The sequence below is a fragment of the Homarus americanus genome, unplaced genomic scaffold (assembly GCF_018991925.1).
Source record: "Homarus americanus isolate GMGI-L3 unplaced genomic scaffold, GMGI_Hamer_2.0 scaffold44693, whole genome shotgun sequence".
NCBI classification, from domain to species: domain Eukaryota; kingdom Metazoa; phylum Arthropoda; class Malacostraca; order Decapoda; family Nephropidae; genus Homarus; species Homarus americanus.
Window position 1 is genome coordinate 1 of NW_024717541.1, and position 144,179 is coordinate 144,179.

The 144,179-nt window shown below is 44.8% G+C and overlaps 4 protein-coding genes across 14 annotated transcripts; 1 reads left to right on the plus strand and 3 right to left on the minus strand.

The window, feature by feature from the left end:
• Window positions 1–1,089: 1,089 nt before the first annotated feature.
• LOC121858912 lies at window positions 1,090–12,181 on the minus strand. Of its 2 annotated transcripts, XR_006087568.1 has the most exons (4): window positions 11,710–12,181; window positions 11,198–11,334; window positions 2,839–2,921; window positions 1,090–2,447 (listed from the first exon to the last, which is right to left on the minus strand). XR_006087568.1 is itself a non-coding variant. In XM_042355564.1 (3 exons), exons 1-3 carry the CDS (start codon window positions 11,864–11,866, stop codon window positions 2,841–2,843), a joined length of 375 nt encoding a protein of 124 aa, XP_042211498.1. In that variant the 5' UTR covers window positions 11,867–12,181; the 3' UTR covers window positions 2,714–2,840. The 2 variants fall into 2 exon arrangements, 1 of the variants encoding a protein (XP_042211498.1); XM_042355564.1 differs by lacking the exon at window positions 1,090–2,447 and having other exon boundaries at window positions 2,714–2,921.
• On the plus strand, window positions 4,948–9,644 carry LOC121858911. The gene is made up of 6 exons (XM_042355563.1): window positions 4,948–5,934; window positions 6,728–7,061; window positions 7,251–7,373; window positions 7,644–7,728; window positions 8,314–8,393; window positions 8,672–9,644. Exons 1-6 carry the CDS (start codon window positions 5,448–5,450, stop codon window positions 8,937–8,939), a joined length of 1,377 nt encoding a protein of 458 aa, XP_042211497.1. The 5' UTR covers window positions 4,948–5,447; the 3' UTR covers window positions 8,940–9,644.
• Window positions 12,182–15,745: 3,564 nt separating the features above from the next.
• LOC121858913 (polycomb group RING finger protein 3-like) lies at window positions 15,746–26,157 on the minus strand. 2 transcript variants are annotated; one of them, XM_042355566.1, is made up of 6 exons: window positions 25,942–26,157; window positions 23,318–23,455; window positions 21,183–21,335; window positions 19,872–20,011; window positions 18,921–19,064; window positions 15,746–18,727 (listed from the first exon to the last, which is right to left on the minus strand). In XM_042355566.1, exons 1-6 carry the CDS (start codon window positions 26,057–26,059, stop codon window positions 18,602–18,604), a joined length of 819 nt encoding a protein of 272 aa, XP_042211500.1. In that variant the 5' UTR covers window positions 26,060–26,157; the 3' UTR covers window positions 15,746–18,601. The 2 variants fall into 2 exon arrangements, with proteins under 2 accessions (XP_042211500.1, XP_042211501.1); XM_042355567.1 differs by lacking the exon at window positions 25,942–26,157 and adding an exon at window positions 25,856–25,927.
• Window positions 26,158–30,432: 4,275 nt separating this feature from the next.
• Window positions 30,433–79,711, minus strand: LOC121858914 (ephrin type-A receptor 4-A-like). 9 transcript variants are annotated; one of them, XM_042355568.1, is made up of 19 exons: window positions 79,521–79,711; window positions 78,924–79,159; window positions 77,776–78,010; window positions 52,575–52,730; window positions 50,571–50,740; window positions 50,131–50,275; window positions 49,703–49,735; window positions 49,014–49,120; window positions 48,015–48,201; window positions 47,643–47,754; window positions 46,763–46,830; window positions 46,386–46,478; window positions 44,878–44,931; window positions 43,675–43,898; window positions 41,903–42,070; window positions 41,193–41,402; window positions 40,642–40,812; window positions 39,371–39,537; window positions 30,433–34,868 (listed from the first exon to the last, which is right to left on the minus strand). In XM_042355568.1, exons 1-19 carry the CDS (start codon window positions 79,582–79,584, stop codon window positions 34,601–34,603), a joined length of 2,868 nt encoding a protein of 955 aa, XP_042211502.1. In that variant the 5' UTR covers window positions 79,585–79,711; the 3' UTR covers window positions 30,433–34,600. The 9 variants fall into 9 exon arrangements, with proteins under 9 accessions (XP_042211502.1, XP_042211503.1, XP_042211506.1 ...); XM_042355569.1 differs by lacking the exon at window positions 49,703–49,735 and having other exon boundaries at window positions 46,763–46,833; XM_042355572.1 differs by lacking the exon at window positions 46,386–46,478.
• Between the last annotated feature and the right edge of the window lie 64,468 nt (window positions 79,712–144,179).

A 144,179-nucleotide genomic window follows, 5' to 3' on the forward strand; every position in this document is an offset into this window, starting at 1 on the left:
TGGCAGCGACATCGCCCCTGGAAGGTCTTTGTTAGCAGTTGTGTTTGCACTATTTATATATCTGAGAGAGATATAACGATAAATAAATATACCTTTAATCATGTTCTGAAGTGTCATCACAACCTGAACAATGAAAAGTAGATTTTATTTCAACAGGGAAAACATAAGTTGGGGTGTTGTGCTGACTGATTGCTCTGTTCTCCTATTGGCTATGGTGGTGGATTACATTTTAGTCCATAATCACAGTTCGTAAGGATGCTGGACTCATGCAATATATATGACATCAGGATGAAGCCTCCTGGGAGCGCCGTTGCCTTTGAGGAGGGCCTCTACAGGTGCTGTTACCCCTGGGAGGACCGCTGGGGCAGCTACCGCTCTTGACAAAGCCCCTGGAGTGCGCCACCATCGCTGGGAGAGCTCCTGGGGGCACTACCGCCCCTGGGCTCCTGGGGTCGCCAACGCCCCTAGGAGGTTCCATGGGAGTGCACCACACTCCTGGGATGACCTCCTGACCCCTGGCTGCGCCAGGGGCTCTGGGAGCCTGGGGCCTTTGGCCTGTCCTGGTAATACCATGGGGCCTGGGGGTGTGCTTCTGGTAGTCACTGGGGGCCTGGCAGGGCTAGGGGCCATCCAGTAGTCCCATGGAGAAGCATGGTAAGCCCTCTTGTACTCCTCCTATGGCCCCTGGTAATCCCATGGGGCCCCTTGGCTCAAATATTCAGTCGTCATTACAACCAGCAGTACCCACCAATCAGATTGTGGACTATAAATTCATGTCAGCATGTTCAAAACACTGGAGCCTGTATTTGGGGTGCACTTTGGTCTATTTTTCTCTTTTAGGTCCCACATACACATACAGCTTAAAAGGAAATCTTGCCTCAGAATGGAAGTGAAAAGGAAACTCAAAATTGTCTTAACCAACGTATATTGTATATACAATGCTGTAGGTTGGTGGAAGTTGTGTGGTTGAGGAGCTTCAAGAGAGTTGGTGTTGTCCGGAGTGGAGAAGGCGGAGTAGAGACGTGACCCCAGCTACGGCGGGCAGAGTGTTATCAATCCTCCCTACTCAGGATGCAGGCCGTAGTGTGAGCGGCGCTGCTGATTGGCTGATGGTGAGGACAGCTGCCAGTGAGGGAGGGTGGCTCGAGTAGGCCAAGCACCTGTAGGGAAAGTTAACCAATACAATACTCCCCCTCCCCTCCGGGCGCTGCAGGATGCTTGTTGTAAGCATAATGGCATCCCACGTGCGAGGCATGGCAGGAAGGGGTGCGAACCACTCGGCCGCTGAGTGACAACTCCGTCGAATGGCTCATAATCTGTGGGAGAATCAGCAGGAAAAGCATTGGGAGTGGGAGGGTTGTACATATGAGAAGGGTGAGCGGTGGGAGGAATAAGCGAGGAACGTGATGCTTCTCTCGCGGCAGATGCGAAGTCCTCGGGGGCGCTGGGTGGGATGTCTGGGTCTACAGGGCCAGGTGCAGGATCATCAGGAGCAGGACCAAGAGCAGTGGGTACCTGAGGATGAAAAGACGGCACCAAGAAATGTTGTGGACGAGGTGGTGCTGCAAGTAGCAACGGTGGGCAGACTGGTGAAGGAGGCGCAGGCGTGGTTTGCTGGGGGTAATGCTGGGCTGGGGCACCATCGGGTAAGGTGTAATTAAAATCTTCCAAGCATCATTACGACCACTAATTACCCCGCAATCGAATCATGGACCTATGATTCAGAGTCAGTTGTCTTTCACATTACTAGATTTTATAAGTATTCAAATCAACTAGTATCATCAGCAAGATTCTATTTGAGGGATAAGATTCATATACTTGGTACTATATACTGTAAATGTTGTAAAAGTTGACCCAAAGTGATAATATTGAATTTCAAGCTGAATGTGAAGTTCATTCGTACTTCACACCAATAAATAATGGGTGTACTGAATAAGACCATCATTATAAATACAGTACAGAAGTTCATTGCTTCTCTATAAGGTTGAACAGACCAAAATACAGTTACAACAGCCCACTTCAGGTCAGCTTTCATTTCAGAGACAAGCTCATACTTATAAGCCCTAAGTATTGTAAGTTATCAACTTTACTTTTTTTTCACCCATGAGCCAAAGTTGAGTGAGCCTGTTCAAAAATATCCCCTACAATGAGTAAAGCCGTTACATCACAATTAAAATAAATATATTTGTAACCTGTACATGACAGCTACGGTTGCACAGTAATAAAATTAACAAGAAGTCAATAATATTTTTCTATACAAAATATACCACAAGTATCTATCATGAGCAAGGATCCAACTACACTATTATTACTAACATGATCTATTCTTTCTTGGTCCTGATTTCTCTTTTAAATCCTCCCTCTCCAAAAAAAGGCATATTATACATACCAATGGCTTTAAGTGTGACAGGTGGCACCCACATGGGGGCTAACTGATGCTCAGTAACCTGATAAAAAAAAGCCAAGACAAATTTTCAGAAATAAGTGTCAACACTCACAGATAGTATACAGTACAGTACTATGAAATATAAACTAAATTATTTTCTTTTCAACTGATGTCGAGTAGAATGACTTCGTCTTAAATGATCAACAAATCAACAATATAAGCAAAGTTTATGCTGCTTTGTTAGGTTTCGTGTTCTTATAACTCTGACTTGTATAGTTTACTAAACCTCATGAAGAACAATGATGGTAAATCAATAAAAGAATTATGTAAAGATAATCCATTATTTGTCAAACAAATGTATTATTTTTTTTATGTAAAACAAAACTCCATGTCTCATCTACACATTTGTTTCCCACTCAAGCTGCTACACCACTCGTGAAATGAACGTCCACCTTTATGACGTCCTCAAACTGCACAGTACTGTACTACACTTCCGTTGGCCCAAGTCTGCTACACAGTTCCACCATTTCAGACACTGCAACCCAAAAAAATAAATATAAACACAAGAGAAAACTGCTATCATAAAATCTTTCTACAACGAGATAACTTAAACTATAATTAAACAAATTCTAAAGTAAAAATACATCTTGCCACAATAACAGCCAAATTCATGTGAAGCCGGAGATAAATGATGATAAAAGGTTAAACTAAAATCAAAATGACTGAAAACAAAACATTATTAATACATAGTTGAATAATATATATACATAGATAGACGGTTACACGAGTATAGATGGATACTTAACTGGGAAGCAACTCAAGCTGACCATGGATAGTACAGCTATTATTACCACAAAGCAAGAACGAATATTAACGTCAAGAGAGTTGTTGGTCATTTATCCAACAAATACGAGTCTGCCATCGTTTGGCTTACACGATGAATATAATAGATAGATAGATAGATAGATAGATAGATAGATATAGTTACTGTGAAAAACCTCTTGTACGAAAAGAGATTTACATTGAGTCAGTACGGACCAGTAAAAGTGAGTCCGAATAAACTGAAACTCAAGGATACGAAAATTTTGGATTGTGCAATAAGTAAAGTTATTGGAAAATATTACTTTGAAAGATTATCTACATTATTGCTGTCTGTTGGTGAGTTAATATATGCTTCTGTGAAACTGTTCTGCTATTAGTGGATGTTATTTTCTCGTACGGTAATTCCCATACTATAACTACTATTAGCTCGATCTTAGCTTATTTGTATCGCCTGAATATTACCTCCACCAAGCTTATTTCAACTTAACGGCTACGCTACGGGACGCCACGTATAATATTTCATTCAGATACTCCACGTAGAGTAATCAGGTGAAATAGGCTAGGGGGGCTAATCTTCAGGTGATCCGATGATATCTCTAACAGCGACAGGTCGACAACTCGAATGACTCCAGCCGTCTTCACCTGTCATGCTGTACGATAATTACAACAAAAATTCCTTCTTAAATCACATTAAACTTAAACTAGATTTCATTACCAGTATGTAAACTAAATAGTTATTAATTTTAGAGTGTTTTATAACAATCTATTTTAGTAATCTGAAAGGAATACGATGTTTTATATGGAAAGTACAGTAATGTGTGACTCGGCTACTCGAGCAGAGCAAACTGTCGTAATAATTGACTATGGTCGCTACGGTGTCGTTAACCAACTAAATTTTCATTATTCTTATGACTATCACATCTTTGTTGACATGTACGGTTTATCACTAAGATTTAAGTTTTATATAGAAAGATTATTAATATAATAATTTAGGTTGTACCATAATTCGTTACAATACACACCCAGGCCAATTACAGGCTTCTACTGTTAACAAATGCATAATACTACCCGCCTTATTGTTATTATTAGTAGTAGCAGTAGTTGTTGTTGTAGTGGTCGTAGTACTACTAGTAGTAGTAGGATGGAGGCCACTATATAAAAAGTAGTAGTAGTAGTACTCACTGTAATAGTAGTAAGTTAGCAACACGATTTAGGTTCAAGAAGAATATTAAAATTAAAATCATCGATCATTTATTTAATTTTCTTTTTAATCTTGTATTTATTTTATATAATTCTGATATTACTAATTATCCAAAGTGTGTTGCTAATAATGTAAATACATATGTGATAAGGGAAGGAACGAAACAGTTTATGGTAGAAGTTCAAGATGTCACGGCTATAGTGGTAGTAACGTAGTCAATAAAGTTGTTGACTAACTAGTTAATTACTGGTGTTGTCTTAAACTACCGGCCAGTAGTTACCTTGTTAATTTAATAATTTCTTCCTGACAAGATGGAAATAACGGCAAGATAGTTTTATACCACCTACCCACACACACCAGCTAGGCCCGGTCTCAGAGGGAGCTATATCATACATTAGGGTAACAAACTACTCTGTCTTAACACCAAGTAAACAAAAGAATGGTGTATAGAGTCATTTTTGTACACAACTGTATACTTTATCATGGTCGGGAATTTCCCAGATTTTTAACACACAAACTGTTTACAAGAGGTTGGTAGAGTGATGGTGAATGCAGAGTGCCAGACCACATCCGGGGTAAGGACGGGAAGCCACCTCGCACGATAAAAGTCAAGTGTTTCTCACCCTCGCCCCATGACAGTGTCCGTCCACCATCTGCCTCCACGGCTCCACCATCATCAGTCTCCACCCTACCCTCTTCATCAGCCTACTGCGTCACACACCTGATCTATCTTTCCAGTCAGTAATCTCCCGGTATACATATCTTAGGATCTGATGTGATGTGTATGTAACGTTAACTGGGGGAATGAAATGTGTCAAACGCGATTTGCAAGTGATGTATCACAAGTTACGGGACTGGGCTAAATTGAACTAATCTTTATGACGTGTGAATAGATAATGCCCCTCCAAAGAAAGCTGGAACCACAAGACGATACTTACGTTGAAGTATCTGATATATTTACGTCTTGGTGTCCCGTCGGGTGATAATCCCTTTCACGTTTGTTTATCTTTTCCCCAAACCCTGACGCCACAGCCCACGATGGACGACATGGAATACGACGCCATCAATATCGAAAAATTTTCTGTGCCCCTGAACCTGGGATCACCCACGACGCCCAGCTCTGATAGTAATGACAAAGATAAAGTCAGAACGGAGGCCCAGGATGAATTTGTAGTGCTGGGTATAGAAGACCACAGAGGCGAAGGAAAAAAGAAGGAATCTGATGGAGCTGAAGGAGAGATAAGAGAAGAAAGTCGGAACAGAGACGATAACAAGAGTCCTCATGATGGTGAAGAGGACAGTCAGAGTCCCGGTGTAGATACGAGTGAACAAGGACTCCACAAAACACCCCAAGAGGACGATAAAAAACACGGTATCTTAACTGGTGAAGAGGGGCAACAGGTACAGACAGGCAGGAGTGATGATGAAGACCAGGTGGTGGTGAGCAGGGTGGCGAGTGAGGGTGACCCCGCCAGGAGACACACACACACACCCGCCCACCACAAGGTTCTTCCCTGTTGTTTTGGTGAGGTTGTGTAACTTTTAGGGAATCTCGAGGAATTATAAGGACCCTACTGGAAATAAGTCTCTGGTGGCTTTGTTGTATTTAAGGGAGAGGGGGGGGTTGAATTTAAGGGAGAGGAGGGGATGTACTTAAGGGAGAGGAGAGATTGAATTTAAGGGGGGGTTGTATTTAAGAGGGAGGATGGGTTGAATTTAAGGGGTGAGGGGTTGTACTTAAGGGAGAAGAGGGATTGTATTTCAAAGGGGGTTGTATTTAAGGGGAGGAGTTGTAACTAAGGGGTTGAGGGGGTTGTATATAATGGGAGGAGAGGTTTTCAGGGGGTTTGTATTTAAGGGGGAGGAGGAGTTGAAATTAAGGGGGTGAGGGGGTTGTATATACGGGGAGGAGAGGTTTTCAGGGGGTTTGTATTTAAGGGGGAGGAGGAGTTGAAATTAAGGGGGTGAGGGGGTTGTATATACGGGGAGGAGAGGTTTTCAGGGGGTTTGTATTTAAGGGGGAGGAGGAGTTGTAGGTATAAAATGTGGAACACCTTAAGATTAGACACCCCGGCTTATTTCACCAGACGATTATCCACCCTGAAGTTAACTTACTCTAACCTAACCTAACGCAACAGTCAGGGTCAGGATCTTTAGGTGAAATAAAGTGGGGTGTCTAATCCTCAGGTGATCCTAAAAGTAAGTCTTAATTGCTATTTGTTGTATACGAGTGGAAATGAAGACCGTGTGTGTGTGTGTTGTCAACAAAGAGGTCATGTTATTTCAATGATACGATGTTTCATCTTTTCCCCTTCCAGAGTCTTCACGGTACACCATGCAAACGATCCAAACGGCTGAGTACCACGAAGATGACGACGACAGCGATTCAGAGTCATCAGATAGCGCCTCGACTTACGCATCTCACATGTCACAGGACTCTGAAGACGGGTACGAACTGGTGCGGACCCTCCGTCACTATCGCCGTCGACGCCACCGCTCCTCTGACAGCAGCACCACTGACTCCCGGTGCTCCTGCGAGTCATGCGCCTCTAAGAGCAACACGTCCTTCTTTGGCAGTGAGGAGGGGCCACCGGGAGGCGAGGCCACCATCTACCGCCGAGCTGTTTTATGGCTGGAGAGCATTAAATACCTGTAAGACTCTTCCCATTCTGGCTTATATGTCTCCTCTTATTATACCTCTTCTTCTCTATGTCTAATGCCCGGATACTTCCTACTTTCACTCATAGAAATTGTACCTGTTTATGTCACTGTCATTCACTATCACTGCTATTGTACCTTTTTATGTCACTGTCACACACTGTCAATCACTATCACTCACAGGTGGGGTCTGTTTATCTACGGGATGCTGGCCTTCGCTACCCTGTTCACCGTGGCAGCTGTGTGGGCCATGACACGTGACACGGAGTCGGACAAACAGATCGGGAAGAAGATGCTGACATGGGCGTAAGTATGGTAGATCAAGCACATGGGTATGGTGTGTTTGTTAGTATGTTTACATTATTTGTTTACTTTGTGTTGCTTGATTAGACACATGTTTTATTTATTTATATTGTGTGTTTGTTAAGACTTTGATTTCATTAACACATTTCCTTTTTTTTTTAGTTTCCGATTAAAAATTTGTTTTTTTAATTATTATGTTTGTTTAGTATTCTGTTTGTTGGTTTGTGAGTTATTTATTTGTTTGTATTACTGCAGTTTTGTGTTTATTGACAGGTTACCGATGCTAGTGGTGGTGGTGGTAGTGATCATCGTGTGGAGGGCTGGTTGGTGGCTTCTGCTCCGGAAAGGTTACGGCAAGGTGAGTGCGATAGGTGGTGGTGGTGATGGACTGACTAAGGATTAAAGTAATAGTAGTAGTAGCAGTGGTAGTAGTGGATGGGCTAGTGGCTGGTATTAGCAGTGGAGGTGGTCAAGTAGTATGCTCCATGGAGGGGAAAAAAAAAGATATCACACCCTGTATTATTGAATCAGTTTCCCACATCACTGAAACTTGACCAGGTAGATGATGATAATGAATAAGTAATCAACTACTATAGACATGTTGACCATGAGATCATATTCAAAGGTTGTCATTGTACTCAAGGAATTAAGAAACTTGGAAAATAAAAATTATATATGGATTACTTTATACTAAGTGAATTTGACCATTTTCATTATATTATTCAAACAATTGATTTCATTTGTTTAAGAGTAAATTTTGATAGTTTGGACTAGATTCTAAGCACATTACATTAAACTCTAAAACAAATGTCTTGCATAATTGTATTAATCTAATTTAATTTTAATCTTTTGGTGTTACTATTTAAAGTACAATGTACAATATATATGTATGTATGTATAGAGGGTATAGGCACATTATTAATCACACCCTGGTACTGTACAGGGGAACCACACAGTTGACCGCAGGAACATCATTACATTCGCCCAGAAGAGGAGGCTGGTGTACACCGTCAGGGGAGTCATGTACGTATGCCCCATCATGTGTACTGAATCTTATGTATGCATACCTATCACATGTATTCACTTTTATGTATGTACCGCATCATGTATACATTATACTCTTATACTGTATATATACAGTATATCCCGTCATGTGTACACTTATATTCTTGCACGTATAAACACTCAACTTGTTACAAATGAATTATCAACAATGTGTAATTTTCACATTACACAAAAATGTTTGCAACATTAGTGTTGGAAATACTTCAACTTTTGTTAACTCTTCACTCTTTCTTCAGCTATGCACCAATCAGACCCAATCCAGGTGGGAAGAACAAGCCGTTTATGTATGACAAGGTGTCTTACGAGAGTGAGTACGACTCTTCCAACTACTTTGATAGTGACCTAGAGCCTGACGGGCAGTACCGCAGGGACAACACCCCATGGAGGGAGATAGGGGACCCCGTCAACAGGGAGAAAAGGAATATCTACACCCGTAAGGCTTGGTTGAGAGACGTGCCCATCATCTGGTGGGAACTGTGGACAGAACCTCCTAGGGATTTTTAGGTCTTGTGAGGATTCAGGGAATAACAGGGAAATTCTAAACTTAACACAGGGAGAGCTTGGACAAGTGTTGTCATTAGATTTGTTCACCGAGACGTCGTCCTTTATGTCCAAGACTCAGGGTGTTAGAAGCTGGGTATTGTGAACTGTTGGAAGATAGGCGATTTTTATTTTTTTTAATAGTTTAGAAAAGTCTTGACAACTTCAATCATTCAGTAAAAATAAATGAAAGATATATTGTACTGAATGATAGACATTTATGTAAAAACAAGGACGTAAAGTTCCTATACAGCTTCAATAAGGAATTTTTCACAAACAATCTAAGGCAATACTTTATACCGACCAATGGTAATATTATATAAAGACTTAAATAAGCAGTTCCAACAACATCCACAAGGAAATTAATCATGAAGTAAAATGGGAAACATATTGTACCTAACATTGTCTAGAATTAAAGTACCTAAGAAATACTAAAAATAATTGTGACAGCTTAAACGAGTACTGTATATAGAGTATCCACGACCATGTAACAGTGTCATTAGTGGTGCTAAGTGATATGTATTACATTATCTATAGTTCTGGAGTTAAATGTTCTGACTTGTCTACCAGACACACAAACACAAAACGTATATTAGTGATAAACTTTTACAGATACTAGTAGGATGTGTGGTAATAATTCCTTCCTTTATTTTGGTTACAAGAAAAAAAAAAAAATTATATATATATATATATATATATATATATATATATATATATATATATACAGGTATAATATATATATATATATATATATATATATATATATATATATATATATATATATATATATATATATACACAGGTATAATATATATATATATATATATATATATATATATATATATATATATATATATATATATATATATATATATATATACACAGTATAATATATATATATATATATATATATATATATATATAGTATAATATATATATATATATATATATATATATATATATATATATATATATATATATATATATATATATATATATATATATATATATATATATATATATATAATCCTTACATAAGTTGTTGTTATACTAAAAGTAAATATATTACGTATAACTTGACATTTCTTGAGTTTCATACCCAAATTATTGTTCTTGTGTGAATGTCTGTTTATGTGTGTACATATGAGCATTTTTGTGTGTGTTTGTATGCCTCTGCATGTGTGTGTATATGTATGTATCTTTGTATGTGTAATTAATTTGTGTTTGTTTATGTTTATATGTTTTATATGGCAAGGACTGGTGTTTGGGTGAGAAGCGTGGACACTTTCAGCAGACACCAAAAAGAGGTTGGAGGCATTGTGTCAGACGGGCCCTTTGCAGTGTCATGTATGGTGAGGGCCTTGACATGTAGAACACTTGCCCGGTGGGGAAGTGAAAGATCATCTACTAACAGGTGCTGTCTAAGCCAACAGTATTTGTGATCCAGCAAAGGTAAGCTGAGGATGCAAGTCACTCTTAACAACAACAAATCTTAACTTACACTAACTTAAAAATATTAAAACAGAGCTAAATAACCATCATAATAACTTTCACTTGACTGAGAGTGAGTTACACCACCCGAGTACCAGTGTATAGAGTTACAACTGAAAAGTATATACAGGTACAGTATGTCGGGTGACAGCCAAAAATAGCACCAGGCTTTGTGATGGTCGTGACCAGAAATGCAACTCCCAGCTAGTATATCAGGGGTTTGTGAGTGAAGTAATCTCCTACCTAGAGACAAGGTAACATATCTGGCTGACTCAATTAAGGTATATTTAATGTTGAAGTTGTTCTCAAGACTAACTAGAATTAACACAACGATTTCTTAATTACCAGTTTAGAGAAGTCTCACTTATCTTTGAGAATCTGGTCCGAGTAATCTAGCTCATTATTTCTCTACTCCTTTCTATCCCTATTCTTCCTTATCCATTTCTCCATCCCTTCTCATACTGTGTATATGAGGCAGCACAGAAAGGAAGGGAGTTTCTACTGCATTCTTTGGATCTGTTATAGCTTACGTAACAATATACAAGATGCCAACAATGTTCAACACTTATTTTTATGTCACTATCGGCACATAATGTAGAAGCTACTGTACCTTAACTTCGTACCTTAATGTATACTTGTTATCTTAGTAAAATTTCTAATTCCTATATTCACTAAGAAAAATTACAGATAAAAGACTCCCTTTTAAGTTTGTAACATTGCTGAACACTCACCTTGCAAAAGTCCTGCTGGGTGGCACTGACAGGGGCAGCACAGAGGGAGGAAACACTGATGCCCACATTGCGCCCCTCATAACGCTGTGAGCATGCACTCCCATTTATTGTCCTCACCACAGCGATCATCCCCTCCCCTGTAACACCATTCAACACTTTTATAAAGAAGCCTCGTATGATAACACCACCAGATTCTAAAAAATTTGAACATAATATTTGCCTTGACAATGTATGTATCTATAGATAACATTGAGTTCCAGTGCAATTTCAACAGTACCATTTGAGCCGCCACCTCTATGTCATACCTTACATTAACCAGTTACAGTAAGTGCATTTGTAGGATACTGTTAGCTTAACAATAGTGATAATTCAAATTCAACTATTTTAATTAGAAGCCCCATATCACAACACAACACTTAAAGAAGGGAAAGTTCTGGGGTAAATTGCCGAAGCCTAATTCATTCTAGACAAAACATCCCACAATCATGAAATCATCATTGTCACGAACTCACCTGTGCCCCAACCCATAAGGATGGTCCTGTGGCTGGTGAGGTTGGTGTGGGCATCGAGGTCATTGAGACACACCAATAGAAGCCAATCCCTGATGATGTCTCTCCTGCTGTCTGCCGCTAAAGGTGATGGCCACCTTGAGCTGCACCAGAGTGACATTGTTGTCAGTGATGGCCTTACCTAGAAATGTGTTAGGAAGCCAATTCACAAATTTATATCCATCTCTTTTACCTCATGGACTTGTACTGTATACAAAATTTTTTGCACTTTGTAGTTTATTTCTGAACAGGGTATTTGAAACTGAATTTACAGTGATTTCAGGGACTGCAGCCCCCACAACACACCACCAGTGAGGCATGCCTACAACCACATATACTGTAGTACAAAAGCCTGCAGGATATAAACCCCTTGGAAAATATTTGCTTCAATGTAGTTTTGTTTTACCAGTGTGAATGTAGCTTAACCAAATTTTCTTAACTGATGTTTTATAATTAGTAAATAAATGTTCAGATAATAATCATTTATTTTTCATGCTGGCCTCTCTAGGAATAATTATCTTTATTTGGGGTTTACAGGTAGACAAATACCATCAACCTAAACTGATTTGTACTGTGCTGCAAAAGCCCCAAACTATGTAAACTGGAAGGTTCCCCTATTGATTTCACCTTGGGATTACAGGGACCCAAAATACATGCATGTACAGTATTGTATATGTTATTTCCTTGGTCACTTTTCTTTTTTCGAGAAACCAAGCATACAAAATTATCAGATAGATGGATCCACTCATGGCAATATTCCTCATGACCTGGCAGCCAAGGGTTTAAAATTTGTATCAGATGAAATATTTGACTCAAGATATGGATGGAAAAAGGAGGGGGCTCAAATGCAGAGCACATGACATCTCATCCATAAGATTCGAAAATAGGGATAAAGGTTAATAACAATCACAAATTTATCACATGATTTATTTACCTGCTAGCTGCATGATCCATAATACAGTATGAAGACTAAAAGTTATGTATAAATGAAGATGAGCTGAACTGAAGTAATGATAATGCAAACTGTGGTGAAAACTTGCCTCTTTAAAAACACTCAGCCTTAGTACAGGACATCTTTTAAGTTAGTAGCATATGCAATCAACTCAGAGATCAAATCAATACCAAAACAACCATTCATGTGATGTGACACGATGATGTACACATACAATTGAATTCACATTATCCAGACCAACTCGTAGTACAGAAGATGTTAAGCTGTTCTACTTGAACTGACACACCCAGAGCTCTGTTACACCTAAAAGCTTTCAATATTGTACTGTACTTTATTAAATTTTACCACGATGCAAAAAGTGAAGAAGCCCTAAGTTCTTCAATTAACACATCACTTAAGAAGGAAATATTGCATAAGCTCACTAAGAAGCCATGAAGAATATGTACAGTACTGTACTATATTCCATCACATCTGATACCTTGCTCAAGATGAAAGTATTAATGGCAACTCCTCAACAAGGCCAAAGCACTTCAACAACTCTCTTGGATACCAGACTCAAAAAGATAAGGTTGCAAAAACACTTCAAGAAGCTCTAAAGTATCATTCTGACTTCGTCACCTCCCTCGGAAAGAAATTGTTAGAGACTCACTACTTCAACTAATTAAAGTGTCATCCCAAAGGACAATTAGTGCACATACCAATTCCCAAATCCCAGAATACTGTAATTCATTCTCTCTTTGATGCACAGCTTAAAGAAAGAACAGTGCAACAATTTCTAAGTAACCTTTGATAAGTTTGCAAATGAATCTAGTATGAATACTGTACTGTAATTTACGAGCTGAAACATTAAATGAGATGCTTGATCATTATATGTGAAGTATTCAAAATTAAATATGGGAAAAAATCAACTTTGCCCATTTTGAATATAAATAGAAATTGGACTTGATTTGTATGGATAGATGACATGGACAGATAATTTTCTATGGACTCTTAGAAAAATGACATGTTTGATATAAATGAAATGTTCAAGTCATTATACACTGCACAAGCATTCAAATTCTTCAAGATCTCACATTATACAGGTACACAAGAAAATTCAGGACACTGAATGAACATATACTCTTTATTCACAAGCATGCAGAGGAACATGTCATTATGAAAAGGTTTGATTAGTAAGTAATTAAATTAAAAAAATCACTATTTCTCAAGTTGAAATTTTCCTTGAAGTATCTTTCCACTGTATAAAAATATCACTTAATTCTAACAATGAGAAATGGTTACTGGACTGCTTAGATAAGTTTTGTAATACCTGACATCAAATTTAATATCTGAAATTTACACCCAGCTGAAAATAAACGTGTATTGCTTCCCACTGGGTAAAGTTATAGTCATTGATCTTGCACAAGACAATGTTATTTTTATTCTTCATAAAATAATGGGTAAGGTTCCTTAAAAACCAATCACTAGCTGAATTTTCGTATTTCAAATAACAGTACAGTACAGTACAGTATAGTATATGGAAAAAATAGGGTTTGGCTCCTCAATGACAAGAAATCCCCAATACTGTATCATACCTAAAAAAAAGAAATAGGTTCACTAACAAAAAAATCTACCTAACGACAGTAAATTAGTACCAAACTACAGTACTGTAATTTAGTCACTAACTACAGTATTGTACTGTACAAGAGAACCTCAACATTATACCTAAAATATAGGAAAGTGGTTAACAACAAAAAACTTACCAAACTAATATACAGTAAATTAGTACCTAACTACTGTAATTTAACTCTTAAAGCCCAGGTGACGTTCCTCTACATCCTTAATTTTCATGGCATAGTTTGAATGTCCAAGCAGGATGAAGTACAATGATATCTCCGCATTGCCAGAACAATTGGTGCAGAGCACTTCCGGGAAAAAATCCCTCAACCCTGGAATTTTCCGGGTAACGGAAAAATGTTTCCGAAAGTTTCAGAAATTGCCCATTACATCATCTCTCGGACCCCCAAAAATATCCCTCATCCCTGGAATTTTTCAGGTAACGGAAAATTTTCTCGGAATTTCCAGAAAACGCGCCTGATTTTCATCTCTCAAACCCGGAAAAAAAATCCCCCATTCCCGGATTTTTCCTGGTATCGGAAAAATGTTTTCTGGATTTTCCGGAAAATGTGCCCCTCAGAAAATCGTTCCCAAAGCCGGAATTTTCCTGAAAATTCCGGCTTTGGGAACAATTTTCCGAGAAAATTTCAATTCCGGCTATCGGAGAGTCCCGGGTTTGAGGGATTCCAGCTAACTGAGATATTACTGTATTTTCTATAGGATATTCATTTACTTGGCAACTCAACTCACATGTAATCTTTGTCTCAAGTCTAGTGGTCAAGTTACCCATCAGTTATCATGATGGATGCATGTCCTTTGATGTCTCGTGCCCTGCCTTGCTCCTCCACACCCTCAACAGTAATGCTATTCATCAACAGTTGCTTGATTTAATGGCTTTCATATAGTATTGGGTGACAAAGACAGTGATGGGATGGAAACAGATCCAGATGATGTCGAGTTTGTTGAGGCGGCCAGCGGTAAGGACAGTGGTACAGACAATGGCGCTCGCTCCCTCTCCCCAGTTTTAAACTGGGGATTTAATTTTTTTTTTTTGGGGGGGGGGAGGCGAAATATGACATCATAGGGGGTCCGACAGGTCTTACGTTGCCCAAAACACAAGGGATAAGGGGTCAAGCAGTATTCATATAAACGATAATAGCTTTCATGTAATAAGAGGTGTAAGAATAGAAAGTTCATATAAGCAAATTTTCGTAGCTCAAACGTGGCAAGGGTTATAATGATGATGCATTTCTGCTTCCTAATTGTCACTTCAGTAAATTCCATGTCCTCCCGCCACTAGATTTGCAGACTTTACACCAAAACAAATATCTTAATGAAAATTCCAAAATAAACAGTACAGTATGTAAAAAATACTAACAAAAAATCACTCCTTACCTATTCACTGCCATGTAGAATGACTTTCTTTATAGTGTTAAGTAAACATAGTAAAAGTTCGGTAGTGCTGTCTTTACTGTAAAGCAAGCATAATAAAATCATGATCACAATTATGACAGTGCTGTCTTCAATTTACACATTGCAAAAGTATGGGAATGATAATAATGTAAACTTGTTAAGTACCCATAGTAAAGGATGGTGATGATAATGATGGTGGTGGTCTTCAGTGTAAAGTGACCATTTTAAAGGATGATGATAATGTCAAAAATATAGCAGTGAAAATTTCAATGTTTGATGGATCAATGTTTATTTCTAACAAAAATGGAAACCTACCATGGTATGCATTTAAACTCACGTAACGAATGATATGCTACATGCATGACTCTAAGTTTTCACAATCAAACTTTTATGCATGGCAAGGCAGTAAGATGGAACAAATGACCATAAATGAGGGTAGAATCTGTGTTACTCTTGATTTCAACCACCCCACAACATATAAAGTAAAGGCTTCCCCGAGAGAACAGTTTAATTAAAAACTATGGCTTAGCAGACCATTTATTATGTTGGAAGATATGCAGTGCATTAACCCTTAGAGTATAGTGGACCACATGACGTTTAGGTTTTTCGTGCCATTGTTTGGGTGCGCTTGTGGCGGTACTGTTGTCTGGTTATTATGACGGAAAATGCATATCAAGCCTTTCCTGAGACCAGCAGAAATGCCTTTACAGAAATAGGAAGTCTAGCATAATCTCAAGAGCCATAAGGCAGCTTGATGATGGACGACCAGTTGAAAAGACATGAAAAAGTACTGAAGTGTTTTCTGTTGTGACTGAGGATTCAACTTTTGTAATATATAAAGTTATAATGGAGTAGATCCTTGCACACAGCACCAAGCCTTTATGGTTATCATGACTTTAAATATATTTTTATTGTAAGCCTAAGGGGCATAATCCTAGTACAGTATGTACTAAAAAAAAAAAAAAACTGTCAAAAGGGAATTTTTATGACCAAAATTTCCCCAGGAGTTTCATTCTCCAAACATCTAAAAGAACCTGTCTAACAATAATAATAATAATAATAATAATATTAATAGCTGGTCTTTTGTTTCTCAAAAGCGCCAGTTTTTCTAAAGAATTCACTAGAGCTCGAAACACTACAAAACGTGACAGTTCGACTTCTATCATTCATATACCCTTAAGTTTTAATACTCCCTAGACCTTATAACTCTCCATCACTGTACCCTGTTCAGGGTCATAAGCTTTCAAAAATAGTTGTTTCTTTAAAGGCTTCCACAAAAGTCAGCCGCTTCATGTATGCAGACAACCGACTGTACAATCTGGGTGCTGTATAGGAAAAGGATCGGGCAGCAAAAGAACATTCCCGTACTGCTCTAGGCTCCTCAAGGCATGAAGGAACATCAATACAATGCAAAATCATTTCAGAATGTGTAGTTAGAGGAATTAGTAGGTTCGCCAAACACTTACTCGCCAAACTTAAGTGTTTTAAAAATCATTAGACAGAGTTTGAACTCTATCCCAGCTTTAATTGGAAGCCAATGTTATTCGATCAAGAATGGGGTAGTGGGTGTCCTCGGTGTGAAGGCAAAAATAAGCCTGGCAGCCTTGTTCAACACTGTTTGAAATGTTTTCAACAGATAACTAGGAAGGCAGACCCATGAAGAGTTACAATAGTCAACCTGAGACAAAATAAGTGAATGTAATAGTGTCACAAGACAGTCTATCCAAAAACTGTTTCACAGCATATAGATTTCATATATGAAAGTTGCAACACTTAACTAGTGAATTAATATGATCTTTAAAATTCAGTTCTGAGTCAAAGTGCACTCCAAGATTATGAACAGAATCAACAGGACTTAGTTGCACTTCCCCAAAGTTTAACGAGCCAAAATCATCGGTGCCGTCTCCCCTCTTACGTATATTCCTTGGATGATGATAATCTCGGTTTTGCCATCATTCAGCTTAAATTTTCTCCCAGCCACCCACCTCAACATCAGGCATCATGGAAGCCAAGAACTTTATAGACAGTGGACACTGCCACACCAAATCAGACTGTAAATTTGTGGGAATAAATAATAAATCAATTTTGAACAAGAGCATTAGTACATGATAATGCTGAGAAGTCAAATATAATCTTCATAATTATCTCCTGTTGAGAGACATATATTTTAAAATTATGAGATACATAACAATCACAAAGTGGAACTGAAAGTACTGTACAGTATATTATATTGAGAACTGAAAGTACTGTGTATTATATTAAGAACTCTATCAAAGTACTGTAGTACAGTACTGTCTTTGTAAATATATTAAAACAATTAGTTAACACTTCACGAGATAAATAATAATGGAAATGAACTGTACTGTAGTCCTGTTTATTATATTTTAAAAACATAATGACTAACTTAACCAAAAATCATACAACACTGTTTGTCGTCAATAATTCCATAGTAGAAGTTAAACAACACATCAGCCTCCATAGTGCTCTAACTATTTTTTATCCACAAATTGCACCAAATAATGGATCTGATGTCTGTCATACATAAAATTCATAGCAATCATGTTATCATTACTCATGTCATCAAATACTATTATGTATCTTACATAAAAACTGTTAGGTATCAAATATAATATTCTTAATTTGTAACTATTTTTAAAAATCAATGCACCTCATGACAAGTCTACAAAAAAAAAGAAAAACCCAGAAAATATCACTTACCAAAACTAAACCAGAAACTCCATTCCAAATTTCCCCTACGTGAGATCCACCTCTTGAAAACATTCTCCATCCCACAACCCTGAGTTCCCCATTATACGTGTATTGTATTATATTCCTCACATGTCATCAACTACCATCTCTATGACTCTAATCCTAATGACGTCAAGATTAAAAAACTTAAATGTCAATTCTGGGTCTGTAACAGAGCTTCAATGGTGGACTGCGAAACCGCCACCGGGTTACCTGAACAAATTTGAGAGTGTGGTCCTTGCCTAACATTTCATCATTACACATAATGTCAATCTGGAAAAAAAATGAAGGAACATTAAAAATTTATTTCTTTAATTTTGATAGCTTTTTGTCAAACCATGTTAGTACCACACTAAATACCTGTCAAAATTAATTAAATCTGCCAAAATGTGGAATATTGTAAACTATATTCACAGCAATAATTATACATTACACACAACTGGTGGATTAATCTACTCATGCTCACCTCTCTGTATTTCTGTGGTCCCTCAAGCACTTTAAGTGCCAGGAACTTCTTAAGGTGTGTAATGGTAGCTTGTGCTGAGCAGCGAATAAATCTTCTTTTAAGAGGAGCCAATGTTGGATATTTACACTCCAAGCAGATGTTGACCTGCAAGAAATATTTAACCTTATCATGCATGGTAAAGTTGAATGTGTTTTATGGCCAAATTTAGTGAAATTTATTTTGTGTAACAAATGGGAGGAAAATCTAAATTGGTATAGAGATGACTGCAGGCCCTCAGAGATCTTTAATATTCATCAGAAAGTTTCTAAGGAAGACCCCCAGTTAACTTTACCTATTTTCCAGATGTATTAAAATAATAAATTTACCAAGTATACAGTACTGTACTGTAGTTTCTAGTGAAACCTTTCATTAATAGGCTAGCCATTGTTTTCACTCTACAGTACTTATAATGGAGATAGCCAATAACCCAGTATTATATAACATAAGCACTTAATAGTTGCCAATGTTTCTAATTGAATTAACTACTACAGTATATTACATAAATAACAAAATCTTGATAAATGACATTAGAGAATTATTTATCATTACAATTTCAGACTTAAGAGCAACAAACATAATAAACTTTAAATACAGGTTATCAGCTAAAAGGCATACCCAGTACACAGTAATCGGACCAAAATATTTGGCGGATTTCAATGGACCCTTGTAAATGGAAAAAAATAAATGATGAATTTGCAAGAAGTTAACATGACGATTCAATAAAATTGCTTTAATGGAGATGAAAGTGCAAGCATCCTTGAATAACCAAAACTCTGAGCTGCAGAAATGAAAAGCACTAATGATAATAAACAAGTCAAGAAGACTGATTGTGCTGAGAACGAAAATGAGGGAAAGACGTGACGGAGTAAAAATAGTAGGGTCATTACTCATAAAAATGTGTAGATAACTGACCTGTTCATCCAGTCTGTGGTAGTCAGTATCATTAACGGCCTTGTCATCCTGCTGAAGTTCTTCCTCATTTGCCTGGGGTAGATCCTTTGGACAAACCTCACCCCTGGCACGGTAAAAGTCTCGTTCACGCTTCAGTTCATCTGAAATTTTTTGAAGTACGATCATTTCACTGAAGGACTTGCATTCTTTTATTTTCATGCATACAAGCCTGGTAGATACTGAATAGCTAGACAGGTTCTGATCCCCTGGTTCTTGGCATTCAGCAGCTAGTGGGTTACCCCCACTCCTTAGAGGCTGCTCCATCATTGCTAAAAAAAAATTTTATTTATTGCTGAGTGCACAAAGGCTAATGTAATCATACACTTCAGTTGGGAATCAAATTATGAATGTTCACTTGTAAGGCAAACATTCTACCTGCAGAGCCAGACAAGAGTACAGTACAGAAACAAGAAGACAGGATTGGAATATACCATTAAAATATATAATACAATAATTTACTCTATGGATATTTAAGAATAAATTTATTAAATATTTTAGAAATACAATTACTAAGAATACTACATGAAAACACATTCAAAGAAAAATAAAAATTTAGTTAAGACAGGATAAAAAAAAGCAAGATTGGAAGAAGTTGAAACATGAATATGATAAAAAAAAATTACTAAGTACAAAAGTTTGTCTGATGTACACAGTAATGTTATATTCCAATATACCTGTACTGTGCCCTATGTCAAAAACAACAAAGATAAATATAGTAGAGCTAAAAATCAAATAACTTTCAATATTAAAATATAAGAAATACAGGCACACACAACAACCACATGATTGTATGTAAATAAATAAATAAATAAATAAATAAATACAGTAAATAAACACATTTGTACATGTACAGTCGGGGTCAAAAGTTCACTCCCTCCCAAACTGAAGCAGCATCGACCCCAAACTAGATAAAACAGTCAGGGTAAGTAAGTTTGGAGACTCATTCCTGTGACTCAGTTTCACCACGGGAAACGAACGTTCGTCCGCGACTGTACACACATATACAGGCTCACACCTAAAAACATATATAATGTATATTGTATTGTATTGTACACATTGTTACATAATTTATATTGTATACAGTACTATACTGTATACTAAAACAATAGTACAGTGTACAGTACAACAGAAAGTAATAGTTGAAGCCACAGAGATAAAAAGACAGGCACTAAGAAAACCAGAGTTGGACACAAGCACAAGCACACAATAACATAAGGATTTCTGTTGTCTATACAAAACATATATCAATGTCCTATCTCCTTTGGCACTTACCTTCTTGCAGCATAGGTACAAGCTTGCACACAATATCTTGCATGGTGCGGTCAAATGAAATGTAGTTTAAAGGATGTGATTGATGAATGACAATATCGCATGTTGGACAGGTGTTGCGCTCCTCTAGGTGTTTTACGAGACATGACTTGCAAACTGTGGAAAACAAGATAGAAGTTATTAATAAGTCCATCAGATTATACACAATTACTTCAATGTCTGAAGATGATCTGTAAAGAGTTCCTAAAAGTGAGTCACTTTCTAAAACTTGTTTGCACTATCCATCTCAACTATAGGTATTTCATGAACCATAGTTATTTATTAACCAATCTATCTAGTACTGCCCAACACCCTTTCCCTATATTCAGCAGAGTGGTAAGCCATCCAGTACTACCAGTCTATCTGTTAAGTTTTTCTACAAAATCAGTTATTTTGTAAAATGATCAGCCAATAACCCAGTCGTTGGGTTAGGTTTGGTCGGCTCGTGTAGCTCGATAGACAATTTTATGGTCACGTTACTTTTTTTTAACACTTGTTCTAGTTTCTAACTTAATCAAACCTAACTTTACCTTATTCAACCATAAGGTTAGGTTATGTTAGGTGCGCCTGTCTGCAAGTTAAGTATTTTGCAAAATTACCAACATGCTTGCTGGTCATTTTGAAAAATAACTGATTTTGCAAAAAAATACAAAATAAATACATTAACAATATTCATTCCCTTAAATTACAGGATGCCACTTTTAACATTTTATTTGGCTAATGTCAGATGATTTTATTCAGCACAGACACCAACCCACCCCTATGTACAAGGGGTTAATAAACTATCTCCACTAACCTCTTCACTACGGGATGCCACTTATAATATTTTACAGTACAGTACAGGTATCCCCTATTTACGATGGGGTTAGGTTCCTGAAAAACCCATCGCTATGTAAAATATTGCTGATCGGGATCATTATAACATGGGGTTCAATGGGATACGTTCCCATCCAGTCCAACACCCACATGTATCACTGAAAAAAAAAATCCTACACTAATTATATACATAAAACAATTAAACAACACTCACCACATCATTAAGAACACTGCTCACCTCACAATCATGAAAACAGAGTCAAAGAACTTGTCACAAAACATAAAATCAATGAAAGTGGCCGCCATCGCTCGCATGTGGACAACAAGAGACAAAGCACTTTGTCACAAAAAAAAATAGCAAAAAATCACTTGACACTTACCAAAACAGAGTACAATGCAAACGTTAGTGACGTCCTCTCACTTTAAGGTAAAAACAAAAAACAAAAACAAATAAAACTCCGATGATAAGTAACAACACCGCTACTGACCGATAATTGTTGAATTATAAGATATCTACCGCGTGCGATCACCATAGAACATGGCTTGCTACTGTAGTGCACCAGGTGGCCATTTGGTGCAGCTCATGTTGACAACAACAAACACGGTGAGTGAGAAGTAATTTTTGCTATATTTTTTGGGTGACTGCCAAGTGCTTTGGCCAGACGATAACCATCATTAATGCAGATTGTTTACATCATAGACGGGGTGGTCTTAATACAGAGCCATCGTTAAAGTGGAATATTGTACATCGGGGGATACCTGTAGTTAGCTAATGCCAGAAAATTTTATTCAGTAGAGAGACCCTCCAGTATGCAAGGGGTTAATCAAGACATCATATACAGCTCCTCCCCGACTTACGACCTACTTGACTTACGACCTGCCTCAGTCGTACCAAAATTTTGTCAAATTACGTATTTTCGAGTCCCAACGTCAGTACACGGAGAAAATTTTTGTTTGTAATTCACTTTAAAATGGCTAGCAAGCTTAAAAATGAGAGTTTTGTGGTTCCGAGAAGAAAAAGAGACACCCATTTTAGATTTTCTATGTATTATTTAAGCATTTTTGACTGACGACCATTTCGACTTACGACCTGGATTTGGGTCCCAAACCCTGCCGTAAGTCGGGGAGGAGCTGTATAGAACATCACCAATAATGTATTAGTAAGTATTAAAATAATTTTATGCTCTGATATACAAGTACAGTAGTAAATAAGTCAAAACCCTAAAAACTATTCTTGATTTTAAGAACTAAATTCAAAATAAGGTTCAATACTGTAGACTCACAGGTGTGGAGACATTCTGTGACGGTAGTGGCATCAACCAGGTACCCGGAGCAGATTGCACATACAATGTGCTCGTTTAAAGTCCTCAATTTGATTCGTCTCTCCATTCCCTTATTACCCAAACTAGGAATTTGTACTGCTGAAAGGGGATAAAAAACAATCTATAAATATGACAAAGAAATTAAACTGAGCGTACCTGGTACACAGAAATACATCATAATAACCACATTAATGTAAAGGAAATTACCTGTTATCTCCCAAGTACAGTATATTTATAAGTAATTCTGCAACAAGAAACACATTAACCATACCATGAGAAATTTCTGCCAGTAATGATGTTTGAAATTTAAAATCCCCATAAAATAATAATATCAGGTTAGTTTTGGTTGACTATTGTTGTCTGAGATAATAAATTATTTCAAATCACCATTTTGAACAATAAGAAAAGAATAACTACAGTATAATGAAATAAATAAAAAAACATCACTAAAAATGCCCAAAACAACAAAAGTATAACAGAAAAAGGTAATTATATAGGACTAACCAGCAAGCGAAATTGATTAAACAACGATTATAAAAATGCCGGATTTTCACTGTTATATTATACTGGACACTGTTGTAGTATGTGGAAATATGTTAAAAAAATTATATTTTTTAAATAAATGTTACTTAACATTTGTGGGTATGAAGAACAGACCTAACCAACCTAACCAAACAAACCTACCTAACATAACTTCCTTACTATGATATGGTGAAATTTGAGGCATTTTCTCAATGTGAGATGATATGGTCGCATCAGCGCTATGCAGCCCTGGCGGAGGCGTGATTTATTGTGATGGTGGGAAACTCGAGCCACGATGTTGAGAAAGCAATGAAGAAATTTCTTTCCGGTCTGGAAGCACAGGCATTCCCGCAGTGTGGACAGTCTCTATTTAAAGGAACAATGCCGTGGTCTCTGAACAATTGAAGGGTCTCGTTGTCTTTATCCCTAAATTCGCAAATTAGGTACATTTAAGACCGGCGACAGCCTTCACACGACATGCTGAAAAACAAACTGCCCCAGGCGCGGTAAAAGCGCCTCAGCTAAGCGCGGCCTTATTACCGCCCGCAAGACAAATTAGTGCGTTCCTATGCACCTAATTATCTATGAAACGAACACTTTCCACAATAAATGATTATCATATCAGAACTTAGTGATGAAAATAATGTATGAAAATAAGGTGAATTTTCGATCTTGCACCAGTATTTTTCTCTCTCTTATTAATATTTTTTTCGTAATGTTTCGACATATTCTAAGACATTTTTCTTCTATGATATTTCCGCCGGAAATTAAGGATAACCGAGATGTTAATTTTTCAATATTATTAGATTTGGTCAGTCGCAAGTGTCGCCATTTGTTGTTTACGTCTCACAGAGAAGGTCTGACCACCCATCACGCAGTGCTCCTTACCTCCGTGTTGGCTACTTAAGCGTCTAAAGCGCATGTGCGGGGGGTGATGTGGGAGTTTCTTATTGACTATAGTGATAGGAGACTTATAATTGGGCAAGAGTTTTTTGTCTTAGCCAATGAATAATGCGTGGGTGCGTCGGGAGATTTGATTTTTCAGTACCAGAATAACCAGATATGGCAGAACAGGTGGAGAGAGCTGTGCCGACATTGTGATAGAGATTATTTTACGTCAATTGCAGAGTTTCACAAATAGTGTTAGGTTAGGTTAGGTCAGGTTAGGTTTTGTTTTGTTAGTTTGGGTTTTTTATTTATGTGATTTACTCGAAAAAAAAATACAGTTTCGTTAAGATTGTTGGGTGGGTGGGGGAGGGTCTCAAAAACTATTGATTTCCGGCTGAAATAAATATCAAATTCGTTTGAAACACATCAATAACATTCGTAAAACGTATTTTTATTTTCCAAACAAAGACCGGTGCATTAGTGAAAATTTACCGAAAATAAATAGTAATAAAAATAACTCGTCCGTGGGTTAGTTTTATATATTAACTCAGAAAAATATTATTTATCTCGTATTTCAACAGTACTTCGGCATGTTTAGTTCAAAGTTTATGATCATGTTAGAAACTATTGGACCAAATCATTTATTAAAGATGACAAGAACCAACCAAACTTAATCCTATGATCCAACAATAATTTGGGTAAAGTTCTGCTCTTTCTTCTCTTCTACTTTCACTCCTGGCTTAGCATTTTAGCCTCCAAAGAGATACATGACTGCATGCTTCTGGTGGACGTTTGGCATGTTATTTTAGATTCATTTTGTATGGAAAAAATTAACGAAGTCAAACAACTACTTCTGGTTTTAGCCACCTGATACATTATTAGCCTCACTTCACCATGAACCAATATGAACTTGAATGATTTTAATTAATAAACATATATATATATATATATATATATATATATATATATATACACACTGACCTGGTTAGTACTAACCACATACACTGGAAGAAAATTATCGTCCTTAGGACAACTCCTATCTTAATACAATATTAACAGTATTTATTCTTGGGAAATTGTGCAAAATACCTCAACTTCTTCAGTTTATAGATGCAAAATATTAAACTAACAAGTGACGAAAAAGACAAGAAAGTACGTCACCCAGGACACCTTACCTACTGTGTTGTGGTCCTGACCTCCGCCACAGCCAGTTGTCAACAAATATCTTACTGGTAGAGGAGGATTTAACCCTCCCTTTAACACTCTCTCAGCCTTTACCCACATCACTACCATCTTCTGTTGTTTTTCTTTATAATAAATAGCATATTTTCCTTGTCATGAAGTTCTTGTGTGTATACGTATATATATGCAAGTAAATCACTATAGGTCCGCGTGATCTAGGTGTATGCTGATAACCACAAGGAAAGAAGAAAACACCAAGTTCCCAAGCGCTGTACTCACCCCTCAAGATGGGAATTACACGAAAGCACTTGGGAACTTCGTGTTTTCTTCTTTCCTTGTGGTTATCAGCATACACCTAGATCACGCGGACCTACAGTGATTTACTTGCATAATATAATATGTATTATTATATTTTCTTAAGGATTGCATTGGGTAACATTAGATTTACCAGCCCAATTTTGTTGAGTCTCCGGGAATGCGACTTTTCACGTCCACTGATCTCCAAGCATTCACACAGTGTAAAGCTTTGAATCCCATCGTCCTCGGTGACATTACAGCTATTTAAAATACATTGAAATGTAGACAATTGAAAGTGAGAGTATATAGAAGCAAGAGTTAATATAACCAAAGAATAAGTTGAAAAGGTGCCCAAATGACCACAAATTGCTGTATCCATAGGGCGATTACGATTCTTGCAGCCGACAGACGACATATAAACCACACCCACCATGCCTCAGTCACACCACCAATGCCTTAACCACACCCACCATGTCTCAGTCACACCACCAATGCCTTAACCACACCCACCATGCCTCAGTCACACCACCCATGCCCCAGTCACACCTCCAAATGCCTCAATCATACCTCCAATGCCTCACTCACACCTACCATCATCTGCTGAAGTAGTCCCGACTCCCGAGTAGTCCTGACCCCTGACTCCTGTTGGTGACGGATTTCCAGAATCACCAGACGAGAAACTTTTCACCGAACCCCGTGATGATAGTTTAGTGACGCTGTTAATTCATGGATGGCGCTCACCTCCTTATTACTTTCTAACGTTTAAAATATAAACCGCCTTTTGAATAATCATCTATTACCATCTAAGTAAAACTATATTAGCATCTAATAGAGTCAGTGAAAATAAAATGAGGTTTTAGTACCAAATAACTGAAAACATAAGGAATTCACGATTATAACCAGAAAGAAAATATTACTTCGTTCTTCGGGCACCAAGGGAAATTGCAGCTCTTGGGATAACTAAAGCATAACTGCAAACTTTGAGGTATTGTAACTATATTCACTAACAATACTGTACGTTAGTAAAGCCTATATGTAGGTGGTACTTACATACTGCCTGGAGTACTTAAATACTGCCTAGTTTACCTAAAGGGTGTGAAACTTACTTACATTCTGTGTGAGGAATTGGAGTATTTTTTATTGTTTCTCTTCTGTTGCCGATACTTATCATGATGTTGTCAAATAAAGTGTTTCATTATCTGTAGTTTCCTTGAGAGGATAAAGGTCGTCCCACTGCTAAAGAGGCCAATGAATTCTATATTATATTTAGGAATGCATAAAAGGAACCCAGGCAGACACTTGTTGAATACGTTATTTTATTACGAAGCTTACAGATTTTTTAAAATTTAAATGATCTTATGATTGCATAAGTAGGCGAGGCATAAATACTTGGTGAGGATGACATGACAACTGAGTGACGTGTGACTGTGACAACAAAGGCTGTGAGTGAGCGCTCCCTACAATTCCCAATTCTGACGAATCTAGTGAGACGACTACCTCCAGTCTGTGCAGAGAGCTACAGTGGGACACAGTTGTCAGCACAGTGTCGCTTGTGAAATTTATAGTTGCAAAATTTAGACAATATTTTGGATAAAATATCCGGTCTTTCTGCCTGGACCCTCTGGCCGGTAGTATTCGCGTCTGCGAAGAGTGTGACGTAGTGTGACGTGGTAGTGACATCTTTGCCTCCCCATCTCACCTGTGCCCGAACAAGCCAAACTACCCAACCACCGCTCTACCATTCTGTATGACGGGGCAGCGACGCTGCGATGACGTTATCGCCACCTCTGTGCGTTGCCTGTCGTGGAATCCAAGGGAGTCATGGAATACTCCGGACCCGCCACCCTTGCCGACTTGGAGGCCGACCTAGCGATAAGCGATGAGATATACCCTCTGGGAAAGGTTGGGCCCCTCCTGCGTTGCTTGGCCACCAAGCCTCTACCTCCACCAAACGCCCATTGGAGTCCATTTCAGACAGTGACAGAGAATCTCCATCTCCTGCCTCCAAAACCCCAAAGAATACAAAGGAATCGACCCTTGACCGTCTCTATCAGTACCAGCCGTCCATGGATGATATAATTGCCCTCCAACAATGTGTTTGGACTGAATCGTGGCATAACTTCACAGATAGTATTAACCACCAGACGAGCGTGGGAGCCATGTGGCACTTCATCAACAAGGTGGTCAAGAAAAAGTCCTCTAGTGCCCTGCACCACAGCCCAGCAGAGTATGCACTAGATCTTGTGGAAACATGGTCTGCACAATCTCAAGCCCGTAATCTCCCAAAGCACATTCAAGAGGCCCTCTCCTTCCAGTCAAATCTCCGTGCCCTCCGTCTCATGGCTGTGTTGCTGAAGATCGATGAAGAGGATACGATGGTGATAATCGAGGAGGAACTGCAGCGTGCCCTCATTCGTGGTAAGGCAACTGCCCCCAGTGATGACGGTGTCACCTACTCGGTTCTCCATTTGCTCCTGAAAGTCCCCGGCAACCCCCTCCTCCTGCTTTACAATCTCTGTCTCTGCACGGGGTATGTACCCAATGCCCGGACCTCCAGCACAATAGTACCCATTCCAAAATGCAGGACTGCAAATTCAGACCCATCTCCCTCACCTCTTGCTTCAGCAAGGTGATAGAGCGAATTCTCCTTACCCGTCTCATTTTTCGGCTGGAGGACAAACTCTCACCCAGCTTGTATGGTTTTTTACCACAATGGAGTACGCATCACTGTTTCATGGAACTCTATACCCGTCTTTCCCCTACGAGTGTCGTAGCCTTCATCGACCTTAAAAGTGCCTTTGATGTTGCAAATAGATATATTATCCTTGACCAGCTAGTAGACTTCTGTGTCAAAGGTAATCTCTTAAGATAGATTTGGGGATACCTCCGGAACAGAACCTCCCGCGTCCTCTTTGAGGGAGCATGTAGCTCCACCAAGGACTTCAATCTTGGTACTCCACAGGGTGGTGTTCTTAGCCTCTTTCTTTATAACATCCTTATGCATCGCTTACTATCTCTTCTCCCTGACATTCCTGGTACCACAGTTACCTGTTACGCAGATGATATCTGCCCTCACTCTGAGTCGCCGGAAGATCTTCAACACCTCCCCAACTCATTCTCAGCATTGTCTTCTGCTTGTGGTCTCATCCTCTCTCTAGACAAGAGTAGGATCTTTCCCCTGCTTTATGTCAACTCCCCAAAATATCCCTAGATCTCCTTGAAAAGTTTCAAAACAAAGTCATGAGATTTATTCTGGGCTGTCCCACCTCCACCAGGATAGTTAACATGCAAATTGAACTCAATCTTCCTTCCCTTGTTGACAGAATATATGCTAATGTCTCCTACTTCAGTGTCAAATGTTTTCACTCTCCCCACCTTGCCCCCCTCCCCATTATTCTTATGTCATTAGAATCTCCCTTAATCCAAATTCACTCCGGCCTCTACTTCTGCCGGGTGGTCTCACCCTTATTAAATTGGTCTGTTCTATACTTCAGAACCTCGATATTGATTTGCCTATAGCAGAGGTTGAACATGGTCCTCCACCTTGAATGACTCCCGGTCCAGCAGTCACCTTTACTCACACCTCAAAGAAGGATCTACGGTACCTCCCCTTCAGAAACAATTAGCTCTGGAGACCATAGCCAGAGTTTCTTCCTCAGTCCTACTGTACACCATCTATACACCGACGGTTCCCTACAGGCAGACGGGAGCTCGGGGTGTGCTCTCTTCTCACTGGATGTGGACCCGCCAGCAGGAGGTTGGGTTGGCCGTAGACTTCCGAACTGGCCAAGCTCTACTTACAGTGAATTGCAAGGACTCTTAGATGCAGTTAAGTTGGGACAACCTGTATTTACATAAAACTCTTTATTCATGTCCACAAAATTAATGCAATTCTTGTAGCAATTTTTTAAAATACCATTGATAGATAAACACATGCCAGTACTATTAGGAAAAGTTGTATATAAGAACTGCAAATATCTAAAGTTTTATTATTAGATAATTTAAAAGATGGGATGAGTGTTGCCATGGTTGGTCAGTTGTTTGTTATGGCAAGGATCTACTGTACAGTACAGTATAGTATACAGTATCTACAGTATAGAGTAACAGGTTCTACTAAATGTTAATAATATTTAAATTTTGAAAGTAACATGTCAAAGGTCTAAATAAAATGATAAATAAACAGCCCCTTCCCGTATTTCTGTCAAACTTTATTGTTTCTTGAACACAAAGAACTTGCACATACAACTGCTTTGAAGGTTAGGAATGAACAGAATACAAACATGTCAGCAGAATTCGCCGCAGAAGTAAGGAAGAAGCTCCAGGATTGTCGATAACCTCTTAGGATCGCCATCAATCACATGAAATAAAATAATAAATCTCTTGAAGTGTAAAGCCAAATGCGATACAGGAAGCTCCTGGGGCCTATGTTCCCTATGGAGGCCAGCTAGGTGGCTCTCTGCCATAGTTGGATCCAGGATGCTCAGCACTTGTCCTAAAGAAACACATGTTCACCACTTCTGTCACTAAGGTTGATTACTTCTTTAGCTGGTGGTAAATCGACCTTGGTAAACGGGGCAATTAGTAATGTCACTTGTGCTGGCTGGTATTGAGACCGTTTCTGTTACTGGCATCAAACCAACTGAGTAGCTGACCTCCAACTACCTGCGACTGGAGGGAGGGATAATAGATATGACTAGGAAAAAGCTACAATTTACAGCTGTTGCATTGGGGGTCACTACGAGTCATGTCAACCTGTCAGCTTGAGCAGAGTCATAGGACATCATCTAATGCAAATAGAATAACTGTTACATTATGAAGCTTGAAAAAAATTATAGTAATTATTTACCTGCAATTACTCAGGTTGGCAGAATTGACATAGTAATGGACTTAAAATTGGTGTGATCTCAACTAAATCCCAAATCATAGCAGTATGATAGAAACAAAAACACTATAAACTTCATATTTAAAAACATTGAGTATTAGCAAAGAAAGCCCAACAATCTTCCGGTTGTATCTAAATTCATCATACATACAAGTAATGGAAATGAAAGTACGGGACACAGTTACAATATTGAAAAAGATCTGTGTTTAAGAAAATGCCTGCAGAATCATATATACAAAAAAGTTGATACATAGGATCTTAGGGGGCAGAGCCAGGGATGAGTGTTACCAGTAACTTTGGAATTGAATACCTAATTTTCTTAAATCTAAACCCCCAAGTTCCCTTGCTTCACTGACACTACGATGCACACATTGGCACCTCCATTTCATCAGCAAACTAAAAACAAATCACATTCCATGTTCGAACAATTAATGAGTTCAAAATTGGAGATCTCATACCTTACCAACTAAAAATATAAAATATTTCTTGACTATTTTACAAACTTTATACAACATTATAGTACACAACATATGCTCTTCTAGCAATGCGTCGGCTCAATAAATAAAAATGATATAAAACAATTACGCTATGCTGTCCTCCGTGCTCAAGGCATTTGCAGATTTCTTTGTGACTTTCAAGTGGTAAACTAAAGAGAAAGACTGAAAGTCTACTCCAAAAGCCTCTTTTCTCACATCTTTCAGCATAAAAAGGAAAAAAAAAAGATTTTTTGATTCTGCCTTCTCAAAAGTTTACACCAAGGTTGCGAAGAGTATGTATGTGTATTGGATATAACTGTCTAGCTGTGTATAGCATACACAGCATTTCAATTGTAGTTTCCCCACACGATTATGGGAGGTTGCCGGAGAATATGCCGCTGATTATGATAGTAATGGTAATAGAAGACACACAAAGTAATTGTGAGACTACATCAGTAAGAAAATAAGACACGTCTCTTGAGGTCTGTCAGGGGATTTGCCACAAAGCAAAACAACAGCTGTGATAGCATTTGGACTTGCCAAGGGGAAGGCTCGAACTGCCAACAGTGACCTAGCCTCTTTTTTAACCAAACACACCTTGCCATGACATAAAATAATATCTTTGCACCCAAGAGAAATTATCTGTGCTCCATAAGTTATAATGTAGAAATATCAGTCAAACTGTCAATAGCACACTAAAAACATTGTCCTCCTGTTTGGCAACCTTCCTCCAAAAAGCCCTAATGCTTGCACTACGCTGCCCTGGACGATTGCTTGATTCTCGGAACTGTCAATGAGGCAGTGAAAGTGGTCGCCCTGAGGCTTCATCAGAAAAAAATATTCCCTGTAACAAAAGGACTAAAAGCAAATAACTACACATACTGTTGACAAAAGATGCAGCAACTTAAATTTGCAAATCGAAGACCACTTTTTGAAAGCTACTTGAAATGATTGGCTAAAACTTTATGCAAGCTGAATTACATCTTAATAGGAACAATTCTAGTGGCAAACACCCTGACAAGGAACCGTAACTGAGAGGGTGTGGAATGTGAAGACCAGTGGCCCACTCTGGCACAAGGGTTGTGGACCACTTTGCCACATTATCTCCCTCCCCATTCCAAAATACAAGAATCCAAAATTATCACACACGGAACTTCCCTAGGAATACTCGCTCCTTCCTTCCTCCTTCTTTGGGACTTACATTCTAAGTTTTTTTTTTTCTATTATTATGAAGTTGACGTATGAAAATACCTACCTACACAGTCAAGGATGTTTTTTTGATTGTTACTCATCAATTCATAGTAACAACACAGCAAGTTACACATTTCTTATGTCAGTGAGTTGTATTGCTTGGTGCTTTTGTAGAAACTCCTATATGCTAAATAAGATCTACAAAATTTTGATTATCTAGTCATCACACATGTTCCCAAAAACACAGGCTTTTGCTAACAACATTACAGAGGATACACAAACATGCACTTGGTATTCACAAATTATCTGATGAGTCATAAATCAATTGTTTTGGAATTAAAGTTGTAATATATGGTTACATCAAAGGATACAACAGTGTGACTAAATCAAGCTACAATAAGGTTTTGATGATACTGAACACATCATTACACAAAAAGCTAATGAATTTAATTAAATTACATTGTAAACCTGTGCAAAAAGGGGACAGTGCAGGACACCATGGGATGACTGGACAGACACTGAAAGGGTAGTTAGACACTCTGGCTGTGTTGGTGAATGGTTGAGTGTATTGAACTTTTCAACTTGTTACTGATGAGTGCAAATAACTCTTCAGGGTACTGAAATGATATATTTGAATTTCATTTAAAAAACAAAATCTTTTCATTAAATGTACATGTAATAAAAATTATACTTCTCCAAATGTAGTCTTCTATGAATTTACTGACACCCAGCCATTTACCAGCACTGCATTATCTGACTTGGGTAACAACAAGGCAGTGTAACTACAGCAGTTGGGTCCTGCGGGAGGGAGGGAGGAAAGGGAGCAGGGAATGGCCGGATGTTCACATGATGGGATAAGTGATATGTGCGTCAGGAGGGAGGTTCTCTCTTCTCTTGGCAATTTTCTAGTCTGCAATGTCTTTCAAGTCCTCCAAGGATTGAAAGATTCCCCCTAATAAGCCGCTTTTGAAGTTAAGCTTTTTTTTTGCACAGAGCTCTTCTTTTGCTGGCCTGTGTTCACCCAGTAGTTTCTGATTTTTCCAGTTAGTGTGCATGAGCAATTTTAATACACACTACACTGCAATTCACCACAGACAGGCAACTTATAATCTCTCAGTAGAAAGTGAGACGCTGGCAGAAGCTTAAACAGGAAAGTCTCCAAGAGTTCATCAAAGGGTAGAAAGGACAACACCAATACTAGACTTTGGCAGAATAAGGTCTGGCAGCAAATGGAATATCAACAATTACACTAAGGGTCAAACCTCAGGAGTGGTGTACAATGCACGGATGTGACAGGCAAGCTTATCAACCCTCCACACACACAAACGTGGAAGCTGATCACAGCTGTTTGTTCTGTCCCCAGACCACACACATGCGCACCACAGTTCTGTCTCCAACACACCATTGGCCATGAAAATATCACAAGAAGGAGAGGGTGGGGGCACTTCCAAAACTTAAACAGTCATTTGCTGCTCTGAGGCACGCTTTCCCCTTAGTTTACTTGGTACTCTAGGATACAGGGTATTCTTGAGCTATTTGGGAAAAATCTGTCTTTGTGATGGACAATTTTCACATTATTGCAATAAAATAACATAAAAAATGCACTCTATACCCTGCCCTGAACTCAAGTCTTAATTAGTGTCTTTCCCTCTTTCATTATCACATTTTCACATAGACGATGATGGCCTTCAGGTCCAACTTGACGCACCAGTGGACATCACATTCATTCTGGACCTGGACGTTAGCCCACCTGACTACTTTACCCTAACTCGGTACCAAGAGTTGGCATTAGCTAGAGTAGTGGCACTATACTAGGAAGCCCTCAGACATGTTGACGGCAAGCTGTGTGCGCAAGGTGTGTATACTCTGCAGAAGCTTCTTCTGGTGGCCAACTAGTGTGATACCCAGCTGAGTTAAGTCATGCTGGGTCAGGCGAGCCACAGCCTCCAAATCGGTGAGGCCTGTCCGTTGGAAGTTGTCCACGTAACGACTCATCTTCAGGGAAGCAAGCCAGTCCTCCACAGAGGTCAGCTGGGTCATATCAACAGAATCTAGACCCAGGGCTGTTGTACACCTGTTGAGAAAATAAAGTTAGTGAAACTGATTTACTAGGCATAATTATGAATGATATAATGTAAATTACTGAAAATTATCATGAAAAAACATGTGCACATAAATGTTTAAACTTCACCAAAAAATGGGATAAAATTTACACTCAAAATGAGTAACATGGGTATAACATAAAGATACAGTAGAATATTCTGCCTGTAACAATCCAATGTTTCAGTGCAGACGAGAGTAGTTGGCCAGACTACCCTAGTGCTTCACTGCCAACACTAGGAAGTACAGGCAGCAGGAGAAGGTAAGATCTGATCATGCATAGACACTACAGTTGGATGCGAAAGCTTAGGATGATGATGTGCCATGCAGTGAGAACACAGACATGATAGTGTAGCGTCTACATACACCCTGGTCAGCTGTAATTATAAGGTAGAAAAGTAGCTCATAGAATCACTTTCCAAGTGAATGTCACACACTACAATCCTGAATGCAATGCTCTGGTGTCACAGGTTATAGGAATTACACACTAAGCTGCGATGTCTGCCATGACACCTCAATTTATTACCTTAAACCTCCACCAGGTGACAGGCATGTCAGGCATGACGGCGTTATTTAGGCTGCCTGGTTAAAGTTGACCCACTGGGGTCGGATGAGGACGGGTGCATAGTAGGGGTTTTGGGGGGCCGGCCGCCTGGGGAGAGATCATAGGAGACACCACCGTCAGCCACACTACCACACCAGGCCAGGAGGAACGGGGGGTGGAGGAGGACAGGGTGTAGAGGAGGATTGAGGAAATGAATTGGGATCATTATGAGGAAAAATAGTTTGGATGTGGAGAAGTATAAAAATCATGAGGTGATGATGAAATGAGGAATAAACATGAATAAAGAAAGAATGGAGAGAAGTAATAATTATAGAAAAACATAAAATAAATATAAATAGGAAAAAAAGATGATGAATAAGAAGGCTACATATTGATAGACTTCAGCATAAAGATAATGAATGATATTAGGATTGAGCTAAGAATTTGGGATACTGTGAACAGAGATGAAGTAGAAATTTAGTGAGAAAGATTTACCAAGAAAAATAAGTCATGATAAAATGAGATGTAAAATGAAAGAGTTTTCAAGTGGTTTCTTTTCAAAAGTGTGAACAAGAATAATTATGGTGAACTCTGAATGATAAAGATTAAAAAAAAAGGCAAATAAGGTTGAAAATATTTTGGAAGGCATAAATTCTGGGGTGTAAAAATAACCTTAAAAGGATGTCAACCACCCTCAGAGGAAGGCAGTATTTAGTGTGTATGGCATTAGACACAAAAGCTACAGGTGAAGTTTTAAACACGTGAGATTGGTCGTGATACTGTATACTGTAATTCTAATTTTGTAGTATACTGTATTAATTATATCTGCCAAATGTAAGAACAAAGTTGAAGACTGATGAATGAATTAAAGTGTAAAATGTATACAAAGAGAAATTCTGAGAAAAGGTTGGAAAGATTTGATGAAAAATAAAAATTAAACCAAACAGGTACAAAAATAAAGTTTATATAAAATTATCCAAGTTTCTCTAAGGTCTTCCTCTATATCAGGTCCCAGTCAACTAGTCTCACCTTCAAGTCATTCTTGCCATATGCACACATTAACAAAGCATTCCCTCTGTTCCTCTGTCAACCAAAACGCCAGAACGCCGGTGACTGAATTGTCTTAATATTTTCATTGTCTCTGACCCGGTGATCATATATCCACCACAAAAACATAAGCAGGTGGAACAATAGCAAATCCCTCTGACAAAATGTTCAGGAACTATTCTTTACACTATGAAGCATAAGTCCTGAGTGGTATATAGTACAGTACTCTGTCAGTCCCAAACTTAAGAGACAATAGTTTACACTAGAAAATAAATAAAAAATAGAATCAGATATGGAAAATAATTTGTATTTTTACAGATCCACAAGCAAAACATCTCCTCTACAACCCTCACTCTTTGAGTAAGAGAAATAGATTTTAACTTGGAGATTCACAATTTTTCCTCCTGCACAAGTTAAAAATCTTTGAGATAACTTAATCACCATTCCCCCCAAAAAAATCTCCTTCAAAGATAGAGAGGGAAGATGTAAAAGCAGCAGGGAGACATAATGCAATATCCCTCAATAATTACACTTAAACTCTCCCGGCTATAGTTGAAGATATATGATGGAGGTAGAATGTATATAAAAGAGATAGAAAGGACAAATACAATACTGGATGCTACAGAATTTTAAAGGGCTGACACTAAAGGAATGATTGAAGATCATCATCAGCATCACCAGCTTACAGCATTTTTCCAAGCTTATCCATGATTACCTGATCGCAGCTCTTAAGCTGACAGTTTCTTGTTGCCTCACTCATCAGGTAATTTCTCACAATCTTTCCATCATGCTGCTCCTGTCTTATTAAACTAAATTGTCCTTTCTTAGTGCCAAAGCCTTTTGTCGCTGCCTTCCATACTGTAGTCACATGCAGTCCTTCAGTCTCTTAACATAGCCTAACTAAATACCCATACTCTTACTGCTAACCTTTTCCTCTCTTAGTTCATCTCAAATATAAGGACAACAGAAAATTACATACAGTATTTAAGTGGATTGGAAATACTGTACTGTAAAATCAAAGAAATAGAAAAAAAAATATATGTAAAAGAGCAACTACCAAAGGCCTGTTATAAAATATGAAATACTGAAGTACGAAATAAAAGAAAGTAAAGGTATCCCTCGCCATACGAATGGGTTAGGTTTCTTGAAAACAATTCATTAAGTGAATATTCATATATCAAATAATATAAAATATGGAAAAAATATGATTTGGTTCCCAATGAAAAAAAAAAAATTAATATTATACCTAGGAAAAATTAAATAGGCTCACAAGTAACAAAATAACTAACTACTGCAAATTTGTTCTTAATTACAATACAGTACTGTAATTTAATATCTATTAGGTACTGTAATTTAGCCTTTAACACATTAAAAAATGCATGAGATATAAATATGGTACATTACCTTAAGGGAACATAACTTCTGTATAGTGGGAAAGAAGTGTAAGAATTGAATGTTTGTATAAGTGAATATTCGCAGATTGAATGTTCTTGTAGAAAGGGATACCCGTACAGGTAATGAGGATTTTTACGGAGTAGGATTCAGTAGGAGGATAAGGCGTAGTGAAGTACTGTACTGCAAAATAATGAAATAAAAACAGTGAGAGAGCCAGTAGATGATGATAATGTGTATGTGATGTATTAACAAAGACAGCCTACATTCTATAAATTATAGAGAGCTTGATGGTAAAAAGGTATGACGACGATTGGCATGAATTCCAGATGAGACTGATGAAAACAAAGAAGACATGTACAAAAGCAAAATATTATAATGACACAAGTGATGAGAAGTGTTAGTTAATGAAGCAATCAAAACTGCAGTGAGAACCAGACACAATCAAGACTGCATTGAGAGCAAGACAAAAAAGCAGAGCAAATATTTGCACACAAAAATTCAATACAATAGCATTATGTCGGTGTGATGTGTGCCATATTATTTTATTTATATTCTGCTCAAATATACATAAGCATGTTTGCTCTCTCAGTGAATTTGACAGATTCTAATACAGTATGCCACATCAAACTTATAATAATGTTTGGCCCTCACACGTCTATAAGGAAGCATTTTTTAACTTCCAAAGTTGGAAAAAAAAGAGGAAACAAAGAAACAAAGCAAAGAAATGACATACTATAGAACAGGTTAGTTCCTCAACCATCACCAACAGATAAAATAAACACTTAAAATTCTAAGAGATTTACAGTAAAGAGTTTCAACAGTGTGTGCTCAAAGTTGCTACTACACAATACATTTCTGAATTGCCAGCAGTTCTTCATGGCAGCCAATCAGCGCATTGACACATATTGCCATGCTAATACCAGCTGACAGGCAAAGAGGCTCTTGTACACTGACCTGCATATGGGTACCATTTACCAGACATGTGATTGGTTCAATGGGTTTACTGATGACTTTAAACTGCCTCTTCCTAATACATCTTATGTCATGTATATATTAGCAAGAGCGTGAAAAGAGGAAATATTTAAAGAATGGGAAAAGAGAATCATCCCAAACACAGTATGGTATAAGGGATGTATGATGTAACCATACACTCGCAGGCAAGTGAAGAAAGAAATTAATGTCTTTCACATCATAGGTGTGTCTTCATGATCCTTGAACCAATCTCAGTCCCCTAAATTGTCACATGTTGGTCTTCCGCATACCGTACAACCTACATCAGGGGTCTACTGACTGGTGGTCAAGATAATGTATATAAATACCGTACGGTATAGCAATCATCTCTTACAAATACTGTTTGATCGAGTTTCAAAGAAGGCCTTCTAGTTCTAGCCTCTACACGTAACAGTAACCCACTATGTAGTGGAGCCCTGATCCTGCCTTAAGCTAGCATTCAAAGCCACAAGTTGGTGCATTTATTTTGCTTACAGTACCTGTTCTGAGCCACTTTGTTGAGAGCCTCAGGAGTACGGATCAGTCTATCCAGAGTCCGCACAATGGAGGCAAAATTGGGACGATGATTGCGTTCCTTCTGCCAGCAGTCTAACATAAGCTGATATATGGCCTCGGGACATTCCATAGGTGCTGGCAAACGATAACCCTGGAAAAAGATTTTTCTAATGAAGAACTATGGATCTAAAATTACAATAAAACAATTGAAAGACATGCAGGCCTTTCATGTTTCTACACTGATGTTTATAATCATTTATAAAATTATAATATTGAAAATAGATGCTATGTAAATAACTGTATCTAAATCTATTTCTATGTAAAACAGGTACCTTTTCCACATACAGTACTGCACTGGAGTTGAATGTACAATACTGTATTATACATATTATGTATTAATTCTCTCTCAATCAATTCTAAAAAGTAAATCGAAGAAAGACAAACAGATATAATTAACATCCTACACTGGATACTCAACTTTATAACAAGGACACTAACTTTAGTCCTTATCACTAACTGGTTCTATAACAAAGTACTCAGACAGAACAAACTTAACTGTAATAGACCCTGGATATCAGAAAGGATCAACTCATACATCAAATGCAACACACACATCAGTTGTAATAAACACAGGCTGAAAGACAAATAATGAGGGAAATATATGCAAGAGTTTGTCTGGTGAAAAAAAAAGAGAATGGGATAAGCAGAGTGAAGTGAGCATGAAATAAACCCAACCCATAAAATCATGTACAATATACCAGTTAAGAATGTAACAAAGAAAAAAGTCTGAAGGAATGAAATAATAGACTACAGAGACGGCAATTATGTACAGCTTTAATAGCTTATTTCTTCCTTATCGAGGAATGACTGGGAAAGTTTGGCACATAACCACAGCGTAGTCTCTAAATATGAATATTTTTTAGTCAACCAATGACATCAGCCACATGGGCCTGGCATCACATATTAAAGGTGAGTTGAGATACAGCAAGTAAGGTGACACACAACATGAATGTCTCCTATATCTTTGGAAAAGTATCTGAAAATTAGTTTGGTTAATTTGAAAAGGCCATTACACATCAGTAACATACAGTCGTTTCAATGCAGATTCCATAATAAGGCCACCTAGAACACTTAATACAGTTTAAGAAGACATATACTCTGTAAGAAAGTGATATAATTATTCCATCCTATTACTTTATAAAAGAACTCATAATCAGATAGCTTTTGTCTATAATATGGCAAATGTGATCATTACCTTCTCAATACTCTTAATGACATCTTGGTTGCTCCAGTTCCAGTATGGCCTCTCTCCATAACTCATGACTTCCCACATTACGATACCCAGACTCCACACGTCAGATGCACTTGTAAATTTGCGGAATGCTATGGCCTCTGGTGCTGTCCACCTTACTGGGATTTTACCCCCCTGGAAAAAATTCAGTTTCTGTCAGGAGATAATTTTGAAGCAGAATGATTACATTACTTGGTACAAATAGATGTTTTTTGTAGTGTTAGATGACTTTGTATTCATACCTAAAATAAACACCATTTTTATCACCAAATGATTTGCAATTAAAATTTATACTGTTTAATTTATGTGACATATGAGCAGTGGTAAAAGTCATGTATTTCTCCATATATAAATACCCAGTAATTTTGAACTATTTTATATGCAGTATTATGTTCAAAACTTTCTTATGATACATAAATCAGGGGCAGAAATTTTCAACTCTATAAAATTGCTTTCATGTGGGAAGTGCATTGTTGACAGTTAATATATTTTCAACCATGTTCAAGGACGCTCACCCTTGTAGTATATGCTCCTTCTGTGTGACTCTCAATCTCCCTTGATAACCCGAAGTCCGCAATTTTGCACATAAGCTGAGCATTTACGAGTACATTGCGAGCCGCTAGATCCCGGTGCACATAATTCATCTCACTGAGGTACTGCATTCCTGAAGCAATACATCGTAGCATTCCCACAAGCTGAAGAACCTGGAACTTTCCGTCATTCACCTGAAATATATGAAATGTTAACAGATGAATCAATGTCATGTCAAATTAGGTAAAAATCTATTCATGCTTAAAATAATAAACAGGAGTGACAGGAATAACATCTTCAACCAATATAATTCAATAACCAATTTGTAAACACCATATATCTTAACTGCTGGCTGTACTGACTGACTCTTATTAGTGAATTGCATTTTATCTTTTTTCTAGTGGCACAGTTTATTTTTTCATTAGGTTTAAATCAAACAACTGGGAACTGGTGATGTACTGTACAGTATATGAGTAGAAGAACTTGCATTAAACTACAATCTTGTATTTTCTAAGTTGTCAGCCATAAGAAGTACCATAATAGGACATTCCTGATTATTGTGCTGGTACTGCATATGTAGTTGGCAAGACACTATGAACTGATCCCTAGGGTCTACAAAACACTGCATCATGTGTTACTGATATTAACTTCATTGTCAAAATAATGGGATAATAATAAACACATAAAGACTAACCCTGAGGAAGTGGTCGAGTGAGCCATTCTCCATGTACTCAGTGATGATCATGACAGGGTTGCTCTTGGTTACGACTCCTTGTAAGAAGATCACATTGGGATGCTCAAATTGGCCCATAATTGACGCTTCGGTGAGGAAATCCACACGGGCCTTCTCTGATGATCCAGGCTGAAAATTTATGAATAAATATAATATATATATATATATATATATATATATATATATATATATATATATATATATATATATATATATATATATATATATATATATATATATATATATATATATATATATCAGCAATTTAGTAAGCAGGTAAGACAGCAAATATAATATTGTAATAGAGCTTTGTGTCATTTCCAAATGAAAAAGTCATTATGTAAGCCTATTCAGTCTACAAAGTGCAAAAGCATCTGTTAGCAAAGGTTTCACTTTGTAATTCCTATTAAAGTATTGACTACATTTGTAGACAATTAGCACTTCATGTAGCACTTGTCTATACAATACTTTAATTCGAATTAGATCACATAACTCTTTTGGGTGAGTGTTTCTTTCCTGTCAACACTTTTTTTTTTAACTCTTACACCCCTACAATCTTTTCCTGGTATGTACAGGATGACTTGAATCAAGAGCAAAAACTAACTTTCCTTTCACTCACCTTCATAAATTCATTCTAACTGCTGTGACATCCCCATAAACCACCCGACACCAGGCTCTCCTATCTTTGACATACAGTTCTCTATTACTTCTTGAATGTCCATCCTCCTAACTTCTAGCACTTCCTTCACCCAATCTCTCCATCTTCTTCATGGTCTTCCCCTCTTCCTCTTACAATTAACCTCTGCATCAAGAATTCACTGCCATACAGTGATGTCAGCCCAACAATTCCATTATACATTACATAGCCCCACCTTTATTTCCTTTGATACAGATCATTCTCGGTATAGTTTTTGGTGCATCCATTATTTTCTTTTCATCTGCTATTCTTTTTAACTCAATTCAATTTGCTGACACATAACTGGGTGAGCATTGATTAGTACATGCTGTTCTCAGTGACTGAGCATCAAGCTTAGACAAGAGAAGAGAGTGATGCATGTTGCCTGTTCTCGCAGGGGACTTTGGAACCACTTGATGAATTAATTTATTTTTATTTTCTGTGTTAGCAAAAATATATCTGACAGAAGAGAGTATTCTTACAAAGCAGCAATAAACAAAGCTGTGTTTCTTTAGGTCTGCTTGTATACCTTTTTATCAAATTTACTTTCTTCTCCAATACATTTACTTTCAACCCTCACTGCTACAGTACAGGTATATCCATGAAAACACTGACCAATCAGTGTAACATTACTCATGCTTACATATCTTTAAACTTAAACTACTGTAGATAATATAAAAAATTTCTAATGTTAAATATGATGACACTGAATGAACATGGACAAGGCTATGAGCAAGAGAAACCGTAATTTCCCTTAATTTTCATATGACAAAAGTGGCAAGAATTTGCAAGTTACTACAATCCTGATTTTTTACTCATTAACTTTCTAGCCCATTGCTGGATAATATCCAGATTTGCTTCCAATCTCACCCAAGTCAAATGATATACATGTAGACTGGATTTTAACCAAAGAATCTTGGAAACCATGACTAATTTCTTAACCACTAAACCCTAACGGTCATACAATATTAATGACAACAATCCATTTTGCTGAAACTAAAGATTTATATGGATAAGCGAATCATAAATTAATTTTTGAGCTTGAAATATTTCTTACCTTAAGAGTCTTGATTGCAACTGTCATTTCTGGTCGACTGGGTAGTTGAAGTTTACCTTTACACACATCCCCAAACTCTCCACCACCAATAATAGCCTCAATAGTTATATATGAGGCATCAATCTCTCTTGCAAATTCCCTGATAGCTTGGTTAGGGTCTTCATATGTGTGAGGATCTATATAAGTTCGGTGGTGTCCTACTTGCGTAAAGAGAGGTGTTGTCACTGTAAGTGAGAGACGGGTATTAATAACAAAGGGTCAAATACACACATCCACACTATATGACTTGGAAGTGTTCAATAAATGTGATATGATCAAACTACAATAAAAATCAGTAGAATATTGTACGTACAGTACTTTGACTGGAATTATTAATATATGAGTTACAGAAATATGGTATAATAGTGGTCTGTCCTGACTCATAAAAATTACTATACAAATACTTTTAAATACTCTAGAAAATATGAAATAATAAAATCATAAAAACTTAAAATGAAAAATCTCAACAAAAATATTGATACAACTAAGAAAGAGACTTAAACCAAAAATATCGTACTGAAGTAAACTGCCACCACACGATCAACCCGTCTCATATGTCACTGGAGCAGTGAGACACATGGGGCATGCCACTTTAAAACAAGAGGCTGTCACCCTTTACCATGTTCCACAGTAACTATACACATTAAATGTATATGAGTTAGCACTTAGCCTTATTGTGGGATATATATTGTATAATGGCTATGTTTTCTTTTATGCTGAAAGTTTCAAAAGCATTAAGAATGCACTTAATGAGAGGGTTATAAATACCCTTGAGGGAAAGCAAAAATGTTATTAATAGGCATTAGTAGAGCAAAGCGCAAAAATTGTAGTGAATACGAGGTTATCTTGGTCTACTCCTACTAGTAGTAAGGTGTAAGGATGTACAGGGTGATGGGTGTAGGGTATGGGAGGTGCAACACAGGGCATACTCAATAACAGGGAACAGGCTTTGGGAGAGAAGTAAAAAAAATAAATAAAATATTGCAAAATAATTTTCATAAAATACCAATCATAAGGTAAGCATTCAAAAAATAACAAAAGACAATTCTGAATAACACTAAGTTTCTATGCTTTCAATGTTGTTACAAAATTTAGTTATATTTGTTTCAATTAATCTCTCCTTTTGGCCACAGGTTAGTAGGACGTCAGGGAACTAATACTTACTACTTCCGGTGGTGTGGGTTTGGACTATAGGTGGGTTTTCCAAAACACCGTGCACTGTAATAGATGGGTAAAAATACGGGAGTTAAACACAAATTACCAACTAGGGAGGATCATGTCCGCAACGACGACACACAACCGGGTGGACTTACACTAAACGGGTGCCTGAGTGATCTATACACACATGCCTCATGGGGTCGGGGTTCTGGCTCTTCATGAAAGTACTTTAAAGGACTGCATTCTAATATTGCAGTTTGGAGGTATCTATAAGGAATTATTAGAAAGGAGAAAGTGAAAGATATTTTGCTTGCTAAAGCATCTATGGATCACTATGATCATAGTATCACTTGCTTTTATAGCAGCTTGTCAGTAAATGTTAGGTTATATGATACAATTTCACCTAACTTGATTTTCAAGTGCAGGTCATTAGATAATCTGTGTGTTATTTACAAACTAAATTTCTAAAACCAAATGTTAAACGCTACATACAGTATATCCCCTACCATATACATTAAAGCTACTCATACACTAAGCACATACTGCAACATTAAGGCATAAGGAAGTAAGTTCAGGAAAATAATGCACAGAATGAATCTGCAAAGAGATGCAAAATTGAAATAAAACAATAACAAATGCAAATGGATTTTTTGCACAAAGCTTTAGCTTCATTAATACAAAGCCAAGAATGAAAATAGCAGATTTTCAGCCAGGAGTTGATAAAATAATGGGCTTCAAGTACAGCCAGAACTAGAAGACAATTAAAGCAGGACTCCCTACAGGAGGCATGATGCAGGAGGCTACTGGTATGCACAGAAGGGCCAGGCATAAGACTTACACTTACTGAAGGTGACAATCAGTCCTGGGAGGGTGATTGCAGGAGGGAGGGAAAGTGGGGCAGTCAGAATTTAATTCTCCACAGCCAAGGATATTCACAAATAGGATCTTTGCCTTTGAAACCTTGGACTTTTATCATTTTGTTTCAAATATTCAGTTATGAAAACAAAATCTTGCTCTTAAAATTACAATTAGGTTTCAAATGCATTCAAAGCACATCTTTCTCCTCATATACTGGGAGGCAAAAAGAGTCATCAAAACCCAAATCTAGAGCACAAACTCTGGGGAAAATTGCATACTGTCAATGTCTACTCAAAATACAGGGATACAGTTATAAAATAAACTGTTCCTCTGTTCAGCTACAAAGGAAGAGTGGGATTACAAATTGAGCTTTTCATCAACTTTTTATGCAGGGACAAAAGGGTGTCGTGGTATATGAGTGTGCAGGAGTTGTAATTCAGGCTATGAAAGTGTCAGGCAATTTGTATTAGCTTGATAATGATGCAAGGAGAGGTGTAGGCAAGATGTGGGGCTCCTGCAATACACGAGGCAAGTCCTCCAATCATACTGTACAATTAAGAGTAATGGTAGGGTGTAGCTTCTGACATGCGAATAAGCGCATGGGTCTGAATGCTCAGCACAGGGGGGAGCAGGAGCCTGGTGGGTGCTACACGTACTGTACACAGGAGATGTGTTTAGGGTCCACGGGGTGAGATGCCCAGTTCTAAAGCAGGCAGGGTGTAACGCAGGATGACACAAGTTGGTGGTATCTGTTAGGTAAGTTTACTTTTGATTTCTAGAACAGATGTACTTGGAAAGAAAAGAAAAGAAAAAAATACTTTTCTGAAGTTGATATAAGAATGTACAACAAAATCAAACCCTGCAGTTGTGAGTTTATCTAAGTAAATAATAAATATTTAAACCTTCTTTCCTTATCATAGTCTACGGATTGGAATAAAAAAAAAAATGTGCTCGAACTGAAAAAAAAAAGGAAAATAATCATAGATCATTCTCATTACCTAAAAATATTCACAACTGAAAAAAATCTCCTTACCTTCGCCATTGCGATATTCTAATGTGTCGCAGTCTGATGGCTGCTTCTTGTTGCATTCATCTGTGCCTCTGCTGAAACACAGAAACATTTCAAGTTTAGTTTAAAAAGTTAACCCACCACCGTCACATGCTAGGGAACCAAATTAGATGACTCGGAAAAACTTGTTTGGGAAAACAAATATACTATATAAAATTAAAAGATATTGGTTGAGTGCTTACAAATATCTACAGTAAAACATAAAAAGATTAACCCTTTTTTAACCTTTGAACACAGACATGAGGAGTGAGTAGCACTGTAAGTCAGTATATAATGAAAATAATGTTCATGCTTCAAGATATAACACAAATATCAAGAAAAGTTAATTAGCTCAGATGTTCCTGAGAACAATACTGAAATATACTAAAGTAAATGATAAAGACAGAGCATAGGATAAATTAGTTACAAGTTTCAAAATAGTATACTACTGTACTACCAGAAATGACAGATTAAGATTATACTGTACTGTTCTATAAATAACTTGATTACAAGTTCAAAAACTGTCTGAAATGAAACTAATGAGCAGAAAGTTAGAGGTTCCAATTAAGTGTTAACCACATGCCCTGAAGTGAAATTAATATATTCATTACATTTCATATGTGTATTTTAAAGTGCACTAATATGCCACTGGGGTACAATCCATAAATCTTAATTCCTTACACATCTTTCTCTAATGGAAGTTTCCAGTCTTTAATGTTTTGTCTGTGGCTATCAATCTTAAAGTTTAGTTTGGTTGAAATTTTTAATATACTGTATTATGCTGTAGGCTAGTTCATTTCTCATAACTGACAGAAAAATCAATAGTTTTTTCTAATAATTTACTGTACACTAATAGAGTCCCCACCTTCTCAAGAAGAGCAGTGTCATAATAACAATGACTGCAATCACTACAAACGCTCCCACTGTTGCTCCAACAATAATGCGAACTTGTGTATTGTCCTCATCTCCAACATAAGCTGAAAAATATTCAAATATTTATATAATTTACCATAAAAAATATTAATAAGCAGAAGTAACAAACAGCATGATCACGGCTTCACTTAACACACTAGTACATTACTGTATTAAAAAATGGTCTTCATTAGATTGAATACCAGAAGTATCAACAGGTAGAATGAAAACAAGTGATAATTATTTCACTCAGGTTGAGTTATTTTTTATAAAACTAAAAACCAACAAATAATAATTTCAATATCTGAAAACAACAAATTCTTACGAGTCCCCAAGAGCTGTCCAGTCTTCTTATACACAGGGGACGAGTATTCTCCCCATCCATGGGTAGTCTTGGCACGGACCTGGAAACCATAGTCTGTTCTTTGACGTAGAGCCACCAGAGAAGACTCTTCCTTTTTAGTTAAGATACTGGAGGAGTTGTTCTGCAGTCCTCGAACATAATAGCGTACCTGCAGAAATGACATGTTATAGCTTGGTCATGATGATAAACATACAAAATAAACTATCTTTTACAAAGTACTGTACATAAGACATTCACGACATTCAAACTTTTACTCATGTGTTTAATAACGTAAATTTTTATTGCATACACCAAATGTGATACAGCACTTCATGTACTCTTAAGATTATGCAGCACAGAGTACATTGCCTATAATAAACTAGTATATTAAGGTCACTCTATTGTACTACTGTATATTAGATAAAGAATTTAAAAGGTTGCTATTTTCCTCTACTAATTTTGTAAAAAAGTGTACAATGATTCTCTTATGGGTTTTAAATCTAACTACACCAGTGATTTTCAACCTTTTTCATCTCACGGCACAGTGAGCCAGGCACTAAAATGGTCAAGGCACACCATCAGTATTTAAGGATAGATTTGATCGGCGGATCTACACTACGGAATTAAGGAGAGAATTTAAAACTGCCATTTGGGCTTTTAATGAACAACACATTTGTTTATTTATTGCATCATTGAAAAAAAAGGAGTTTAATGCGCTCCATAAAAGTACCAGTAATGTCAAAATGTATCCAAATGCTATTTTTTTTAAATGCTATCCAAATGCTATTTAAACTCCTGCGGCACACCTACGGATGCTTCGCGGCACATCGGTACATTGGTTGAAAATCGCTGAACTACACCATAACCATATGGGTTTACATATGACTTTTCATAACTACACAAAATATTAATTAAATTTTGGTTTGCATTTACATTTTGATTTGTTTATAGCACCCTAGGAAGTCTGTTTATATTCCTTACCTCATACATTTCAATATCTGAGAATGGATCACTTGGAGCTTCCCATGCCAGGGAGATCTCAGTGCTCTTAACACTTGTAACATGGACATTGCTCACCATGGATGGCACTGCAAATTCAAGAAAATTATTAATTTCTTCCTTATGTTATACTGTAATTGTTTCTAAAACAATACACTGTTTACTTTAAAGTACCCTGTATGATAATCTAGTAAGGAACCATTTTCTTATTATATACAATGAAGGTATTCAAAATATATTGAAATTTAGTAAAGGTATAACTAAGTTCCCTTCATCAAAATCTATTAAAAATGTGAAATGTATAAGCAAACATACCACAACAATAATAACATAAAAGTGATAACCCATAGATTCAGACATACTAACTTTAAAACTACACTAAGGTTCATTCAATAAAACATAAAATTTTTACATTATTGTGAGATGCTTCCAATAATTACTTATCTCTTTATAAAACTACAAAGGAGATTACAGTACCAAATTATAATTTAACTACTGTATTCAGAAGTACAGTACAGATAATAAATGAAGTCTCTAGACAGGATAAAATACTTTTTAGGACTCAAGATGAAAAAGAGAGATAATAGTATAGTAAAAAATATTCCAAAGAGATGTAACTAGAGGAAGGAGTGGAAGGACGACAAAAGTCAACTACAAGAAGGTTCACCCACCCTCAGGTTCGGAGCCAACCACCATAAAGCCACCTTGGTAAGGGAGAAGGAGAGGGTTGTGTTACTAGAGGTGATACACATCACACATACTACACTTATAAACAAACACAAACTGTCCAACTACCATCTAAGGAATATTTACAAGGAGAGTGTTCCACAGTAAAGCTGTGATTATAACATATTATTCCACAATGGTACTCTTACTATTACTGTTTACAGGTTATATCATGCAACCTACAGGTCTCTCTTGTGCTGTACTGTACATTGATTGATTACTGTAATGTATTTCACTGTAAAAAATATAGATTAACACAATTACAAAGGCCTAATCCCCTAAAATTACTACTAATCTATTATTTTATGCTTTAAGTTTCTTTTGATAATCACCTAAAATTCAGTAATATAAATACTGTCTTATTAAAACTTACCTGATGCCTCTGTAGTGACTGTGATATCAACATATTGAGGATCACGGGCTTGATCTGACACTCCATTCTCAGCAAACACCTGAAACCTGTATGTTGTAACTGGGTTCAGGCCACTGATCGTTACCTGGGTAGCGTTGAAGCTCTCCTGAAATGAAACACCAGTCACATATATCCAATTCTAGTGTCCAAAAACCATGGTATAAAACTCAAGCTATTTGTATCTACAAGAGAAACCAGTTAGGTCTACAGTATGTGGTACACTGCTATCCCGAGAAGCTTATTTTTCCATGACATTGGATAAGGAGCTTTAACTGATGTCTCTGTAGTGTATACTGTACTGACCTTCAATTTCAGCCAAAGTTTCAAACAATTTCTTGTTTTTAAGGTGATGAATGACACAATCATTTGAGCTTATTAAAATAATTCACACTCTTACTTACATCTGCCACCTGTGGGGGGTTGTACGAGACATGACTACCACAGGCATCACAGATAACTCGGTAGAGGGTGTCGGTGCGGCCCCCATCATGTATGGGAGGCTCCCACACAAGTGTCACAGTAGACTGGTCCGAAAAGTGCACTGTGATGTTCTTAGGCTTGCCTGGAGGACCTGTTGAAATAATATTAGTTAACCTCACTTCAACAGCGACAAACTTAATCTTATAAATATATATTACAGAGTGTACTACAGTTTAAATTTAATGTACCACTCTGTGTGACTCTATCCCTTTATTGCTCATCAAATCTCTGAGAAGGAGAATTGTAATTTACTGAGATCAACTGAAATTTGGTGGCTTGAAGTTCAAAATTGAGATTTTAGTTTTCCAGCAAATTTTCACATTTTGAAAACCCCCCAAAAAAGAATAAAATGTACAGTATTTCCACAACCAAATTTCAATGGGTCTCATAAACTGTAACAACTTTCCTTCGGTCTGATAAAAAATCAAGAAATAATAAGACCATTGACCAAAGTTTACAAATATAATAAAGGCGTATCCATAAATTATGTACGTTGTCTGGTTAATAAATGTGCAGGTGCAGACAACAGTGTTTTTTCTTTGTCTAAAAATGGATATAATGGATTAGAAACACATCACTTGTGAAATAGGAGTGGAACCTAACACAACCTAACCAAATCTTAACTTATCCAAATATATTCTTACCTAACCTAACTTAACCAATTCTAAATTTACTGTGACCACACCTAACTTATCCTAATTTAATCTAACCTAACATAACCGAACCAAACCTAATCTAATATAACCTACCGGTAATCAATCCTAACCTTACCTACCTAAAATATCCTAACCTAACCAGACCAATAAACTAGGCTAGGGTTCAGAATAATCCTAATATCCATTTATTCTTTAAAAAATTACTAATAATCTATAACGTAAAATTCATTTGGTAAAAATTGACTCAAACTCCTTTATGTCAATTTTTGGTTATTAAAATTTCTATGGTTAATTTCTTTAATATAACTCTGTTCTGAATTCACATGATAATTATTCTGTAAATAATAATAATAATAATAATAATAATAATAATAATAATAATAACTATTACTATTACCATTATTATTATTACTATTACTATTATTATCATTATTGCCACCAACCGAATCTCGAGAATTTTATCTTTACAATCAATAGTTCAATTCTAAGACACTTCTTCTATGACGTTTCCTTCACAAATGACCTATATTATTATTATTATTATTGTTATGATCAGCAATTTAATTAAAGTGATACTCGGTTGGTCTCTTTAATACTACAGTAACACCTTTAAACTCATTCAATGTCATTTAATACCTGTGTTTAATCTCATTCATTTAACTGTTTATTTACGTCCGTTTTCTCTGTCACGATAAAAGAAAATGGAACTTTTATATGGGAGGACGTTTTTAGTTTTTTATTATGGTTGTAAGATATAGCAATCATTTTACTTTAGTGTATTACTTTACTTTATCGAAAAGGTATATTTTACCCTGAGAGGAGAATTGTAATTTACTGAGATATACTGAAATTTGGTGGCGTGAAGTTTAAAATTCAGATTTTAGTCTTCCAGCAAATTTTCAAACTTTGAAAACAGAACTTCCAAAACCAAATTTTGTAATATTGCATTAAACAGAAACCACTGAATTCCGGAAACTCACTACACTCAATCGATATAACTATTTTTCTTGTGATAATTTTCTTATATTACATTATGTTATGTTAGGTAACAAATTTTTTATCAGATTTTTTGATTGCTTTAATCTGCAATTTTACCCCAAATTTCAACGGGTCTCGTTAACTGTAACAAACTTCCTTGTTAATACTACCGGCACAAATAGCTGTTCTCTATTATTATCACTAGGTAATTTCCTTAGGTATCTTAACAAGGCAAATATAACAGGAAAAATATACTGCACAAGAGAGATAAGTGCATGACGAGACACTCACGGGTACAGGGCATGCCGCGACGGTCCTTCGGGGCGCGGTAGTACCCAGTGTCACATCTACACTCAGAGGCTCCAGCATGGGGCGCCGCGCTGTGCTCCGGGCAGGCACGGCACTTGTCCGCCCCCACACTGTCCTTGAACTTCCCAGGTTGGCACACTGCAGAGGAAACACAACACCATTATAATAATGTCACCACAAGGAAAATACCAGACACGGAAATAAACATCATTAAATTACTGGAGAAAACAATACCAGTATGATATTATCACAAGGAAAATAGTTGTTATAATGTCATTACTTACGCTTCAACAACGAAGGTCTTTAAGCACGTAACAAGGTCAGTAATACACTAGTACAACAAAGATAAAAAATTATGAGAGATAGAACTCTGTATAAAATACAGCTGTATTAAACATCACCATTATGACGTCAACAACATATAACTGTCGGCAACACCTAATACAGTAATGCTGGGTGTATGATGGTAACATAAGGAAGAATAATATAATACTATTACGGTTTGGTGTAAAATAGCAAACACTACCACATAAGTGATGCCTTATTTCAATGATATATTAAAACTTCATTTCTCGACGTGTTATTTTAGTCACCAAAGGTTATAAAGAGCCACAGACCACACAAATATTACGTTGCGACAAAGAAACACAAGAAAATGTGAAACAAAGGAACTGTGTATATATTACGACAATAACGAGACAACAATTGATAGTTTCTCACGCCTGGCTGCTGGCACTACACGGTAAATGAGGTGCATTACACTGTCCAGCGTGACTCTCACATTTCATGCTTAACACACGTTCACGCACGCAAGTAATCACTTCACATATACATGAATTTCAAATTGACAGTTTTAATTGATATAGCATGGTAATCAGTACAGAGATGAGCCTTCCTTCACAGGCAAGGATTTGTGATTCAGTCGTTAATATGCTAATGGATTTAACCCTTCACGGGCCCGTCAGCAAAAGCTAATTTTTGTACAAACGGATTTGTGGAAGAATTTATAGATGTGATATTTTAAGGAATCATCGGCTTTTAAATGGGTCCATGGAAGAATTAAAATACAATAAATGTCTGACCAGGCACAAGGAAAACATCCAGGAAGGTAACTCTCAATCCAAAATTTCTCCAGCAGCGGATTAGGGTGTGTAGTCCAAAATAAAATTGGTAAGATATTCAATTCTTCTTCCTTAAAGTGCTTCCAATGATGCCAGATAAGTATAGGTGTATAAAAGCTTAAATTCAAATTTGACGAAAGCACAGTTTACACAGATACCATTCCACGTATTAATAACATACATATGGATGGGTTGGTAAGGTAGGAGGTTGACAGAAGGACGACAGTACCACGTGTGAAGGAGCAGAGGAGAACAAAAGGCTACACTTGGACTCCTCCTGGTAACGTGATACCTGGCAACAAGACCACAAGCAGCGAGGCGGTGTGACCCCTCTACCAATTGCCGTGACCTCGATGATGACATGACCAGCTGACTGTCAGACCCAAACTACACTATCAACGCATTTTGGATTTATTAAGAAAAAGATGAACCATTCTATAACCCAACAGTCCTCTGAACAATACACAGCGAACAAGAATATCACACCCAACAATGTGTACGATAACACAGCCTGAGCGATGCCATCTTTAGCCGCTTCAGACACAAACATGATACTTCAACTTTACAAAATACTGAAGAAAGAATAAGTTACAAGTTTCTCACTGAACTTGCTAAGGGAATATTACGCGAACATAAATATAACTTAATCAGAGCAAGAGACAGACAGGTAAGTATTAAGAGATAAGATAAGAATGCGGGGAGTCATAGTCTGGAGGCGGGGAAGGAACGTCTGGCAGTGGTGGGTAGAGGGAAATATTCAAGAGGTTCCTGAACGTGTGTATAAACTAGAGACTTATTCAATAAAATTGTCACGCAAGTTTCCACTAATTCAACACCTACATAATTACAATACAGGTATACAGGCAATAACAAAGTGTAAATCGTTTCAACCAAGGATATTACCCCTGATAAGAGAGATAACAGGAGTCTTAGGATGTTGTGGGGAAGACAAACACGTCCCTAAGAAGATATCGTGTAGGTAACTTGGAGTGAATGGAGTATATCTTGTGGAGAAGACGAGGAGGTGGAGGAGGAGGGCACACACAGAGCTCTCTGGTGGCGTGACAGGGCTCAGGTCACATAAATATAAACATTGGGCAATACAACGCACGAAGGAAGACTCGCTCGCCAGTGACCTCACCCCACACCTGGAGAGAGAGAGAGAGAGAGAGAGAGAGAGAGAGAGAGAGAGAGAGAGAGAGAGAGAGAGAGAGAGAGAGAGAGAGAGAGAGAGAGAGAGCCAATATGACAAAATCGGATAAAAAAACCCACACAGCCACACTGACAAATCGTGGAAGGCAGAAATTAGCAGGCCACGTTCGGGATTGTGGGCGCATGGTTCAGCTTTGATCAGTTCTACACACGGAAGCAGCCACGTTGAATCAAAACCTAATTCACCCCAAATTGAGGTTAGTGAATCAAACTAAATTGTAATTATAGTGTGGAACTGTCGTAAAGCGGGAACTGTGGGGAGATGAGGAAGAAAGCGGAAGAGGAGGGGGAGGAGGTGAGGAGAAGAGGAGGAGGATGAGGTAGAAGAAAAAGAGTAGGGAGAGGAGACGGAGAAGAGCTAGAGACACAGGACGGAGAAGGAAAATTCAAAAGATGGAAAAACCTTCCGTTTCTCCCCTCTCTTACCCATTCCCAACCAAAACAACTCCTCCATCCCCCAGATCCCTCCCTACTCCTTCCCGCCTCCACCACAACCCTCCATCCTCCCTCTCTTCCACCCACCCACCCAACCCCCTCTCTACAACCACACCCCCTCCCTCCTCTCTCTCTCTTACATCATTACTTACACATCTCCACCTAATGCTTATAATACCAATATCTTTAATTTATGTGTGTGTGTGTGTGTGTGTGTGTGTGTGTGTGTGTGTGTGTGTGTGTGTGTGTGTGTGTGTGCTGTTGTGAAGTCAGTGAGGTGAGGGAGCGGTGGCCTGGTGGACGGTCGGGACCCCCAGCTGCTCCACAAACCCCCTGACAAGACGCACCAAGATTCGGCCTCACCTTTGATCTCCTCTCACGTAAATATAAAATAATATGAGGGATTTTTAAGCGGGTATATCCGAGGCTTAGTCTCTTGTTAGGAAGACGCCCGGCTGCTGCTGCTGCTCCTTCTCGTAACCAAGACTCTAAACAAAAGCCCCGGCGGATATTACCAAACGAGTAATAATAAAAGTAAAAAAAAAAAAAGATGGCACCTTTATGATACGCTGTCATGCCCAAACGACCATTAAATATTCAGACAAGCAAAACAACGAATCGCCTCATGAGGAAGAGTTCTATTGGCCATATCAATTATGTATATGTAACGGAGGTCTTGTTGCAGCGATACCGACCCGTGTACACCAGAGGGAAAAGACGAAGGCGAAGAAGAAGAAAATACTTAGCCTGAGTATATTTTAGAGGTTTTGTGATACACCGCCGCCAATTTCACACTCTCCTCCTTCCTTTATCACTCCTCATTCCTTCCTTATCACTCCTCCTTCCTTCTCTATCACTCCTCCCTCTTTCCTTATCACCCCTCCTTCCTTTCTTCCTTATCCCCCTCCCTCGTTTCTTCCCTATCACTCCCCCTTCCTTATCATTCCTACCTCCCTCCTTTCCTCTCACTTTTCCCTCCTTCCTTATCACAGCTTTACCCCACTGTACGACAACTTTACCTCACTGTACGACAACTTTACCTCACTGTACGACACTTTACCTCACCGGACGACAACTTTACCCCACTTTACGACTGTACGACAACACCTCACTTTACCCCACTGTACGACAACTTTACCTCACCGGACAACAACTTTACCCCACTGTACGACAACTTTACCTCACCGGACAACAACTTTACCCCACTATACGACAACTTATCCTCACTATACGACAGACAACTTCTCCTCGCTGAGTCGTGAGAGCAAAATAAGCAGGCGGTGAATTTTCCCATCACGTTAGAAGCAAAAATCCCGAGCACATGAACTGCTAGAGGATAGGAAAAAAAAAAAAACATGATTATACCGGAGAAAACCCCAGACTTGGAGTACGAAAAGAAGGAAAATAAAACCCTTGATAAAACAGAGGAAAATGTAATAATAATTGAGGAGGTACAGGCAGACAGAGGGAAGGCGGAGGGAAGAAGGAGGGAAGAAGGAGGGAAGAAGGAGGGAGGAAGATGGATGGGGCGGAACTCTCGACTCTTATATATGAATTCAGAGTCTCAAAACACCAGGTTATTTTTATTTATTTATTTTTTTCTCTCGTAAACTCCGGGTGAGGGAGACGTTCTTGAGGTGTTCGTTTGGAGGTATGGCTTTAAAGATGGCCGTCAATGTGGCTTGAGACTTTATCAAGGCTTGGGTCAAGGGTTTTGTTATATCCTGTTAGGAGAAAAAAATTAAGAACGAGAGAGAGATATATATATATATATATATATATATATATATATATATATATATATATATATAGAGAGAGAGAGAGAGAGAGAGAGAGAGAGATACACACCTCCCTCTTTCCCACCACTTAATTACGCAAAAATAAGTGAACTAAGAACCTAGATAACAAAACAGAAGTAGGAGTAGAGAGGATAAAAGAGGTGGTAGAGGGAGTAAAGATAAAGATAAACGAGGAAGAAGGAGGGAGGGAGGGAGGGAGGGAGGGAGGGAGGGCTGCTGAAGTCCATCACGAGTTTCTTTACTTAAACACTTGATCGCCGTCATTAGCAACGCTCCGCTGAAGTCCATCACGAGTTTCTTTACTTAAACACTTGATCGCCGTCATTAGCAACGCTCCGCTGATTCTCCCTCTCCCCTCCCTCTCTCCCTCTCCCTCTCTCCTTCCCTCTTCGTGGTACCTTCTTCTCCTCCTTCCTCTTCTTTCTTCTTCTTCTTAGCCTCCTCCTCTTCCCTCTCATGGTACTTTCTTCTCTTCCTCCTCCTTTTTTCTTGTGGTACCCATTTTCCTTGGTATTACAGCCTCCTCCTCCTCCTCCCCCTCTCTTCCTTCCTTCTAGCTCCTCCTCCTCTTTCTTCTTCTTCTTCTCCCTGACCTTACCTCATCATACCTTCCCCCCCTTGTCACTCTCCCCTCCCCTACCTTACCACCCCCTTCACCTGCCCTCCCTTGTCATTCTCCCCCTCACCATCCCTCACCTGTCATTCTCCCTCACCTCCTCCACTCTCCTCTCTCCTCCCTCACCACACCTCTCCTCACCTGTCACTCTCCCTTACCTAACCTCCCTTACCACTCCCCTCACCTGTCACTCTCCCCTCACCTGCCACTCTTCCCAACATGCTTGCTTCTTCCACCCCCCTCCCCCCCCCAACCCACATCCAAGCATAGGGTCATGGGTTTTTTATTAATAACTGAATGGTGGAACTTGGGGGGGGACTACGGTAGTACTGGAAGTATGAGTGTGCTGTGGCCATGGGTTTATTGTGGCCACTGGTATACTGTGGCCATGGGTTTATTGTGGCCACTGGTATACTGTGGTCATGGGTGTACTGTGGTGTTGGCACGGCCGATACCCTCCCTCCCTCCCTGCTGTTCCTTCACGTCAGGCAACCTGTCTCTCGGTCATCTCACAATTACGCTCTTAACTTCATTGCAACTCATTTAACTAATTGCTCAAACTTTTAGAACTGCTAAACCTAATTGCATTCCCGTCCTTTTCCCGGCCGACGTCACGGTGATATTCGGGTTTAGGTGCGTGTGTGTGCGTGTGCGTGTGTGTGTGTGTCCGGTAGTGGCAAGACACCCAGGCCACGGTGAATGACACGGCTGGGATATTCTCAGTGATCCCAAGGTTATATTTTTTTTCCCCGAAGTGAGTTTTTTTAAGACGTGAACATTGTACAGGTGGATTCTCGGAGCGTCTAGGTAGCCTTTTCTCTTACGTTGTGTGTGTGTGTGTGTGTGTGTGTATGTGTGTGTATGTGTGTGTGTGCGTGCAAGCATGTGCGTGTACCCCCTGGTAACAGCCTTCTCCCCTCACTAATCTCCCTCTGGTGTGTCTGTCCCCTCCCTTCCTCCCCCTTCACCCCCGCTGATTCTCCTTGTCGTTCCTCCCTCTCCTTATCCTCCTCCTACGGGCCCTTGACTCCCTCCCCCCTAATGATCACCCTTCTTGTTACTGTGCTTGTTATCCCTCTAACTACCTCTCCCCTCGTTCCCTCCACCCCCTCTCGTTTCGCCCCCTCGTTCACTCGCCATCACAGTTCCCCCATCGTTTGACAAATAGAGAAATGGCGGTAATGATGAAGGTGTCTAGGGGTCACCGCAATACACACAAGGGACTTTCTCTCTCTTTTTCTCTCTCTTCTTCTCTTTCTCTCTCGTCTTCTCTTTTCTTCCCTCTTTATCTAATTCATCAATCTTGAACATACTATCTCCCTTCGTAAACATTACCTATTCTGTCTCCCTTCCTTCAAACACCCTATCCTCCCTGCTTCACTCCCTGAACATTTTCTTCCCTCGTTCCCTTCGTAAACACCCCCTATTCTTCCTCTTTCTCTCTCTCCCTTTTATTCGTCTCCTTTGCGTCCCTGTGTCCCCTCCCTCGCCTTGGTCTCTGGCTGATAACACAAACGGTGCCAATTACACTCCCAAAGTTAAATTACGGTGTGTGTGTGTGTGTGTGTGTGTGTGTGTGTCCCCGGCCACTACCTCCTCCTCTTCCTCTCACAGCCCTCCCTCGCGCCTCATCTCCTCCTTTTCCCCTCCTCTTCCCCTCCCTCACCACCATCTCCTCTTCCCCCCCTCCCTTCTCCTACCATCATCACCTTCTCTCCTCGCCCTCCCTCACCATCACCTCCTTGTCTCTCACCATCGTCTCCTACTCTCCCTCACCATCACATAGTTTAATGGCGTCATGTGGAAGAGATAAAGACACAACATAGGCAGACGACGATGCGCCATAACCCGCGAGAGGCATGACTCCCGATCCATTACCATTAAAGCGCCATACAGACGCCAACGCCACTGAAATTATACGCTCAAATTTATGCAGTTACGCAGTTAATCTACGTTATTACGGCCAGAGCGGTGAACCCCGTGGTCTCCCCCCATCCCCCCCGGCAATCTGGTGTAGAGTGCCAGGGAGTTGATGGCGATAAGTGCCACGGGACAACACAGATACGAGAGAGAGAGAGAGAGAGAGAGAGAGAGAGAGAGAGAGAGAGAGTGTATCACCTCTACCATCAGACAGTGGCGTTGTGTGAGGTCCTCCTTCACCACATATTTGCCTATCACGAGAGGGATCTACCGGACCAGAGACACATATGCCCCCACACTGCCCCGTCGACGACCCCCACACTGCCTCGTCGATGACCCCCACACTGCCCCGTCGATGACCCCCACACTGCCCTTTACTGCCATATTCTATTTCTTCACTTTATTCATGAACAAATCTTCTTCATTTTTAAAACCTTCTTATGTCTCTACAACACCACATTGCAGACTTTCACCAGAGTACACGTCCCCACCACTAGAGTACGTCACCACCACTAGAGTACAGGTCACCACCACTAGAGCCCACGTCACCACCACTAGAGCCAACGTCATCACCACTAGAGCCCACGTCATCACCACTAGAGCCCACGTCACCACCACTAGAGTACAGGTCACCACCACTAGAGTACACGTCACCACCACCACAGGGATCTGAAGGGTTGGCAGCAGGTACTCATAGGAAGGAGGCGGTCTTTCTTACTGGCAGGTCGAGGAAGGTCAAGTTACTTAGTGATGATGACCTGTGATACGGCCCACCACACACAAGCCTGCCCAGGACCTGCACCACCACGACGGTCCTTTGGTTTGATGGGGCAAGAGACGGGGCGGGTGACGGGGTAAGAGACGGAGCGGGAGACGGGACGGGGTACAGTGGAGAAGAGACAAGAAGGGTCAATAGTGATGTAGTAAGAGGAATGATTTCTCTCTTCATCTCATTTCCTTCCTTCTTTCCTTCCTTCCTTCTCTTACTTCATGTTTCATCACCATTACCAATACCATCATCGCCCATTAGTTACTACTCATAACTACCATTACCTCCAGTCCACCATTATCACTACCATCACCTCCCACGAACCATCACCCACCACTACTTCCCAAACCTACCACCATCACCTCCCACCACTACCACCATCACCACCCACGAACCACAACCCACCACTACTACCACCAACGCCACTACTACTACTACAACTACTACCATCACCGCCACTACAACTACTACCACCACCTCCCACCACTACCCTAGCCTTATCCAACGAACATCACAAACGGGTCTAATTTTTGTTTCTCTGCCGGACTAAGTTTGTGAAGCTTCCACTACTATCGCCCGCCACATCGGTAACACAAGGCGGGGCGCAGTGTGTTTAGGTGTAGTGGAAGTTACCCACTAACAGCACGACACACACGCTCTCTCTCTCTCTTCTCTCTCTCTCTCTCTCTCTCTGTGTGTGTGTGTGTGTGTGTGTGTGTGTGTGTGTGTGTGTGTGTGTGTGTGTTCCAACCAGGCAACGTCGACGAATGTACTGAAATTTACCTACGAAACAAATGTGTAGTAAGGAAAGGGAAGCAAAATTATGAGAGGAGAGATATCAGGGACTTTCCAGTTCCTCCGACAGCTTCAGCACGTCGGGTAGCCTTGACTGTACTCTCACTGTACTGGCGGTGGAAGGGGAGACGGGAGAAGGGCCAGGTGGAAAAGGAGACGGGAGGAGGGGCAGGTGGAAGAGGAGACGGGAGGAGGGGCAGGTGGTGATGGTGGTTTGGAGGGGCAGGAGGCCTTCACACAGTAGACTCGTCTCTCATTATCTGTCTCATTAATACTTCACGACGGACCCCACCCGCCCGCCTGACAGGTGCCCTACCCATATCCTAACTCCCTTAAAAGACCACTGCTCTTACACCCTTCGACCCACGCCCCTTTACCCCTCAGCCCACGCCCCTTCACCCCTCAGCCCATGCTCCTTCACTCCTCGACAGGCGTTCTTACACCGCTCGACCCACGCCCCTTCACTACTCTACCCACGCCTCTAACATCCCTCAACCCATGCCCCTAACACCTCTCCTTAGATGCCCCCCCCCCAACACTTTCTTCTTCTTTTACCTATTCCTTCTGTTCTTCTACCTCTTCCTCTTCTTCTTCTACCTATTCCTCCTCTTCTTCTACCTCGTCCTTGTCCTCCTCTTCCACCTCCTCCCGGCAGATACAGGGGTGGGCCAGGTAGGACTCCAGTAGCCTGTCCTTCATTATTCGTCTCATTAACCTGTAGTGATGGCCTGGGTCACCTCCATCCTAAGCAGGCTGCCTCAGCTCTTCTCTCCCTTCCTCTCCTCCCTATCATTCTTCCTTCTCGCTTCTTCCTTGTTCTTCTAATCATCCTTCATCCCCCCCCTTCTCATCCTCTCTTGTAGTGTTCGATCCTGTTGTTGTAAATTTTTCTTGTATTTTGGGAGAAGATTTTTTGTTGTTAAAGGTGTTTAGTTGTTTTTAATGGTGTTCTTGTTGTTTCAATGGTGTTTTGTTGTTTTTAATGTTGTTTTGTTGTTTTAAATTATGTTTTTGTTGATTTTAATGGTGTTTTTGCTATTTTTAATGGTGTTCTTGTTGATTTTAATGGTGTTTTTTATTTTAATGTCATTTTTTCGAATTTCACGGAGGTCGTTGCTTTGTATAGTCCAAATTTCCTCTCCATTGCTTGCTTCTCCCTCCCCCACCACCTTCACCCCTCCAATGTGACGCGGGCACCGCTTTATGGCACCGGCAGTCCACAATATGCGTCATTATTTACACTAAAACTGTCACAGCGTCGCGATAAATCTTAAAACTATTGCTATATCAGTGTACCGACTCTCCCCCTCTCTACCTACCAACTCACTGCCCGCCTTCGACTCATTCATGCTACGACACCACCCGAACCGACAAAACCCGACATGACACAAGATGCACCGACATGACACGAGATAACCCGACACGAGCCGATCCATCCCGATCTTGATATAATCACTGATAACAAACATCAACATTATTGCAAAGCCAGCTGACTGGAGAACAACAACAACACCAACAATAAGTCAGATGATATACTGACTGGTTCGTAAGAATGACTGTAACTTAACACCAGTCGAACATTCTATTTTCTATCAGCCAGTCACGCCATCTGGAGTGTAACTGAAGGTGAGTGTGTAGCTCAGGTGAGGATACTGACAAGTGTGTTCTGTCCTTCACGCCAGCCAGGTAGGACAGAGGTGAAGTAGGACAGGTGAGGTGGGACAGAGGTGTGGTTTCCCTCGCCGTCCAACACCTGTCTCATCCACCACCTCGCCTAGGGGTCGCCATTTTCAGCTCACAAGACAAATTGATATTTTTTTTTACTGATTACTAAGACAAATGGCGTCGAGGTATGTGTGAAGTGCCCACCGCTCATTCATCCATCACTTGTCTCCGTAAGTAAGTAAGTAAGTAAGTATCCTACACAATTTCTCAGTTTATCACTTACTTAAATTACTTTTTAAACTTGTCTTTATAATCCTTGTGTGTATGTAAGTATGTAAGTTCCCAGATCATTCCTTACTTAAATCACTTGTCATAACTCTTCGTCATCATCTTGTAAGTGTGTAAGTATTTGGCATCTTACTTATGAACAAATATAAGTCATCCATTAAAATTTCGAGGTGTGTGGGGAGGTGCCGGGGAGGTGTGTGGTGGTGGGGAGGTGCCGGGGAGGTGTGTGGTGGGGAGGTGCCGGGGAGGTGTGTGGTGGTGGGGAGGTGCCGGGGAGGTGTGTGGTGGGGGTGGGGGAGGTGCCTCAGGTGTGTGTCGGGGGCAACTAACTCTCATTACACACACTAAATTAACCTTCATTAGTGTCCTGGGCATCATTACCTGAGGAGGCAGACATCACCAACATAGGCGGCACCGGTAGCTGTACAGTACACCTTCCATTAACTGTTAGCAGCAACGGAATACGTACTAACAGTAACAAAAATAAAAGTATCAAAGGCAGCACCACACATAACAGAGAGGTTAACAGAAGCAACGGTACCAACAGCAGCACCAGAAGCATCAGCACCAGAAGCATCAGCACTCTTGTAGCCTGAACGTCAAGCTCCCCCACACAAGCAGCAACAGGCAGGCACACCACTACCCCGGGTGCACCGCCTCACACACCATCTATTAGAAGGTGCGACACTACCACCGTGTTATTATGATCCACGGTGTAATGTTATCCATCATCATTACGGACCACACACCCTCCACCCACCTCTCACTCTCCCCCTCCACCCACCTCTCACACTCCCCCTCCACCCACCTCTCACACTTCCCCTCCACCCACCTCTCACACTTCCCCTACACCCACCTCTCACACTCCCCCTCCATCCACCTCTCACACTCCCCCTCTCACATCCCCATCCACCCAACTCTCACACTCTCCCCAACACCACAAAATTAACCTCAACCTCACACCCTGAAACCTGAGGGCAGCCCCCAGAAGCCTCAAGATAGCCTTTCCCTCCAAAAGACCTCAGCCTCCACACCTCAGGAATGCTACTACTTGATGCCGTAGCTGCTTTTTCCCATCGCCCTTTTCTCCTTTTTTTTGTTGATGTTTCTAATCCTCTCTGGGACGTCAGGCGCTGCAGGAGGCGAGGGTGGAGCAGTGAGGCCCTATGATGGGTTGGTCGTCCACTACAGCATTCTTGTCGCGGTCATAAAACAGAAGAAGAGCGGCCAGTGTCATCCGGGTGGTGGTGGTGAAGAAGGCGTCGTAGGTTAATACACATCCAACTGCTGTATGTTTCCGGGTGGCAGACAGCTTACCCTCACGTATCCGATCACAGCTGACACCCACCCACCAAGCACGGTCACCACACGGTCACTCTCCGGTCACCACACGGTCACTCTCCGGTCACCACACGGTCACTCTCCGGTCACCACACGGTCACTCTCCGGTCACCACACGGTCACTCTCCGGTCACCACGGTCACTCTCGGTCACCACACGGTTACTCTCCGGTCATCCACGGTCACTCTTCGGTCACCACACGGTCACTCTCCGGTCACCACACGGTCACTCTCCGGTCACCACATATTTTGAACCATAATTTAATAGACTAATCATAATACCAGATCAGCTCCATCACCACATCCACGCCCGTAACTAGGCCTATGACTATATTCACGCCTACAATACGCCTACGCCCATAACCACGCCCATAAATAGGCCTACATCCATACTGATACCTGTAAATAAGCCCATGCCTTCACCCACGCCCAAGGTCCTATCCAAACCATGGCCAAACCCACACCAGTTCTATCTTAAATAAAAACAAGGATAATAATAATAATAATAATAATAATAATATGATGATGATGATGATGATGATGATGATGATGATGATGATAATTCAGTCTACATCTTTGTTATCTCTTCGGCTTTTTGGAGACACTGTGTGCATATGTATACCTACTCGTGTATACCGTGTGTGTGTGTGTGTGTGTGTGTGTGTGTGTGTGTGTCCTCCTAGCCATCATCATCATAGCAACGACCTCTCTTTGCCACTATCCTCCTAGCCACCACCTCTCCTAGCCACTACCTTCTCTAGCCACCACCCCTCCTAGCCACCACCCTCCCTAGCCACCACCCCTCCTAGCCACCGCCTCTCCTAGCCACCACCTCTCCTAGCCACCACCCTCTCCTAGCCACCACCCTCTCCTAGCCACTACCCTCTCCTAGCCACCACCCCTCCTAGCCATTACCTCTCCTAGCCACCACCTCTCCAAGCCAACACCCTCTAGCCACCACTCTCTAGCCACCACCTCTCTAGCCACCGCCTCTCCTAGCCACCACCTCTCCTAGTCACCTCTCCTAGCCACCACCTCTCCTAGCCACCACCTCTCTAGCACCACCCTCTCTAGCCACCTCTCCAAGCCAACACCTCTAGCCACCACCTCTCTAGCCACCACCTCTCTAGCCACCACCTCTCCCTAGCCACCACCCTCTCTAGCCACCTCTCCAAGCCATCACCCCTCCTCTAACACCTCTCTAAGCCACCACCCTCCTAGCCACCACCCTCCTCTCCTAGCCCCTCTCACCTCTCTCTAGCACACCCTCTCCTAGCCACCACCTCTCTAGCCACCACCCCTCCTAGCCACCACCCCTCCTAGCCACCACCTCCTAGCCACCACCCGTACCAAGCCAGGCTGGGGTAATATCACAGAACGGGTTAAGGACATAAAGTAACTAAAGAAATTAAAATCTCATGGTGGCTCCCCTTTCCCTCCTCCTCCGCCTTTCTCCCCTCTCCTCCCCGCCTCCCCTCTCTACTCTTCCCCTCACCCTGGACGTCAGAGGTGAGGTAATAGTGTTTCGTCATAAAATAAATAAATTCAAAATACAAAAACAAAATGTAATATTGGATGGTGGTTGATGGTGGTTGGTGGTTGATGGTGGTTGGATGGTGGTTGATGGTGGTTGGTGGTTGATGGTTGGTGATTGATGGTGGTTTATGGTGGTTGATGGTGGTTGGTGGTGTTCCTGGTTAATAGTGGTTGTGCTGGTGATGGTGAGTGGTGTTGTTGGTAGTCGATTGTGGTTGGTAGGTGACGATGGTCGATGGTGTAGTCAATGGTGGTTGTTGATGATGATGATGATGATGATGATGATGATGATGATGATGATGACGCTAGTTTTAGTGGCGTGAGTAGAGTAAGGAGAGCAGTGAGGGAGTAGTGAGGGAGTAGTGAGGGAGTAGTGAGGGAGAGAAGAGAGGAAACAGGAGCTCACTATCTGTTCAGCATTGAAGTCTCTCTCTCTCTCAGTTCAAATAAAATACATAGAATTAAACTTTCTCAAAGCTTAATATTCCAGCTTAAAAAAATAACAATCACGAACCCACTCAACCACCTCTCCTAAGCTTAAAAAATTCTAGCTAATACGAGAGAGAGAGAGAGAGACTGGTCATAAGCAGCCTATCACTGCTCTAATATTATCAAGACGTCGCCTCCATGGGCCTAACTTAAACCAACCTCAGACTAGAAAAAAAATACAAATACTCATAAAAACCCAAAACATAAACCAGGTGAGAGCGGACCAAATAAAACATTAAAAGATCCATAAATAAACCCGATAAGTTTTTAATGGTAGTGTTACATCGGGTGAGTAAATGAGCGCTAACTCCAATTGAGGCGATAGGGGCGATAATCACCCAGGTAGATAGAGGGCTCGTCGACCTCTCCTAAAGGGTGTGGGATGGCACTATCATGGCCCGTAATCTCGACTATCACCAAACAGGCCCCACATTCATCATTAACCGCAGCTTGATTAATTTATTGACACCTGCGTCCTTTTTCTTATCCCGGGGAACGATATGGGTGAGGAGGGAGGGAGGGAGTGAGAGGAGGGAGGGAGGGAGGAAGGAGAATTGAGGAGGGAGGGAAGAGGAGGTGAGGAAGAGGAAGGAGAAGGGCGAGAATTCGAGAGGAAGGAGGTGAGGAGGGAGGGAGGGTGAGGGAGGAGGGAGGGAGGGAGGAGGGAAGGAGGAGGGAGGGAGGGAGGGAGGGAGAATTGAGGGAGAGGAGGGAGGGAGGAGGGAGGAGGAGGAGGAGGAGGAGGAGGAGGAGTGAGGGAGGGAGGGAGGGAGGAGGGAGGAGGGTGAGGGAGGAGGAGGAGGGAGGTGAGGGAGGAGGGGTGAGGGAGGAGGGAGGGGGAAGGAGGAGGGTGGGGAGGAGGGAGGGTGAGGAGGGAGGGTAAGGTGAGATATGGAAGCGGTTCTGTAGTGAAGCTGAGATGGAAGGATTAAAGAGATAAAGGGGAAGGAGGGAGTGGGGAGGGAGGGGGAGGGGCTGATTATAAGGGTAAGGGGTAAATGGGGGGGGGGAGTACTCGCAGTCATTATTAACAAGCGTTGTATCGTTTTAAATTCAGTGATGGATGATCGATTTAGGGAGAAGACGAAGAAGAAGAAATGGAAGCAACACCCCTGCTACCAGAACCACCACCATCACTCCTACTACCACCATTACCACCATCCCTACCACCACCACCGCTCTCACTACCACATCTAAATTCCTGTGGTGTGGCGAGGAGTGTACGGTAAGACCTCCTCTTTCTTCCCCTTGCTCTCAGCCACCCAACACCCACCCCAAGCCACTCAAACCTATTCCAAGCCACCCAACACCCGTCCCAAGCCACCCAACACCCGTCCCGCCACCCAACACCCGTCCCAAGCCACCCAACACCCGTCCCGCCACCCACCATCCGATCATGTTTGTATGCAGGTGCCCCCTCCCGCCCACCGCCACACACCATTCCTCACCCTCCGTACTAAGACCCTCCGTACTACATCTTCCCAGCTACTGCCACACACTGCCACCACACACAGTGCCACAATCACCAAACTCTACCACCACTACCACACACAGAGACACACATAGCGCCAACACACACACACACACACATACGACCATTACTTACACAAACTACTACTACTACCACTAAATAATGTCGTATATTCTACATGACAAGAACTAAAATGCTCTTTTTAGACAATGTTCCTGATGCTTGTGTCTGTATAAAGAAATAACTACATATATGAGTACATGAATATGAAGGCACTTGTGTATGTGTTTGTACCTGTTAGCACATATGAATGAAGGAACAACCATGTGTATATGTATCTATCTGTCAGCTGAAGCATTCACAGTGCACACCAACCCAATCACTGGCACGGTGGTGGGGCAGTGGTGGAGAGTGTGGGTATGTGGAGGAGAGACTTGTGGAGCAAAAGTGGATGGTTTAAGAGCGGCTGTGGATTTGTGGAAGGGGTGGGAGAGAGACGATCCTAATCCATCATAGGGCTTAGGGGGGGGGGAGGGGACACGGGTGGGTGGGTGACTGCAACAGTGGAGAGAGAGAGAGAGAGAGAGAGAGAGAGAGGCTTAGCCATCCCGTATTCGCCGAGGTTCGTCACTGCCCCCGATACCATCTTGCCTCGCCATAATATTGTGTCATAAAAATCAAGGGCGAGCTACCAGAGGACCGGGGACCTGCCGCTAGGGTCTCCCTCCATTTGTCTCTGACACAACACCACGTTATTGCAGTCGCTCAGCATTCCTCCACCTGCCCACCCGTTCCTCACCCACCCATCTCCCTCCCTCCCTCCCTCCCTTCCTTCCCTTCCTCCCTTCCTCCCTCCCTCTACCTCGGGTCCTTAACTCCCTCACTCCCCATAGTTAAGTCCATCATCTCCCTGTCTAGCACCCTTCAGCCAGGTCCCCCTCTTTGTCTCGCTCCCTTCAACTAGTTCTTCTTCCTGTTCTAATACACTGAATCCATGTCCTACTCCTCCTCCCCCGCAGTATAACACAAGTACATTCTGGCTTTATCGGTAAACATTAAGCTGCGAATTAACATGGGAAAGGCATCACCTGTGGCACTAAACAATGAGGCACTGTGGCACTCTGACTATAAGGCACTCAGACGAACCCTGTTGGTGCCTGTGTAGCACTCTGGGTATTATCTATTCTCAAGCTGTGGCACTGATCTTATGGCATTCTGAAGGACCTTATTAAGATCTCTGTGTGGCACGGGGAGAATGTGGCACTGTCATGGAGGCACTGGCGAATGTGTTCCCTGTGTGGTCCTGCCAACACACGTCCTGTGAAGCTGCTGTTGGCCCCCCGGTGAAGGACCTACGTGAGATCCTACCATTTATGTATAGTGTGGGCAGCCGTGGGGTCCTGATCTGCCTCCCAATGACGGGACACACACACACACACACACACACGTAGACATTCAAAGATGACGTGCACACATTCTCTCCCCCTCAACGCCCCTCTGCACGAGACAGTGATACAACCTCTACATTCTCAGCTCTTGGGAGAAAAAGCGTCTTGGGATATGGAATGACGGGTCAAGTCAGGACGATAGATGAGACCCGGGCGATAAATTAGACCAGACGATAGATCAGGGTAAGATAAGAGTTTAGGACCAGACGGTAGTTTAGGGCCAGGCGATAGTTTAGGGCCACGCGATAGTTTAGGGCCAGGCGATAGTTTAACGCCAGGCAATAGATGTTAGGAGGAGGACATATGAGAGGTGAGCATAGCGGGGGAGGGAGAGGAGACAAGCTCATAATATTTTAGTTTAACAAATTTATTGACAAAGCTTGGAGCACAGTTCAGTCAGGTCTTGACACTGAGGGTGGTATCACTTCTCACTGCCACGCAAGACAGAGGTTCATACACAAAGAAATACATCATATTCATTAACAATATATATATATATATATATATATATATATATATATATATATATATATATATATATATATATATATATATATATATATATATATATATATATATATGATCCACTGCCGCACGCGCGCGCACACACCAACACACACACAGAGCAGCAGGTAAGGAGGAAGAGCATATAGGTGAGGCAAGAAAGGAGGCAAACAGGAGAGGGAAGAAGAGGCAAGGAAGAGGTAAAAGAAGAAAGGGGTAAAGAAGAGGGAACACACAGGGAAAGGGCAATGAGAAGGAACAAAGGAGAAGTTGATAGTAAGAGAAACAAGGAAGAGAGACATCGAGGAGAGAAAAAGCAGAAGGAGCAAAGAAGAGACAATGAAAGGGCAAGGAAGAGAAGGCAAGCAATGGGAATACGGAGGAAGAGCAGTGAGGAGCGGGCAAGAACGGGGGCAAGAAGGAGAGACAAGAACGGGGCAAGGAGGAAGAGTAGGGGTAAGAAGAGTGGACAAGAGAAGGGCAAGGAGAAGGGGCAATGAGGAAGGGAGGAAGAACAGGGCAAGGAGGAAGAGTAGGGGTAGGGAGAGTGGACAAGAAAGGGGCAAGAAGGAGGGGTAAGCAGGGCAGGCGGCACGCACCTTCTCCTCAGTGCGATTTAACGCCCGGCTCATCTTAATTATTTACGTCCGCTTTATGCAAATGACCACGTGGCGTGCAGGTCCCCACGCCCGCGACCTCACACCGCCCACGCCTTACATCTCTCACGCCTGCAACTCGCATCACCCACGTCCGAGTCGCCTTTACCCTCGCCCTCACACTCGCCCTTACCCATGTCCTCCTTCCTTCCTCCTTTTCTTCCATGCCTCCCTCCTTCTTTTCCTCCCCCCCCCCACGCCCTCTCCTCACCCATCCCGCCCCTTCTACTCGTCGCCCTACACTTCACACCTCGCCCGCACTTAACTCCACCCAACACAAAAGCCAAGAGGTCATTCATCACGCCCAACCGCCCACAATGAGCACCTCCCCGTGTACTTAGCTCACACTTTTGGTGCCGAAATTAATTGGAAACAATTTTCACAGAGTCAGGCTGGTGTAATGGTGTACTTGACGGTGTCGTGTGAGTGAGGCGTGTCATAACCCTTACACCCTACTACACCCCTACACTCACTCACTCACCCTACACTCACTCACTCACCCTACACCCACTCACTCACCCTACACTCACTCACTCACCCTACACTCACTTATACGACCACACACACACACACACACACACACACACACAACTATCTGTATACAAATCACCTTTCGTTGAGGACAGCGAGTGTGTGATACAGTGTGACAGCGAGTGTGTGTGACGGCGATTGTGTGTGTGACGGCGAATATAAGTCAGCGAGTATGTTACGGCAAGTGCTGACACAACTTCAGCCTCTTGAATCAAAACAAACACTCCCTCGTGTTGAGTCGCGTTAACGAGCGAAAGTCCTTAACACTCCACCTGTCAAAAATATAAACAACATGACACGGAAAAAAATAGCAAAAATAGCCACTAACGCTCAAGAACTCAGATACGCAATACGCTTCACTTTTTTTTTGTATCGTTGACTGTAGGAGAATTTGGCTATAACAATTCACTAGGACCATTACGAAGACTACAGTACAGGATAGACAACACACTTGACCTTATGAGTATCAATTTCGTTTTGTTGACATCAGGATTACAAGTACAGCGGTAAGTGCTATCATTGAGCGTAAAAATAATTCAATGTATGTTTTTTTTTCTCGCTAGATTAATCCTTTTAGAGACTTTTTTTAACCCCAGGTATTGTACAGTAGGTTGGGTCTCACACACACACACACACACACACACACGACAATAGCGCCGGATTACAGAGGGTACATAAAGGATTACAAGGAGACATGGATTCACTAGAGGTAAACTTACGGGATTACAGTCCGGAACACAGTGGATTACAGGAGGAAGGGATTAGATTACAGGAACAACGTTAAACAATACAGCAGTCATAGGAGTTAATAGCTTGTAGGATTACGTGGATGTCCTACAGATTCATTGGAGGAAGGGAGGAAGGGGGGAGGAACATAAGGGAGAGACTGAAGGGAGGAGGAGGAGGAAGGGTGGGGGGAATTAAAAGGTGCTTGTATTGAGTTATCACGTAAAATGTTGCTGAGTTCCACTACAATAACGCAACACAATTGACACTCCTCCTCTCCCCCCTCCTCCACAACACACAACGACTTCCTCTTCCCCACCACCCCTCCACAACATAACCCCCACCTCCAACCACCATCACCCCCTCCTCACCATCACCCCTCCTCTCCATCACCCCATCCTCACCATCACCCCCTCCTCACCATCACCCCTCCTCACCCTCATCATCCTCACCCCTCACCATCTCCACCCCCCTCCTCTTAATCACCCCCTCTCCCCATCACCAACACAGCACAACACAAGACTCCCCACCACCACCGCCCTGATAACAGGTTGGCTGCCGACACCTTTAATGAAAGAAAGTGAAGCTGAAGCCATGATAATATCACTACCAACTAGGCAGGCAGAAGGCAGAGAGGGAGGGAGGCAGAGAGAGGGAGGAGGCAGGTGAGAGGGAGGGAGGGAGGCAGGTAGACAGAAGAGCAGGCAGGCAGGTAGAGGCAGGCAGGCAGGCAGGAGGAAGGCAGGTAGAAGAGGAGCGGAGGCAGAGAGGGGGAGGCAGGCAGAGAGGGGAGGGTAAAGGAGGCAGGCAGCGAGGCAGAGGGGGAGGCAGGTAGACAGAAGGCAGGCAGGCAGGTAGAGAGGCAGGCAGGCAGGAAGGCAGGTAGAGAGGCAGGCAGGCAGAGAGGGAGGGTGGCAGAGTGGGAGGCAGGAAGAGAGGGAGGGTGGCAGAGTGGGAGGCAGGAAGAGAGGGGGAGGTATCCGTACTCCACTCTTCCTCTCCACCGACCACCTGTCTACCTGTCTAAATTACTTGGAGTGTAAATGAGAGAGTCCAATGTCTAAATTACTTGCAGTCTAGCGTAGAGAGTCCAAATATACATGTACTCTGAGAACTTGATTACATGTACTCTTAGATCTGTCTCTGAATCACTGAGAAACAACTCGAGTCCTGCTGCAACATTACGTGAGAAATATTTCACAGTCTAATACTTGAGAAACACTTGAATTCCTCTTCAAAAATAACATTGAAAGAACCGCTTTAATGTGGAGAACAATGAACAGTAGAACAGAGAGAGAGAGAGTGTGTGTGTGTGTGTGTGACTCGGGAGGTAAGATAGGTGTTCTCATGGCTTCATAAATACGTCCACTGGTTGATTACAATGATCCCACGTTCCGATTTGTTCCAATAACGCGCCTCTGTGTTCTTTTATCCCGTGTACAGACGTAACTCTTCCACGGAGTCCTCGGTCCTTTTATCTCTGTGTGCGCCAAGTACTTACGAGGAAATATGACTTACTTACAAATTACTTAATGCTTAGATACTTATACGATTTACTTAATACTTAGATACTTACACGACTTTCACATTATACTTACAATATCTTACTGTTTTAAATGAGCAACAAGAAATATTATGACTTACAATACAAATTACTAAAATACGACTTACTTATAACACAAATTACTTAACCATAACTTATCAACATTACAAATTACTTAATACTTTAGGACGTCTTAGTAAATTAAATAGCCAGAGAGGTTGTAACACTGAGGCTGGAATTGAATGAGTTTTTGACTATGCATCTCCTGAACTAATTGAAGCGTGTCTTGTGAGGGTGTGTGGTGTGGAGGGTGGAGGGGGAAGTGTGTGGGGTGAGGGGGGTGGAGTGAGGGGTGTGTGAGGTGAGGGGTGTGGAGTGAGGGGTGTGTGAGGGTGAGGGTGTGGAGGGTGGGGTGTGTAGGATGAGGGGTAGAGGACGTGTGGGGTGAGGGTGTGTGGGGGTGAGGGTGTGTGGGGGTGGGGTGTGAGGGGGGGGGTGTGTGGGGGTGGGGTGTGAGGGGGCAGGGTGTGTGGTGGTGTGTGTAGGGTGAGGGGGGGTGAGGGACGTGGGGGTGAGGGAGTGTGTGTGTGGTGAGGGTGTGTATGGTGGGGATGTGTGGGTGAGGGGTGTGGGGGTGAGGTGTGTGAGGGTGGGTGGGGGTGTGAGGGGTGAGAGGGTAGGGTGTGAGGGGTGGGGGGTGTGAGGGTGAGGGTGTGAGGGTGGGGGGTGTGAGGGGTGAGGTGTGAGGGGGTGAGAGGGTGGGGGTGTGAGGGGGTGAGTGGGGTGGAGGACTAGTACACGGGTGATAAAATTCTGTTTATTGTCTCGAGCTTGGAAATAAAATCCCTCACACGTTAAGAACATCCATAAGTCATGTCAGAAAGGCGGGCAGGTGAATGTGTGTTATGTAGCAGACAGGTGTGTACGTGCTGAGACACAATAAGTGATACGCTTGTACGTGGCGAGCAAATAACACCGTACGTGGCAAGCAAGAAAGAACGCACTGTACATAGCAAGAAAGAAACACCTTACATGGCCGCAAGCAACACTGTACGTAGCGAGTAAACAAAATAAACAACACCGTACGTGGAAAGTAAGAGAGCAACACTGTACGTGGCATGCGAGCAACATTGTACGTGGCAAGCAAGCAACGCAACACCGGACATTAATGACCGGCACATCGGCCCTCTAGCGGACCCGCCGGCAGGACCAGCAACAAGCACACGTCCGTAACCCCACAGATGGCCGCGACTTGGGCTACCGTCACCACCCACCAACCCGTTATCTTACACCAGATGCTCCCTTCACATAATTAAGCTATTTGTCAATATTCTAACTCTTATAACAAACTTCTAAAACAACACCGATACACTAAAAAACAGGATTATACATTAACTCGACAGATGGTTGAGAATATTAACTGATCTCTTCATTATTAACGTCCTAAGATGACTAATCCACTCCAGATAATTCACATAAATTATTCTAATGACTTTAACTAATTAATAACAAATTTCTATGTCCATTTCGATATAATTTTAGAGAAGGTGTTTATTAAGGTGATCGATTAGAGTCAATGAGTTAATTTATCAGGTGAGGTGGAGTACGGACGCGGGGTCGAAGTCATGGCCAGGTGGAGGGTACAGGAGGGCAGGGTGGCTATTGTTATGGTAATGGGCCAAACTGCCACGCTCGCTCCCAACACACGCTCCCACTCCCTCCCTCCCTCCCCCAGAGTATCCACCGCCGGCTGCCATGGTCTCCTACGTCTCCAGTGCCACCCCAGTTAGGATGGAGACCGAGGGAGGAGGTCAAGTGAGGTGCAATGTGGCCGAGGGTTGTTTCCCCAAGCACCAGGGAGGAGACCATCCCATTAGACTCCTCCCCGCCCGTCTCACCTCCCCTTGACCCTGTACCCCTTCCCCCTGGCTTCCTCATGCCGTTCTCCCCCTGCCCTCACCCCCCTCTCCCCGTCACTACCCCAAGTAAAGTCTTCCCCATCATAACTACAGGTAAATCCCCCCTCCTCCTTCCTTAATCACAGGTGTGCCCCTTCGCTCATCCCCCGACAGGTGACCCTCCCCCCCATACACCTGCGCCCATCCATCCACGCACACAAGCACAACCAACAACCTGGGTATGTAAGTAAGTATTAATATTCACTATATATACCCGGACAATCAGCCATGAAGCACCGAGGCGCTCTAACTGCTCTTGATTTGGTTTTTCTTTTGGCTTATTAAACCTTTGAGGGCGATGGTTTAAGCTATCAACCTCCAAGAGTTAATATTCCCGATGCTAATTAAACCAATATCCTTAACTAAACCCACGACCTTAAATAAAAACCATCACCCATAATTAAACCCACGACCTTAAATAAAAACCATCACCCATAATTAAACCCACGACCTTAAATAAAAACCATCACCCTTAATTAAACCATCGACCTTAAATAATGAAACCATCATGCTATAAGTGTTAAACCAAAGCCCTAAGAGTCTTAATCACCTTGTGTCCATAACGAGAAGCTGTACAAACACAACACACACAGACGACACCACAACACACACGTAGATCTCAGCTCATCACGCCTCAACCCACCTTCCTGCACCCACTACCCACCTCCTTGTACCCACCACCCACCTTCATGTACCGTCAACCCACCTACACATCTCTTCCAGTCTTCTCTTATTATCCCACCACTACCACCATCACCACCACCACCACCACCACTACTACCACCGTCACCACCACCACTACTACTACCACCATCACCACCACATAAACGCAAAGAATTTCACTACCACTCGTCTCCTTCCACAAAACCATCTCTCTTTCTCTCTCTCTCTGACCCTCCCTGACATAATTCAGTCGACAGCCACTCACCTCCTCAATGACTCCCTTCCCCCCCTTTCCCCTTCCCCCCTCCTTACATTATTCCTCCTGTATCTCGGTAGTCAATGAACCGATGAAATTCACACAAACAACCAGCTCACTACTCCACTGCTGGCTTGTCAACACGCTGCTGAGACATCATTCATGAGGGCGTGTCCTCCTCTCTCATAGTGTGTAGTATTCCTCACTCACACTCCTCCTCCCTCCTCCTTGTCATGGTAGAGCCCTCCTCCCCCTCCTCTTCCTGGTCCTCCTCCTTGTTATGGTAGAGCTCTTATTCTTCTCCTTCTCCTCCTAGTTCTCTTTCTCCTCCTCTTTCTCAAAGGTAAGATCTGCTCGAGTAAAGGTCAGAGAGTCTGCTGAGGGGAGATGTAACAGCAGGCACAGCACAGGGTGAGTGGTGAGGTGTATAAACTGGGACCATTATGTGTGATGGGTGATCAGTAACTCCCAGGGCCCAGACACTCCCACTGCTACCCCATCACTGCAACACCACTGCTACTACCCCAATCATCACCCCTATCACTATCACCACCACTGCTACTACACCTACTATTACCACTAACCCCACCATCATTATTACCATTCCTACCATTACCATATATACTACTATCATTCTCACCAACCTTTTTATCACCATCCCCACCATCAAAACCACACACGTTACCTTCCCCATCACCACTAACCCCATTCCTCACCATTATCTCCACAACCACAACTAACCCCCATTCCTACTACCATTCCAATCCCTACCACCATTACCAGTGACCCCTTCTGTGTTCATGACCCCACTACCTGTGCTAGGCTTTAAAACAACACGATCTTTTCTGCTCTCCATCCCACTCCCTGTGCTGTGCTGAATTTGCCCTGACCTGATCTCCCCGCCCTGAAAAATGCAACCTCGGCTCCCCTCTCACCCCTCCCCTCCCCTCTCTCCCCTCCCCCTCTCACAACCCGGGTCAGGGGAGCGTTTAGCATGGCGGTCATTACCACACTGGAGAATAAATTTAATTTATGATCACCTGACAAAATAAATGATGAATGATGAGCCGCGAAAATTCTTCACAGATCCCGAGCCGGAGGAGGAAGAGATGGTGGAAAAGGTGGTGGAGGTTAAGGTGGTGATGGTGCAGAAGAGACGTCAAACTTACGGCAAAGGAGGACGTCAAAACACGCCAAAGGACGTCAAACCCAAGAGAGGAGGTGGACGTCAAACTATACTGAGACATGTCAAACCTATGTATACGACAGGGTAGAGGAGGGGCTGTTAAACCCCGTCAAGGGATGTCAAACACACGACAAGAAGACAAGGCAAGGCAAGGCAAGGCAAGGAAACGTCAAAGCCATACCAAGAGACGTCGAATCCACGGTAGGACGACGTCAGATCAAAAAGAAACCCCCAAAAAACAGTGGTGGGAACTTACCGTCACAGCTCTGTTTCTCGATGTTGGCCTGGTACCCTGGGAGACAGTCACACCGGCCACTAAGGAGGGACCATTGGCCATCTCCCGTACACAGGAATGAGGTGGGGCTCTCCTCGCGGGCGTGGGCCACACACACGCCCGTCGCCTGCTCGATACTCGTTACCTCCGACCCCGTGGGCGTGGTGGGGAAGTGCGTGAAGGCCTTGGTGATCTCCGGACATGTTATATAGTACACCTGCGGGAGGAGAAAGTAATTAATTAACGGGGAGACACTTAATACAGAGCAACACTTTATCGTAGTTATGAGTCAATAATTCTGAGTTATTATATGGACCAAATTACCTTGATTGTAACCTGAAACCTGACTGTACCCTCAAACTGTACCTGTAACACAAACTACTGACTGTAATTTACCCTCACCTGTACCCGTCTACCTCAAACACAGGCTACCAGATAACAACTAAACGCCCGCCTTCATTTATTATTCCCAGGCACAACTATCCTCTTCGCACAATTAATTATCCACATTATACACAATTAGTGACAATTAACTTATCATATAATTCATGCTTTAGGATGATAGATCTACGTATAATAGATGCAGAGAAAAAAAAATCATCCGAAGAGGTGATGATGATGAATGGATGATGGATACATTTTCATAATACAAAATAATGGTGGATAATGATGGATAACCCCGTAATAATGATGGGATAATGATGGATAACCCCGTAATAATGACGTAATTAGAAGACAACGACAATAACTAAAATGGCTGCTTTCGGCTACTTAATATTCCCGGTAATTATTATATATTTTTTTTTTCCTTAAGGGGAGGGAAGAGGCATTCAGTAGCAGGGGAGGGGGGGAGGGTCACGGAGGGGAAGGAGGAGAGGGAACCAACTGCGAACCTGTTTGACGATTTTACTGAAAAAAAAAATCTATCTAACGGAAAAGGAGGAAGAGGAATGACCCCCTAACCTAACCTAACCTAACCTAACCTAACCTAACCTAGAACCATAAATCACCCTGATAGAGACCCCAAGACACCTTACCTAACAAAGAACCTTTCATCACCCTTACTAAGATAGTCCCTAACACCCTACCTAACCCCTAATCACCCTGAAGAAGTCACCCACAGCCCTTACCTTGATGGCCAAGAGGGAGATGCAGGCGCCCTGGTCCCTGAAGGCAAAGTAGACGCCCTTCTTGGTCACAGGGATGGACCTGATCTCAGCATTGATGATGATGTCGGCGGAGTTGGTGAAGCGGCCTTCGTCAGCGGCGATGCGGTCTATCAGCTTGTAGCTCTCTGGCTCCCAGAAGGGCGGCTCCTTCGTGGCGGCGTCGAACTCGTAGTACAGGAGTGAGAAGGTCTCCTTGCCTGGTGGTGGAGGAGGTAGTGGTGAGGGGGAGAGGTGATGATGATGAAGGAAAGTAATGGTGGTGAAGGAGAGTAATGGTGGTGAAAGTGGTGAGGGAGGGTATTGGTGGTGAGGGAGAAAATAGTGGTGTTGTTAATGGTGGTGTGGTGACGGAGAATGGAAGTGGTAGTGAGGGAGAGGCAAGATTTCATTCTGGACAAACTTACTCATCGACAGTAACTATTGCATGATGACGATAACAGTGACAATAATGACAATGGCAGCAATACCAATAACAGTGTAAGAATAACAATGATGGCAGTCACAGTAGAGGGGGGGGGGTGACAGTGCCAACATCAACCTTATACAGTAGTAACTTACATGACAGGGCAGTGCCAGGGAAGAGAGAACAGTCCCTCATGGAGAACTTGACCTCTATGTACATGCGGTTGGCAGGTCCTCGCTCGATGAAGGGGGTCCACAGCCAGTTGTTGACGTTGTTATAGGCCACGTCACACACTACATACGACCGCCAGTTGATGCCATTCTCGAACTGGGTGAAGCTTTCCTCTACCCACTGAAACAGAGAAGGAAATTGTGTATTAGTTCAGGTCGAGTTGGGATGGATAATAATAATAATAATAATAATAATAATAATAATAATAATAATAATAATAAAAAACGCTGGTACTTTATGTTTAACGAAGGAAACTAACGAGGAAGCACTCATTTGATCAGCACAACACCCTACACCTTTTTCATAGTGCCAGTGCCATCTCCCCAGCACGGTAACATCACATAGGATACAATGGCACTCAGCTACACCTACTTCATCCAAGCGGTGCCATGCCAGGACCAGACGCAACCCTAGCACGCCTCCTTCTCCTCCTCCAGGGACGCCGCCCCCCCCCCCCACACACACATGCCGGGGAGTGCCAACAAGTGTCTCGTCATTAGTGCCGTAATGGACACTCTTAGTCATAAACACCCTCACCCTACACCCTCACCTTTCTTCACCCTCACCCTTCTTCACCCTACACCCTTCCTCACTCTACACTGTGTCCTTGGCGGTGTTCACTTAAAAACAAAAATGAAAAAAACGAACGAACGCACACACACACACACACACGCGCGTGCAAAGTAATACACATTAAAAAAACATTATGTATCCGCTATACACCGTCACCACCACCACCACCTTCACCATCACCACCAACACCAGAACTAAAAACCATATCCACCCCCACTAACACAACCACCATCACCATCCATTACCATTCCCATCGAAGCAAAGTAGTCGTCCAACACCATCACCATAACCACCACCATCACCACCACCATCACCATTAGCCCTGGTCAACGTCTAGGTGAGGGTCCCCTACAGGTAAAAATGTGGGTAGGTGATCTGGGGTCATAAAAAGATAGCCCTCTACCCTACTCTGGGGGGTCCTACCTGTGTTGGGGGTGGCGGAGGGAAGGGAGGGGTAGGAGGTGATGGGAGAAAGGAAGATAGGTAGAGTTGGAAAATGAGGAAGGGGTGAGGAAGGGGTGGGGAAGGGGTGGGGAAGGGGAAGGGGTACGGAGGCGTGGGGAGGGCGGGAGGGAGGGCGCGCCAAGGGGGAGGGCGGGGAGGGAGGGCGCGTGGGGAGGGAGGGCGCGCGGGGAGGGAGGGTGTGGGGGGGATGCTACTTAACTCCCGATTACCGAGGTGGCGGGGGAGGCGTGGCAGCCACAGATGGAGAGATGTGGCCCGCGCCCTTGTCAGTCAGTCTCTCTCTCTCTCTCTCTCTTTCGGTAATACTCATTCTCTCTCTTTCTCAAATACAAACAGCAAGAGAGAGAGAGAGAGAGAGAGAGAGAGAGAGAAATGCCTCAGTAAGCCCTGCAATAACTAGACCACAGACCAACTCCCCGGGTGGTCTAGCAACTCTGGGTGGAGGAAGAGGGCCACCCACTGTGATAACCCGCCCACTCGCCCACCCACCTACCCGCCCGCACGCACTCATCCAACCACCAGTCCCACAAAATCCCGCCCACTTCTCACAGTACTGATAATACAACCACCACCACTACCACCATCACCACTACCACCACCACTACCACCACTACCACCATCACCATTACCACCACCACTCCACCATAGCCATTATCACCACTACCACTACTACCACCACCACTACCACCATAACCATTATCACCACTACCACTACTACCACCACCATCACCACTACCACCACCACCATCACCACTACCACCACCACCATCACCACTACTGCCACCACCATCACCACTACCATCACCACCACTACCACCAGTCGGGGCAGTTATGATAGTAAGCTTTAAGATAATGAGACTGTCATGTTTAAGAAGACATCACCGATTCTTAAGTTAAATTTCCTACTTAACTGGGGAACACCTTTATCTGACTCACTTAAGATATGACAGAGTACCTTTAACTACCACTAGACAAAATGGCGACTAACATGCACTCAGACTTTACCTCTTAATCCCCAATTAGGAGCAAACATTAATATTGCTTAAACATCTTTCAGAATCCGGTTTGGTGTGGTAGAAGTTCAGTAGTTTAGTCAGTGTAACCAGTTCACTGGGGGTTACCAGTATGCCTGCACCCAGTCACCTAGCCTGTACTGGGGGTTACAGTATGCCTGTACACTGAGGGGGTTACCGGTATGCCTGCACCCAGTCACCTAGCCTGTACTGGGGGTTACTCGGTATGCCTGCACCCAGTCACCTAGCCTGTACTGGGGGAGGGTTGATTGGAATGGAATGGGGAGAGGTTTGAGGGAAGGCAGTGGGGGGGAGAGGTTGTGGGGCAGGGGGTGGGGAGAGGTTGAGGGAGTGGGGGGAGAGGTTGAGGAGTGGGGGAGAGGTTGAGGGAGTGGGGAGTGGGGGGAGAGGTTGGGGAGTGGGGGTGGGGGAGAGGTTGAGGAAGGCAGTGGGGGACAGGTTGAGGGGAGGGAGGGGGAGAGGTTGAGGGGGAAGGAAATGGGGGAGAGGTTGAGGGGAGGAAGTGGGCCTCGACACTACAGACACGAACTTCCTGACTGACCACACTGAGATGACAGGCTGGAGGAGGACCTGGGCTAGAGGAGGCCCCGAAAGCCAACCTCAGGTAAACGCCAGGTAGTGGTAGTGGTTGGTAGTGGTAGTGGTTGGTAGTGGTTGATGGTGATAGTGGTTAATGGTAGTAGTGGTTGGTAGTGGTTGATGGTGATAGTGGTTGATGGTGGTAGTGGTTGGTAGTGGTTGGTGGTTGGTAGTGGTTGGTGGTTGTAGTGGCATAGGTTGGTGGTGGTAGTGGTGGTTCACCTTGTAGGCTCTCTCTCTCTCTCTCTCTCTCTCTCACGCACAGGTGTTCACAGGAAAGACAGGTGTTCAATGTATTACTAAAGCAACTGAGGGTTGATTAGCTGCCCTAGGTGGTGATGAACTGAGAGGTGGAGAAAGCCGTATTACCTGCCCCGGCTCCTCCACACCTGACAAAGGTTAGTGCTATATGAAGACATACACCTAGCGCGCTCGCACACACACACACACACACACACACACACACACACACACACACACACACACACACACACACACACACACACACACTATGACTCTTATATAATCCTGTACTAATTAATAATACATAAAATATTTAGATAAGCATAAAAGAAAATTGTATTATATGAGGTTAAATAATGACGATGTTATTTTATTGTTTTTCTGTAGGATTTTGTTATATAAAAGTGAATTACAGAATGAGTTGAATCTGTTTATTTTTTTTCTATACACGCGATGAAAATATTATTATTAATATTGAATACGACCATTTTGTAATAGGCTTATCGACCACACCACAACAATAACCACCACAACTACAACCACAACCACCACAACTACAACCACAACCACCACAACTACAATCACAATCCTTAGACCAATATCCATCACCACAACAACTAATACCACCATTCCTACAACCACAACAACCACCACAACCAATATCACACCAACCACAAATACCATCACAACTAACACTACCATCATTACAACCACCACTACCACCACCACCACCACAACATAAGCCCCCTTGAAAAAACACAACCATGACAACCACATCCCTTCACAACCACATCCCAACCACCCATATATTAGCAGGAGACTGGTGTGACCTCTGACCTACCCTGGCCACACCTGAGGGCTGAGTTCACGAGTTACACGCAGTAGGTTGAGGGCCAAATGACCTTCCTCCCTCCTACTCCTCCTCTCCTTCTTCTTCTACTCCTCCTCCTCTTCTTTTCCTTACTCCTTCTTCTCTTCTCCTCTTCGTCCTACTCCCCCCCCCATCCCCTCCTCCTACTTCTTCGGCTATTCTCTTCCGCTTCCTTCCATTTCTTTCCCTTATATTCCTCTTCGTCCTACTCCTCCTCCCCTTCCCGTCTACTTCCCCCCTTCCTGTTATATCGTCAGTTGGGAGGGAAGAGGAGAAGGAGAAACGAAGGAGGAGGAGGAGGAGGAGGAGGAGGAGGAGGAGGAGGAGGGTGGCGTGCCCGTCTGCCATTAACTAACTCCCACCACAACCAATCGTGTGTGTGTGTGTGTGTTTGCACGATCATTTCACTGAGTTACATGTCTTTATTCTTTCCATGTTACAAGCAAGGGAAACTTATTGTTTGTTTGTTTGTTTGTTAAGATAAGTATTAGGAAAATGTTATCAGTTAAGGGAGAAAGAAAGAGTAAAACACTAAGTCACAAAAACAAGGACAACTTAGGAAGGGAAAAAACACAACACAACACAACGCAACACTACACAGCATAACTCAACACCAACACAACACAACTCCAACACAACATAAACACAACACAACCCCAACACAACACAAGGTAGAAAGTCCATCTCCATGTGCCTTGCGTCTCCTCCCGTTAACAACCTGCCATCACGTGTCTGTTTCATTCTGTTTCTCTTCCATTATTTACTGTTGCATCGGTGTCTCTTACGTTTATTTCCCCCTTGTTGTCTTGTCCCTTCCCCTTCTCCCCCTTCTGTCTTCCCACCCCTCCTCCTCCGTTTCCCCTCCCTGTCTTCCACTCCCTCCTCCCTCTGTTTCCCCTATCTTCCTTCTTCCTCCTCCTTCTCCTAACATGTTCTCGACCATAAAGGGGTGAAGGAGGCCAAGGACAGAGCAAGGATGGTTGATAAGGAACATGAAGACAGACTAAAAAAAAAACGGGTCATCGACGAAAAGCAATTCTCAGATCATCCTCAGATACAACCAACGAATAAAAAGGTCATTGGAAAGGGGAAATAAAAATGGGTGATAAGATAAAGAAATAGAAGAGAGAAAAGAAAACAGAGCCTGATAAACAGAAGAGAACGTGGGAAAGGCTATAAGAGGGTAGGTGACTGATGACGTGGGTGGACTGGTGTAGGATAAGGGTGGTGTAGGATAAGGGTGGTGTAGGATAAGGGTGGTGTAGGATAAGGGTGGTGTAGGATAAGGGTGGTGTAGGATAAGGGTGGTGTAGGATAAGGGTGGTGTGGTTAGGTTAGGTCGCTTGATCCAGGCCGGTCTGACAGCTGTTGAATTATAGATGGTGGGCCTGGGTAGCCGCCATCTTGACGATATTACTCCCAGAAGATCACTAACTGAGGGACAAGAAGAGGGGGTGGAAGAAGTGCTGACGCTGCTACCACCACTACTAGCAACAACCACCACTACCAGCAACAACCACCATCACCACTACGTGCAACAACCATCATCACCACTGCCACCACCAGCAACAACCATCATCACCACTACTATCACCAGCAACAACCATCACCACCACTACCACTACCACCACTACCACCCTCCACCATCACCACTACTACTACCACCACCACCACACCACTACTACTGCCACCACTACCCTCCCTGCCCTCCACCACCACCACCACTACCACCCTCCACCATCCACCACTAATACTACCACCGCTGCCACCACACCCCACCACTCCCACTACCACCACCACCGTACCCACCACCACCACCACCACTACCCTCCCTGCACCACCACCACTACCCTCCACCACTACCTACACCACCCACCACCACTACCTCCACCACACCAGTACCTACGTTCCCCGAGAAGAATTAAACAGCCAAGAACAATATTTTCAGCGTTTCTCTCCTTGGGGTGAATTCATCTCTTGAGAAAATACCTCACAGTAATATTGTCGGGTCGGAGACGAGAGGGAGGGAGGGAGACGAGGGAGGGAGGCGAGGGAGGGAGGGAGACGAGAGGGAGGCGAGGGAGGCGAGGGAGGGAGGGAGGGACTACAGTATATAAAGCTTGTGTTGACAGCTTGATACTAAGGCTTTTGTAAGGGCAGGTCTGAAGGTAAGGGCTGGTGTGGGGGTGAGGGCTGGTGTAGGAGTGAGGACTGGTGTGGGAGTGAGGGCTGGTGTGAGAGGTGTTGGCTGACAGAAAGAGTGTGGGAAATGTGTGGTATTTGCACAGGCAGGAGGAGGAGGAGGGGAGGATAGAAGGACACCTCACTTGTCAACGTTAGTGTAATATTTTACTTGCCTTTCACCACTCCCACCCTCATTACCCACCAATACACATCCTGTACCACCATCACCTCCTACCCCCCTCACCATCTCCCCCTGGTGGTGATGGTAGGGGCCAGAAGTTTATAACCATGCTATAACACCCAGGCAATATCACACATCATCCTCATAACAACATCAACAGCAGCAGCAACAACAACAGCAGCAGCCATTAATATCATAAGAAATGTCCACCCTGGTTGTTATCTGAAGCAGTGTTCCCAGTGGGGTAACGGGGTGATGGTTGGCAACGCTGGACACCCCACCAATCAGGACACCACAACACCCCCATAGCCCACCAATCAGGACACCACAACACCCCCATAGCCCACCAATCAGGACACCACAACACCCCCATAACCCACCAATCAGGACACCACAACACCCCATAGCCCACCAATCAGGACACCACAACACGCCCACAAAATTTTCATTCTGGTGTGACTGGTTGGGTCGAGGCGCTGTTATGAACCACGTTATGAAGTGTTGTGAAAAATACCACCACCGTCCCCAGCTGCCAACCGTAATTTGCTGATTTTATTGGTGAACCCCGACCACTGCCTACCTCCCTCCCTCCCTCTATCCTCGCCTGCCTGCCTGACCCTATCCACTCTCCCCTTCCTCCAACACTATTCGTTTCTAACCCCCCCATCCCATCCCTTCCTCCCCCACCCCTCATAACCAACACGCACTAACACTATACCTTCACCCCCTCCCTCTCCCTCTCTCCCTCTCCCTCCAACACCATCATCCCCAACACCACCACCATCCCCTCTCCAACATTATACCCATTTACACACTCCTCCTCCCCCTCTCCCTCCTCCAATGTTTTACTCACACAGTTTTAAGGTATATGACCACACCGAGTCACCATCTGTCCTGGTGAACTATTACAAAAAAACAAGACAGGTTATTTATTGTCTTTGTTGTTGTTGGTGGTGTTGTTGTTGTTAGTGATGATTTTGTTGTTGTTGTTGTTTTAGGTGCTTCTACTACCGGGGATAATAAGCACAGATCAACTTGGTTCTAGTTTCCGTAATTTTCTCTCTCTCTCTCTCTCTCTCTCTCTCTCTCTCTCTCTCTCTCCTCCATCACTCAGTATGCACAGCCACGTCGCCTCAGGATAACCGCCCGCTAAAAACAGCCATGTAATCGACAAAATACGGTGGGTATCCATCTTGCAGATTGGCAAACTGTACGGACCACTAACCGCGGTTTTACGAGCGTCGGCCCGCGGTGCGGCGTACGGCGGTGGGAGGAGGGGGAGGGTGAGGAGGAGAGGTGAGGAGGACCCAGGGGAAAGAGGGGGTCAAGTGTCCCAAAACTGGGGAAGTAGGGGGTTGGGATAATGTCCAGGGTAGTTGTCCTCCTGCTGCATGATCCAGAGGCAGTTGAGCACAGTGTGTGGGATGCTCCTAGCAGTACAGTACTTCCCTAGCAGTACAGTACTTCCCTAACCAGTACAGTACTTCCCCTAGCAGTACAGTACATGGGAAGGAAGGGGGTGTTCCCGATTTTAGCCTGGGTCGTAATAATGTACGAGGGAAATCTGTTGCCCAGTTCATCCAGGTCGCCAGGGGTGAGGGGAGGCTACATCTGTGGCCCCTGACCCTGCTGCAGCCCTGCCGCCGAGCAGGGAGGGAGGTATAGGGAGGGAAATGGAAAGAGGGCGGAAAGGAGAAAAGGATAGGGAGGGTTGGTGAGGGGTGGGAAGGGTTGGTGAGGGTGGGGAGGAGGGTTGGTGAGGGGTGAGGAGGGTTGGTGAGGGGTGAAGAGGGTTGGTGTGAGGGGGTAGGGAGGGTTGGTGAGGGTGGGGAGGAGTTAGTGAGGTGGGGAGGAGTGAAAAAGGAAGGGGACATTGAGAAGTGATATGGTGGGGAAGGGTTTCGAAAAAGGGGAAGGGAGGGGAAAAGGCGTGTAGAGTAGAGGGGAAATGGAGAGCCGTGTGGATGAGAGGAGTTAGTTGGGGAGGCGTGAGGAGCAGAGAGGGGAGGAATGAGGTGGAGAGGTGTGTTAAGGGGAAATAAGAGAGGGGAGAGGAAGGAACAGAGAGGGGAGACGGGGAGGACAGAGGAAGGAACGAGGGGGAAAGGAAAATGAAACGAGAACGAATGACACTGCAATAACGCGGAGGAAAAAGACGCGACAATAATTATCAGAGTTTTACCACGAGTAGGCAAGCAGGGTGAGGGAGGGTGAGGGAGAAGTAGGGTGAGGGAGGGTCAGGGAGAAGTAGTGAGAGGGAGGGTCATGGAGATGCAGGGTGAAGGAGTATTGTGAAGGAATTGCAAAGTGAGGGAGCTGCAGGGTGAGGGAGATTGGGTGAGGAAGTATAGCGAAGAAGTTGCAGGGTGAGGGTGGCAAAGTAAAGTGTAGCAGGGTGAAGAATGGGAGGGTGAAGGGTGACAGGCTGAAGGGAGGCAGGGTTCAGGGTGGCAGGGTGGAGGGTGGCAGGGTGGAGGGTGGCAGGGTGGCAGGGTGGAGGGTGGCAGGGTGGGGGGTGGCAGGGTGGAGGGTGGCTGGGTGAAGGGTGACAGGGTGTAGCGGCCAGGGTGTAGCGGTGTAGCAGCAGGCGGGTGGCAGCATTGATCCTCGGGGTGTTAATAAGAGTAGCAGTGCAGCGTCAGCACACCAGCCACCCACCCCCTGGCCGCCCACTGCCACCCAACACCCGCCTATTGCCGTCTGACAACTACCACCCACCCTCCGCCCAGTGCAACACACCATCCGTCCACTGCCGCCCACCACCCGGACACTGCCACCCACTACCCAACCAGTACCACCCACCACCTGAAACGTCCCTCTTTCCAAAATTCACCAGCCGTATAAATAGCTAACTAATAACACTGATCTACCGTAAAAATGGCTAACGAGTAACAACGAATCTACCGTAAAAATAGCAACTAGTAACAACGATCTACCGTAAAAATAGCCAACGAGTAATACTGAACTAACGTAAAAATAGGCAGCTAGTAACACTGATCTGTCGTGCCAATAGCCGGTGGACGGCAGGCGAGGCAGACACAATCCCGCCGGCCGGGTCTGCCACACGCTCGCCTCCACCCGACAAAAGAACACAATTAATAAAGAGGTTTGTGGACGTTGTATTGGGGAGGTCCGGCGTCCATTGTCTCGGCCGACCTATCAGAGACGCATCACGACGTCCTCTAACATCTTCCCCCACCATCAGGACGCCCTCTAACACCTTCTTCCACCTTCAGGACGCATAAGAACGCCCTCTAATACCATCCTCCACCTTCAGGACGCCCTCTAACACCATCCTCCACTTCCAGGACGCCTTCTAACACCACCATCCACCCCTGGGACGCCCTCTAACACCTTCTTCCACCTTCAGGACGCATAAGGACGCCCTCTAACACCATCCACCACCTTCAGGACGCCTTCTAACACCATCCTCCACCTCCAGGACGCCTTCTAACACCATCCTCCACCTCCAGAACGCCTTCTAACACCACCATCCACCTCCGGGACGCCCTCTAACACCTTCTTCCACCTTCAGGACGCACAAGGACGCCCCCTAACACCTTCCTCCATTCCTTAACCTTTCGGCTCCTGCACAAAGGCGTGTCAGTGGTACCCCAACACACCTACCTGGCTGACCGAAGCTAAAGCAAAACAAACGCTGGCGAAATGACATCACAATTACACTGAGACTCTACTTTCCCGATTCCTCCTTCCTTCCTTTCCTTTCCCGACTCCTCCTTCCTTCCTTCCTTCCTTTCCCGACTCCTCCCTCCCTCCCTTCCTTCCTTCCTTTCATTTTCCCGATTCCTCCTTCCTTCCTTTCCTTTCCCGACTCCTCCTTCCTTTCCCGACTCCTCCCTCCTCCTTCCTTCCTTCCTTCCCGACTCTTCCCTCCCACTCCTTCCTTCCTTCCCTTCCCGACTCCTCCCTCCCTCCTCCCCTCCCCCTCCCGACTCCTCCCTCCTTCCTTCAGTCTCCCGACTCTTCCCTCCAGCTCTACCTCCCTCGTCCTCCCCCCAGTGTGGTTTCTTACCGCTCGTGGGATAATCTTCACAGATCAGAATGGAAGTTGCTTGTTTCAGTGTCTGGGAGCTGGGTGCGTGGTGGCCAGCCCTCCCTACTCACTCCCTGCCTGGGCCCCCCACCCCCCTTTCCTCACTTACGTCTCATCTCTCTCCTTCCTTCCCTCCCTGCTGCTTCACCCCTCCCTGCTACACTACACTACACTACACTACATGATGCTGCACTCTGTTACACCCTACGATACATTCATGACACTACACTTCATTACACTTTGTTACGGTACACTATACAACACTTCACTACACTATACTACACCACCAGCGCCTGGCGACCACCAGCCTCAATATTTATCATCAACTTCCAATTTCGTTTTCCATAATCCCTCCTTACGCCTCCTCCCTTCAGGCTACTTCTCTTCTCCCTTCCTCCTCCTCCCTTTAAGATACCTTCCCTCTCCCTTTCCTACCAATTTACTGCTTGTCTCTTTCTCTCTCTCCCTCCCTCCCTCTTTCTCTCCACCCCATCCTCCACTCCCCTCTTCCTTTTTCCCCGGTAAAATAATCTCAACAGGTCTGGTGTGGCCCACTTGGCTTAATCCCGTTCTTAGCTGGAAAAAAAAAGTTTCCCAACCATCGGAAAAAATGTCGATTTCTTTTTTTTCTTCATTATTTCCCCTTAACACACACACACACTCTCTCTCTCTCTCTCTCTCTCTCTCTCTCTCTCTCTCTCTCAGAGGCAGGAGGGACAGTGAGGAAAAGAAGGATTTCTGTTAGTCTCCTTCCCCATCCCTCCCACCGACCAAGCCTTCCCCTCCTTCACATTTCCCCTTCCCGCCCTCCCCGTTTCCCTCTCCTCCCCAGAAACTTGCCTTTTACCTCCTCCCCTCCCCCATTCCCTGAACCACCCTCCTCCCCTTTCTTCCCTACCAATCAGTAATTTTCCCTGACAAATTCCCTTCCTTTTATTTCCACAGTTGACTAATCTCCTTATCGACTTATTTTCTTGTTTTCTTGTGATTTTTTCCTTCTAATTTTGTTTCCTCGGATGTTATTTTCTTCCTTTTCTTTTTATCTTCATTTTCTGTTTCTTCTCTTTTTTTCAATTTCTTTCTTTTTCTCAATTAATCCTCTTCCTTTATTCATTTATTTCTATTTCTTCTGTTCGTTTTTTATTCTCTTTTTTCTATTTTCATATTATTATTCGTAATTGTTTTTCTTCTTTATATTTATTATTCTTTCAATCGTTATTACAATCATGCCTATATGTCCTTCCCTAAACACACACACACACACACACACACACACACACACACACACACACACACACACACACACACTAGTAATTCCCCCACGCGGTTGAATCTTTGATGTTCCTCGTCTACGATTGGCGGCAAGTTTGACTGATTGCGACCCCCCGCCAAATTGTTGAGAAAATTGGCGAAAATTGCAGCAACGACCTGATAACTAAATTGGCGACAGAACGAGTGCATCCCTTCGTCAGGCAGCTACAGGACGGGGCGGGGGTGGGGGGGTGAGGTAGGGGTTGCTGTGAGAGAGAGACGTGGGTTTTGTGAGGGAGGGACGTAGAGTAGACTGAGAGTGAGGTAAAATAAACTGTATTGGACTTATGTGAAATGGACTCAAATACACTGGACTGAGGACTAGACTATATCGATCTGGACTAGCTTGGGTTTGCCTGGACTAGACTGGATTAATTAGTGAGGCGAGAGAGGGCCAGGTAAGACAGGTAGACCAGGTGTACCGTGGGTCAACACTGGGAGGTCACCTGCTCCGTCACATCTGAGGGAGGCGGGTGAGGTGGCACTCACTGGGAGGCCCTGTGAGATAAATCATTACTAAGTAAGTCTCACTATGGGACGTGGCATTAATAGAGATGGGGAGGCACTGTGAGTGATAAAATGGGAGTGGCACTGATATAAGGTGGTGGCACTGTATAAAGGGTGGTATGGTGCCGTGTTAGTGGCGAGAAGTAGCGATGGGCAGCTGGGACACACACGGAGGGGGGGGGGAACTACTGAGGGAACACAACGAGCGAGGCCTTTAGACCATTGACTGACTTCCTCCGTCGGTCTGTAAAGCCACCTGCGGCACACACACACACACACACACACACACACACACATTCTCTGATGACTCCCTCAGTGCCACCTGGGATCCTTGGCAGGAAGATGGGCCAAGGGCAGCCCCAGAGACCGAAGTGGAGGGAACTGGAAGGATTATTCAGTCCACAGAAAATCCAAAGGAGAAAAGATCCTGAATACGAAATACGAGAGAGAGGTGAGGTTGGTACAGAAACTTAGAGAGAAATACATAACTATACGTCAGAAACAGGTATAAAACACAACCTTAAAGAGGGAAAAGAACCATTTATGAGGTCAAGTAAAAAAAAAAATATATATGATGAGATGCCAGTAGTGTGTGTGTGTGTGTGTGTGTGTGTGTGTGTGTGTGTCAATACCCTCCGTCAACACCACCAGCAGTAGACACCTATCGTGAATTACCCTCATTGGTACCTCTTCTTCCTCCTCACCCCCCTCCACCCACACACGACGAGAGCTAAAGACGTCCTCTAGAACACGTAGCTGTCTGGCCGTCACTCACCCACAACCTCACCCACCGACATCCTAAGCTGCACCTCCCTCCACTCCTACAGAAGAGCGCCCAACAGGATTCCAGGGACTTCTTCGTGGTATCCCCTACTTCAGCGACAGTGTCATGTTGAAGGAAGGGGATGGAGATGGGGAAGGGGAAGGGTAAGGGGATGGGGAGGGAGGAGAGGAAAGAGGAAGAGGTGCTTAGTGAGTCAGGAGGACAAAACAGGAGGAAAGAGGAGGAGGTCAAAGATTTGGGAGGAGGAGGAGATCAATTTCAGGACGAGGATAAGGAGGGAGGAAGAGGGGGAGGAGGAGGTCAAGGATTCCAGAGGAGGAGGTAGTCGGTAGAATAAGGAGGAGGAGGAGCAGAATTCAGGAGATGGTGGTTGTGGTCAAGGATTCAGGAGGGCTGTAAGAAGAGGAGGAAGGAGGAGGCAGGAGGCGGCGCGGCAGGAAGAGGAGGAAGGCGGAAGACGTGACCAGCATGGCTTCCGTCGTCTAAACTCTAGGGGAAAATAACTGCGGATTTCACTACCACGATGTGAGGTCTGTGAGGCAGGTGAATTAGTATACCTCACCTAGTATAACCCGACATACTATAGTGCATAGGTGGTCCAGTATACTCAAGACATACACTCGTCCATTCATACCACAATAGTATGTTCTTTCTATTATGAGTGACTGCGGCAATACATTCACCGATCTGCTGTTAGTTTTATACACAAGAGAGTAATAAGGTGATTCATATATCTATTATTGTTTGTATACAGGCATGGAGGTGTGTGTGTGTGTGTGTGTGTGTGTGTGTGTGTGTGTGTGTGTGTGTGTGTGTGTGTGTGTGTGTGTGTGTGGTGTGTGTGTGTGTGTGTGTGTGTGTGTGTGTGTGTGTGTGTGTGTGTGTGTGTGTGTGTGTGTGTGTGTGTGTGTGTCCTCCCCTATCCCTCCCCTCTCACCCACTCCCTCTAATCCTCTTTGGCCCTCTCTCCTCCCCCTTACTCCAGCCTTCCTTCCTCTTCCACGTTTCCCAACTCCCCCTTATACACCCCCACCTGCCCCAAAAACCCTCCCCACCTCGCCCTCCACCGCCTCGCCCTCCGCCGCCTCGCCCTCCGCCGCCTCGCCCTCCTCGCCTCGCCCTCCCCCGCCTCGCCCTCCCCCGCCTCGCCCTCCCCGCCTCGCCCTCCGCCGCCTCGCCCTCCCTCACCTCGCCCTCCCCGCCTCGCCTCCCCGCCTGCTCACCTCGCCCTCCCGCCGCCTCTCGCCCTCCCCTCACCTCACCCTCCCCGCCTCGCCTCGCCCTCCCCCGCCTCGCCCTCCCCCGCCTCGCCTACTCCCTCATGTGTTTCTCAAGTCACTCGTCTCATTCGCTGTCTCATCTTTATTCACAGGACGAGAGCTGAGTCGGCACACGGGGGAGAGGGCGAGAGGCACGTGGCCACACCAAAACCACCGGGGAGAGAGGGAGTGAGAGGGAGAGGGCGTGGGGATTGAGAGGTGAGGAGAGGGCGTGGGGAGTGTTGAGTTAAGATTAGGGCGTGGGTCAGAGGGAGGAGAAGGTGATGAGAGGGCGTAAGGGGAGAAGTGGGTATTGGGTGAGTCAGGGAGAGGGGGGTGAGAGGGGTGTTGGATGACTCAGATAGAAGTGAGAGGGAAAAGGTGAGTGAGTCAGTGGGAGCGGTGGGTGTTGTTGGGTGAATCAGAGAGAGAGAGAGAGAGAGAGAGAGAGAGAGAGAGAGAGAGAGAGAGAGAGAGAGAGAGAGAGAGAGGAGAGAGAGAGAGAGAGAGAGAGAGAGAGAGAGAGAGAGAGAGAGGCAATAATGTTTTCCCGCGAATTTTAAACCTCGGGAATGTCGAAGCTTTGTTTTATATGGGCAGTAAAATATCAGTTGGCACCTTAAAATCAAAGTTACCACCCCACTACATCACCTCCCCTCACTTCTTCCTCCCTCCCCTCACCTTTCTTTCCCTTTACCCCTTTCCCCCTCACCACCCTTCCAGCCTCCACCTCTCTTCCCCTCATCCTACCTCCCACCTCACCTTACCTTACCTCACCTCCCTCCCCACCTCACCTCTCTTCCCCTCACCCCTCACCTTGCAGCAGCAGCCTCAGAAGAACTGCCAGGGGAGAATTGGGAAATAACATGTGGGCTGACTTAATCACTGTCAATATTGACTTCCCTCCAGCCCAGCCGCCCCTAAATGACGGCTCGCCCAGGTAAATTGCCCCCGGATCTGGCTCCTGCAGGTGGCTCCTCTTTCCCTTTCCCTTCCCCTTGATCAGTCACCATTAGTCACCATTGCCCACTTTCCCATTATTTTCCTTCCCCTTCCCCTCCCCCAGCCATTGCCCCTTTCTCTCCCTTCCCTTTCCCAGACTACCTCCTTCTCCTCCTCCACTTCTTCCCACTGCTACAATTCCGCTCCTCCTCCCCACCTGCCACACCCATCTTTCCTCCCACACCTATCCCCAACTACAACATCTTCCCCCTTCCTCTACCCCTCACACCTGGCCCTCCTCCCCCTCACACCTGGCCCTCCTTCCCCTCACACCTGGCTCACCTCTCCCTCACACCTGGCCCTCCTACCCAGGTTAAGGAAGATACAAGACCAGTGAGTCATCAACACACCCACCCAGTGAGTCACCAGTTCAACTACGTCACCAGTTCAATTACGTCATCAGTGTAATTACGTCATCGGTGAAAATTATGATGACGTCATTATATCAACTACGTTCCCTGGGTGCAAACATAAACACCTTTTTTTCATCTGGTTATAACAATTCAAGACCAAAAAAAAAAAACACAAGTCATTTTCACCAGATTTTTCTTATATTTTACTACTGGAGTTATATAAATTTACAAGAGTATTAAGAGTGTAAATAAGTTATGTAAAATGTGTTCGTCTGATGTTCATTTGTTTGTTTGTTTGTTTACTGTTGGGTAGGAGGTAAGTCTTGTGTTGTTGATGTTGACCTAAGCTCTCTCTCTCTCTCTCTCTCTCTCTCTCTCTCTCTCTCTCTCCTCTCTCTCTCTCTCCCTTGCCTCCTTTACCTCCTTTCTCCTCTCTATCCCCCTACCCCAACCCCCCTAAACTTCTTGTCCCTTGCTCCATCCCAACCGGCCCCAATCCACTTCTTATTTGCTCATTGGTGCAGCCCTCTAACTTACCCTCTTCCCTCATTCTCCTCAGCCCATTCCACCCCATATTCTCCCCTCCTTTACTCCTTCCCTTATTCTCCCCTCCAACACCTCCCTTCCCTCATTCCCCCCCTCCAACCTCCTTCCCCCATTCTCCCCCTCCGCCCCCTCCTCATCCATCCAGTGTCACCGGAAGCCTCATTGAGACACACCGTAAAATACCAAAGAGGAAAAGAGGAAAAAAAATATATCCGTTTCCCCTCTTGAAGGTCCTTTCTGCATGGAGTCTCTCTCTCTTCCCCTCACACACCGCCCCCGGCCTGCAGGATTTGTGCGACCCCTCACTTGTTTCCCCTTTCTTGTTCCCTCTTCATTCGTCCGTCTGTCCAGTCATCCGTTAGTCTGTCTGTGTGTTTGTACCCTCCAGTCGTGTCATGCTCTCTCTCTCTCTCTCTCTCTCTCTCCATCTATGTGAAGAGTTTTTTCTGTTACAACTTTCGTGTTTTTCTTTTCTATTCAGTCCAATAAGTCAATAACATCTCCTTTACTACTAACCCCCCACCCCCTTCTCCCCCTTCCTTCCTTAATTACTCCCCCTTCCCCCTTCCTTAAGTAACAGTCTCCTTTTCCCCCTAATAGCACCCCCCTCCCCAGAGTAGCAGTCTCCCCCTCCCCTAGTATCAGCACCCCCTTCCCTCTCCAACTAATAACAGGAGGAGGAGGAGGAGGAGGAGGAGGAGGAGGAGGAGGTTTCTCCCATCCCAGATTATCGTTCGCTTGGTGCTTCCTATGATACCTGTCAATTCTACTTAGCATATTTTGGGGTTATGTGTACACCCCTCCCTCCTCCCCTTCCTTCCCCTCGCTGCTATTTTCTCCTCCCCTTACCCCTATTTTCTCTCCCTTCGTTCTCCTCCCCTCACCCCTATTTTTTCTCCCCTCGTTCTCCTCCCCTCACCCCTAATTCCCATTCCCATTCACCTTTTATACCTTGGATATCCCCGCTTACCTGTCTTATACAGTACACACACACACACACACACACACACACACACACACACACACATGTCCAGTGGGGTGATTATCCAGTAGGGAATTGTGAGGTTTTGTCCAGTGGAATTTTGTCCAGTGGGGTATTGTCCGGAAGGGTTACGACCAATGGGAACTCGTCAGGTGGACTTTTGTCAATGTGTCTTATTAGCCTCGTAAAAGACTCTAATGGCTACGGGGTCCAGAGTCCTAAAGTGTCTTAAGTTAATTTCTTATTCACTAAAGTTCATATCATTTATCTTAAGGCTATTGAAGGTTTCTAAATAAAAATGGCGTCTTAATTAAACTGAGACTATACTGTCAGAGGAGGAGGCGTTGTCGAGAGAGAGAGAGAGAGAGAGAGAGAGAGAGAGGAATCTTTACGACTGACTCAGCGAAATGGCGTCAACTTTTCGCGAATTTTGGGGCGTTAAATCCGTAATTCCCTCCTGGAGTCTCTGGCCCTCAATTACCTCTTAATTAAGGAGGTAATTACCGCAAAAGTCGTAAGGTAATGGTCAGATAATGTCACTCTGGCCTTCTCCCGCTGTATACTAACGACCCCGACACCCGCGCCGCCCTCTTATACCGTGAGACGACCAATCACCGCCCTCATCACTCTCTTCTTAAAGCCTGACGACCAATCGCAGGCCTCAACACTCAGCTCTTGTATCCTGACGACCAATCACAGGCCTCAATACTTATCTCTTGTAACATGACGACAAATCACAGGCTTCATCACTTGGTTTCTGAAGTCAAACGACCAATCACAGGCTTAAAAAAAAGGGTTCTTAAATCCAGACGGCCAATCACAGGCTTCAACACTTGGTTCTTAAAGTCAAACGACCAATCACAGGCCTTCACACTCAACTCTAGTCCCTTGAAGTCCAATCATAGTTCTAAATACCATACCTAACACTCACCTGTCGACCAATCACACACCTGACAACAAAAAGCCGTATTGCCTTTTAAAAATTAATCGGGAAAAAAAGGAAAACGTACATAAATTTTCGAAAAAAAAATCAAATAAAAGAGAAAATTTAATAAAACTAAACACAATTCAAGAAAAAAAATCGGAAACCAGAACAAAACATCGAGGAAAAAAAACCAGACAACATTTCCTTATAAACTAAACAATAAAAACAGACCAAATATAAATAAAAAAGAAAAAGAAAAATACAGAAATAAAAGAGACAAAAGCCCCAGAACCCGAAACAAAAGCCTTCTTAGTATACTGTGTAGTTGACCTCATTCCTGCCTCGGTCACCCCTTATGAAAAGCTCTGACGAGTATCTTGATATTAGGCCTAAGTGATCCATCAGCGCCAACTCTACGGTATAGGCCTACATCATGTGTGTGTGTGTGTGTGTGTGTGTGTGTGTGTGTGTGTTTTCTCTGTGCTACTACTCTTATACTTACAAAATCTCTCTCTCTATATCTCTCTCTCTCTCTCTCTCCTATCTCTCTCAGCACACTCCCGACACTAGGCCCTACTCCTGTCATCACCATCTCCACCCCTCTCCACTCATCATGAAGTCACAAAGACAAGATACCGAGGTGGTGTCTAGTACAGGTCCTCCTCCCCTCCCTCACTCCTGGGGTACAGGTCCTCCCCCACCCTCACTCTCTGGGGGTACAGGTCCTCCCGCACCCTCCACTCTCACAGGGGGTACAGGTCCTCCCCCCACCTTCCTCTCTAGGGTACAGGTCCTCCACACACCCTCACTCTGGGTACAGGTCCTCCCCGCCTTCCTCTCTGGGGTGGGTCACTCCCCCCCACCTCACTCTCTCTGAGGCCCCAGGTCCCACCTCCCCACCCTCACTCTCTGGGGTACAGGTCCTCCTCCCCTCACTATCTCTCCTGAGGTGAGTCCTCACCCCTCACTCTCCTGAAATTTGAGTCCTCCCCCCCCTCACTTTCTGGGGTACAGGTCTCCCCACCCTCCACTCCTCCTGGGGTACAGGTCCACCTCCCCACCCCTCCTCTCCTGGTACAGGTCCCACCTCCCCACCCTCACTCTCTGGGGTACAGGTCCTCCCCCACACGCCATTTTGCCCGCTATTTACGTCGCCTGAGAGAGCCAGTTTCGCGACATTCTTACAACACCAATTCGAGGAAAAAATGAACATATGAACCTTTGATTAGTCAGATTTGTCAAGTGGACTAAGTGTGAGGGTTCAAATGTGTTCTTAAACCTCCAGCTAAGAGGAAAAAATTAATGTAAGAACCTTTGAGTATTCATATCTGTTGATGCAGCTGAAGTGAGATATTTAAGATTCGTTCTCATTTCCATTTACGTGAGAGAAAAAAAATAAACGTAAGATTTTTTTTTTCTCCAGGAATGAGACTCAGGTGGAGCTGGATGATGTCTGCTCCTTGACTGTGGGGGGGAGGGGAGAGGAGAAATGGGATTGGGTTGGGGAGGGGGGAAGGGGGGGCCGAGTCTTAGCGATATGGTCGACGTATGTATTAAGGAGACACAGATTCCCGATCATTTGGTGAGGTTTACCATCACTTCCTCCCCCTTGTACTTTCCTTTTTTCTTTAGCCGAATCAAACGAGATTCCATGTTTCGTTCTGAGTTTTTTTGTAGAAGGAAGAGGGAGACGAGGGGGCGTTAAGAGCACTGTTGTGTGTGTAGGAATAAGAGGAAGGGGAGAAGGAGAGGGGAGAGGATCTGGGAAGATGGTAGGAAGAAAGATTGACGAGAGGGAGAGAAAGAGACAGGGGTGTTTTTGAAGGTTAAGAAGTGAGGAATATTGAGTAGTAAAAAAACGATAGTTGGGGGTGACTGGAAGGTGGGGTGACGTGAGGGTGAGTGGGGGAAGAGAGGTGATGGAAGAGAGGTGTAGGTGAGTGGGAGGGGAGGAGGAGGAGGTGGAAGAGAGGTGTAAGTGACGGGAAAAGGGGTTGGAGTACACGTAAGGGAAGGAGGTATTGACTGGGAGGAGGTGAAGGCATGTAGAGGAAGGCCTGTTGTAGCCCCCTCACAATGTAAACAAACCATCCACAACCTTCCAGAACACACGTACCCAAACACCATCACCACCAACCATACACAGGACAACAACTCTCCTGCCGGGGGATTCTGGGCCCTCTGGTGGGTAAACACAAGACGCAATATGCTAAGTTTCAACAAGATTCACTACTGTATCACTGAAGGAACTTGCTTGACGGGTACATAAAGCGGGAGTGACGACGCTCGACGGATAAATTTTATTCGCATCTCGTAAGCTCAAGTAAGGGCGACCACCGACCACGCTAAGTGTCCATTACACCCCAACTAATTCCTAATAAAACTGGTGCCCGCGTCGTCAAAAATATGTGAGAGTGTAGCAGCGGCGGGGGAGGGGGGGGGGTAAAATAATAAAAAAAATAATAATAAACGCACCCAGGACGACATTACAAACGTGCCACATATAGCAATCTCTTAATCAAACTATTATTAAATCAATCCCTCCCAGGCCTCCCCTCCCCGCCGCCGACACTCACTCTCAATTTTATCAGTCAACACTCAACCATAAAGAAACTCAATGAAAAATCAGAGATGCAAATAAGTTAGGGGGCGTGTACGTGTTCTCCATTTTCTATGTTGTGGTTTATTATGAAAGGAAATGGGATTCCGGGCTGGTGCGGGGTGGCGGGTAATCTTATTTCCCCGCCAATCCGGCCTCAGGAATGACTCATAAAAGTCCCCTTGTAAGGAAATCTTCCCGCCCTAAGTTTTTCCCCACCACAGCGTACGGCAAGCGGCTCTAGTTTTCATAATGGATATTGTGTTCGACCAGACTAGCACCCCTGTACTGTATATATCACCTCCAGTTACAATACTCACTGCCGGGCCCCTCTTCTGCCGTCACCTTGGTTACTATGTTCAGTGTGGTCCCATTCCATCAGTACCCTGTTTATTATGCTTCACGCAGGGCCAAAATGCTGTAGTTAAAACAATTATGCTCCATGAGGTAAATAATGCTCGTATGCTTAGTTGCAGGGCCCTACAGCCCTTACCCTACCACATCAGGTGTTGAGTCAGGCTGTTCTCACCAGTATCATCACGCTTAATGAGCGTTGTGTACAGCACTTTCTTGCCTTTACTGCTTCACTATGCTCAATACAGGGCCAATATCCTAAGCTCAATAGATGAAATATGCTTAGTATAGGGCCTCCTTCCTAATCTCAAGCGATGAAATATGTTCAGTGCAGGGCCTCTATCCTATACTCAAGTGACGAATTATGCACAGTACAGGGCTGCTTTTCTTTTCATACTGAACTAAGTATGCTTGGCGACGGGTCACTCTTCTACCCTGAAGAGATGAAATATGCTTGGTGCAGGGTTCCTAATATGATGAAATACACTCGTTTCGGGGGTCACACTCCTACCTTCAATAAATTATGCCCGGATGGAGTAGGTGGGGGGGGGGGGTTCCTTTTACTCTTACCATGATTACTATGCTCGTTGCAGGGTCGTTTTACGTCCAACATCTTGGAAAATAATATGCTCAGTGCGTGGCCCCCTGGTTTACCATGCTTGATGCAGGGCACACGACTCACAGGGGCCATAAAAGCGAGCATTAAGCCCGCCAGAAGCTCAGTATACCACGTTACCGCTCACCCAGCTGACTACCTAACAATTACCCCCACAATTAAAGTAATTAGAGCGAGTTACCTGAGCCATTGAAGGATAACGTCTTATCTTTTAATTACTGCCAGACATCTAATTCCTGGTGATGGAGTGGACAGCTAAAACACGGGAGTCGGCGAAGTGTCTTTTGTGCCTTTGTCGATATTAATGATCACGTCAACACACACACACACACACACACACGTCTCTATCCTGCCGACACTGTTGCTTCTTCTTCTTCTCCTCCTCCTCCTCCTTTACCATCCCTACCTCCTCTTCCTTTCTTCCTTCCCTGTCGTTCTATCTCTAATATTCCACCTGTTACCATAATCACCTTCTTCATTACTTCCCTTCCTCCTCCTCTTCCCCTTGTCTTTCTATCTTTATCTTCATCTGTTGTCACTTCTCTTTCATTTTCTCTTATCATCACCTTAATTACTCCTTATTTGTCTCCCTTTGTACCTATTAATCGGTCATTATCATTATTAATTCTTTCTGTCTCATTCCCTCTTCCTCTCCCTCTCTTTCTGCTAAATCTACCATCATTATCTATTCTTTTTCCTCCCTCTTTCCTTCCTTCCTCTTCTATTCACGTATTATTACTTTTACTGTCTTCGTCATCATCTTTACTCCGATTCTTCCTTCTATCCTCAATCTTTCCTTCCTTCCTTCCTTCCTTCCTTCCTTCCTTCACCATTACTTCTACTTCTCCCTTCGCTATCATCCTCCATCATTATCATCTCTCCCTCCTCCTATCATCATTTCTCCCCCCCCTCCTCACCATCGTCTTCTCTCCCTCTCCTGTCATTATCACCTTCTCTCCCTCCATTCACCAACTCTCTCACTCCCTCCCTCTACTCTTTTCTTCTCCCGTTTATCCATAATAACCTCTTCTTCTTCCCCTCCTCCTCCTCCTCCTCCTCCTTCTTACGGGGTTAACAATAGGCCTAAAAGCAAAAATTAATAATCAGTAAATCCAGAAATATTTCCCCTCGGGTGTACCAGAGAGGGGAGGAGAGGGGAATGGAGGGAGTTTAGTGAAGGGAGAGGGAAGGGAGAGGGATGGGAGAGAGAGAGAGAGACGGTAGTGGCAGTGACTTAAAAGGTGTAACCTGGACAACGGATCCTGACTACCATCTCACCTTCCCTCACCTCTCACCTTCCCTCCCCTTCCCCTCTCACCCCTCCCCTCCTTCCCCCCTGGTGAGTGACAAGTCCAGGATATAAACCCCACTTTCCCTTCCTCCCTCTACCCTCCCTCACTTCCCTCCTCCTCTCCCTCTACCTCCCTCCTTCCCTCCCTCTCTCCCATATATCTTCCCGTACTTTCCTCCTTCTCTCCCTTCCTTCCTCATCTACCTTTCTTCCCCTCCCCCCTTCTCTCTCTCTCTACCTCACCTAACCACCAAAGAATCATACACACAAACGCACAAAAATCATACACAAATACACACAATCATGCACGCAAACACACACACAAAATCATACACACATACACACACAAACAAACATACACACATACACCAGAGAGGCAGGCGAAGCAATCTGTATGAACCCTGGCAGAGAGGAACCAATTACGGTCTGGGTTTAAACTTAGTTAATTCGTCTGTTACGCCACTTGCAGCCTTAAACCAGGGTCTAGGGCTCTCAGGGTCTAGGGCTGTGGGAGATTCAGGTCGCTTAGGGTTTCAAGGGTTCATGGCTCTGGTTGGTTCAGGTAACTAAGGGTTCAAGGGTTCAGGGCTCTGGTAGATTCAGTTGGCTAAGGGTTCAAGGGTTCAGTCTACCCCCAATATGACATAAAAACCCTATAGACAGCCCTAGACAACCCTGAACCATAGCCCTACACCAGACACCCTAACAACTTTTATAAACAGCCCCCCTTTTAAGACAGCCGTAAGTAGCTTAGCCCTTAACATAAGACAGCCACTCTCAAGAACACAGCCCTATTGAACAAGCTCCCCTTCTCCCCAGCCCCCTAGCCCCCTCACTCCTACGACAGGCGGTCCACAAAAGTTGCCAAATATGGTAATTCCAGATTATTGGGAGGAGGGGGAGGAGAGAGGGGGAGGGAGGAAGGGGGGAAGAGGAGGGGGTGAAGGGGGAGGGAGGAAGGGGTGAAGGGGTCGCTCTTTGCATGCCAAGTTCCTTCCCCGGAATATTTACTCAGCGTCTACTTATCTTACTATCAAACTTTTAGTTGATATTTATACTGTGTTTAGGTTGAGAGGGATGTTGTCGGCGGGCTATGGGGGGGGGCGGGGTGGAGGGGAAGGTGGGGTGGAGGGGAGGTGGGTAGGGAGGGGGGAGGTTAGCTAGGGATGGGGAGGTGGGCAGGGAGTGAAGGTGGGGAGGTGGGTAGGAGGAAGGTGGTAGGAGGGAGGTGGGTAGGAGGAGGTGATAGGAGGGGAGGTGGATAGCTGTGAAGAGGAGAAATAAGAAGAGGTGGTAAAGGATGATGAGGAGGAAATGCTCCCCTTGAACCAACTCTGTCCAGGTCAACACAGGTGAGGGAGAGTGAGGGAGGACTCAGGCCAAGACACTGATACACCTGATAGTGATTCCTTCCTCCCTTCTCTCTCCTTCCACACACTTATTCACCTCCCCTGCACACACTCCATCCACCTCCCCACATACCCTGGACCGACGCTGTTATTACATGTGGGTGGGCAGGTATTACAGGCAACGCGCCTCACTCCCGGGGGAATTATATCACAGCGTTTGTGCCTTGGAGGGGTGGGAGCGACGGAGGAGGGGAGGAGGAGGAGGTAAGGATCAGATCCGATGCCAGGGTTGGTACAGGTGTGGCAGGTGGGGGGTAGGGAAGGGAGGGAGGGGAGGAGGCAGGGGGGAGGCGAAGAGGATAAGTAGCTAAAAAGAAAAAAACTCTTAACTAAACACCAATATTACGGTGTTGACATCCAAGGCCTCAACTTGTTACCGACAAACACACAACACACGTCGTCGGGGGAGAGCCAAGGCGGGTCCTCAAGGGAAAAACTCAACAAATTTCTTCAGAAGGTTTCCGACCAAATACTTGGCTTTAGTGGTTAGGTTGATCTGGCGGCTGGGTGCACAAGCAGTGACAGCCAGCCTTGACCCGGGGAGATTGGTGGAGGGGGGGGAGGGAGACTAGCAAGAGGAAGAGGTCTCACCCCACCCTCTCACCCCCTTAAATCGACGCCAGGTAAAGACTAGGAGGTAAGAGGTAAGGCTTGTAAGGGTAAAAAGTATCCCTCACCCCCTTAAATCGATTCCAGTTAACATGAGGGAGGTTAAGCGTTCCGGGGGTACAAGGTCTCCCCCCACCCTTTAAATCGACCTCCTGTAAAGACAAGGAGGTAAGAGGTAAGACTATGCAAGGGTAAGATGTCTCCCCTCACTCCATAAATTGACACTTGGTAAACATGAGGACCAGGACGGAGGCACCAGTTTACCTGTGAGACACGGCACCCCAGGGCACCAACACTACTGCAGGTGAGATGCGCCAACCTGCATATTTATGATGAGGTGAGATGCATCTCTGTCGGGAGGCATCAACACCACGCGCCTCCTCCTCCTCCTCCTCTTCCTGTCTACACGTGGGTGAACGGAAAGGGTACGAGTGTGGGTGGATCTGAGAGTGGGTGGATCTGAGAGTGGGTGGATCTGAGAGTGGGTGGATCTGAGAGTGGGTGGATCTGAGAGTGGGTGGAACTGAGAATTGGCGGCCAGGATCTAAGGGTGGGTGGAACTAAAATAGAGTGAACATGAGGGTGGGCGTGTCTGGGGGTGATATGGGTGGGCGGACGGGCGGGCGAGCGGGCGTGATAGTGGACGGCGGGATAAGGGGCTCCTGCACGTCTAGGGAGGCAGTACACGGGTAGATCTCAGCAAGACCTGGGATGATCCGCCTGTGAATGGCAGCAGTGGCTTATAGTAGATCAGGGAACCCCGCCACATGGGCTTTACCTAGATTGGATGGTCTCCTTCCCTGAGCAACACACGCCCCTAAGGATCTCCATAAGTATCCTACACTCTATCCTCCTACACACGCCCCTAAGGATCTCCATAAGTATCCTACACTCTATCCTCCTACACACGCCCCTAAGGATCTCCAAAGTATCCTACACTCTATCCTCCCACACACGCCCCTAAGGATCTCCAAAGTATCCTACACTCTATCCTCCCACACACGCCCCTAAGGATCTCCAAAGTATCCTACACTCTATCCTCCTACACACGCCCCTAAGGATCTCCATAAGTATCCTGCTCTATCCTCCTACACACGCCCCTAAGGATCTCCAAAGAGTCCTACACTCTATCCTCCTACACATGCCCCTAGGGATCTCCATAAGTTCCTACACTCTATCCTCCTACACATGCCCCTAAGGATTTCCAAAAGTATCCTACACTCTATCCTCCCACACACGCCCCTAGGGATCTCCATAAGTATCCTACACTCTATCCTCCTACACACGCCCCTAAGGATCTCCAAAGTATCCTACACTCTATCCTCCTACACACGCCCCTAAGGATCTCCATAAGTATCCTACACTCTATCCTCCTACACACGCCCCTAAGGATCTCTAAAGTATCCTACACTCTTTCCCACAGACGCCCAGGAGAGAAAACCCGACCAACATGTAGTCGTTAAGTAAACCCGACCAACGAGGAACCCCGACCGAGACCTAAAGACCAAACAGTCACGCAGTAGTGATGGTGGCTGTTGCTCGCCTCCACAAGACGCCCACCGCCTCTGTACCGCTGCGGCATAAAGATGAGAGAGAGAGAGAGAGAGAGAGAGAGAGAGAGAGAGAGAGAGAGAGAGAGAGAGAGATAACCTAAGCAGCATATATTGTCGAGAGAGAGAGAGAGAGAGGAGGAGAAAGAGGAGTATTGGGAGGAGAGATATAGAGATGAATAGGAGGAGGAGAATAAGAAAAAGAAGCAGGAGGAGGAGGAAGATCTTTTGAACAGTTAAGGAAGAAGAGGAATCAAAGGAGGAACTAAAAGGACTGGTGAGAGTGTCCCTCAACTTGAAGATGCCTAAGTTTAACTTTTTCTCTTCCTGGAAGACATGATGACGAGACATTACCTTGGGGGGATGGGTAAAGTCTATCTATCTATCTATCTATCTATCTATCTATCTATCTATCTATCTATCTCCTATATATAAGACGGCACAGATATCTCGAGAAAAATATAATAATGATAATATTTCTCCAGACGTCCTTCAGTTGGTGGTGATGAAGGAGGCGGGGCAGGGTGGTGGCGGGCAGGGGTGGTGGGGCGGGGTGGTGGGGCAGGTGGTGGCGGGGGCAAGGGGCGGCGTTCTTCTCAACTCCGCCTTAGATTGGATGTTGCAGCGGGTCGGGGTGGGGCAGGTCGGGTGGGCGGGTCAGTAGTGGCGGGTGGGCGAGGCGGGCAGGGCAAGGCAGGAAATAGCCACAGCAAGAATACTTCCATCAGCCACCCACGTCAACACCGCCAGAATCCAGAAGCGCAAGAGAAATTAAAACTGCATAATTGACTAGGAGGAAGGAGGAGGAAGGAGGAGGAAGAAGAAAGAGATTAAGAACACCGGATTAGGAATGAAGATGAGGAAAGTAAAATCTAGGTAAAGAGAGAGAGAGAGAATGCAGAGATAGATAAACACACACACACACACACACACACACACACACACACACACACACACACACACACACACACACACACACACACACACACACACACACACACACACACACACACACACACACACACACACACACACACACACACACACACACACACACACACACACACACACACACACACACACACACAAACACACACACACACACACACACAGGTGAGGCTTAACCATGCAGGCGTTTCATCAACAAGGTGTAGGAGACCAAAGTACCCAGTCTCGACCCTCAGCCCCACAACAATGTACTCTTATAAACAAAACATTAACTAACAACAAATCCTATTTATTTTTTACGTATTCGTGTTTCACAAATAACTAATTAAAAACATCAGGTCACGCAAGTGTGTGTGGGGATGGGGTGTTGGGGGGGGAGGGGGTGATAGAGAAGGAAGGGGTGGGAGAGAAGGATGATGGGGAAATAGGGAGAGGATAGAGAAAGAGACAGAGGAGAGGAAGAAGGAGGGAAGTGAAATGGGGGAGGTGGGAAGGGAGGGAGGAAAGGAAGGGAAGTGAGGAAATGGGATAGGAGGGAGGAGAAGAGGGGAAGTGGGGAGGGGAGAGAGAGAAGGATGTGGGGGAGGATAGAGAGGGAGGGAGAGGATGTGGGGGAGGAAAGAGAGGGAGGGGAGAGGGATGTGGCAGGGATCGAGCTGTTGAGTGAGCTACCCAGTGTCTGAAACTCTTGTCATTTGAAGTAAATACATGACACGTGATGACAGGTGTGGCTCTACCTCGCGCTTACTCACCCCTCACTCAAGCGCTTATTCACCCTCACCCCCCACCTCACTCAAGCGCTCTCACCCCCACTCAGCGCTTACTCACCCCTCACTCAAGCGCTTACTCACCCTCACTCAAGCGCTTATTCACCCTCACCGCACTCACCCTCACTGCTTATTCACCCCTCACTCAAGCGCTTACTCACCTCACCAAGCGCTTACTCACCCTCACTCAAGCGCTTATTCACCCTCACCAGCGCACCACCTCACTCCCCAAGCCCTCACCCTCCTGCTATTCACCTCACTAGGCTCCCACGCTTATTCACCCTCACTCAAGCGCTTACTCACCTATCACTCAAGCGCTCACTCACCCCTACTCTCAAGCGCTTACTCGTTCCTCCCACTCAAGCATTTAACCCATCTCCCTCCTCCCACCCAAGAACTTACACTGTCCCTCTCCTCCCACTCAAGTGCCCACTGAAACACTCACTCAAAACGAGCACTCAAGAGCGGAAACTGTCCCCAACAAGTGTGTAATTATGAGTTTTAAATCTGTCTCGTTAATTGAGGTGTGTATATTTGGCCTAGTGTTGTTGTTGTTGTTGTTGTTGTTGTTGTTGGTGGTGGTGGTGGTGGTGGTAATTGTGGTGGTGGTGGTGTTTGCTGTTGTTGGTGGTGGTAGTGGTGGCGTTTGTTGTTGTTGTTGTTATTGTTGTTTGAGGTGGTGTTGTTGTGGCGTGGTGTGTTATTGGTGCTGTGAGGTGCTGTTAATGGTGTTATAATTGCTGGCTGTGATGAAAGGGATCGTGTTGTGTTGCTGTGACAAGTGAACTGCAGCTGGTGTTTCAACGGCTGTATAAGACGACCGGGTCCGCCATATCCCCACTCCTGCAAGCCGCTGCATCACCCAGAACGTGAAAAGGGGAGCGTGGGTGGGGAGGGGGCCATGGGATGGGCATGGGCCGGGGCGGAGGGGGTGCGGGGGAGAGGCTTGCAGAGTAACAGCAACAACGCGGTGCAGGAAATTAACAGCCAGGAGTATAATGTTAATGGTGCAGCGTAACTTACCATTAACATGAGACAAGAGGGGAGGGGGGTGTGGGAGGAGGGTGGGGTGTGGGGAGAGCGGGAAGGGGCGCACACACAGTAATATATTCCTTGCAGGAGATGAAAATATTGTTCTCTCCCTTGTTGTCTGGTCACACACACACACACACACACACACACACACACACACACACACACACACACACACACACACACACACACACACACACCATCATCATCATCATCATCATCATCATCATCATCATCCACCTCACGCCCTCTATCCTCACTATCACCCACGAGCCTCTCTGTCCCTCCCGCCCACACGTAAATATACCGTCATTATGTCATTTTGCCCCGTAGTTGCTTCAGCCTATTTCAGCTGGTGGGCGTGGGTGGACTAAGTAAGTCAGGAGTGGGCGTGGTGAGCCAGAGGGGGGAGTGGTGAGAGGGGGAGTGGGCAGGAGTGGGCGTGATGTGGGAAGAGGGTGAGGGAGGAGTGCCAGGGTGAGTGGGGTGAGGGAGGAGTGCCAGGGTGAGTGGGGTGAGGGAGGAGAGCCAAGGTGAGTGGGGTGAGGGAGGGGAGGGGACTTAATGTAACAAGTGCCAGGAGGTTTGTGTCGACCCGTGACCTGCATAGATGACTAGGTGATCATCCCCCTCACCATCCCCCTCACCTTCACCCTGCCCCTTCACCTGCTCCTTCACCTTCCCCTGACCTTCGCTCTGCCCATTCACCCTCCCCTAATTTCCCATCCTGCTCCTCACCTTTCCACCGACACCCCCCATATTTTCCTCCTCCTTCTGTCCACCCTCCCTTTTCCTTCGCCCTCCTGCCCAAGCCTAAAACACGCTCTGGGTAAACTCCAGCCAACACGCCTTACTTGTTACTGACTTTCACGAGGAACCAAAATTAAAGGCAAATAAATAATAAAACCAATTACTTGTATATTCATCCCTGGACAAATACACCATCGTTAAGTCAACAGCAGCGGACGCCACAGTAGCACGCAATGTTATTAAGGCCAATAAACAAGAATTTACACTGTCAGCATTATTAAAAATATCTCCGCCCGTATTCTTATGTTGAATTTGTACCCCCAACAGCAGAAGGGAGAAGGTATCTTAAGCTGTTTCTCTTAAGTTACGACATAAACATGGATTGTTAGCGCCTCGTACGTTAATTCCCTCCTATTTCCTCCCTCTGTATGCATACGTCGTGAGGTGATTTCAGGTATCTATAGTTAAAGGATTAAATTAACGTCGGAGCTTTTGAAAACATACCTGTTGGCTGGCGGGCCACAGGAACCAGTTTAAGATACATCTGAGAGAGAGAGAGAGAGAGAGAGAGAGAGAGAGAGAGAGAGAGAGAGAGAGAGAGAACACGACGGTAAAGAGTGAGGGTGCGTAACTCAACCGGGAACAAGGCGTATGAGTGAATAACGCAGAAGTGGGGATGACGCACGTGCCAACACCACAGTGCGTAATTGTGGCACGGACGAGTGGAATATGAACCAGCGCCAGTGTCGGTACTCTTGTGAGGGGAGGAAGAGATGGGAGGGGAGGGCCACATGGGGATTGAATGAAGTTGGGGAGGGTCAGGGAGGACGCAGCCACTAGGGACCAATAACCAGCCGAGTTAGTCAGTCCGCCCCCCTCACCTACCTCCCCAGGGACCCTAAATCATCACCGGGAATGATGTCGTGTCCTACAGTCAACCCACCAAGTGTAGTGTATCTAACTACCCATCAACTATACTCCATCTGACACTCAACCACCCAAACAACCAATCAAAACCTGCCACTTAACCAACCAACGCCTCCCACTTAACTAACCAACAACTCACCAACTAACCCATCTTCCAATCAATCAACCACCACCATAAACGCACCAGCATAAACCACCATCTCCTCGACCATCCACTATCAACTAATGGTCTTTCATCTACCATTCAATCACACACACACACCATCACCCAAAATCGATCATCCGTCAGTTCATCCAGCTAGGCATCCCACCCAGTCAGCCAAGCACCAACATCCAACATCAAAATAATCGGATCCTTCACCACAGGAGCCCGGGGGCGGCGCCTCACGACTAGGGTGAAGGAGGACATGTCAGCTTCTTCCTTCGCCACCAAGAACACTCTGACGGACCATCTCCTTCACCAGAGCAGCTTGAGGGCGGGTTTCACAGTCCCCTCACGGCTCGGCGGCCCCTAACCTGCCCGCTCCTCACTCCCGCCCGCCCATCCCACCCACCCACCCACCAGTGTTGACTAACCATGACCCCCTCCATGAATGGCTGATGACTCGAGAGGTCCATCCGTCATGTGGGCCGGGAGAGCACCAGGTCCCTGAGGGTGCCCAGGATGCGGCCACTGTTGATCTAATGTGGGCCTTGTTTGCACTCCCGGCCACGACCGCCCCCAGCAGGAGAGGTCCGGTGCCCTAGCCTAGGTCTCTCCTGCAGTTGAAACCAAACCAAACCGGAAGAAAAAGAAAACCGAAGGGAAAAATATTAATAAAATAAGAGCCGAGGTCTGGGTATGGCAAACAGTGCTCGACAAAACAAGCGGCCGTCCATATTTCATTCCATATCGTACACCATGTTTCCATATCTTATAGTATTACGGGTTTAAAGGTGCGCTAGAGACCAACTAAATGTCTGCTATGTTCAGGTTTGTTTTGTTTAGTGGCGTGAATTGTGATTATGTTTATGTAGAGGAAGTGAGAGGGAGGGAAGGGCGTGGTGAGGCAAGTTAGGTGGTCCTGGTCATACGTCGACGGCCTGGGTGGAGCCGCCATCAGCCTCCTACCACCACTAACACCCCCCACCTACCACAACTAACACCCCACCACTCCCACCATATCACCACCATCACCTCCCCCCACCACCTGGCTTAGGTATCCCGTTAACCACAGCCTCTGGATCACCTGGCTCACCAAATCCCTGTCAATCCCCCTGACTCCACTAACACACACGCACCACCAACACCACTTTACACCGTCCAGTCAACCATCCTCCAACCACCCGACACCGACCCCCTGATACAATCTCTCATACACTCATCAACACGTTTCATCTACACACACCATCACCATAATGTATACATCCACACAGACAGACATACATTAAGTCACGTGCACACAATATCCGACGCACGTACACAATAGAATGTTGACGTACACATTCGCTTACCCTTCTTACCTCATCCGGAAATATGTGAAAAATCGAGCTTTTTTTTTTTACTGTATTACAAAATTATCTACAAGGTTATATTATTAAAAGGGGAGCCAAGAACTGGTCACTGGTTGTATCAAATCGTACGGCTAAAATAAACTACATCCCTCACGCGCGAAAAACAAACAGCAGTTAGGTCAGACAAGGCGTGTATTTAACTAACCCAACACAGACCAACACACGCCAGGTAACACGGAGGAGTCGCAGCAGGTGATGTCGCTGATGACCACACCTGTCCACCTCCACCATCATCACTCTCCTGCCTCACACGCACACGTCCTCCACATCCACCAGCAGCTGGATTTACACACCCATCTTCAGAGCCACCACCACCACCAGCTGGACCTCCACCACCAGCTGGACCTCCACCACCAGCTGGACCTCCACCACCAGCTGGACCTCCACCCAAGACCGTCTACAAGGAGGTGTTGACAAAGAGGTCGTCGCCGCCCCTCCAGCTGCATTATTTCTCATTAAAGTTATTGTCATTATCTGCTTGTCTCCATCTGTCCCACCATTCATCGCTCTATCCCCAGGGTGTCAGTCGCCCCGCCACCCGCTGGGCGGCCCAAGGGGTGGGCGGGTGACGCGCTAGATATATATAGCAGATATGACTGCGATATCGCATTGATCCCGCGCGCCTGTATGGTCGAGAGTTCCGGGGTGTACCCACAGTAGTGACGGCTGTAGGGGCGTCCTGCTACACCCTCGTCAGTACCGACTGGCGCGAATTGATGAATGTCAGTAATCCAATCGCCAGGAGTGATTAGCCTGGGCCAATAAACCAGCCTCCCGCCGGGGCGCCTGCTACGGTGCCTCTTTCCCCGCTGCTGCCACGCCTGCCTCCTGTTATACTGCCACCCACCACCACGCCCGCACGCCTTCCAACTACACCCATCCCGTATTCACACGCCCTGTACACTACGCCCGCACTAGCACCCAAGCCAGCCAGCCCATATCCACACCCAGATGTCCGCCCAATACCGCCCACATGCCAGGAGTCACTACAATTACGGCGCGACAAAATCCCAAATACCATTAACGTATTTTAATTTTCAGTCGCTCACTGATTAACAAACATAACACAATAATTACACACCAGAGTAACACATGAACTGTACACACACACACACACACACACACACACACACACACACACACACTCTCCAAGGTTACTACGTCATAATAAGTCACTTTAGCAGTATGAGAGTAATTAACTTAGGACGCCAAGAGTAATATACGGGGCGGGTCATTCCCCAGTCACCAACAGTATAATGAGATAGGAGTTTATTCACGAGTTCTGGAGATGGTTAGGTTAGGTTAAGTTAGACCAACGTTTCACCTCCGCCTGCTGCTGACAGTGATTCGGGTGATGTTTGGCGGCACAAGACGTCGAGTTATGGCCTTAAGTATCCACCGACATCCACACCATAAGTCCCCATCCACACCATAAGTCCACATCCACACCATAAGTCCACATCCACACCATAAGTCCACATCCACACCACAAGTAGCCCTCGAGTTATGAAAGCTAGAACAAGGGGTAAGAGAGGAGGCGGAGATAATCTGAGGAAGAGGAAGAACCACACGATTAAAAGAGGAGGTTGAAAAGGAAATAAAAGAGGAGGAAGAGAAGGAGGAGGAAGAAGAAGAAATCGTGTGGCCGGGGACGGGAGGGAGGAACGGGAGGGAGGGACGGGAGGGAGGGGAGGGAGGGGAGAGGAGGGGAGGGGAGGGGACACAGTGGGCGACCCTTCATTAAATTTTCATACCAATTGCCAAGATCTCTGAATGAATAGATAAGATCAGGGAGGATGTGTGACGGACCTCCTCCCCTCCCATCCCATTCCATCATCATCTCCCTTCCTTCATCTCTCCTTCCACCGTCCCTCTACCCTCCCTCATCTCTTCCCCTCCTTCATCCCCTCCCCTTCTCCTTCTCTCCACCGTCCCCCCCTTTCCATCACCCTCCCCTCTCCCCTTCCTCCATCATCCTCTCCTTCCTCTCCCACGCCAATCTCCCCTATCTTTCAGCCTCTCTTCCTCCCATTTCATCTTCCCTCTCCACCTTCCCCCTTGTCTACAGTATACTCCACCCCCCTCCCTCCCTCCTTCCCTCTTTCCCATCCTCTGCAGTACCCCCATCTTCTTCCTGGCATCATCACCCCGACCCCATCTCCCTTGCCTAACCTCCCCATCTCCCCTCACAAGTACCATCCCTCCTCCCCAATTTATCCCCTCATTCTCATTCTGGACCTCCCATTCTCCCCCTCCCCCCTAGTCTTCTCCTCCTCTCCTCTCCCCACCCCTTCCCTACATTCCGATCCTTGGTTATCCACTCCTCCCCATTCTCCCCTCGTTGTCTTTCCCCTCCTCCCCATTCTCCCCTCGTGACCAGGGGAGAGGGGAGAGGGGTGAGGGGCACTAGGGGAGGTTCACGTTACACACAAGGTAAATAATATTCTTCTCTTCACTCTAATTGTTCACTTTGCATAATGATGTTGACAAGGGAGGGTGGCGTGTATGTGGGTGCCCCTACACGCCCAAAAGTTAGGGAAGGTGGCGTGTACGTGGGTTCCCCTACACGCCCAACCAGTTCTCCCTCCTCTGTGAGCGCTTTCTTCTTCTCACGTTTATCTCTCTCTCTCCTCCTCCACACGCCCTCACCCTCTCTTTTACACGCCCACCCTCCCACACGTCTCCTCCTCCGGATGCCAACACGCCCACCCACGCCTACAAACCTAACACACGTGGCCACCCCCCAGGGACTACACGTGACGCTATTGGCTATTCATAACCTATTATCCCAGGGCTACAAGGACTACATTCCTTTATGGAGAGAGGGAGGAAGAGGGGGAGGAAAGGAATGGAGAGGGAAAAGATAGAGGAAGGGATAGAAAGGAAGGAAGAGGGAGCAGGGGACAGAGGAGAGAGGGACGGGAAGGGAGGGTGGGAAAGAGATTAGGGAGAGGGAGAGAAAGGGAGAGGGAGAGGGAGAGAAAGGGAGAGGGGGAGAGAGAGAGTGAGGGAGAGAGAGGGAGGTAAATAGAGATGACTTGTGATGGTGGTCATTGACACCTCACTACACCAATGCTTCAGTGTCACATGACTTGCACTCTTGTTGGTGGTGACGTTTGTGTCATCTCAGTGTCACCCTGGCATTAGGTCTGTGTCACCTCAAATGTCAACCTACTATAAGTGACAACTCCACAGTGCCATCTTAGCAATGACGTCAGTGAGTATTCTGTGCCATTGTGATAAGGATATCAGCACTAAATGGGTGTTTTGACGCCTTGGTAATAGTGCCAAGCATCTACCTGGCACTCACTATGACTACCTGGCACTCACTATGATACAAATCCCAAAATAAAATAAAAGTGTGGAAATGTGGGCAGAGAGAACTACCTCCACCCCTACCTCCGACCCTACCTCCACCCCTCATGTATGTATGGGTGGGCGTCCAGAACAAACAGTCCTGTGGGGGGCGCTGTAGAGGGCGTCGCCGTGGGTGGTAGGGTTTTAACAAAGTCCATTTGTGGAGAGAAACATTCGTACAAGTATAGTCCATTGAGGGAGTCGTGAGGGTCCAAGCCCCGAGGCAGATTGAGAGGGGCCGGAGGGAAAGGCAGGGCGTACGTCTCCAGGGTCACACAAGACAGGGCCGTAAGTGCCATACAGGAGTACCAAGGCCACACATGACAAGCAGGGCCACACCACAGACGGGTGCACCGAGTCACACAACAAGTCCCAAATATCTAATTTGTTTAGTGTCGTACCCGAGCGTGCGTCAGGATTATAGAGTCACCATGCGTCAGTGTGAGTCAACGTCATTGAGTCACCACGAGTTAGTGTGAGTCAGCGTGCGTGGGGCGGGTGTAGCGTGAGGCGGGGTAATGAGGTTGGTATCTCAGGGGAGCGACCCTACACCACCCTCACCCGCTCGATAACAAGCTATCAATGTGCTGTTTGACCAAACACCAGAACTACTGTTAGTTACCACCTGCCCACACCAGTACTGACCACCTGCCGAGTGCCACAACCACCTACCCTGGCTTACATACCGAGAGCCACCTGCTCCGTGCCCTCTAGTGTGTCATCTACTCTGTCATCTACACTCTGCACTGCATTACCTTCCGTCTGCCTTGCCACCTGCCTCAGACTCTGCCTTTAAGAGTCCCTCTCAGGCGGGGATCCAAAAGAGTGTGTCTGCCTTAGTCTCCAAACATCCAGAGAGTGAAGGGTCCCCGCCACCGTCTCTCTCAAGTCTCGAAACATCCAAGAAGGTTCTGAAGACTCTGTGAGAGTCTTCGTGAGAGCGAGATAATGAATGGACGGAGCAGAATAAAAACACACAAGATGCGTATCTTTGCCTACCATCTTCCAAGACTCGGCGGGGAGGAAACACTGAGTTGGAGGAGCTCATCCCCGGTTATTGACTGTGCCTCCCCCCCCCCCCACCACCAACCTCAAAACATAAAACAAGACCAATGATGATAAATGGTGCTGTGAGCTTTCAACACACTACACGGCACATAACTGGTGAGGCTGAATGGTGCAGTTAGGTTAGGTTGAAGACATCTTGACGTGGGTTAAACTAATACAAGACTAATCACTATGAACACTAAGACAATGACAGTAGTAGAAGTAGTAGTAATAAAATATTGTCTTTGCTTTTTTTTTGTGTTTGTGTGAATATATGTTGTTGAGACACGAGTATAATTAACACCTGTACTTCACCTGTCTGCTTCACCTCCTGGTTATATAATGCATCAACACTCACCTGAAACAGATAAAAAAAACCATTAGATTAAGTTAATTATTAATTGTTAACGTACACACACACACACACACACACACTACAAAGAAGGAAAGAAGAAAAGAAAAAAGATGAGGAGGAGGAGTAAGAAGAACAGGAGGAGGAGACGGAGGAGGAGACGGAAGGATGGAAAAAACGTGTTTCAGTTCCGGCAGACAGGAGCAAGGAGGAGCCACCCAGAATCTACGGCAGGTAATCCAAACCAAACCTAACCTAACCTAACCCTAAGCTAACCTAATCATAACCTAACCTAATCTAATCCTAACTTAACCAAAATCAATAAATATTAAGCTAATATAAACATCAATTACAGTATCCTATTCCACCCTAATTGGCTTCCACCTTGGTCAGTTCACAATCTATCATTACAGGTAAACAAAACACAGGTAACAGGTAAACACTAAAGCCTTGTACTCTCCAACAACACCAGAAAAGAGGCGAGAGAACATTCGTCTGGCGTACAAAACAATGTCCACACACACACATATGGATTACTACAGGATGGAGAAGAAAGGCAGGCGGGTGTTGATTGCTCGCGCTGGCAGAGAGAGAGAGAGAGAGAGAGAGAGAGAGAGAGAGAGAGAGAGAGAGAATGTGTGTGTGTGTGTGTGTGTGTTTTATAATACAGGCCTTAAACACTAGCGGAAGGCGTTGAACACGGAGCTTAGTTAACACGTGAATATCTGCATACGGAGGGACTAGCGCCGTTCTTCGAGAGCCTGACGGGCCAACACAAATAACGCGCGCCATTAGCCTTCAGCTGACAAACGCTGCAAGAACGCTGTGTTCGGGTAAATCCGCAAATCCTTCTTTAATCCGGAGACAGACGTGCCCAGCGTTCAGTAACCCGCTACCTTGCACACAACATCTTGCTCCCTTCTTCCTTCCTTCTTTCCTTCTCTCCCTCTATGCCTCTCCTTCCTTCCTTCCTTCCTCCACTACACAAGTAATATAAAAAACACGATGCCTTCTTCTAAACTTCCAACAAATTCTTACGCGCCTCCAATACTTTTTATTAGTATTGTTATTATTATTCAACTTGGTTTTGTAAGAGGAAGAGCAGCAGCAGTAAAATTAACATCACCACCACTAGCACCACCACTAGCACCATCACTACCACCATCACTATCACCACCACTATCACCACCACTATCACCACCATTAGCACCATCACTACCACCATCCCTATCACCACCACTAGCACCATCACTACCACCATCCCTATCACCACCACTATCACCACCACTATCACCACCATTAGCACCATCACTACCACCATCCCTAGCACCATCACTATCACCACCACTATCACCACCACCAGTACCACCACTAACACCATCATCACTACCACTATCACCATCAGCATCACTACCACCATCACTACCACCATCACTAGCACCATCACTACCACCAACACCACTACCATCACCACTACCACCACCACCACCACCAGTACCACCACTAACACCATCATCACTACCACTATCACCATCAGCATCACTACCACCATCAGCATCGTTGCCAATATCCCACCTGCAGCAATAACAGCAACAGTAACTACCAGCAGTGGCACCATCACCCTATCTGCAGCGAGAGAGAGAGAGAGAGAGAGAGAGAGAGAGAGAGAGAGAGAGAGAGAGAGAGAGAGTCGCCACATCATCAAATATGCATCACTTGTTTTTATCTGAAGACTCTGATAAAAACCTTCCTGATTTCCCGGCCAGGTCACCGATTATCAAACTTGGGATCCTGATGGGGGAATTCTGGGGTCCTGATGGGGAAATTCTTGGGTCCTGATGGGGGAATTCTGGGGTCCTGACGGGAGAAGAACCACACCTTATATCTGGGATCCTAACACACCCCAGAAACAATTCCCCCAAAGAATCCTACGTGAAAAAAACCCCAAGAATTTCCTCCCCCACTAAGGTTAAAAGAACACATCTGAGAGTCTAAAGATAACTTCGACGCCATATTGGTCGCCATCTTCGTCCAGTGGGTAAAGTGGGTTAGTTAGATGACTTCTGAGGACGACGACTCGAGTTAAGGAAGAGACTTATACCGTAAGAGACCTTGAGGATGACGATGCCACCTCACGCCCGCCTCCGCCTTTAAGTTCCTTGTTTCCTTGGTTCGTCCGCCCACCCACTCGTCCACCCGCCCACACACCCACCCGTCCACCCGCCCACACATCTTTCCAACCGTCAGCCTTCCCTCCTACTGACCCAAGTAAAATCCTAGAGATCCACCACCACCACCACCACCACTACCACCATCGCCTTGTTGACCCATGGCGGAATAAGAGAGTCAAATAAGACGGCCAAATATTTATATCTCGACTATAATATACCCGAGTCAACAGGGGGGCCTGGCATGGGTTCACTGGCGGGCGTGGGCAAACTCCCTCCTCCGTCAAGAAACACCAGAAACACTTCACTCACCAGGAAAAACCCAGACCCCGCCGGAAAAATGTTATAAGGTAAGCAGAAGGCAGACAGGCATGGTTGGCTGAGAGACCTGGTTGGCTGAGAGATCTGACTGACTGGCTGGCTGAGAGTTCTGATTGGCTGGCTGAGAGATCTGACTGGCTGGGCGAGAGCTGGTTGGCTGAGAGATCTGGTTGGCTGAGAGATCTGGTTGGCTGAGAGATCTGACTGGCTGGCTGAGAGACTGAGAGACTAACTAACTGACTCACTAACTGGACCGACTAACTGATTCCCGAGTGACCGCCAGAGGCCACAACGGGGCACCCACCTTAAAATACCATTAAAGCCTCACGGGCACCACTGAATGGCCCGTCCAAAAGGTCACGCCATAAGGTCACGCCATAAGGTCACGCCTCAACAAAGACGCCAACCCGATGGGGAGATAAATAAAGCAACGAAAGAAGGTATGAAAAAAAAAGAGAGAGAGAGAAAGAGAGAATAAAGAATAAAAGAGGGAACTAGAAAAAAATAAGCTTAATAAATTATCCCGGGCGTCTGTGTTTACATGTTAAAGATCCGTAACAAAAATAAACTTCGTGAAAACAAAAGACAATCGGGCCATCAGGTTCCGCCCCCCCCCTCCCACCTACCCCTCCCCCCTCCCTCTCTCTACTGAAGGAATCGAAGTAGGTTTCACGAGTTTTAAATAATGAGTTGTGGGTGATGATCCGTGAATGGTGGTGATGGGGGGGGGGTGATGGGGTGATGGGGGTGGATGTGGTGATGGGAGGAGAATGTAATGGTGGATGGGGAGATGAGTGGTGGTAGTGGTGATGCTGGTGGTGATGGGAAGGAGGAGGAGGAAGTGGAACGGAAGGACGGGAAGAAGGAGGAGGAGGGGGAGGAGGAGGGAAGGAGGAGGGCAAATGTACCTTCTGAACAAAGAAATGAAGAAAGATTAACCCGAAAAAAATATAACAATTTAAAATCTTGAGAGCTAACACATCCGGTTTAATTCTTGAGGGTTTAAGAGAGATACAGGTACAAATAAGGAAAGAGATAGAAAAATGAAAGAATTACATCAACCGAGAGAGCTAATAGTTCTTTTTTTTCTAATTTTTTCCAACAAGCAGGGAACTAAACCACCTAGTTCTTGGGTCCAAATCAACACAATTACGAGGCACAAGGAGGGCGAGGCAGGGAGGAAGGGAGGAAGGGAGAAACGCCCTGCTAAGACTGCGCCCAGGACGATTTACATAAGTATATTTTATCGTCTCATCTCATCTCCCTGGTTCCGGAAAACGACAGAGAGTACAACAATCACCAATAAATGAGAGACACAATTACAGAAAGTAAACTGAAGGCACAGATTCAAGTACACCATCAGGGTTATAGTATGTCACAGAGAAGAGCCATTAACAACAGGTTACAATATCGAGAAGAATGGTATATTAAACACGACTCCCACAGCGATGGATGAATACTTTATATCCACACGCGTTATTTCCATATTACATTAACAGCAGCCGAGACTAGATAACTAAATCCAGGTGAGGCTACAGAGTAAGATGAGATATATCCAGGTTACAATATATAAATATATGAGTCAATATAGCCGGTTTAATATAAGTTAGAACAATCAACGGAGTGGCTTACATGTTCTTTATCTGACACGGAAATTGGATCTGTCCTTTCGATGCGTCCCACCTTCCCTCCCTCTTAACCCAATCCCGGAAAATATGACGGTGGTGGTGGTGCTGTCTGTCTGTCTATCTGTCTGTCTGTCTGTCTGTCTGTCTGTCTGTCTGTCTGTCTGTTTGCCTGTCTGTCTGTCTGTCTCTAAGCCCTTCAATTTGCCCTCTCCTCCTCTTCCCAATCCTTCTACCTCAATCCATCATCTTCCTTCTCTTTTCCCCAATACGTCCTCCTCCTCTTCCTCACTCCATCTCTCAGTTTCCCCTCTACTGGTGCTTCTCCTTTCCTTCTCAACCCCTTTAGTTTCCCCTCGCCCTATACCCCTTCATCCCCACTTCTCACCCTTCACCCCCCGAACCCCTCCATTCTTCTTAACTTTCAACTGCTTTCGAACTTTCTTGAGTAGCTTTCAATTGCTTTCTCACTGTCGGTGTTAAACTCTCTCCTGGGGTCTTGTTCTCTACCCTTCCGTCCATTCAATTGTCTGATCTACTGGCTATCAATCCATCAATCATCGACCTGGTTGTTTGATAGTTAAATTCTTTCCTTCCTACATTATAAAATATCACAATTCAATTCAACAATTCCTCTGATTGTTAACATTAACATTAACCTAACGTAACCTAACCTAACCTAACCTAACCTGTAACCTAACCTAACCTAACCTACAACACTATCCCCACATCTCTACCAATCCACATTACTACCCCACACCACCGCCACCACACAGTCCAACTACCCACACACACCACCACTACCCTCCGCCACCACTACGCCACACCACCAGTACTCCACACCACCACTACCCCACACCACCAGTATTCCACACAACCACTACCCCACACCACCACTAGCCCACACTACCACTACCCCACACCACCACTACACACCACCAGTGATCCACACCGCCACTACCCCACACCACCAGTACTCCACACCACCACTACTCCACACCACCACTACCCCACACACCACCACTACCCCCACCACCACTACACCACCACTACCCCGCACCACACTACCACACACTACCACTACCCCCACCACCATCACACGTATTTGTCAGTCACGCAAGAGCCGGTCCTTCTAGTGTTTGCCTGTGCAGCGAGGCGTCACAACACGAGATGGGGGAAGAGTACCTTCTCCTTCTCTGCCTCCTCCTCCTCCATCGCCGCCTCCTTCTGCCTCGACTTCTCCAGTCCCGTCTCCTCTCTTCTGGGGTGTGTCCCTGTCCTGCCCTGGTTCCATATCGACGTCACTTACATAGATAGATAGAGACTGTCTCTCCATCCTCTCACAATCAATCACCAAAGTGTCCCATATAAGCGACACTCCCCACCATCCCTCACATAAAGTGCCCCCCCACCCTCATATATCTATCAGGCCACAAAGGCGTCTGTGATGCACCGAGACTATACCGCACCTCCATGTGTTGTATAGATCAGGACAAAAAATAACGAAACTTTCAGAAACTGGCCACTGGGTGAGGTCGTCCCCTCTCATGACTGAGTAAATGATGTAAACGGCTATGAATGGCTTTGAATAGCTGTAAATGGCCATAAAGGACCGTAAACACATTTACAAGGCTCCGGGAGGCTCCAAACGGGTGTTTAAGTGCTAGTAAACACGGGAGGATTGTACACGTCGACTTGACCCCGATCTTGATGTCCCCCCTCCTTCCCTCCCGCGCTGTTATGACCAAGTTGGGTGACATCTCTCCACGCCCCGTGTTCTCTGGCTCTGAAATGACACGCCCAACGCTTCCAACCCCGCCCCTGACACCTACCCACGCCACTAAACTTCACACACCAACAGCAACAAGTCGACCCCCAAAGCCGACGTCACGTCTGACTGGTGAGTGTGACTGGGAAGATCTTTCATGTGAGTTCTGTATCGCATCCTTCCACTTACGAACAAGGAACTACGGACGAGCCAAGAACAGCAACGTCAGAACAGGCAATTAACAATGCCTGGCGTTCTCGTCCGTAGTGGCGCTAGTACGGGATAGGTTAAGGGTGTGTCTGATCTTTGCTACCGTGTTAACTAGACCATAAAGACGAGGCATCAGGTGAGAGTCAACCATAGGGGCAGGAGGCGTCCCATCACCACTAACTCAGCTGAGGAATGGGCGCGCACCCCTCCCACACACCTTTACCCCACCACCTGAGACCATAAATACACGCCCACGCCCATCACCCACGTTGAAGTAGATCAGTGTTTTTTCCTAGAACACACACACACACACACACACACACACACACACACACACACACACACACGCGCGCGCGCGCGTTAATGACATAATAAGCGTGGACATAAAGTCAGCATGAGAACGCCATATGCACCCAGGAGTGAGGTTATGAACGCCCGGGTTTGTGATATAAAACGCCTTCCTTACAGTCTCAGACAAGAACGCCTCTGATGCTCCAACCGTGTTACTGGTGTCGTAAAGTGCTAGTGGTGTGGTGGTTGTGGTAGTGGGGGTGGTTGAGAGCGTGGTGGTGGGGGTGGCTGAGAGTGTGGTGGCGGTGGTGGTGGCGGTGGTGGTGGGGGTGGTAGTTGAGAGTGTGATGGTGGTGATTGAGACAGTAGTGGTGGTAGTGGTGGTGGTGGTATTGGTGGTTAAGCTAGTTGTGGTGGCGATGATAACTCTATCGGTGGGTGCTCAGGTGGATCTCTCACCACCTGGGAACACATTTACACCATCTGGGAGCCAAACTTGACAGCTGGAGCGACTCTTACTCTGTCTAACCAGCTGGCCAAACTCTTTATACCAGCTGGGGGGAGTTCTTACTCATAGCCTTTTGCCAGATGGTACTAGACTCACCCTCACCAGCTGGAGATGACATCAAGTAGAGACCAGGTGAACGCACTCTACCCTCACCACCTGGCTACCTCTCTCATCCATCCTCGTGATAAACAATTAAGCTAAAGTAAACACTGGCCTGGTGAAGACAGTTCCTCCCTCCTCCTCTTCCTTCTTCCTCCTCCTCTTCCTTCTTCCTCCTCCTCCTTCCTCCTCTTCCTCCTACCTCTTCCTCCTCTTCCTTCCACGGTGGCCCCTGTCCTACACAACCGATGATGTCTCTCCCACGGTGGCCCCTCCCATAATCATTCCAGGTGAGTCGTCTCTCTATAAACACACTGGTCTCAATCTATGTGAAGTCTTTCCCCAGATACAAATTCCCTCACATCAAACAATCTACCAAAGTCGGTGATTAACGCTGTAGGAGTCCAAGGTAAGGCACTGTGGCACTTAGTGAGGGGTGCCACAGAGGCGTACGTGTGTGTGTGTGTGCGGATGGGCAGGCAGGCGTGTACATCTAGTCCGCTCAGTCGTGTGATTACCGAAGTCCCCCACCCTCTCTAACACACCCTACACCACCCACACCCTCCTCACTAACATACACCCTCTACCCTCCATCATCTACACCCTCTACACCCCCACGTCACAACACAAAGTCCACCAAACACTCGGTTAATTTCCTCCTTCGTCTCTAATGACATACTAACGCACCTTTAATTACGTAACGGCATACCTGAGTGTAATTGGTCCGTGTTACTTTCGGCCAGACGTAATTCCCAATAGGTCGGCTCAAGACTACATAAACATTGTCCCGCACACGTGAAGATACGGTCAATCATCTCGATCACACACACACACACACACACACACACACACACACACACAAGTGCATATGTGTCATTATTTTACCTTATTTAGTGGCCATTCTTTTGACCCTTCCTCCTCCTTCCTTCTCTTTCATTCTTCTCCATTCTCCCTTTCTTCTACCTCCAAATTTCACTCTCCTCCCAATTCCTAAATCTCCTCCCCTCTCCTCCAAGATCCCTCCCCACCACCCAAGAGCCCCCTCACTACCTCCAAGATCCCTCTCCCCATCTCCAAATGACTTCCAGGTCAACTCCATAAGCACATTACCAAACCTTGTAATTAAGACGTCACCAACGAATCCCACACCCCCTCCACTTCACCCGGCCAGCCCGTCCCTCCTCATGCCAGCCAGGCCCCCCCGTCCCTCCCTCACATGGCCAGCCCTGTCCTCCCCACATGGCCAGCCCTGTCCCTCCCCACATGGCCAGCCCTGTCCTCCCCACATGGTCGGCCCCCTGTCCCCCCTCAGCACAGCCACACACACACACACACACACCACACACACACACACACACACACACACACACACACACACACACACACACACACACACACACACACACACACACACACACCAAACACATTTCAACGACTGATTATACAGACCAACGCGTGTTCTGACCGCCCCACCCTCATTGTGTGTGTATGGGGGGAAATACTTAATTAACAGCTCCAGCACAACCACCCAACCATGGCCCTCTCTTTCACACACTCTCTCTCTCTCTCTCTCTTTCACTCTCTCACTCACTTTCGTGCTGACACTCACTACGAATCAAAGGCGTTAGGGCAAAACATGTCTTCGAAAGGAGGCGTCGAGGCAAAGATACGTATGTTGGAGGGTAGGAGGGAGGGAGGGAGGGAGGGAGGGAGGGAGGGAGGGTAAACAAGACCACTTGGGTTCCATTCGTTGTGGCACTTATCAAAACCCTTTAGTGACTTGGGAAGGATTACTTTGATAACCCTCCCCTCCCCTCCCCTCCCTACCCCCACTATCTCTCCCCAACAAGCTACTCAATTAGGCATTAATGTGCAAGATGGAATGTTCAGAGGGTATTGAAATGTACTTGGAGGAGGGAGAGACAGACGCGGGGAGAGAGGGAGACGAAGAGAGGGAAGGAGGGAAGGAGGGAGGGAGGGGAAAACCTTTGCAACTAGCCCTCTGAGGGGAACTCTTGTCTCCCTGTTGAGGATACTTGGCCCTCCTACAGCTCCTCACAACACCATAAATACCTCACCCAGTCAGTCAAGTAATTAGGGATTAGTTTCTCCCCTTTTTATATTTTCCTCCCAATTTTCAAGTTTCGACGTGATGGTTGTGGTGGTGGTGGTGGTGGTGGTGGTGGTGGTGGTGGTGGTGGTGGTGGTGGTGGTGGTGAGGTGGTGATGATGGTGATGGCGATGATGGTGATGATGATGATGATGATGAAGGTAATGATGGTAATGAAGGTAATACTCTCATTTAACATTTCCTAATTAAGTGTTTCTGTTGTATTTTAAACGACTCAAATTATCTAAGGACATTCCCCTCTCATTTCTACATTTCCCTCTCGTCCCTACACATCATATTCCACTTATTCCCACTCTACTCATACCCCCTCACCCCACTCTACCCTCTTTCACCATACACTCTCTCACAACAACATTTCCCTCTCACACACCCCACTCTCTCGCACCTCACACTCCACTCCCACCCACTTTCTCTCACCCAATACCTCTTTCTCTCACACACCAAAACACTTTCCCTCTCACTCACCCATTAACCCCTCTCATTTCCCCCATTACCCCTCTCACCCACACACCTCCTTTTCACCCAACTGGCTCTTCTTCTCACTCTCTTTTTCTCGCTCCCTCTTATCCCTCTCATTTCCCCTCTTATCCCTCTCCATCTTAACATCAGAAGCCTCGCGGTTTACCACTACAAAACACTAACAAAACACAAGGTTAAAAACACGGGCTATCTGCTGTGGGCGGCGGACCTCAAAGGCTGCCAGCTGGGCCTTTAATATCGCTAAATGGCCAGGTAATGACCCCATCCTTGATAAAATGTACAGGTAAATACCCAGGTAATGAGGGGAGGTGAGGGCCATGGAGGAGGACACAAGGTAGGGAGGGGAGAAGGAGGGAGGGCGTGAGGGAGGGAGGGAGGGAGGAGGGAGGAGGGAGGGAGGGAGGAGGAGGGAGGAGGAGGGAGGGGAAGGGAGAGGGAGGAGGGAGGGAGGGAGGAGAGGCAGGCCTATAGTAACCAGATGATTACAGGTGTCAACAAAAAACACACACAGGTGGGTCAGTGACAGCTGATTTTGGCTCTCTGTGGCTGCGACAAGTGTGGGGTGACGTGGGGACGGACTTGACGTGGGTCGTGACGTGTAGATAACTCTGACGTGGGGAAAGGGGGCGACTTGGGAAGGGAGAGAGGGAGGAAGGGGTGGAGGGGGCGTAACGTGACCTGTCACCTCTCACCCGTCACTGAGAGACAGCGGTGCCTGACTGACTTGACCTTCTTCTCCCCTACACTGCACCACCACCACCACAACACACACACACACACACACACACAGACACACACAGACACACACACACACACACAGACACACACCACCTTTCAAATTCAGGTCATTATTCCTTCACTCTCACCTGGTCACCCTTCACGTTTATGACTACGAGACGAAATTACCTGTCCATAGTGCCAGCAGCCTCGTGGCACACTCCTCACCTACACACGGACGCCACCTCTACCCTCCCCTGCTGGTAAGAACTTCCCCACACACACACACACTCTTACAGTTAAATTTCCCAACATTTCCCCATTCTTGAGCCACCTACTTGTTTACCTGCAATTAACAGTAATGCTCAACACACCTGACCACGGACGGTGCCACAGTGTAGGTGTCTGAGTGCGAGAGTGGTGGTGGTAGTGGTGGTAGTGGTGGTAGTAATGATGGTAATAGGGGTGGTAGTGGTGTTGGTAGTAGTGGTGGTGGTGGTAGTGGTGGTGGTGGTAGTAGTGGTAGTAGTGGTGGTAGTGGTAGTAGTGGTAGTAGTGGTGGTAGTGGTAGTAGTGATGATCGTAGTGGTAATACTGCGCCTCACATCTGCGGTCACCTGTGTTATCGACCGTGTGTAATGCGTAATTAGTAGAGGTTGCATGTGTGGTGCTACTGCAGAACCCGCGCTACATCACCCCCCCTCCCCCTTCCTCTTCCCCCCCACCCCTTCCCCTCCCTCCTCTTCTAACACTTCCTCTCTCAACTCTTCTTCCTCTAAACGTTTCTTCTTTATCAACCCTTTTCCTATTAGCTGGGCCCTCTCCTATTTCCTTCCTCCCCCATCTCCTTTCTCCTCTCTCCACCTCCCATCACCCCCCCATGTCACCCAGTCAGCCCTGCCCCCCTCACTCATATAATTAAACCTCCTTTCATCATAACCATCTCCTTTTCATCCTCTTAGCTCTGTCCGTCTGGGTCATAATTGCTCGTTAAACGCATAGTTACGTTATTATCTTGATTAAATAAATAATCAGTGGCAGCTTAAACGAACAACCACATCGAGGCTCCATTTTAACGAACGATTTTGATAAACGAAAAAAAAAAGGAAAATAAATTAAAGCTAAATAATAATAATAATAATAATAATAATAATAATAATAATAATAATAATAATAATAATAATAATAATAATAATAATAATAAAACAAATATTTTAACGATGTGAACTATTAATAAAAATGTATTTAAGTTAATAAGAATTTCGGCACACACACACACACACACACACACACACACACACTTGTATAATAAAAGTCATTATCCAATTCCTGGGATTTCTAACACGGTGCAAGAAAGGCGTAAATGCGGATCATTAAAATACCACACACCCGAGTCATTTACTACACTACTACACCCGAGTCATTCACTACACTACTACACCTACAGCCGAGATCATTGACAGCAGCCAACAGCAACACAGCAGCCAACACCCCCCAACACGTTTAACAGCACAACCGCTCGTCTGTCAGTCATCCAGAGCGACACACAGATAACCGCACACCCGCATCACACAGCGGTTACCTACACAATTGACCGTAACACATATGAGTCTTCGTTATGTCTTGGCTGTTCCATGTGACGGGTGATGTGTGACGGGTGGTGGATGGGTGTGACTGATTGTGTTATGGGTGTGAACGGATGGCGTGATGAAGGGTGGTGACGTGGGTGGCTTGTGTGGGGTGGGTGGGTGGGGGGTGTATCGGGTGGGTATCGGGTGGGTGGGTGGGTGGGTGGGTGTGGGTGGGTCAAGGTGGTCTCTAGAAGAACTTAGTCATTGATCGTGAATAAGTAACAGTCATGCAGCTAACTCACGAAACCCCAGCACACATCCACCCTTCCCACGCCCACACCACTACCCCAGCACACGCCATCCACCCTTCCCACGCCCACACCACTAACCCCCAGCACACGCCACCCACCTTTCCCACACACCCAACCCCCAGACCGCCACCCACCTTCCCACGCCCACACGATGTCATTACCCCAGCACACATACCTTCCATACGATGTCACAGCACACGCCACCCACCCTTCCTGCCCACACGATGTCATTACCCCTAGCACACGCCACCCACCCTTCCCACGCCCACGATGTCATTACTCCTAGCCACCCTGTGTCATACTCCCCAGCACACACCCACCCTTCCCACGCCCCACACCACCCTTCCGCCCACGATGTCATTACTCCCCAGCCACCCACCACCCTCGCGCCACCCTTCCCACGCCCACACGATGTCATTCCCACACCCACCTTCCCGCCCACGATGCTTCCCCACGATCTTCCAGCCCCACACGGCCACGATGTCATCTCCAGCACGCCACCCACCCTTCCCACGCCCACACGATGTCATTACTCACCGCCACCCACCCTTCCCGCCCACACGATGTCATTACTCCCTAGCACGCCACCACCCCCACGCCCACACGATGTCATTACTCCAGCACACGCCACCACCCTTCCCCACGCCCACACGATGTCATTATCCAGCACACGCCACCCACCTTCCCACGCCCACACGACACGCCACCCACCCTCCCACGCCCACACGATGTCATTACCCCCTACCACACGCCACCCACCCTTCCCACGCCCACGCCATGCCGCTAACACTCCCTTCTAGCCCTCAGTATATACACGCCACCCATCTAACACAACTACACACTCAAACTGTCCCTCCCACGCCACCCCCCGCCCACGTTCGCACGCCCACGCCACCCATGTCTCGTCCACTTCAGCTGGTATCAGAACACACACACACATACTACAAAATCATAATGGCGGCAATAAGTGATGAGGACTCGAGGTTGGAGTTACCAGTTTTAATTACAAGTGAACTGACTGACTGACTGACTGACTGCAAAGAAAACGCGTCGGCAGCATCTAAACTCGCCATGAGTGAAGGTGGAGACGCTGAACGTGCCTCAATGCTAATAAAGTTATATTTATAAGAATAATGAGAGGAAGTACCAGGTGCAGTGTGGAGCATGACTGGGGAGGAGGGAACGGGAACAAAACATGAAGAATGAAGGAAGAATGAAAGATGAATCATTAATAAACAAGAGAAACAGAGGAACAATACGAAGGAACATGAGGAATGAAGGAAGAATCACTAATATACAAGAGAAACATAAGGAGAATGAAGGAAGAATCACTAATAAACAAGATAAACGTAAGGAGAATGAAGGAAGAACCAGTAATATACAAGAGAGACAGAGGAACAATACGAAACAATAAGGAGAATGAATGAATGAATGAAGGAATGAAAGAAGGGAAGAACGTACACAAAACCTGTGCTTTAATATGTCAGGTACTCATTTTCTTTCTCCCACTTACGCCAAATCCTTCTGTTTCATTTTATTTATTTTTTATATTCATTCTGTCGTTTCATGTGACTTCATCTCTACCACCTATTTAAAACACACACACACACACACACACACACACACACACACACACACACACACACACACACACACACACACACACACACTATCATTTACACCAATTCTACCCTCTGTCTTGACATTCTCTCAATCCATTATCACCACCAATCTACCACTACCACCACTACCACCACTACCACACCACCCTCACCAACCACCATCACCACACGGCTTCCAAAACAGAAAGAAAAAAAGAAAAGAAAATCCTTGAAAAACACTTTATGAAAGACTACCACCGCCACATTATCGAGGCCTATGTGCTACTCCCCTTACGGAATACCCACGAGACTCACTCACCGTAATTACCTGGATCACCCTCTCCCTCCCTATTCTCTCCCTATCCACCCTACGAGACCCTCAACAGGCTACCATAAGGATCATAATCAGGCAGGGCGCGCAGGGAGTACTTACCTTATACGAGGGTTATACTGGTGAGGTACTAGGGAGGATTACAGGAGAGGGATAGCACTGTTTTGCCCCTCCTCACCATGGGGTTAGTATAATCATTATACTCTACAGGCGTGTTGTGGTGGCAGGTCTGGGTGACATAAGGCTCAAGGTTGTACGTGTTTAGGTATACATATTCATAATGGTCTTGAGTTATACATCCATACATGGGGGTATATAACTGGAGAGTGAAGGAGGAGGTGTATATTCTTCATTCATACATACATACATACATTCATACATACATACATACATACATACATATATTACTGTATATACCTAACTTAACTACTCATGGATGGATGGTGGATATACACACATATACATGACCTGTTGTATACTTAGAATATACATTGACATACACAAAACCTCTAAAACGGGGATATATTTTAATTCACAATCATATCATACATACATATATGGATTCCATGTATGTATGTATGTAAGTATGCATGTATGTATGTATGTATGTATGTATGTATGTATGTATGTATGTATGTATGTATGTATGTATGTATGTATGTATGCATGTCGTGTGACTACTATACTCAATAATCAGATTAACATACATATTACACAAATAAATTCACCTAACTTGACCTAACCTAACCTAACCTAACCTAACCATAGACCACGAAGCTTCATCACTAATTACACTATAATGGGAAGCTTAGGTCCTCTTTCTGGCTTTAATGGGTGTAGGTTAGGTTAGGTGAGTTGCCCCATTAAGAGAGGATTTACCCATTACGAGATTATAATGGAATCTTGTGGTGGGTGGGTTGGGGGGGGTCTAAGTCCCTGTAGCATGTAATAGCTGAAATAAACCCTATAATGAGTAATAGATCCTAATAGCCTTTACTAGTAGTATGAAATAGCCCCTATAGTACGCAATAGCTAAAACAGTCTCCCATTAAGACTAGTCCTTCAAATAACCTAACTTTCCCATGCATACTAAGACACTACAGTATACATATTCCCACTCATTTATGTATAATACCCACTTAAATATGTATACCCTCACACGTTATATCTATATGTATATTCACAATACACCCCCACACTTATATAGGTATACATGTATGTATATCTGCACTCACTCATATGTACACCCTCAATGTTATTTACGTATATCTACACACACCACTATGTATACACCCACACATACATATACACACCACTATGTATACACCCACACATACATACACACACCACTATGTATACACCCACACATACATACACACACCACTATGTATACACCCACACATACATACACACACCACTATGTATACACCCACACATACACACACCACTATTTATACACCCACACATACATACACACACCACTATGTATACATCTACACATACATACACTAGGGGTAAATGGGACCTACAATGAGCGCCTAATTAACACACTTTGATACATTGTGAATATATCCAATTACTGGAATAATTATGTCAATTATTTCGATGCACTGACGCGTTCTTCATTATACATTAAATATATAGCCCCTTTGTTGGTCTTCTTCAGCCGTGAATAATAGACCAGCTGTTGTTGTTGTTGTTACTGTTTTATTGTGTGTGTGTGTGTACAATTTAGCACGATAATTAGTTATTTTTTCTTATTTTTATTGTTGTCATTATTATCAACATCATCGACTTCTTCCTTATTATTATTATTATTATTATTATTATTATTATTATTATTATTATTATAATTATTATTATTATTATTATTACCATAAAACCCGCCAACTACACACCAATTAGCTAGTTAAGATGCACTAATATACGACCCTGAGAGACTGTGACCCGTGGCACTGGTGATTATGTGGCACCTTCAGGTAAACGAGACGATTGCACCTGGTCGTTTATGTCTGGCATTTACCTAAATTTATTATTTCACAAACTAATTTTATGCCAGTTAATTTATTCTCTTTCGTGATGTTTCCCGTTCCTGTATGTATGTATGTATGTATGTATGTATGTGTGTATGTATGTATGTATGTATGTGGATTAGGAGGTTTTGGGGGGATTTTTTTTTAAATGGATGATTTGAAGATTAGCCCATAGAGCTTATTGCACCTGAAGATTAACCACCCTAATCTAATCTAATCTAATCTAATCTAATTTAATCTAATCTAACCTAACCTAACCTGTCACCACCACTAGTATAATTACCACCATTACCATCTTCACCATTATCACACCACTACTATCACCACTACCACTATCACCACCAACTCTACCACTATCACCACCACTATTCTCACGACCAATACACCAACCACAACAACCACTCACAATAACACAGAACTAATCCCCTCCCACACACACACACACACACACACACACACACACACACACACAGAGTAATAAGTGCATTCTGCCTAAATCCTCGGAGCTGAGCCAATTTGTTGTGCATTTCACATGACCAACAGAAGAGTGGACACAAAAACTAATCGCTAGGTTTCTGTTCCATTTCGGGAATAATAAATAAAACAAGAGGAAAAAATAACAACTGGAAAAAAGGTCTCTACTGGACGGTGGAGAGAGAGAGATGTAGATAGATTAGTTACAGGTACAGGTAGGTCAGATATAGGTAGAGGCGCCACCATCATTATCTCACCTGCGTTTTTTTCCACTGTTATAATTACCCTCGCTATATAAACTTTCCCAAAAGTGTTTAATGTAGGACAGTCATTCACCAGGGGGCTAATTAACCTGTTGTTGTTGATGATGTTATAGTTGTTGTGGTTGTAGTCGTTGTGGTTGTAGTGGTTGTCGTTGTGGTTGTCGTTGTTATTATTATTATTATTATTGTTATTATCTTGACCCTACCCCAATACCAGCTGTCCCTTGAGCAATACCACCCGCCCAGCTGGTGTAGACCCCCCACACACACCACTGGTGATGCCATCTCTAAAGCACAATAACAAGAAGGCTGGGCAACTCCGACCCATGGAAGAGATTAGCGGGGTCATTAAGGCCCTGGGAGAAGGTCCACTGCCAGGGGATCTGGCCACACTGACGCACCACGATATTGGAGAGGAGAGAGAGGAAGAGGGGGTAGGGTGAGAAAAAACCTTGAGGAGGGGGTGAGGGTGAGGAAAAAAGAGGCGAGAGAAAAGGGGAGGGAGGAGGAGGGGGAGGAGGAGAAGGGGGAGGAGTAGGGAAGGAGAGAAGAAGGGAGAGGAGAGAAGGAGAGGAGAGAAAGGGGAGGGGGGAGGAGAGAAGGGGGAGGGGAGAGGGAGGTGGGCAGGGCAACGCAGCAGCATCGTTCAACTTTTAATTACATTGGCATACAAATGACGCACTTCCGACTCGAATTCCCAAATTTTGGAATGGGCGTGAAAGTGTGGGGTGAGTGGGGTGTGCAGGGGTGGGGGGGTGTGCGGGGGTGAGTGGGGGTGTGCAGGGGGTGGAGTGGGGGGGTGTGCAGGGGAGTGAGTGGGGGGGGGTGTGCAGGGGGGAGTGAGGACATCAGGAGGAAGGATGCAGAAGGAGGGATGGCAGGAGGCAGGAGAGAAGGGAGATAAAAATAGAAGGGATGGGAAGAGGAAGGATCGGAAGAGGAGGGGTCAAGGGAAAGATGAGAGAGGGTCAGGACGGTTTTGGGGAGGAACAGCGTCGCACGACGCGTGTTGGAGTCTTTACCCCGACGGTGGCGCGGTTCACCTCTTAATCAGATGCGTCTATTGTCTGAGGTGTTTAATTATACACAGGGAGTGAGACCCCAGCTGCCCCCCGCCCCCTTACTCTTCCGACTTGTTCCATCCCACCCTGACCCACCCACCCGCCCACCCATGCCGGTACACATGCGACAGGGTAACCGACACTGAACTCTACCGCCTTCATTTCCCAAACTTGTAATTTAGGTACCATCCTGCAGCTGGGTCGACTTGAGGCGCCCCATTCAGTACAATTCCATCCGGTGCCTGCTGGGTCAAGAGGCCAATGCTATGTCCACTCGACCGCCATGTACCTATCACCAGTTAGGAGACAGAATTACACTCACTTGGCAACACTTAAATGAGACAATTACACCTACGTCCATTGGGCAACAGTTAAAAGAGGAAAACTTAACATACGATCTTTTGTGAATCAGGGACAGACTTGGCCTTGAAATAACCCCGACACGAGGGAGAGAAAAATGAACGCGTGACAGTCAGAGGAAATCAATGATCTAAAACTGTACCTTAACTGGGGTGTACCTGTACCAACACCACTATCACCACTACCACCACTACTACTACTACCACTACTACAACAACTACTACTATTACCACTATCAACACAACTCCTACACCCACCACTACAATCACCACCACTACCAGCACTACCCGGTACCACCACTACTACTACTACTACTACTACTACTACTACTACTACTACTACTACTACTACTATCACCACCACTAACACAAGATTTGATAGGTCAGAGGTCATTCATCATAACCCACTAAGGACAGGTCGTGGACAAGTCGTGTAGGGTCGAGAAATTTGCTCCTCAGGTAAGTGTAATTGAACGATCGCCATATTGAAGGGGTGATGTTGAAGGGGTGGTGTTGATGGGGTGGTGTTGATGGGAATTATTGACGGGGAGTGGTATTGACAGAATTAGTATTGACGGGGTGAGTGTTGACCCAGGGTGGAAATATTGACGGGGTGGTATTGACGGGGGTGATGTTGACGGGGTGATATTGACGGGGTGGTATTGACGAGGTGATATTGACGGGGTGGTGTTGGCAGAAATTGATATTGACGGGGTGATATTGACGGGGTGGTGTGTTGACGGGGTGAGTGTTGACTTAAGGGTGGAGTATTGACGGGGTGGTATTGTTGACGGGGTGGTGTTGACCGGGTTGTTATGACGAAATTGGTTATGACGGGTGATATTGACGGGGGTGATACTGACGGGGTGGTGTTGACGGGGTGGTGTTGACGGGGTGGTGTTGACGGGGTGGTGTTGACGGGGTGAACGTACAGTACCGTCGATATTCTGGGTATATACACTATTACTTTACATAATGAGTCAAAATACGTACACGCGAGACGATCCGTACACGAGAGAACACGATGCGTACACGAAGGGAGAAGATACGTACAGGTAACCATGATACGTACACAGAGATAACAGTACACAGAATTATCAAAACGTACACAATAACCACAATACGCACACAAGACTCCATACACACAACAAAAATCATTACCCTTAAACGATCATAACACACACACACACACACACACACACACACACACACACACACACACGAGAGAAACCACAAGAGAGTAATACCTCCTCCCCCCCCTCCCTCACCAGCACACTAAACTAGCCTCTATCCCACGACCTCACAAGAACAATAATACCTAGACCGTCTCACAACACGCCAGGACTCATCAGGTACTATCCATTTGTAATTAGTGTATATTCGTGTGTTGTGAAGGTTTCTGGTAATTATACAAATGCTCTACTCAACACAAAGTAAAAACAACAACAAAAACAAAAACAACAACAACAACAACAACAACAACAACAACAACATTCTTCCCCCTGTCACAGAATGTTGTTAAAAAAAAAGAAGGTAGAAATATATGCAGGTAAAAATTACAGGTAGGTTGTGAGGATAGGAGGGATGATATGTGGATACAGGGGAGTGGATGTGTGTGGATAGGTTTTTTTTAAGGAGGGGACTGGATAGGTTTATGATTATGTAGAGAGGGAGAGTGGATAGTATTAGTTCAGAGTGGATAGGTATAGTGTAGAGTGGATAGGGTTAGAAGTGTGTGGATAGGTTGAAAGTTGATACAATAAAATTTGAATAGAGGTGAGAAGTGGGTGCATGGGTGGGTGGGTGGATGAGGTGGGTAGGTGGGTGGGTGGTGAGAGTGGGTGGGTGAGGTGGGTGGGTGAGTGGGTGGGTGAGGTGCTGGGTGGATGGGTGAGTGGGTGGGTGGGTGGGTGGATGAGGGTGGGTGGGTGAGGTGGGTGGATGAGGGTGGGTGGGTGAGAATGGGTGGGTGAGGTGAGTGCATGGGTGGATGGGTGGATGAGGGTGGAGTGGATGAGGTGGGTGGGTGAGAGTGGGTGGGTGGGTGAGAGTGCAGCATGGGTGGGTGGGTGGATGAGGTGGGTGGATGAGGGTGGGTGGGTGAGTGGGTGGGTGGGTGAGTGGGTGGGTGGGTGGGTGGGTGAGAGTGGGTGGATGAGGGTGGGTGGAAGAAGAAATACAACAGTTTATGCAGCAGCCCACCCAAGTGATCGATCAAGACATGGGCCTACCACGCCCTCTACATGACTACGCCACCACCACGCCCTCTACAGCCTTCACGCCACCACCATGCCATCTACAGCAGCTACACGCCACCACAACGCCCTCCACAGCAGCTATACGCCACCACCGCCCTCTACAGCAGCTACACACCACCACCGCCCTCTACAGCAGCTATACGCCACCACCACGCCTTCTACAGCAGTTACATGCCCTTAGATTCGACTCTAGGCGGTAACCAAGTTCATAACTACGAAAGCTAACAAGGGGGTGGTAGGTGTGGGCGGAGAGGTGGTAGGTGTGGGTGGAGGAGGGTGGGTGTGGGTGGAGGAGGGTGGCGTTAGGACCACCCAGGAAAGGGACTTTGCATGACCTACCTGGCTCCCTCCCCTCCCCTCCCTCCCTCATGACCACCAGACTTTAGATGGCGGTCCCAAATTTTCCTCCCCTATTCCCCTCCCCTTCTTCACTCCCCCTTTCATCCTCCCCAATCCCCTACATCCCATCTCCCCTCTCTCCAGCCCCTACATCACACCCCCCCCCCACCCCCTCACCAAAGTATATCCTCATTATCTTTGTACAGCACACGTAAGAAAAACATTACTAGGAACACCTGACACTGAGGGGGGTGAAGGAAAGAGATGGGGGTGAAGAGGGGGGGTGATGGGGGTGGAGGAGGGGGTGATGGGGGTGGCGGAGGGGTGGAGGAAGGGGTGATAGGGATGGGAGAGAGAATCAACAAAAACGAAAATTAAACCCCACTACTATGCATAATTGAAGGAGGCACACTATTGGCCAGACGTCATAGTAAACAAACAAATCCACCAATCACCTCACACCATGCCTGCAACACACGTGGAATCATAATATTTCTCGCCCATACAGACACACAAACAGACAACTAGCCTTACGTATTCTCTATGGCACTTGATATAGTGTCGCGTAATATAGTGTAACCTGATATAGTGCCAGCTCTCGTAGTGCCACCTGTCGTAGTGCCACATGACGATTGAGTTTTTCGTAGAAGTCCGTCAAGATTTACGACAATGGCTGCTCTTAATCACCCAACATGGCGTCGTTGGAATGTTTGGTGTTGTTTTTCCCTCGAGTGAAGTGATCAATTTTCATGCTTAAAACACATTTACATGAAGACTACAACGGGAAAAATGTTATGTATGTATGTATGTATGTATGTATGTATGTATGTATGTATATGTATGTATCGAACACTAGAAACATAAAACTATTGGAATTTATTTTTGTTTCGTGCTAAGTATTATTGTTCCACACACACACACACACACACACACACACACTTACTTATACAGAGCCAAGACTTCTACCACTAGTACCAGCTCGGCTACAACTACTACTACCACCACCACGCCCTCTACTACCACAATTACCACCATCTGTCCCCACATCCCTGTAAAACCCATCACCATTCACAACCCATCACCACCCGTACTCCTGACACAATCATCACACCGCCACGCCATCCACCACCACCCCACACGCCCACGTAAGCGTCGTGACAATCGTGTGGGCGAGGTTGACGGCAAGAGATCACAAGATATGATTTTTCAGAGGCACAAAAACCCCCGGGAGGAGGGGCGGCACCTTTGACGCTGTGACTTCTCTCTCCACCAGGAAAACTGAGTCAAAGTCTTGTCAAATGAGCCACATGGATTGGGGATTCTTTCTGGTCGTGAATTTGTGTGAAGTGACGGGTACAGGTGGGTACTGATGACGGCACAGGTGGGTACTGATGACGGGCACAGGTGGGTACTGATGACGGGTACAGGTGGGTGCATATTGGTGTTACCTTCACTCTTTCACTCTCCCCTGATGCCATCCTCCTCTAGTAGCACTTCTGGTGTACACTAGTGTCCTCCTACCCCCTCCAAGGAGTGACACTTGTGATGGCACTAGAGGGGGGAGGGGGAGGGGTTAGAAGGTGGCTGGCACTGTCACGATAGCGTCGCTATGTCCCGGCCCCCTCCTACCCTTCCACACACCTGGCGAGTAATCCAATTGCCCCCTGCCGCCTACACTTACAAAGGTCACGCCCACACTACTACGACGCCCACACGCACACACTCACACCACTACGACGCCCACACGCACACCCACACTACTACGACGCCAACACACAAACGCCCACATCGTCTTCATCCTCACGCCCACACCACCACCACGCCCAGGGTTAAGGCAGTACTGTGCAAGTGGCGCAGGTGGGTGAACAACATTCCCAAGTCCACCCACGTACACGCCACCACTTACTGCCCCTCATCCTTACCCACTGACCACCTCCACTTACACTACTACCTAACACACTACCACCATCACTTCCACATCTACCACCATCCTTATAACCTCCTCCGTCACATCTATCACCATTACCAACTCTGCTACCACCACTACCGGCTCCCCATCTCCCCAATATCTCCCCCAACTTCCACTCTCCCACCACCACTTATCTATCCTCCCCATCTCCCCCACCTCCACTCTCCCCATCTCCCCAGACGCACTGCTCAATATTTCCTAATTGTGCTTTTCCCTGGCTGGGCTATGCGCCTAATGACGCCGGAACGTGACCCACCTGCAAACTGTACCAGCGGTCAGCGGGGAGCAGGGGAGAGGGCGGGGAGCTGGGGAGAGGGCGGGGAGCTGGGGAGAGGGCGGGGAGCTGGGGAGAGGGCGGGGAGCTGGGGAGGGCGGAGCTGGGGGAGGGCAGGGAGCTGGGGAGAGGGCGGGGAGCTGGGGAGAGGGCGGGGAGCTGGGGAGAGGGCGGGGAGCTGGGGAGAGGGCGGGGAGCTGGGGAGAGGGCGGGGAGCTGGGGAGAAAACGAGGAACAGGGAAGGGGATGGGGAGTAAGTAAGTAAAAGAGAAAGATAAAGTCTGGAGATAAGGGTTGGAAGGAGGGAGAAGAAAGGGGGAGATTGGAATATAAGGGTGAGAGAGAGAGAGGGAGGAGGGGGAGGGGGGTGCTAGAGGTAGGCAGGTGGAGGCTCACAGATGAAGATGAACGGTGCAGGTAAGGAGCAGTAGTGAGGGAGGGAACATAAAACTTGAGTAAGACGGTGCCAGAGTGCCAACTAACGCCAGGCGAAAGGTGGGCGAAGGAAAAAAGTCAAAGTTTGTGGGAGAGGGAGAGAGGGAGGGGAGATGAAAGAAGGTGAGGATGGAGGTGGAGTGAAGAAGAAAGGGTGAGAGAAGAAGAGAGGAAAGAAAGGAGTAGTAATTATCTCTCTCTATCTCTCTCTCTCTCTCTCTCTCTTACACACACACACACACACACACACACACACACACACACACACACACACACACACAATAAACCAGACTACACTCGAACGCAGTGTCATCTCACGCACGTCGAAGGTGATATACGCCATCCTCAACGTCGTGACCTTAACCTTCACCTCTGACCCTCAAAACCTAATCACCCACGTAGGTCGTTAAGGTCAATACGTCAATGAAAGTATGAACCTCATATCTCTTATCACTGTCAAGTTACGCCACGGACAATACAAATATCTCATAAAACTATCAAAACTGTATCACTGACCTTTGACCTTTTTTGACCTTCTGTTTACCAACCTTGACCTCTGTAGCTGTTACCGTTCCCGAGTTATGTGATACAATGTGATACAATGTGTTACAATGTACTGAAGGCCCGGCTCACTGGATCGCAATCAAGTGTAAGATGATAAACAATAAATGTAAACAAAACAGATGAAAACACCAAGGAAATTAAAAATCCCAAAGAGGAAAGTGAGAGCGAGGTGGGTGGTAAGATTTGTGGCTAAGACGCGAGGGAGAGGGAGAGGCGATGGAAGGGAGGGAGGGGGAGGTAGGGATGATAGGGGGAGGGTGATGAAGAGGGAGATAATGCAATAAGGGGAGGGTGATGGAGAGATAAGGGGATAGAAGGAGGAGCAGGAAGAGGTGGTAGAGGAGGAGGAGGAGTTGGAAAGGGGAAGTGGGAATAATTTGGGAGGTGAGGGAGACTGAGGGAGGTTAATAGTTGAGGTTAATAATTAATCCCTCAGGAATCGTAACTCACCCAACACCTTTATGACGTCACGAGAGGCTGATGCTTACACATATACATGAATATATGTATGTATATATTCATGCATACATTACACACACACACACACACACACGGATGCATGCTAACATAAATGCATACATACATATAAATATTACATACATACATGTATATACAAATTCTATTGCGGAGGGAGGAGGGTAAGGTGGGAGTACGTGGAGGGTGAGGTGGAGGTCGGGATGGAGGACTGGGTGGAGGGAGAGGTGGAGTAGTGTATTTAGAGTACATAGGAGGACTGGCACCCCCGAGAGCTGAGTGCCAGTGCCATTGTCCCCTCCTGACTCATCATCCCACTATCACCACTACTACCCCCTCCCATATCGCTAAGATCACAACCTCCCACCACTACGGCCCAAGTTGGATCACCACCATTTACCACTTAACCTGGCTTGTGAAGATCGCCACAGGGTGAGAACGCCACAGGGTGAGGCCGCTACAGGGTCAAGCCTCCACAGGGTCAGGCCGCTACAGGGTCAGGCCGCCACAGGGTAAGAACGCCACAAGGTCAGGCCGCCTGGGGTTAGGCCGCCACAGGTGTGAGGACGCCACAGGGTGAGGACGCCACAGGGGTGAGGACGCCACAGGATCAAGCCGCCACAGGGGTCAAGCCTCCACAGGGTCCAGGCCGCTGGGGTCAGGCCGCCAGGGGTGAGAACGCCGTAGGTCAGGCCGCCACAGGGTGGGCACTCCGGGGTCAGGCCGCCACAGGATCAGGCCGCCACACGGTCAGGCCGCCACAGGGTCAGGCCGCCACAGGGTCAAGCCTCCACAGGGTCAGGCCGCTACAGGGTCAGGCCGCTACAGGGTCAGGCCGCCACAGGGTGAGAACGCTGTAAGGTCAGGCCGCCACAGGGGCAAGCCGCCACAGGGTCAGACCGCCAAAGACTCAGGCCGCCACAGGGTCATGCTCCGCCACAGGGTCACGCTCCGCCGCCAATAAAGCAGTTAACCACAGTAATCAGACCATCACTCCGTCACACACCTCCGCCAGACTAAACCGGGTTAATATTATCTCCCTTCCTATTATCCTCAATTTCCATACCATTATTACGTTATTTTATTATATTTCTTTTCTATAATTTTATATTAGTTGGTAATTTATCGACTTTCAGCGAAGCATCATCATCGTTAACTAAATTTCGTACAATTATTCTGCGAAACTAAACCAAGTGAATTAAACCCCATTTTCTCTACCACAATTTATATATTTTTATTAAGTAAATTCTTATATCTACAACAATAATTCCTTTTAAATAATATCTATCTAATTTTCAACTACACCTCGCCAAAATTACCGCCAATTCTATTTCGCTAATATTCCTAAGTTTGGCGCAGTCGTGGTTAGAAATTATTTACACCAAGAATAGATTTATACAGAAAATTGATGTGAATTGGCGTAGTTTTCCGACAGCTGACGTGACTACATCATCCTGTACAGCACTACATCATGTTAATGGGGGTAAATATTACTGTTTTTGCCGTACTGTTATACCATAAATGTATCTGTAGTAATTTATTTATTCTAGGACTTATTTTATCTAAAGTTGAATTTTTTTTTCATTGTTGTGGTGTATAAATTTGTCTCGGTACCAAAGTTGTATTAGTGGTGCCAAAATTGTCTTAATGGTGCTTAAGTTGTCTTAATGGTGTCAAAATTGTCTTAATGGTGCCAAAATTGTCTTAATGGTGCTTAAGTTGTCTTAATGGTGTCAAAATTGTATTAGTGGTGCCAAAGATTTATCAATGGTGCTAAAGTTGTCTTAATGGTGTCAAAATTGTCTTTATGGTGCTAAAGTTGTATTAATGGTGCCAAAATTATTTGCTTAAATAGTAAATATATATATATATATATATATATATATATATATATATATATATATATATATATATATATATATATATATATATAATTCATAAAAGTTTTCCTGTAATTGAAAAAAAAAGTTAAACACCAAACCTAAATAAACCCAATTAATTTAACTTATTTAAAGACCCCAAATAGTTAAAACCAATTTCCGTTTTCATAAATTTTAGCTGAAGATGAAAATTGTTAAAACTTGCTTCAATATTCAATGTATATTTTTAGTTTAGGGATAAAATAATCACACTTGTTTCATAAGTTCCTTTACTTAGTTTAAAAGCCAAATATTTAAACCAGTTTGACACTCAGGAGACGAGATCTGCCTAATATCGTACAAGTTTTTCTTTTTACGTTAGATTTCCCTTAACTTGTTCCTAATCGAGTTCTGGTGCAAAATAGTTTCAACCAGTTTTCGTTAAAGTGTTTCTGAGTTTATATAATACTGTTGTATGTCTCCATTCACGGCGTTAACTTCGTCTCTTTCTTGTGGAGAGGGTGTTTATAAAGTCCCTTGATGCTTGTGTTGTTTACATGGAGAGGGTGTTTATAAAGTCCCTTGATGCTTGTGTTGTTTACATGGAGAGGGTGTTTATAAAGTCCCTTGATGCTTGTGTTGTTTACATGGAGAGGGAGTTTATAAAGTCCCTTGATGCTTGTGTTGTTTACGTGGAGAGGGTGTTTATAAAGTCCCTTGGTGTTTGTGTTTACGTGGAGAGGGGGTTTAGAAAGTCACTTGATGGAGAGGGCGTTTATAAAGTCCCTTGATGTTTACATAGTCTTCCCCCTAAACCCTTAGCGAGTTAACGTCTAATGGATTCATCAGTAAGTGCTTCATCATTGCCCTCCACATAACAACATTTTTGGATCTTTATACATTATCATACGAGTCTTCACGTCTGTCCGAGTCATTTATCAGCAGAAAATGATAAATTATTATAGCTATCTGCTGTAGAACGTGTACCACCTTAATAGGAATCTGTCAACACAAATATCAAGGGACTTTGTACACACCCTGGACACCGCTAGAACAAGGTCATCAACACAGTGA

Bases quoted from the DNA above. Each gene is read 5' to 3' on its own strand.
- LOC121858913 (XM_042355566.1), bottom strand. From the start codon at position 26,059: ATGGTAGTGATGTGGGTAAAGGCTGAGAGAGTGTTAAAGGGAGGGTTA. The intron at 21,336-23,317 runs GTGAGTCTACAG...TGTTTTCCACAG, and splicing joins CACAGAATGTCTCCACACCT to TTTGCAAGTCATGTCTCGTA. The intron at 20,012-21,182 runs GTAAGTGCCAAA...AAAAAATTTCAG, and splicing joins TGTACCTATGCTGCAAGAAG to ATGAACTGAAGCGTGAACGA.
- LOC121858912 (XM_042355564.1), bottom strand. From the start codon at position 11,866: ATGTCACTCTGGTGCAGCTCAAGGTGGCCATCACCTTTAGCGGCAGAC. The intron at 11,335-11,709 runs GTGAGTTCGTGA...ATGGTGTTACAG, and splicing joins CCTTATGGGTTGGGGCACAG to GGGAGGGGATGATCGCTGTG. The intron at 2,922-11,197 runs GTGAGTGTTCAG...TTTGGGTTGCAG, and splicing joins CCCAGCAGGACTTTTGCAAG to TGTCTGAAATGGTGGAACTG.
- LOC121858914 (XM_042355568.1), bottom strand. From the start codon at position 79,584: ATGTACATAGAGGTCAAGTTCTCCATGAGGGACTGTTCTCTCTTCCCT. The intron at 46,831-47,642 runs GTGGGGACTCTA...GTGTTTCAGCAG, and splicing joins ACACTGCTCTTCTTGAGAAG to AGGCACAGATGAATGCAACA. The intron at 41,403-41,902 runs GTTAGTCTTTAT...CATATATTTCAG, and splicing joins CACTCGACCACTTCCTCAGG to GTGAATGACGGAAAGTTCCA.
- LOC121858911 (XM_042355563.1), top strand. From the start codon at position 5,448: ATGGACGACATGGAATACGACGCCATCAATATCGAAAAATTTTCTGTG. The intron at 5,935-6,727 runs GTGAGGTTGTGT...TTCCCCTTCCAG, and splicing joins GGTTCTTCCCTGTTGTTTTG to AGTCTTCACGGTACACCATG. The intron at 8,394-8,671 runs GTACGTATGCCC...CTCTTTCTTCAG, and splicing joins TACACCGTCAGGGGAGTCAT to CTATGCACCAATCAGACCCA.